Genomic DNA, 144,179 nt, shown 5'->3' with positions numbered 1-144,179 from the left:
TATTCATTCGTGCCGCTATTTTTTGACGCTTCTCCTTTTCTTGGATCGTCGTCACTACCCAGTTTTACAAATTCTAGAAAACGAGTTAGTGCAAAACATCCACGCTTGTTTGTTACTGCATCCACAGAAAAATTTGTCAGTTTCCTATATGGTCGATCACTCTCCTTGCGTAAGGACTTCTTTCGTTCATATCTCGGCAGGAAAAGATGCTCATTTTCCTTAAAAATCTTTTATTTTCTAGCAGAGCTAAGATTTTTTTTTTGGTGATGATTTTTAGAATATATGTTCGAAAATAATATTTTATGTACGCCCTTTTAATGTCACGACATTAGTTACTCAAGCAAAGTCTCCCATCTCGCCTTCTTCTTCTTGATCTCGGCTCGCAAAATTTTTGAATCCCCTTCAAAAATTTTGCCCCAGTTTTTTTAAGTCTTTCTACCAACTCGACTTTTGTTGTGTCGAAGGAATTTTTGAGACCCTCTCAAAAAGTTCGCCCAGTGTAAGTGTGTACTTGTTATTTCTTGATTTTGCTATTCGAAAGGAGTTTTTGAGATCTTTCTCAAAGATTCTGTCTCGGTTTCCTTATGGGGTTACCTTTATCTCTCATTTCATCAAATCATTTCTGAAGTTTTCCTAAGGTTTACTGGGAAATTTGTTTGGAATGACCAAGCTCGGGAGAGCGCCTACGTATCTCGTTTCGGGAATCAGGTCGAAACATAGTTTGGGTTAAACATATTGGAAAAAAATTTGTGAGACCGAACTCAAACGAGCGCTTACGTATCCCAAATGGGAGTCAGGTCATAACATAATTGAAAATACAAAATTTTGGATTTTTGGGTTAAAGCAACCGAGCTTGGAAAATCGCCTACATATCCCTTTATAAGTATAGGGAATCAGGTCCTTGCATAGTTCGAACATGATAATTTTGGGTTTGATTTTTTTTTTCTTCCAGAAGGTGCAAAATTACAAGCAAAGGAAGTGCAACTTTAAAACAAAACCTGAACTATGGAAACTCTGAATCCTCGTAGCCGTCTTTTCTTCACACATAGTATCTTTTGATGGCATCTGAATTTATCGCTTTGGCCACTCTTGACCATCTATTTCAGCAAGTACTACGGCTCCTCCTGATAGTACTTTCCGTACCATATAGAGCCCTTGCTAGTTTGGTGCGAACTTACCCTTGTATTCTTCTTGATTAGGGAATATTCTTTTAAGCACCAATTGCCCGATTTGAAACACCCTAGCTCTCACATGTTTGTTGAAAGATCGCGCCATCCTTTTTTGGTACAATTGGCCATGGCAAACAACAATCATCCGCTTTTCATCTATTAAAGCTAGCTGCTCATATCTTTTGCGGATCCATTCCACACCATCCAACTTAGTTTCTTGTATTATTTGCAGTGAAGGGATTTCTACTTCGGCTGGTATCACTGCTTTTGTGCCATATAGCAACAAGTACAGGGTGGCTCCAGTCGAAGTCCTAGCGGTAGTGCGGTATCCCAGTAGTGCATAAGACAACTGTTCATGCCAGTCTTTGTAGTTATCAATCATCTTTCGGAGGATTTTCTTGATGTTTTTATTGGCGGATTCTACAGCCCCATTCATTTGTGGTCGATATGCGGTTGAATTTCGGTGGGTGATCTGAAACTGCGCACACATGTCTCTCATCAAGTGGCTATTCAGGTTAGCCCCATTGTCTGTTATGATTGATTCTGGGATGCCAAATCGGCATATGATGTTGTTGCGCACAAAGTCCATGACCACTTTCTTTGTCACCGATCAATAAGATGCTGCTTCCACCCACTTGGTAAAGTAGTCTATGGCGACCAAGACGAAGTGATGTTTGTTCAACGCAGCTGGCTCAATTGGTCCTATGACATCCATGCCCCAAGCGGCGAATGACCAAGCCGATGTCATAGCATTTAGTTCTGTTGGAGGGACTTTTATCAAGTCTCCATGAATCTGACACTTGTGGCATTTCTGGACAAATTTGCTATAGTCATTTTCCATGGTCATCCAGTAATAACCTGTTCTCAAGATTTTCTTTGCTAGCACGAACCCATTCATGTGAGGTCCGCAAGCTCCAGCATGCACTCTTCAATCAATTTGTAGCTTCAAAAGAATCAACATATCTAAGCAATCCCAGGTCTAGAGTTCTTTTGTACAGGACATTCTTGTTGCGGAAGAAACCATTTGCTAACTTCCTGATAGTCCTTTTTTGATTTAATGTGATCCCTTCGGGATATTCTCCTTTTTCCAAGAACATTTTAATTTCAATGTACCATGGTTTTCCATCAATCTCAGCCTCTATAAAAGCACAGTGGGCTAACTGATCTTTGATTTCAATTTTGATAGGATCAATGTATCTACTGTCGAGATGCTGAATCATGGATGCTATTGTTGCCAATGCATTGGCGAATTCATTCTGAGTTCGTGAAATAAGAAAGAAATAAGAAATTGTATTTTCCTAGGTATCAAAAATCTAGTAAATAAAAGAAATCAAAAAAGAAATAGTGGGTTCCTTCGTTTCTATGGTTACTTCTTAAACGGTGAGGTCTTCTCTATACACCGGAGCCTTTACTTTATACTTTAATTTAATATTTAATCAACTAATTAATGTTATTGGGAACTTGATTTGAACTTAACTTCTCGGAAATGATCCGCCAATCTTTGCACAAGTCCAACATATGGTATGATCTTTTCGTTTTTGGTAGCCCACTCTCCTCGAACTTGATGGATTATCAAATCCGAGTCGCCAATTACCTGAAGGTCTTTCACATTCATGTCAAGAGCTAAACGTAGACCCAAGACACAAGCTTCGCAGTCAACCATGTTCTTAGTGCAATTAAAACTTAACTTGGCCGCCACTGGATAATATTGGCCTGAGTCTGATACCAAGACGGTTCCGATCCCTGATCCTTTAAAATTGACTGCTCCATCAAAGTACATTTTCCATCTTGATTCGTCTTCACCTTTCTCACCTTCAATTGTCGTTATTTCTTCATCTGGGAAGTAAGTCCATAAAGGTACAGGATTGTCATCTACCGGAATTCCTGCCAATAGGTCTGCCAATGCCTGCCCTTTGACTGCTTTCTGTGCGACGTACTGGATGTCGAACTCTCTTAAGAGCATTCGCCATTTGATCAACTTTCCTATGGGCATGGGTTGGCGAAAGATGTACCTTAGTGGATCCATTCTTGAAATCAATTGAGTCGTGTAGGCAGCCATATAATGTCTCAACTTCTGAGATACCCAGGTTAGAGCGCAACACGTCTTTTCCACCAAGGAGTATCTAGATTTGCAAGGTGTGAACTTTTTACTGATGTAATAGATGGCTCTCTCCTTCTTTCCTGTCTCGTCATTTTGTGCTACATGCATCCAAAAGCATTTTCTGATACTGATATGTATAGCAGCAAAGGACTTCATGGCCTTGGTGGGACCAAAACATGTGGATTTGATAGGTATATCTTGATTGTGTCAAAGTCTTTCTGACAGTCTTCTGTCCAATTAGTTGGAGCATCTTTCTTAAGGAGCTTGAGGATTGGTTCTATGATTACTGTGGATTGGGCGATAAAGTGTCCAAAGTAATTCAACCTTCCTAAGAAATTCATGACCTCTTTCTTTGTTCTAGGCAGTGGTAGCTCTTGGATTGCTTTGATCTTGGTGGGATCTAACTCGATATCCCGGGGACTGACTATGAACCCTAGTAATTTTCCAGCAGGCACTCCAAATGCACATTTTGAAGGATTCAACTTCAAATCATACTTGCGGAGTCTGTCAAAGAATCTTCGTAAATGTTCGAGGTGGTCCTCACCTATCTGGGATTTGATGATGGCATCATCCACATACACCTCAATTTCTTTGTGCATCATATCATGAAAGACGATGGTCATTTCCCTCATGTAAGTAGCGTCGGCATTTTTTAGTCCGAAAGGCATTGCCCGGTAATGATATACTCCTTACGGTGTGATGAATGCCGACTTTTGAGCATCTTTTTCATCCATCAATATCTAATGATATCCTGCGTAGCAATCCACAAAAGATTGCACTTCATGCTTGGCGCAGTCATCAATGAGTATGTGAATATTTGGGAGCGGGAAATTATCCTTTGGGCTAGCGCGGTTGAGATCATGGTAGTCCACACAAATCCTTATTTTCCCATCTTTCTTTGGTACCGGAACTATGTTTGCTAACCATGTCGGGTATGGTGTCACCTCAATGACCCCCGACTGAATCTATTTTTCTATTTCTTCTTTAATTTGAATGCTGATATCGGGCTTAGGCTACCTCATTTTCTATTTTACCGGGGCGAATTCTTCGAGGATTAGCAACCTATGGGCAACAATGTTCGTACTCAAACCCGGCATATCGGCGTATGACCAAGCGAAACATCCTCATACTCTTTCAGCAGGCTCCAATACCCTTCTTTCTCAGCTTCCGTTAAGTGCACACTTATTCTAGTCTCCTGTACCAAGTTCTCACTTCCTAAATTAACTGCTTCTGTTTCCTCTAGGTTTGGCATGGGTCTGTTCTCATATTCTTCTTCGACATCTATTAACCCTCCGGTTCAGTTGTCTTTTCTCCTTGATTGTCATTTTGTTCATCGTCATTTTCACTTGCTTTGTAACATGTCATGACATTATTTGTGGCCTCTGTATTATTACTGTAAAACAAAATAGCATGGTTTTTAATCATGTAAAAGAAATCTTAATTATGTATTGATATATAGTCACATTAAAATTATATATACTTACATAGGTGAAGTAAAATGATTTTGTTTTATTGCAAATTTTGAGGCGTCTTCATTGAATTTTAAAAAGATCAGTACAAACGATGGTCCTGGTTCGAAATGGGACATCGAACCATTTCCATTATTAAACAACACGTAAATGCAAAGATGATAAGCCGGGCCTCAAAGCCGACTTTCGCTATTTTTTCTTGAAAGAGCATTCTTTCTACTGCAGAATGGACAACGGGTAGAAGTCTATCCACATGTTGTCTCTCCTGGTTCAACAGGGAGAATCTCTAATGCTTCAAAGCATTCTTCAATGATAGCCGCACATTCTCCTTCCCAAAACAGTGTCCTTAAACCCTCTTCTGGATCTTTACCGCTGTGGCCCAATGGGCATGTTATGAAGGATTGGTAGAGATGAGGGAATGGCTTTCTCATTTCAATGGGACCTCTCGGCCCATACTCTGGTCCAAACCCATTCCTTATCATAGTGGTATCAACCATCTTGTGGACTGGCGGTATAGATATATCTTCATCATCTCCCCTACAGTCTATCATGGCTAGCTCAACAATGTGAAAATCAGCACCCGCTAGTGATCTCTCTATGACTGGTACAGAGCTATCTGGGTAATTGTGGACACTTCCTTTTCCATGAATCATGACTTCCTGATCATCCCATATGAATTTGAGAGATTGATGTAACGAGAATGCTACAACTCCAGTGGCGTGCAACCAAGGTCGCCCCAACAACAGGTTATAACTTGTTTTGATGCCCATGATGACAAACTCCACTACGAACACCACGGGGCCCATTTGTATGTGTAAATATATTTCTCCAATCGGGTCACTGGTTGCACCATCATAAACCTTTACGTTGGTCCGACTCTGGCAGATCTTGCCAATATCATACCCGACCTGTTTCAGAGTCGTCACAGGGCATACATTCAACCCAGCTCCTCCATCAATCAGTACTTGTGGAATAACTTTGTCACAGCATTTGACTGTTATGTACAGGGCTTTATTGTGGGACTTTCCCTCCCTTGGTAATTCATCATCAGAGAATGACAGCCTATGAGCTCGCACGACATACCCCACAATTTCAGCCAATGTTTCGCTTGTATTGCCGATAGGTACTAGGACTTCATCCAAGCCTTTCATCAAGGTCAAGCGATGTTGGGATGAACTGAGTAGTAGTGACATTACCGATATCCTAGCAAGATTCTTATGCAGGTGCTCAATAATCGAATAATCCTTGACCAGCATTTTCCTCCAGAAATTATTAGCTTCACCTTCAGTTATCGGTTTCTTCTGAGGGTTTTCGCGATGAGGCACTTCGAGCACATGTTCTTCTGGGGCATAACACCTTCATGACCTAGTCATACCATGAACCACATCAGCTATTTCTTTATCTTTGTTGATCATCATTTGGTGCGGTGGTTTGATCACAAAGGGTTTATTCTCAATTGATCCTGATGCTTTGAGTATGAATGGCTCGTTGTGAATTCGAGCGACTGTTGATGGGTATTTGAGCACGAAAGGATCTCTTTTGGCTATGGCAGATATCTCAGATCTCTTTGTCAAAGGGTCTATCTCTTCTTCTCGCTGTTGTAATGACAATAAGGCGACAGTGCTCTCTAATCCTTCAATATCTGGACGAATTATCGTCGGGTTCTCTTCCCATTCATTACCTCTCTCTATCATGTGAATTTGGTTTCCTCCATGCTTTAGGAGCGGATTTGTGTCCACATTTGGAGGTGTTGGCTCTAAGATGAGCTCACGATTGTCAATCATGTCCTGTAATTTATGTCTTAGGTTTATGCAATAGTCATTGGCATGGCCAGCTTGGTTAGAATGATAGACGCAAGTGAGATCTGGCTTATACCATTGATTAGTGGGGTTAGCAGGTTTTGGTGGGACGACGCTTATTCGCTCGGCATCCTTTAGTTTGGAAAATAGACTTGTCCTTGATTCTGGCAGAGGAGTGAATGCTCTCACAGATTTCCTTTGGAGTGCCTCATAGTTTGCCGGTGGAAGCTTAGTTATTTTCACGCCACAAAACTCACCCTAGACGTGACCGGCATCCGACGTCATGAACAACATCGGAAGAACCTAAACGACACAATAATAACACTTGAACCTGCCGGGTTCAGTATTCGCCTCCAACAGTTTATAAAATAAATGCAACAAATCATGAATATATGAATTAAATCAGCGAAAGTCTTTATAATTAAAATAATTCAACCAAAACATGATAGTGTGCATGAAAGAGTTAAACAACAACTCTTCTTCTACCCACATTCGAATGTATACTAAGGAGCTTCTAAGAATAGGGATGCAGCCCGAAAACTAATATAACTAAATAGGGTGTCCCACGAATGAATATGTGGGCTCACCAAATTAGCAGCAACCACCAATCCTTCCTAAACGCCCGGAGTACCAAGAACCTGCTCTTTACAGTTACCTAACATACCATCAAAAACAACAATGGTATTCCTGAGTACTTCATACTCAGTGAGTGCCTCGGGGACAACAAGTAATATGAAAATAAAGTAAAATAATACATAAAGAAATCCGTCCTGAAAATCATGTGAAACCAATGTAAGAACAGTTATTCAGTTGTGTATCTCAATAAGAATTATCAAAACCGATTATAAGGCCTCTTGTCAAGGCACAACTTCAAATATGCCTTTCAATTGATCATAATTAACAACAACAATTCCATGAGAAAATAAGAATATACCACATGCCAATACAGGTCCAAGAATCAAGCACATCGAAGGGGTGACCATAGAGGTTCCTTTGTCACAGCGCACCACATCGGAATATGAAATTCAACGGTGGCTATCCTTCCTCCCGAATAGCTAGGCATAATCACACCCCAGGTAGAGAACCTGGAAGTGGCCACTCTTCCTCCCGAATGGCTAGGCATTATCACACTAGGATCCATAGTGGCGACCCTTCCTCCCGAGTAGCTAGGCCAAACACAACAACAAAATTCATAGCATAGAAGCCGATTCACAATTTATCTCAAAGTAGTCACACCATCAAATAGCATTAAAGTTCATTATGCCATTATGAAAATCCATAATTTCATAGATAATCTTGAAAACATTTCCACTTCTTTAAACAAGATTTCTTTATCTTAGTTTCTTTGTAAAGTCATCAATACCAACAATTAACCACCATCACTGATCATCTCTTATAGAAGAAAACGATTATGATTTCATATACATATATAGAGGATAATAAAATCAAGATTTAATATGGGATTGTCCTGTTACACCCCTCGTGTTCGTAGTAGTAGAACCTATGGTTTTCTAGTCAGGTATGCCCTTAGAATAGAGACTCGAGCTCAAGTTTGGAGGTAGAAAATGTCTTACCCCGTGTACGAGGGTACCAGCAGATATTCCTATCAATTTACAGAGTTAGAGGTTGAACGAATCGAATCGACGCAATCTGAACTGAATCAGAAAAAATCTGCAGAACACCAGTCATCGTCGACGGGTCGTCGACATGCTTAATGGACCATCGATGTGTGGCGTCGACAGGATCTCGTAGCCTTGCATCTGCAGGCGCAGGTCAACGGGGCAAGTCGACGGGCCGTCAACACGTTAACGGGCCGTCGATCCGCTCGTCGAACCGGACGTTGCAGCCTTTTTGGCTTCCAAGTATAAATAGGTGGTCCACGACATTATTTCATATTTTCCTCCTTCCAAAATCAGAATAAACCTAAGATATTCTCTCCCAATATTTTCCATCATATTAGTGAAGGTTTGACAAGACTTGGACCCCGTAAACCCGAGAAGGTGAAGAAGAAGGTTGCTTCTAGGGTTTGTTCATATTGTGGAGTTTAAGGAGTTGAAGTTAAAGTGATTCTTGGGATTCTTGACCCCTCAAGGTATGAACATGATTTCTACCTTTGTATTTAAGTTGGTTATCAAGAGTTTTAGTGATATTAAGTGAAGAGGGGATAGTTGTGGAAATGGTAAGTGGATGAAAGACAAGATAGTGACTTAAGGTATTTTAAGAGATGACTGGGAATGGAATTGAATATATTTTGATATATATATATATATATATATATATATATATATATATATATGTGTGTGTGTGTGTTGTCATTGTTGATGTGAGTATTGTAGTTGATGTGGGATCGAATGAGGAGTTAGAGAGTTGTAAGCTCACAAAGGGAATTATTGTCTATAGTTCGTTGAGCTTTATACGTATTTGAGGATGGTTAGTAAGCAAAGTAAATAGTCTAATTAAGCCCTGTGTTATCTTAATTGTAGACTTGCAAGTATAAGAGGTAAAGGTTGGGCGATTGGAGATACTCCAAGGTATGTTAAGGTCATTCCTTTCTTCTTTTGGCATGTTCCTATGATATGATCCAACAAGCGAGTAAGCAAGTTTCCATATTACTCTACTCTTAGAAGTATTAGGAGTACTTTAGTCTTTGATGTTCATTTACCCCATTTATGAGTAATCCTTCTGTTCATGGGTACAGTCTTGTGTAGCCAGTTCTGTGCATACAGTTTATTCATTCATTTGCATTCATTATATATTATGTATATTGACCCGTGACTAGAAGGCATTATATACGCACACATCAGGCGTTATATACGCGAATATTAGATATATGTAAAGTATGAGAAGAAATATAGGCGTTATATACGCATTACTACTATGATGATAATATTGATTATGGCCACAGAGGAGCCACTATGATATGACGAGATGCCATAGAGGCTTACAGGCGTTATATACGCACATACATCAGGTGTTATATACGCACTCATATAGGTGCACGACCATCATTGATAGGTATGAGCATGTGTATTATGTACCCACAGAGGCATTGTTAGTTACGTAGATTTATGCAGATTTAGGCAGATACTAGTTCATACCAGTTCATGCAGTCAGTCATTTCAGTTATGAGATCAGATCTTACCCATGATTCTTATGTTCATATGTTGTTCTTATGCCTTACATACTCGGTACATTATCCGTACTGACTCCCCGTTGCTCGGGGGGCTGCGTTCATGCCCGCAGGTACAGGGAGACAGACAGGTGGTCCAGCTCAGTAGGACCTCTAAATCTAGCAGTGGTTAGTACGCTCCATTTGATCCGGAGCTACAGTCAGTTTTTGTATGCCCCTTTTGGATGTGTATGCATACGGGTATGACGGGGCCCTGTCCCATCTTTTCTACAGCTTTTATTCCAGTAGAGGTCTGTAGACAGTTGTATGTAGTAGTCAGATGATGTAGCCTTATCGGCTTCTATTCTTTTGTGTACAGTATATGTAGCAGCCTAGCCGGCTTGCACTTTTCTTCCGCATGTTGTGTATATATATATATATATGTAGATTGTACGGAATTCTGATGTTTCTTTTTTATGAGATTAGTTTGTGCCATTTATGGGCCTTTGATGTTCAATATGTCTTAGATAAGTATTTAGGGGTGTTTGGTCGCTAGAGGTTAGACTCCCATCGCGGCTCATCCGTTTGGGTTGTGACATGTCCCCTCACGCACACCAACCATAAGCAAAGACATGAATTAGGGTTTTGCATGAGAAGTTCACCTTTTTATTCAATAAAGAACCTTTGAGAAGAAAACATATATCCATGACAAGTTTTTTAAAAGAGAGACATACCTTAGTAAATTAAACAAAGTTTAACAATTCACTTTTCTAGTGAAGAACACCCAAACCCTAGCTTGAATCACTTTAGGAAGAATTATGTTGCAAACCCGAGGTTTTAGTCACAAGAATCATGTTAAGAATCATGGGTTTCATGTTAGGATTGATAATCAATGATTAAGATGTTCTTACCTTAGTGTTGGAGCCTTAGAGATATATTTTCGTCCTTATGGTTTTTGAGAGTGAAAAGAATGGAAGAAAACTAAAATTTTGCAAATTATTTAATTTTAGCCCGTCAGGCACAATCGACGGTACAAATGACGGAGCGTCGATCTGCTTCGTCAACTGGTTTGTGCTAGGTCAATTCTACGGTACAAACGACGGAGCGTCGAACAAATCGACGATACAAAGGACGACCATCAAACCTCATTTTCGTGAAACTGCAGTGAATTTTCATTATGACCATATCCTCTTGGGTCTTTAGCCTCAAGTCATGCACGTAACCCAACATATAAGGTTCCAAAGGACTCATACAATACTTTCACACTCTATACATATTTATAGGATGTTACATTATCCCCCCCCCCCCTCGTTAAGATTCATTTGTCCTCGAATGAGAATAATAGTCTAGAAAAGAATTCACTAAACCACAAGTTGCTTCGCACAAACACAATGATTCATCCATGAGTAATTTAAAATGCTAGCTCATACCTGCCATAGGGAACAAGTGGGGATATCTCTTATTCATGTCCTCCTCTACTTCCCAAGTAGCTTCCTCAGTATTATGGTTTCGCCACAACACTTTAATCGATGCCACATCCTTCGTCCTCAACCTTCAAACTTGACGATCTAGAATCTGAACCAGTTTTCTTCATAGGTTAACCCCTCATTAATTTCAATCTCTTCATGGTTCAACACATGGGAAGGATTAGGTTTGTACAACTTCAACATCGAAATGTGAAACACAGGGTGCACCATAGCCATATCGGATGGCAACTTCAATTCATAAGCCACCGTCCCAATTTTCCTAACAATCTTGTAAGGGCCAATGAAACAGGGACTAAGTTTCCCCTAACTGCATTACTCCCTTCATCGGTGACACTTTCAAGAACGCCTTGTCACCGACAGAAAACTCTAGCTCACAACCTCTCATATCCGTATAGGACTTCTGTTTGCTCTGAGTTGTCTTGAGTAGTTGCACAATAAGATTAACCTTCTCAATTGCTTCATGAACTGAATCTGGACCCAAAAATTCCACTTCATTTGGTTCAAACTAACCAATTGGAGATCGACAACGCCTCCCATAAAGAGCCTCATAAGGAGCCATTTGAATACTCGCTTGATAGCTATTGTTGTAAGAGAATTCCACTAGAGGTAGGAGTTCATCCCAACTTCCTCCAAAATCAATTGCATAAGCTCGTATCATATCTTCCAAAGTCTGAATAGTTCTCTCCGCCTGCCCGTCAGTTTGAGGATGAAAGGCAGTGCTCAATTTCACTCTAGTTCCCAACCCTTCCTGAAAGGATGTCCAAAAATAAGCAGTAAATTGCGTACCTCTGTCAGATATAATCAATGTCGGAACACCATGCAATCTAACTACCTATTTTAGATAAAACTTGGCATACTCCGGTGCGGTGTGACGTCTTCACATGGACAAAATGGGCAGACTTTATGAGTCTATCCATGATAACCCAAATCGAGTCAAACTTGGCCTTTGTACGGGGTAACCCCACACCGAAATCCATATTGATCTCCTCCCACTTCCACTATGGAATCTCGATATTCTGAGTCAGGCCTCCAGGCATTTGATGTTCAGCCTTCACCTGTTGACAGTTGAAACACTTAGCCACAAAGTTATAAATATCAATCTTCATGCTCTTCTACCAATAGTGTTGTTTCAAATCCTTACACATCTTTGTGGATCCCCGATGAACCGAATATTTGGAACTATGAGCTTCCATCATTAATTCTTGTCGAAGGCCATCAACATCAGGAACACACAATCGTCCTTGCAACCGCAGAACACTATCACCAGTACCAACAGTAAATGAAGTGTACTCACCCCTTTCCACTCCATCTCTCGGCTTTGCAAAAGTTCATCATCATATTGCTTGGATTTTATCCTTTCCACCATGTCATACCGTGATGGCATGATTCCCACTAATTCTCCGTCTTTAGTTTCATCAAGTTTGACCCCAAGACTAGCAAGTCTTCGAATTTCCTTCCCCATGGGAATGTCATATGCACGCAAATAAGCCAACGTGCCCATAGATTTTCTACTCAAAGCATCAGCAACCACATTAGCCTTACCAGGATGATACAAAATATTCAAGTCGTAGTCTTTTAACAAATCCAACCACCTCCGCTGTCTGAGATTCAACTCTCGCTACTTAAAGATATATTGCAAGCTCTTATGGTCAGTTAAAACATCGCAATGCTTACCATACAAATAATGACGCCAAATTTTCAAGGCAAATACCACGGCAACCAACTCTAAGTCATGAGTCGGATAATTCTTCTCATGCTTCTTCAACTGTCGTGAAGCATCAGCAATCACCTTACCGTTCTACATTAATACACAACCCAAACAAATTCTAGAAGCATCATAATACACCACATACCCACCAGACCCAAAGGTAAAGTTAAAATAGGAGCCGAAGTCAACCTTGTCTTAAGCTCTTGGAAACTCTTTACACAAGCTTTGGACCACAGAAACTTAGCAGTCTTCTGCATCAATTTAGTCAACGGAGAGGCTATTGACGAAAAGCCTTCCACAAACTTTCGGTAATAATTTGCCAAACCCAAGAAACTACAAACTTCAGTCGCACTAGTGGGTCTAGGCCAATCCTTCACAGCTGAAATTTTCTGAGGGCCCACTTTAATGCCGTCACCAATCACCACATGACCCAAGAAGGACACAGACTCAAGCCATAATTCACACTTAGAGAATTTTGCATAAAGCTCGTTCTCCTCAAGTGTTGTCAAAGTTATCCTCAAATGATTAGCATGATCCTCACGATTCTTAGAGCACACCAAGATGTCATCAATAAACACAATAATGAACTGGTCTAGATACAGCTTAAACACTCGATTCATCAAATCCATGAACGCAGCAGGCACATTAGTCAACCTAAAGGACATCACTCGAAACTCAAAGTGCCTATAACGAGTACGGAAAGTAGTTTTTTAGATATCCTTTTCCTTTATCTTCAATTGGTGATACCCCGACCTCAAGTCAATCTTTAAAAAGAACTTAGCACCCTAAAGTTGGTCAAATAGATCATCTATCCTAGGCAAAGGATATTTATTATTAATGGTCATCTTATTAAGCCGACGATATCAACACACATCCTAAGGGAACCATCTTTCTTTCTAGCAAACAAGACTGGAGCACCCTAAGGTGAGGAACTTAGTCGGATGAAACGTTTATCCAACAAGTCTTTCAACTAATCCTTTAAATCCCATAGTTCTGCTGGAGCCATACGATAAGGTGGAATAGAAATAGGTTGGGTGTCGGGAATAACATCAATCCCAAAATCAATAACCCTATCAGGAGCGATGCCAGGGAGATCTTCAGGAAACACTTTGGGATAATCACTAACTATGGGAACAAATGCAAATTCAGGTACTATGGCTTTTGTATCATTAACAGCAACCAAATGGTAAATACACCCCCTAGTAATCATCTTATGTGCCTTAAGATAAGAAATAAATCTACCCATTGGCTTAGCGATTTCATCCTCCCACACAATAACAGGCTCCTCGGGAAAGGCGAAGCGAACTAACTTATGACAACAATCCATATTAGCATAACACGCGGAAAACCAGTCCATCCCTATAATTACATCAAAATCCACTATCTCAAGTTCATACAAATCAGCCATGGTCTCACGACCGTTAATCATGACAAAACAATTTCTATACACTCTAGAGACAATAACAGGAACAACCGAAGGCGTATCAATAGCAAAGGGTTCCAACAATGGTTCGGGTTTTATACCCATATCAAGAGCAAAATAAGGAGCCACATAGTATAAATTTGAACTCGGATCAATCAATCAGTAATCATCATGAGAAAAGATGGTAAGGATACCTGTAACCACAGTGTCAGAAGTCTCAGCCATCTCCCTACGTGTTAGTCTATAAAGTCGAGTTGTCCCTCCACCAGAAGTATTAGCAACTTCCTTTCCTTTGCCGTTATTACGAGCATTATAATGATTATTGTTAGTGTAACGACCCTTTCGGCCGTTATGGAAATTTAGGACTCCATTGGGAATTCCGAGGCCGCGGGTGGATTCGTAGGGTGTCTTTTTGTATGTAAGCATGTTTCGTTTTGTGTTTTAAGGCCTTGGATGAAATGTGGGGTGATAGGGGGGAAAACTGGACAGAAAACGACCTCACTGCCCAAAATAGACCGCTACAGCGGTGGGATTATCGTTGCAGCGGTAAGCGATGCCTCAACTCCTTCCATCGACCAACCATTTCTTTGGTGGCCGCTATGGCAGAAGGAAGACCGCTATGGCGGTACCGCTATAGCGGTGAAACGACCGTCATAGCGGTCAATCAATAAAGTTGGGGACTGCTATAGCGGGACCGCTGCAGCGGTGTAGCGACCGCCGCAACAGTCGACGGGAGGCAGAATGCGAGTTTTAAATGCCTTAGTTTTATTTTCTCATTCACAACACCACAACACACTACCCAACGAACACTTAGAGAGAATTTTCAAACTAGGGCAAGACAATCTTTTGAGGTAAGTTCCATTGTTTCCATTCAATCATTCCTTTCCCTTAATCATCCTCATGGGTCTTTAATGGTAAAATTGAATTAGAAACCCTAGAGTATTAATGAAACTTCTAAACTTGTTGGGTTATGATTATTATCGCTTAGTTATCATCTAAATGCGTTGGTTAGTTGCTATTTGTCATAAATTGAACATTTAGAGACCTAAACTAAGTGATTGGAGACCTAGGGTTCTATAAAAATGGTGTCTTGCCATAGAAGACTGCTTGTAATGGGAATATTGATAGAATGTGGTTATAAACTAATGATTAATGCTTGCTAAAGGTCTAAATAGGTTTTTTATCATCTAGAAAATCATCCAATCCTTGGAATGGGGTAAGGGAAGGGTATTTTGCATTGGAACTTGTGATTGAGTATTATGACTCATTGAGCCCTCTATTTCTATACTTTGAGCGTTCTGAGGCTTTGAGGAAAGGAAAAGCTGTAGCAAAGTGACTTGCATTGTTCTAGCTCTGCTTTGAGGTTGGTTACGGTTTACTTGAGTTAGACTTTGGTTAGTTGAATGTATGTTTGTGATTTCATTAGGAGAAAGCATGTCTAGTATTCATTACATGATATTGTATGGTTGAGCTCCTATGTGTTGTGATTGAATGTTGTGTAGGCTTCATTGCATTATTTCTTTGTGATTCAATCTGCAGTGGTTGTATTTTAATGAGAAGTTAATATAGTCTTCTCTACGGTAGTGTGACATGAAATGATGATGTGAATATGGATATTGAGGAAGTAAGAAACATTGTTCTGTAAAAGGTATGTCAAGGCACATATGTGGCCTAGATTATGGGCTAGTGGTCCGAGGTTAGCTCCAAAAATGAGAGGTTTATTGTTATATCCCGCATCCGAGGTTCATCCCGAAGCAGAGGTTGTGCTCGGGTTCGAGGAGTGTTCCGGAACGAGTTGTACATGGACACCATGGGTCCCCTGCAGGTCGTGACTACTGAGTTATGACATCAGATAGCATGTGTGTACAGCGAGTAGGGGTATAGTGTGCTTTTATCTCCGTTTTAGTTAACGTGTTGCGATTCTTGGCAGTTCGGTGAATTATGGTGTTCGTCTGTGGTTGACTTGTTGTGATGTATTGATATTTGTGTATGATTGACTGGCTTGTTTATTTTAGTGATTTCATATGATATGCATGATACTAATCTTAGTCGGCCTATGATGCCTACCGGTACATAGTGTTTATACTGATACTATCTTGCTGCATGCTTTGAGTGCAGATTTTGATATAGAGACTGCTACTCATCCTCACATCTAGCGTGGAGGATATTTGCTGACAGATTTTGGGGTGAGCTTCTTCTCATGTCAGGCCACCCGAAGATCTCCTACTTATGATGTCTTTTCTCATTCTGGACATTATGGATATTTATTAGATAGATTTCAGTTCTTAGATGTGTTTTTGGCTTAGAATCGTGTACAATGACTTTCGGATTTTGGGGAATTTTTAATAGTTAGACTTCCGCAACTGTTTTAGTATTTTATGGCATGACTTACCCAGTTTAATTGATGCATGAATGAGTATAATCGTTTGACTTGCTTAATATAAAATCAGACTTGAATGGAAAGAGATATTGTGTGTTGGTTCGCCCACTAGTATTTAGTTGGGTGCCAGTCATTGAGGGTTGGGTCGTGACAAAGTTGGTATCAGACCTTTAGGTTCGTCGATCTCATCGTACCAGGACATGTCTAGTAGAGTCTTGTAAATCGGTACGGAGACGTCTGTACTTATCTTCGAGAGGCTGCAACACACTAGGAAAACTCCCTTTTCTTTCTTCTTTCATGCTACTTTATTCAAATTGGTATCTACTGATTCAAATTGGTATCTGACTATCCTTGATTCTCTCACAGATGGCAAGAACACACGCGGCAGCAGCTAGATGAAGAGGTGGAGGCAGAGGGGAGGCCCCAGCTGGGGGTGGCGTCCCAGTGGTTGACCCCGTGCCTCCAGTGGTCCCTAATGAGGCAGCGGGAGTTGCAGCTGCACCAGCCCCGCCAGCAGCTGTACCAGTCCCACTAGGAGTTGCAACTGCTCAGGGTGTACCAGACACAATGGCACAAGTGTTGAATCTGTTGCGTGGGTTAGCACAGACCGGAGCTATACTAGTGGGTCCAGCAGGTAGGGGCGCGAGGGTAGCGGCTCTAGATCCAGACAGAGCACAGGCTCCGGGAGTTCAGCACGCAGTAGCAGTAACACCACGCTTGGATGAGGTTTCGAGTTTTGAGGCCTTCCCGAGGCCTGTTGCAGGGCCAGTGATGACTGGTGAGGAACATGATCTGTTCTGGAGGTTCACAAAAATGAAGCCTCCTATGTTTTATGGTACTGAGTCGGAGGACCCATATGAGTTCATCATCGACTGTCATGAGCGGCTTCATAAGATGGGGGTTGTGGATAAGTACTGGATAGAGTTTGTGACGTTCCAGTTCTTGGGTGATACAAAGCTTTGGTGGAGGGCTTATTTGGAGTGTAGGCCAGCTGGGTCTCCTCCATTGACTTGGGTCCAGTTTTACTCTGTGTTTTTGGACAAGTACATTCCGCTTACTCTGAGGGACCGAAGGAAGAATGCGTTTGCTACTAATGATCAGGGGAACTCGTTGGTTGCTGTGTACGAGTCCCGTTTCCACACTCTATCCTGATATGCTATTCAGTTGCTACCCACTGAGGGGGAGTTGATATGACGGTTTGTGAAGAGGTTGAACACTGGGCTTCAGTTATTAGCTCTTCAGCTTGTAGCCACTGGGGCTTCATTTCAGGAGGTAGTGGAGCACGTTCGTACTGTTGAGAGTATTAGGCAAGATAGTCAGGCGAAGCATATAAAGAAGAAGACCCGTAGGGGTGGGATGTTCAGCAACTCTTTCTCGCAGGGTCAGAGTTCACAAGTTTATTCGTGGCGTCCAGTTCAATCCGTGGTGCAGGTGTCAGCTGGGGCCCTTCAGGGGCAAATTATCATGCTTTCGATCAGCAGGGGGGCTATACTGCTTCATCATCTTCTGTTCAGCGGCCTACGTTTGACCGTGCTTGCTTCGAGTGTGGTGAGATAGGGCATATTAAGATATATTGCCCCAGATTTAGATAGAGCAGGTAGGGGACTCAGTATCAGGCTCCCCGAGCTCCTTATGCACCAGATCGAGGGGGTAAGGATTGTACATCGGCAGGGCGGGGCAGCCACACCGCGGGTAGGGGTGGTGCCCATCCTAACCAAGGCGGTCCTCAGGCAGGAAGAGGCGGACAACAGCCCGGCAGGGGCGGGGCTCAGACTAGTAATGGTAACCGCGGTGGTACGCACGCGACAGAGGGGTGCGGTCATTTGTACGCCTTTACAGGTAGACCCGAGGCTGAGGCCTCCGATGTAGTTATCACATGTACTATCTCCGTTTACGACCGTATGGCTTCCGTTTTGTTTGATCCGGGTTCTACTTTTTCCTATGTATCTACCTATTTTGGTGTGGGTCTGGATATGATGTGTGATACTCTTGACACCCCTATTTTTGTGTCTACTCCTGTTGGGGATTCTGTAGTAGTGGATAGCGTCTACCCTGCATGTGCAAATTTCTTTTATGGGGTATAGTACTTGGGCGGATTTGATTATTTTAGACATGGTAGATTTTGATGTTATTTTGGGTATGTGTTGGTTGTCCCCGCATTATGATATACTTGATTGCCACTCTAAGACTGTTACACTAGCCATACCCGGGGCACCTAGACTCGAGTGGAAGGGTAACCTTAGTCCCCTCCCTAAGAAAGTAATATTCTTTGTTCGTGCAAGGAAGCTAGTAGAGAAGGATTGTTTAGCTTATCTAGCACATATCCGTGATACCAGTGCAAATACTCCATCCCTTGATTCAGTTCCACTGGTACGCGAGTTTGCGGATGTGTTCCCCGCGGACTTGCCTGGTATGCCACCAGATCATGATATTGACTTAAGGATTGACTTAGACCCAGGGACTCATCCTATCTCTATTCCACCTTATAGGATGGCACCAGCAGAACTCTGGGAATTAAAAGAGCAGTTGCAAGATCTTCTGAGTAAGGGGTGTATTCGCCCGAGTGCCTCTATGTGGGGTGCTCCTGTGTTGTTTGTTAAGAAGAATGATGGATCTATGCGTATGTATATCGATTATCGACAGCTGAATAACATAACTGTCCGAAAGGTATCCCATCCCCCGTATAGATGACTTGTTTGATCAGTTACAGGGAGCTTCGGTGTTCTCGAAAATTGACCTAAGGTCAGGGTACCATCAGTTGAAGATTCGGGTAGAGGATGTTCCAAAAACTGCTTTTCGGACCAGGTATGAGCACTACGAATTCTTGGTTATATCTTTTGGGCTTACAAATGCCCCAGTTGCGTTCATGGATTTGATGAACATTGTGTTTAAGCCCTACCTAGACTCATTCGTTATAGTGTTTATTGATGATATCCTGGTGTACTCTAGGAGTAAGGAAGAGCATGAGAAACATTTGATAATTGCTCTTGGAGTGTTGCGGAAGAAGGAATTGTATGCTAAATTCTCCAAGTGTGAATTTTGGTTGGCTTCTGAATCATTCTTGGGGCGTGTGATTTCGAAAGAGGGTATTATGGTGGATCCTCAGAAAATTCAGGCAGTCAAGGAATGGGCTAGGCCTACATCAGTGACCGAGATCCATAGTTTCGTGAGTCTGGCTAGCTACTATCGTCGGTTTGTGAAAGGGTTTGCTTCTATTGCTTCTTATATGACCCGTTTGACTCAGATGGAGGTACCATTTCAGTGGTCCGACGAATGTGAGGAGAGCTTTCAAAAGCTCAAAACATTGTTGACTACCACACCGATTTTGGCATTGCCCATTGAGGGCAAGGGTTTTGTTGTTTATTGTGATGCTTCACGTTTTGGTTTGGGTGTTATTTGATGCAGGAACAGAAAGTGATTGCCTATGATTCTCGGCAGTTGAAGGTGCATGAGAAGAACTATCCTACTCATGATCTCGATTTGGCAGCGGTGGTGTTCGCATTGAAAATCTGGAGGCACTACTTGTATGGTGTCCATTGCGAAGTGTACACAGACCATCGCAGTTTGCAGCATGTGTTCACTCAGAAAGATCTGAACTCTAGATAGCGGAGGTGGATAGAACTGCTGAAGGACTATGACATCACTATTTTGTATCACCCTGGTAAGGCGAATGTAGTAGCTGATGCATTGAGCCGGAAGTCGGCTAGTATGGGGAGTCTGGCTCGTTTAATTTCTTTTGAGCATCCATTGGCTAGAGAGGTCCAGACTCTAGCTAACAATTTTATGAGACTGGATATCTCTAACACAGGTAAGGTGTTGGCTTGTGTCGAGGCGCGGTCACCATTTTTAGAGCATATTAAGGCTACGCAGTTCGAAGATGCTAAGCTATGTAAAATACGAGATAAGGTATTGCGTGGTGAGGCCAAGGAGGTCGTGATTGATGAGGAGGGTGTGCTGCGAATCAAAGGGCGAGTGTGTGTGCCACGTGTGGGCGACTTGATTAAGACCATTTTGACAGAGGCTCATGGTTCGAGGTATTCTATCCACCCTGGTGTCACTAAGATGTATCGTGATTTGAGGCAACATTACTGGTGGACTAGGATGAAGCGGGATATTGTGGAGTTCGTTGCGCAATGCTTAAATTGCCAACAGGTGAAGTATGAGCATCAGAAACCTGGGGGTACATTGCAGAGGATGCCCATTCCAGAATGGAAGTGGGAAAGAATAGCCATGGATTTTGTAGTGGGTCTTCCGAAGACGTTAGGGAAGTTTGACTCCATCTGGGTTATTGTTGATACGTTGGCTAAGTCTGCCCACTTCGTTTTGGTGAAGATAACTTATGATACAGAGAAGTTGGCTAAGGTTTACATTCGGGAGGTACTTAGACTCCACGGGGTTCCTATCTCCATCGTGTCCGACAGGGGCACCACGTTCACATCCAGGTTTTGGGAGTGTTTGCATAAGGAGTTAGGTACGAGGATAGATCTTAGCACCGCCTTCCATCCTCAGACTGACGGGCAGTCTGAGCGGACTATTCAGGTTCTGGAGGATATGCTGCGTACGTGCGTGATAGATTTCGGTAGGCATTGCTCCATTTGAGGCATTTTATGGGAGGAGGTGTAGGCCTCCTATTGGGTGGGTCGATGCGTTTGAGGTGAGGTCGTGGGGCACTAATCTTCTTAGAGAGTCCCTAGAGAAGGTGAAGGTGATTCAAGCCAAGCTGTTGGCAGCACAGAATAGGCAAAAATAATTTGCGGACCGTAAGGTCCGAGATCTTGAGTTTGAAGAAGGGGAGCAAGTGCTACTGAAGGTCTCACCCATGAAGAGGGTGATGAGGTTTGGGAAATAATAAAAGCTTAGCCCGAGGTTCATTGGTCCGTTTGAGATTCTCAAACGTGTGGGGGAGGTGGCTTACAAGTTGGCTTTACCTCCGGGGTTATCGGGTGTTCGTTCGGTGTTCCATGAGTCGATGTTGAAGAGGTACCACGGTGATGGTTCCTATATCATTCGTTCGGTGTTGTTAGATGAAAATCTGTCATATGAGGAAGAGCCCATTGCTATCTTACACAGGGATGTCCGCAAGTTGAAGTCCAAGGAAATAGCCTCTGTAAAAGTTCAGTGGAAGAATCGACCAGTGGAAGAATCCACTTGGGAAATAGAGGCAGATATGCGTACTAAATACCCTCAGCGTTTCGCCGAATCAGGTAACTCCGCCCTAGATTCTCATTCTTGTCCGTTCGGGGACGAACGGTGTCTTAATTGGTATCTGGTGTAACGACCCTTCCGATCGTTATGGAAATTTAGGACTCCATTGGGAATTTCGAGGCCGCGGGTGGATTCTTAGGGCGTCTTTTTGTATGTATGCATGTTTCGTTTTGTGTTTTAAGACCTTGGATGAAATGTGGGGTGATAGGGGGGAAAACTGGATAGAAAACGACCTCACTGACCAAAATGGACTGCCACAGCGATGGGATTACTGCTGCGGCGGTACCGCTATAGCGGTGCCTCGACCGTTTCCAGCGGCTAACCATTTCTTTGGTGGCTGCTGTGGTGGAAGGTGGACCGCTATGGCGGTACCGCTATAGCGGTGAAACGACCCCTATAGCTGGACCACTGTAGCGGCGTAGCGACCGCCACAGCGGTCGAAGGGAGGCAGAATGTGGGTTTTAAATGCCTTAGTTTTATTTTCTCATTCATAACACCGCAACACACTACCCAACGAACACTTAGAGACAATTTTCAAGCTAGGGAAAGATAATCTTTTGAGGTAAGTTCCGTTGTTTCCATTCTATCATTCCTTTCCCTTAATCATCCTCGTGGGTCTTTAATGGTAAAATTGAATTAGAAACCCTAGAGTATTAATGAAACTTCTAAACTTGTTAGGTTAGGATTATTATCGCTTAGTTATCATCCAAATGCGTTGGTTAGTTGCTATTTGTCATAAATTGAATATTTAGAGACCTAAACTAAGTGATTGGAGACCTAGGGTTCTATAAAAATGGTGTCTTGCCATAGAAAACTGCTTGTAATGGGAATATTGATAGAATGTGGTTATAAACTGATGATTAATGCTCGCTAAGGGTCTAAATAGGTTGTTTATCACCTAGAAAATTATCCAACCCTTGGAATGGGGTAAGGGAAGGGTATTTTGCGTTGGAACTTGTGATTGAGTATTATGACTCATTGAGCCTTCTATTTCTAGACTTTTGAGCATTCTGAGGCTTTGAGGAAAGGAAAGGCTATAGCAGAGTGATTTGCATTGTTCTACCTCTGCTTTGAGGTTGGTTACGGTTTACTTGAGTTAGACTTTGGTTAGTTGAATGTATGTTTGTGATTTCATTAGGAGAAAGCATGTCTAGTATTCATTACATGATATTGTATGGTTGAGCTCCTATGTGTTGTGATTGAATGTTGTGTAGGCTTCATGCCATTATTTCTGTGTGATTCAATCTGCAGTGGTTGTATTTTAATGAGAAGTTAATATAGTCTTCTCGAGGGTAGTGTGACATGAAACAATGATGTGCATATGGATATTGAGGAAGTAAGAAACATTGTTCTGTAAAAGGTTTGACAAGGCATATATGTGGCCTAGATTATGGGCTCGTGGTCCGAGGTTAGTTCCGAAAATGAGAGGTTTATTGTTATATCCCTCATCCGAGGTTCGTCCCGAAGCGGCGGGTGTGCTCGGGTCCGAGGAGTGTTCCGGAATGAGTGGTACATGGACACCATGGCTCCCCTGCAGGTCATGACTACTGAGCTATGACATCAGATAGCATGTGTGTGCAGTGAGTGGGAGTATAGTGTGCTTTTATCTCCGTTGTAGTTAACGTGTTGTGATTCTTGGTAGTTTGGTGAATTATGGTGTTCGTCTGTGGTTGGCTTGTTGTCATGTATTGATATTCGTGTATGATTGACTAGCTTGTTTATTTTAGTTATTTCATATGATATGCATGATACTAATCTTAGTCGGCCTATGATGCCTACCGGTACGGAGTGTTTGTAATGATACTTCCTTGCTGCATTCTTTGAGTGCAGATTTTAATATAGAGACTGCTACTCGTCCTCATATGAGGATATTTGCTTACAGATTTTTGGGTGAGCTTCTTCTCATGTGAGGCCGCCCGCAGATCTCCTACTTATGATGTCTTTTCTCCTTCTGGACATTATGGATATTTATTAGATAGATTTAAGTTCTTAGACGTGTTTTTGACTTAGAATTCTGTACGATGACTTTCGGACTTTGGGGAATTTGTAATAGTTAGACCTCCGCAACTGTTTTAGTATTTTATGGCATGACTTACGCAGTTTAATTGATGCATGATTGAGTATAATCATTTGACTTGCTTAATATAAACCAGACTCGAATGCAAAGAGATATTGTGTGTTGGTTTGCCTACTAGGATTTAGTTGGGTGCCAGTCATGGCGGGTTGGGTCGTGACAGTTAGCATTACCAGTAAGCATATTTTTAGCAAATGCAGAAGCGGGCGAATCATTCTTTTGGTTATTTATAGCAGCTATCTCACGTAGCTACTTTCTGCATTCCCTTTTAATGTGGCCTCTAATCCCACAATGATGACAGACACTTTCTTCCCATACTGGCCGACGACTACTTTCCTGCGAAAACTTACTATTATTATTATTATTTTTCTGGCCTTGCCTAGTAGAAGGCACAGTAGCTTGGGAATAAGTTCCAGACTGAGCAGGTGCAGAATTGCCTTTACTCTGCCCTCCTTTATAATTATTTCCACTTAAACCACCCGCCGATCGGGCCTTCTTGTTTTGATCTCGATCCACCCTCTCTTCATTTTTGCAACTCTCTTGTTGTTTAGCAGACCCCACCAGAGATGAGAAAGTGCAAGTAGGATGCATAGCAACAGCAGCACATGCAGACTTGATACGTGGTACCAAGCCTTTCACAAAATGAGTCTACTTATGCTTTTCTGTCGGAATTATGTATAAAGCATACTTTGACACACGGGTGAACTCTAAACTATACTCACGAACCGACTTGTTACCCTATTGTAGCTTTTTAATCTTCGTAGCCATAGCAAATCTCTCCACGTCAGACCGAAACCTTTCCATGAACGCCTCTTCAAATTCAGCCCATGTCGGAGCTAAAGTAGTGTCACCCCTCTCAGATTCCCATATCTCAAACCATGCGTGAGCAACATCCTTTAACTGATAAGAACCAAGCCTCACAGCTTTGGAATCCTGGGCATCCATTGCCCTCAATGCCTTGAAGGTCTCATCTAAAAAGTGTTGGAGGTCATCAACCTCTCGTGACCCACAGAACTCTGGTGACTTCAAGTCGAGGAATTTCTTAAGACTGCCTCCACCATGAGGTCCCACACCTACACGCTGCTACTGAGCCGCAACCAATGCAGTCAACATTTGAATAGCAGTTTGCATAGTACCAATCTCAGACACACCTGCAAGAGGAATAGCAAGAGCAGGCGGTGCTGGGGGTGGTTCTTGATTTCCAGCATTATTTCCATTAACAGCATTCGCGCCCCCATGATTTTGGTTAGCACTCGCGGGTTGTGCTCGGTTACCGTTTTTGGATCGCGTTAGAGCCATTTCTGCAAGGCACGAATTAACGAGCGAATTAGAATGATCCAAAAAGGACTTGAAGCTATACAGCACAGTCTAGAATCAAGAAGAATAGGAAACACCTATAAATGTCCTGGGAGTTTCTCAGTCATGCAGGTGATCAGGCTGCACAAGGAAAACCCCACTAGACATAGCTCCGCAGACACCGGCAATAATCCTAGGACGTATTTAAACCTAGGCTCTTATACGAAGCTTGTCACGCCCCAAAACCCACCCTAGACATAACCGGCATCCGATGTCATGAACAACATCGGAAGAACCTAAATGACACAATAATAACACTTGAACCCGCCAGGTTCAATATTTGCCTCCAACAGTATAATAAATGTAACAAATCATAAATATATGAATTAAATCAGCGAAAGTCTTTATAATTTAAATAATTCAACCAAAACATGATAGTGTGCCCGAAAGAGTTAAACAACAACTCTTCTGCTACCCACATTCGAATGCATACTAAGGAGCTTCTAAGAATAAGGAATAAATGTCTAACTCATCGGGACGCAGCCCGGAAACTAATATAAATAAATAGAATTAAATAAATAGGGTGTCCCATGAATGAACGTGTGGGCTCACCAAGTCAGTAGAAACCGCAAGTCCTTCCTAAACGCCAGGAGTATCAAGAACCTGCACTTCACTGTTACCTAACATACCGTAAAAAACAACAATGGTATGCCTGAGAACTTCGTACTCAGTGAGTGCCTCGGGGATAACAAGTAATATGAAAATAAAGTACAATAATATATTAAGAAATCAGTCCTGAAAATCCTGTGAAACCAATGTAAGAACATTTATTCAGTTTTGTATCTCAATAAGAATTATCAAAACCGATTATAAGGCCTCTTGTCAAGGCACAACTTCAAATATGCCTTTCAATTGATCATAATTAACAACAACAATTCCATGAGAAAATAAGAATATCACACATGCCAATACAGGCCCAAGAATCAAGCACATCGAATGGGTGACCGTAGAGGTTCCCTTGTCACAGCGCACCACACCGGAATATGAAATTCAACAGTGGCTATCCTTCCTCCCGAATAGCTAGGCATAATCACACCCCAGGTAGCGAACCCGGAACTGGCCACTCTTCCTTCCGAATGGCAAGGAATTATTACACTAGGATGCATAGTGGCTACCCTCCCTCCCGAGTAGCTAGGCCAAACACAACAACAAAGTTCATAACATAGAAGTCGATTCACAATTTATCTCAAAGTAGTCACACCATCAAATAGCATTAAAGTTCATTATGCCATTACGAAAATCCATAATTTCATAGATAATCTTGAAAACGTTCCCACTTCTTTAAACAAGACTCCTTTATCTTAGTTTCTTTGTAAAGTCATCAATACCAACAATTAACCACATCACTGATCATTTCTTATAGAAGAAAACAATTATGCTTTCATATACGTATATAGAGGATAATACAATCATGGTTTAATGTGGGCTTGTCCTCTCACGCACACCAATCACAAGCAAAGACATGAATTAGGGTTTTGCATGAGAAGTTCACCTTTTTATTCAATAAAGAACCTTTGAGAAGAAAACATATATCCATGATAAGGTTTTTAAAAGAGAGACTGTCACGACCCAGCTAGGGGCCGCGACGGGTACCCGGGGCTAACCACCGAGCACCGCTCGCTCTATGACTTATTCTACTAATTTAATGCTCTTTTAATCAATTTATATTCAAATAATAAAGAAATCATCTTTCGCTTGAAACATAAATGCTTTCATAAACATAAGCTATCAAAATAATATGCACGTATATGTATATAACTTTGGGAGACCCCATAACCCACACTACGTATCTACGAGCCTCTACTGGAGAACTAGACATATACAAATATATACAAAAGTATAGCCCGACTGGCACCTCCGAAATAGTGGAGTGCTCCTGTAAATATGCTGATAGCTCCTATAGGTCTGCGCCGCCTCTCTGTCTACCTGTGGGCATGAACACAGCGTCCAAAGAAAACGGACGTCAGTACGAATGTTGTACTGAGTATGTAAGGCATAACAATGGAAATACATCAATGAGATAAAGGAAACATCAATAAGGATCAACTGTATGTGACTGCCTCGTATAGAAGAAATAGCACATACTGACTTACTTCATATCCATCATCATATCATATATTGCTGCGGAACGTGCAGCCCGATCCATGTATCATCACATATATATATATATATATATATATATATATATATATATATATATATATCTGTTAGTGCCGAGGAACGTACGGCCCGATCCATAAATAATATAGTATGTTAGTGCCGAGGAACGTACGGCCCGATCCATCACCCATATATCCCGCGTCCGGGCACCCCGCGTCTGGGATGAAATCATGATACGCCAGCTGTACAGGTGGCTATGCGTCTATAGCGCCTCACCTTTCCCCACTTCCCCTGAAAACATTTTCATATCATATATATCTATATACATACATAATATACGCAGCATGCATGAGAGCCCAAGGAGAGTTGTGTTCCTATTGGAGTGACGTAAGGTCGAACACCTCCGATTATATTATGGATTAATCATGATCGTCATGTCTCGCCTTGAAGGGACAATCATCATAAGGCGAGACTATCAACAAAATCTAATATAAAAAGAACAGAAAGTAGGGTCACCATCTTGTAAGAAGTCACTTCGTATACTTTTGGAAATCTTAAGGGAAGTATAGTCGTCATCCATGAATAAAATTTAGAAATCAAGAAATAGCTCGATATTCTTATATCGTTATTGAAAACATAAACTTGGAACCTTTAAACCCGGAATCATCATCATCATAATCAAATAGGAAAATATTCTCGTCTTGACATCATATTCGTCATTGCAAAAGCGTGTCCATCATTATGATCATAAAATCTTACGAAATCATAAAACTTCGTTTTGGAAAGACACAAACATTTTGGAAAACATTCACGGGTTATCAAGAGAGGAATCATAAACGTTTAGCTTTGGAAAATGAGGAAGCTATAGAAGCATTCATGAAGTCGTAACATTGGAGTCATGCCTTTGAAGGAAAGAGACAAGCCTTAAAATACCTTGTTTGCTTAGCTAAATATCGTTCACTTGCTCTTCTTCAATATCGCGTCGTTACCTTCATAAGGGAATTCGAATTATCATTAGTTGATGGACTATAAGAACGCGTCGCCATTTCTAAAGAAAATTGGGCGGCACTTCCTTTGTTTATGCTACTTTTCCCATGTTCTATATCAACATCCAACATTCACCACAATATCACAATCAACAAACATCATTTACATACCCTCATCACATTCCACCAATTTCCTCCAATTTTCCCCATTTTTATCCATATAGCTTATTATCGTGTTTCCGCACCTTTAATACTTATTTCATGATAAAAGAAGCATTTCTAGCATATTCATAACTATAACACCTCACTTCCATGATTTAACTCCATCATTATTCACTACTGGCACTATTCGCCCTTTTAAGACCCATTTTCCATGTCTTTCTACAATTCAAGTTTTCCTTAGTCTTCTAACACTTAAATAACTTGATAAAGTCATGAAACATACCTTGGATGGTGATTGAACAAACCTTGAGTTGAAATACTTCACTTTCACAAAACCCTAGTTCCACCATCTAGGGAATTTCTTGGCTTAAATGAACAATGAGGGGTTCCACACTCTTAATTCCTCTAATTTGGTTGTTATTGATCTTGATTCTTACTTGAATTCTTGGTTTAGAAGTGTGTGGAAGGTTCTAGAGAGAGATAGGATCGTGTAGGAGAAAATGGGAAATGAAAAATGAAACTTTGGATCATATTTTTATAAAACACACTTCAGTCCCGATGTCATTATACGGTTCGTTATACGGTCCGTATAACTGACCGTAAAATGGACTCAGTGATCGCCCCTCTCTGTGACCATTTGACGATCCATTTGACGGGTCGTATAATCGTTATACGGTCCATATAATTCACCGTAAAACTGACCTTTTCTCAACCTCATTCTGTGACACTTTGACGATTCATTTTACGGACCGTCAAACCGTTATACGGTCCGTATAGTACACCGTAAAACTCACCCTTCAGTCAGTCTCTTCTGTGACGCTTCTGCGGTCCGTATAATGGACCGTAAAACACTTTTACGGTCCGTATAATGGACCGTATACTCCCAGTTCACTGAATCTTATTTTCTTTACTTTGTTTCATTTCCGATCCTTATGAACCTTCTTAAAAGTTGTTCAACTCCTCGATACCAATCTACGGGACCTTATTACTTGCCTTCGAAATACCACACACACATTTTATCCTTATTAGCCTATTTTGCACATGCTAACGGAAAAATTTCCGAGGTGTAACATTCTTCCCCCCTTTTGGAACATTCGTCCTCGAATGTTAAACACTTGAGATTCTACAGAAATTTCGCTAGAGTTTCCTCTGTAATCTGGCACTACTAACCTGTCACAGCAACCCATAATATATAATGCCTCATAGGGCCATAACAATAAGGGCCACAAACGACCGCAACATCATGAAGATAAAGCATCACATACCTCAAAATGTTGATATCTCTTGTTGAATCTCTCCCGGGGATTAAAATAAAAGCAAGTACATGGATTTCATTTTCTCCTCTCCTTCCAAGTCATTTCTTCCCATTGGTTGCCTCGCCACAAGATCTTGACTGAGGCTGCTTCCTTATTGCATTCGTAGGTTGTCACATCCCAGGCTACTGTAGTAAGCATATAGCATGCACTTATGTCATATTCAGAGTAATTATCCTATTTGCCCCTAACACACTAATCCCAACTCCATATTTCAACTCAATTTACCATATATTTCCCCTCAACTGACCCGGGGGTATCATAATCACACTATTTCTATTTACTTCTTTCTAAGTACCCACTTGGGTTCATGGGCGACGTATAATTACTTGCAAGTTGCATAATTGTTCTTGCATGATTTGTGTACATACACATCTATACATGTACATGTGTCCGTATCTGCATCCATATTCATAATCGTACTCATTTACATATTGTATCCATAGTCATATTCATATTCACATCATTTACATAGCAAGCCCGACTACGAAGGTCCGGTGTTTCGCGTACCCGACTACGACGAGGCTCGGTGATTATTCGCACCCCAAAATCTTTTGTCTATCCGTAGCAACTTATCGCGTCGTGCTTTCTTCCTTCCTTTATTCATTTGATTTTATTTGATCTTTATATCTTACATCCTACTATAGAAAACCGTAAGTCCTTTTCTCAATTGTCGCTTATAAATCGCAATATCATTACAACGACTCTATCATTAGTGCATTTGTCTCCATCCTAGTATCACATCGCCATCCTTTGTAATGTCCCTTGAGTTATTTGCTCCCAATATCATATGGTTCAAGGTCTTCGCGGATGATTTCCAGTACAGCCTCAGATGCCTGCTCAATCCGTATTCCTTTATTCACCAGTCGTTAGTCTTATTTCTGTACAACTCTCACTCTTAGTTCTAAAGTATATCTCTTACATCTTAGGGTCCATCATTCCAATTTCTACACTTGTATTCTTTTTGCTCGCTCCTCCCCCCCCCCCCCCCCCCCCCTTTTAAGGATTTTGCTTGTACTATTCTTAATTCCGTTGCCTCACTTTCAAATCTTTAATTCACATATCCCTTAATATACTATATCTCATTTGTGTTGTTTCCCAGAATTTATAACTACGATAATTCATGTGGGAGGTCTTAACATACTCACCTTGCGGCTTTGTAATCGAGTGATACAATTGGCATAGCAATCCGAACAATAATGTATTTTACTTAGCTCCTTTGGTAGTTATAATTCAATATCTAAATCCGCTCCAATTAACAACTTTCGTTCCATAGGGGTGCTCACAACAGTAGTAGGTCTAGTTATCCACACTATCGATATAATATCACTTACCCCTCTTTTTTTTTGTGGTCAATGTTCGCTTGTAACGTCATCTTTGTTCTCAAGGGTCTAAGTCTCATGCGTAACTAATACCCCTTATGCCTCATGCTCTTTTACTCTTGATTATACCAATCACAAACTACTACGACTTTGTCATATCACTTTTCTCTAGTTTCTTTATCAAGTTGACTTACCTTTTTGTCATTGCTTGCCATCATTTCTTGTCATTGAAGAACCTCCATGTTCGACTTTCCTTTAACAAGGCTTTATAAGCTTCTTCATCTACTGCCCCATGGCTCGCCTGTTGGCTTCATACTTGCATTCACCCCCTGTTCATACGGGGCATGTCACATTTTTAGTCGTTTCCTTGCTATACTTTACTTACTGTGTATCCCAGTTATCGCTCTGTCCTCATTATATCCTGATCATAATCAACTCTATAGAGTGACACTTCTTGGTATCATTCGCAAATCTTGCTCATAAAATAGATTAAACTTTACGAAGTGAGCATACTTAAATTGTTTCTCTTTCTGATTATCCCTATTTCACTTACCACATAAGTCACTTCACCAATGTATTTACATTCATTATAGTCCTTCATACCCGTATCTCTGTCTACGTGATGCCGTCACTTTATTTTGCCAATAAACTTATCGTATCTTCCTCGTGCTTATCCCTTCCATCAATACTTCAGTACCACACTCTATTGGAGTTACCCTTTTCCTCCTATGACATGCTTTACTACTACCTTATAACTATTGTTACTATCCCTCCAATAGTATTTAACTCACCTCGTGTAGTTGTTAACGATACTCCTAACTTAATCACGTCCTGCCATTCACATCTCTTCTCGCTAGAACATGTCACCAGCTTATATCTTATCTCCTTTAGATGCTAGGAAAATTTCGGCAGAGTTTCTCTTGTAAACATAACAATCCCGAACCTGCACATAGCCCAGGAAACACGTCTGATGTCTCAATGGGACATATATCGGGACACACCTAATACGTAAACGAACAACACAAGATCACTTACTATTAAAGGGTATAAATAATAGTGCTTGTCTCATAAGTTGTGCCTGCACACTCAGTTTAGGATTCCAATATCCACATACATACACATATTATTTATATTTACTCGCTGTCAATCAACTTACTCGTAAATCACGATTCTGGCTATCACTGGTTCACTAACAAATATAGACATCTCACTTTGCTTGATTGGCCCAGTCTTTTACTCTAACACAGTCAATAACATCTGAAGTAATATATGACAGCATAAGGCCCAAATCAATCGATGCTTACATATCTTAAAAGGATACTGGCAATGTACCTGGGCGATATCAGGGAAAGACTCAAGATCTTGTCGCTCAGTAAATGCATGGATATGACGTCGGGATCTACTCGGACTAGGCGTCCCTCTTTGGTCTCTACCAGCACCTACTAACACATGTGGCCCTATCCTTGGGGGGCGTACCGATGACGAAGAGTCAACTACCACTCTCGTAGTTCGAACCTTAGCTTTACCACGTAGCGATGGGCAGTCACGCTTTAAATGGCCTGGCCGAGCACAGGAATAACAAACATCCGAGCCAAAACGACAGGGTCCCCTATGTAACCTGCGACACTGAGTACATCGTGGTACCGAGAATCTCGTCTGACTAGAACTACTCCGAATTCTGGAATTGGAAACCCTGAGACTTTGGGGTGACCTAGAATAGGTAGGTCCATCAAATCTGAGTCTAGGAAATTGCGGAGGAGCACCACTTGTGAAACGAACTGAGTTCCTAGAGAATTGTTGCCTCGAGTCACCCCTAAACTCATGTTCAAACCCTGAAGAATTATCTCCCTTTCTCCAACCTCTGTTACCGTGGCCCACATCCTGCAGCTGAGCCTGAGTGGCAACCAATTGAGTCAGTAAAAGAATAGCATGTCTCATCTCTTGGCCCCAGGCATCTGGGGGAGGAACGGGGAATGCTGGAGCTAAAGTTGAGGCTCCCCTTTGATCCTCTAAAGTGGGTGAAATATGGGAAAACCGAGGTGGGGCCTTATTCTGAGGTTCGCCCTCCTCCATATCTATAGACAGCTCTTGCTCGAGCCCTTCTTCAACCACCATCTTGCCCTTCTGGGCTGCGGTAGCCTTTTCCTTCATCAGCTTCGCTGAAGTTATAACGCACCGTTAGGGAGGGGATAATCTTATAATACAGCTCTATCGCACGATTTCTTATGATAAAAGATTGTCATTTTTCCTAAATACCCTGTAGCCTCCTGTTTATTAATGTGGAGCGCAACACACCACAAACAAGACTCTACTAGACACGGCTCGTAGACACTTCCTAAGACCGAACTGCTCTGATACCACTTTTGTCACGACCCAGCTAGGGGCCGCGACGGGTACCCGGGGCTAACCACCGAGCACCGCTCGCTCTATGACTTATTCTACTAATTTAATGCTCTTTTAATCAATTTATATTCAAATCATAAAGAAATCATCTTTCGCTTGAAACATAAATGCTTTCATAAACATAAGCTATCAAAATAATATGCACGTATATGTATATAACTTTGGGAGACCCCATAACCCACACTACGTATCTACGAGCCTCTACTGGAGAACTAGACATATACAAATATATACAAAAGCATAGCCCGACTTGCACCTCCGAAATAGTGGAGTGCTCCTGTAAATATGCTGATAGCTCCTATAGGTCTGCGCCGCCTCTCTGTCTACCTGTGGGCATGAACACAGCGTCCAAAGAAAACGGACGTCAGTACGAATATTGTACTGAGTATGTAAGGCATAACAATGGAAATACATCAATGAGATAAAGGAAACATCAATAAGGATCAACTGTATGTGACTGCCTCGTATAGAAGAAATAGCACATGCTGACTTACTTCATATCCATCATCATATCATATATTGCTGCGGAACGTGCAGCCCGATCCATGTATTATCATATATATATATATATATATATATATATATATATATATATATATATATATATATATATATATATATATCTGTTAGTGCCGAGGAACGTACGGCCCGATCCATAAATAATATAGTATGTTAGTGCCGAGGAACGTACGGCCCGATCCATCACCCATATACCCCGGGTCCGGGCACCCCGCGTCCGGGATGAAATCATGATACGCCAGCTGTACAGGTGGCTATGTGTCTATAGCGCCTCACCTTTCCCCAATTCCCCTGAAAACATTTTCATATCATATATATCTATATACATACATAATATACGCAGCATGCATAAGAGCCCAAGGAGAGTTGTGTTCCTATCGGAGTGACGTAAGGTCGAACACCGCCGATTATATTATGGATTAATCATGATCGTCATGTCTCGCCTTGAAGGGACAATCATCATAAGGCGAGACTATCAACAAAATCTAATATAAAAAGAACAGAAAGTAGGGTCACCATCTTGTAAGAAGTCACTTCGTATACTTTTGGAAATCTTAAGGGAAGTATAGTCGTCATCCATGAATAAAATTTAGAAATCAAGAAATAGCTCGATATTCTTATATCGTTATTGAAAACATAAACTTGGAACCTTTAAACCCGGAATCATCATCATCATAATCAAATAGGAAAATATTCTCGTCTTGACATCATATTCGTCATTGCAAAAGCGTGTCCATCATTATGATCATAAAATCTTACGAAATCATAAAACTTCGTTTTGGAAAGACACAAACATTTTGGAAAACATTCACGGGTTATCAAGAGAGGAATCATAAACGTTTAGCTTTGGAAAATGAGGAAGCTATAGAAGCATTCATGAAGTCGTAACATTGGAGTCATGCCTTTGAAGGAAAGAGACAAGCCTTAAAATACCTTGTTTGCTTAGCTAAATATCGTTCACTTGCTCTTCTTCAATATCGCGTCGTTACCTTCATAAGGGAATTCGAATTATCATTAGTTGATGGACTATAAGAACGCGTCGCCATTTCTAAAGAAAATTGGGCGGCACTTCCTTTGTTTATGCTACTTTTCCCATGTTCTATATCAACATCCAACATTCACCACAATATCACAATCAACAAACAACATTTACATACCCTCATCACATTCCACCAATTTCCTCCAATTTTCCCCATTTTTATCCATATAGCTTATTATCGTGTTTCCGCACCTTTAATACTTATTTCATGATAAAAGAAGCATTTCTAGCATATTCATAACTATAACACCTCACTTCCATGATTTAACTCCATCATTATTCACTACTGGCACTATTCGCCCTTTTAAGACCCATTTTCCATGTCTTTCTACAATTCAAGCTTTCCTTAGTCTTCTAACACTTAAATAACTTGATAAAGTCATGAAACATACCTTGGATGGTGATTGAACAAACCTTGAGTTGAAATACTTCACTTTCACAAAACCCTAGTTCCACCATCTAGGGAATTTCTTGGCTTAAATGAACAATGAGGGGTTCCACACTCTTAATTCCTCTAATTTGGTTGTTATTGATCTTGATTCTTACTTGAATTCTTGGTTTAGAAGTGTGTGGAAGGTTCTAGAGAGAGATAGGATCGTGTAGGAGAAAATGGGAAATGAAAAATGAAACTTTGGATCATATTTTTATAAAACACACTTCAGTCCCGATGTCATTATACGGTTCGTTATACGGTCCGTATAACTGACCGTAAAATGGACTCAGTGATCGCCCCTCTCTGTGACCATTTGACGATCCATTTGACGGGCCGTATAATCGTTATACGGTCCGTATAATTCACCGTAAAACCGACCTTTTCTCAACATCATTCTGTGACACTTTGACGATTCATTTTATGGACCGTCAAACCGTTATACGGTCCGTATAGTACACCGTAAAACTCAACCTTCAGTCAGTCTCTTCTGTGACGCTTCTGCGGTCCGTATAATGGACCGTAAAACACTTTTACGGTCCGTATAATGGACCGTATACTCCCAGTTCGCTGAATCTTATTTTCTTTACTTTGTTTCATTTCCGATCCTTATGAACCTTCTTAAAAGTTGTTCAACTCCTCGATACCAATCTACGGGACCTTATTACTTGCCTTCGAAATGCCACACACACATTTTATCCTTATTAGCCTATTTTGCACATGCTAACGGGAAAATTTCCGAGGTGTAACAGAGACATACCTTAGTATATTAAACAAAGTTTAACAATTCACTTTTCTAGTGAAGAACACCCAAACCCTAGCTTTAATTACTTTAGAAAGAATTATGTTGCAAACCCTAGGTTTTAGTCACAAGAATCATGTTAAGAATCATGGGTTTGATGTTAGGATTGATAATCAATGATTAAGATGCTCTTACCTTAGTGTTGGAGCCTTAGAGAGATATTTTCGTCCTTAGGGTTTTTGAGAGTGAAAAGAATGGAATAAAACTAAAATTTTGCAACTTAATTTCAGCGCGTCAAGCACAATCGACGGTACAAATGACGGAGCGTCGATATGCTCCGTCGAATGGTATTTTTGCTAGGTCAATTCTACGGTACAAATGACAGAGCGTCGATATGCTCCGTCAAAGTCATGAAATTTCCAGTGAGCAACTTTCTCTTATCACCGTCAAACCTCATTTTCGTGAAACTACAGTGAATTTTCATTATGACCATCTCCTCTTGGGTCTTTAGCCTCAAGTCATGCACGTAACCCAACATATAAGGTTCCAAAGGACTCATACAATGCTTTTACACTCTATACAGATTTACGGGATATTACAGTTATTAGGTGCTGGCATTCAATAATTTGGTCATGGGGTTTGGTTGCTTGGTGTTGGTATTTGATAGTTTGGTTATGAAGCTTGATAGCCATGTTGTGCGTAGCATATAATCATTGGGCTATATTGGGGTGAGATAGTTGTGTAGTTGGTTGGTGGAGGTGATTGGTAGTTATCTGAATTTTTATGGGTCATCTCTTTTCCTTGGCTTTTTGGACTAGTAGTTCTAGAAACATAGGCTAGGTCTTCTCTTTTCTTTTTTCCATTCGTGGTGCCAGACACACCTGATCTATTTAGTACACTAACAATCCTGCCGTTTTTAAGGCCATCTTGATATCTTCCTCCACAGCAACTATATCTGCGAAGGAACTCCCTTTCATAGTTATCATTTTGTCAAAGAAATCAGCTTCTTGGTACCGTATGAATGCGGCAACCAGCTCAGCTTCGGTCATAGGAGGTTGTACACGTGTTGCTTCCCCTCTCTAGCGAGTAGCATATTCTCAGTAGGTTTCAGTCGATTTCTGACGAATTTTCTCCAATGAGAAGCGATCAAGTACATTTTCCACATTGAAGCGGAATCTTTTCATGAATGAAATTTCCATTTCATCCCATGTTTTCCACTGGCTAATATCTTGAGAGATGAACTATTCCATAGCCGTTCTTGACAGACTTCGACTAAACAACCTCATAAGCAGGGCCCCATTTCCGCCACTTCCAACTAACTGGTCGCAGTAAGCCCTTAAATGGGCTCTGGGGTTGCCCGACCCATTGAAGTGATCAAATTTGGGAATTTTGAAGCCTTCAGGTAGATCCAAGTCTGGATGGATGCATAGGTCAGAGTACCTCAACCCTTCTTTCTTCTTAGAGCCATGCTCCAGCTCGGCAATTTTCTTCCCCATCTCCTTCTCTATTTTGTCTATTATTGCTTCGAATAACATTTCCATGTTTTCCAATTCTGGCGAAGAGTCAATATGGGTGACATGATCTTGAAAAGTGACATTTGGTTGTACGGGATGGGTCACTGGAACTCCTGTTGCCCAAGGGGCTTGATAAGCATTTGAGTTTGTTGCGCAGGCTGGTGTTTGAAAAGCTGGGGTATGGTGGGAGGAGCTCCCCACATGGGTGGTATTTTGGCGTAGTGGAGTCTGAAAGGTAGCCTCAGTCTGGGTTTGAGGGAAATGATCGGGAATTGGTAAATCCAAATTTGGGAAAGTGGGTGGCGGTCTCCTAGCCTCCGCATTAGTGGTATTTTCTTTCTCGGCTTTCTATCATCTTGCGCCTTCTTGGCCCTTCGAAGGGCAGTCTGGATGGCTACATGTGCTGGCATCAATGTCGTCCCGATCCATTGACCCCACTGATTGTCAGGCAATGATGTCCCCGTATCTACGGCTTCCTTAACAAAAGTGTCAAGCCATTCCAAGCTCTACAATGAAGCCTCTGCTTCGTTTGTCAAACTCTTAATTATCTTTTGATCGTATTCTATCTTTGCTTGATGATCCATTTCTCTTCGTTTCATTCGCCGTTTCATTCTCCTAACTTAGATTGCATTCACGGCTTCCCTATCCTTGGGAAATTTGTACAGATATGGTCCTGGAGTGGCAGTATCAGCTAACTCAGCCCTAAGCCACTCATAGTAATTTTCATCATGGCTTGGACTGTTTGAATCCTTATCCAACTTGTCTTCACTTATAACATTCTTCCAATCTTTCTGAGCATCTTTTATTCCCTCGATGCGACTTTCTTCATAATCTCATACGAACTCTCCCATATTACCCACATTCGGAATAACTTGTCTCATACCAAACTATCTAAGAACTCTTAATGGTGCGTAGGGTCTGATTCCCCTCATGCCTATAAGTGGTAAATACGGATGTCTGCGACTCTTAACATAAATAGTCTTGGAGTGAAAATCAGGTACCCTCCACCTGATGTGTTCTTCTCTCAATCTGGAAAAGATGTGAGCCCGTCCTTTTCTATCCTAAACCCCGCAAGTCATAGCAGCGACTCCCAAATCATCCTCTCTTAGGGCCGGATCTGGGTGAGTAGGTAAGCCATTCCTATCCAAATGCTTAAGTATCCACCATTGGACTAAGTGGTTGCAACCTTGGAAGTAGTAGTAATGATCGCGACATTTTCCCCAAGCTCGGTATATGTCTAATAGGACAATGGGGATGATGTCAAAATATTTGGTAAGCCCATTTATTGTGACTCCCCTAAGAACAACATAGGCAGCAAAGACAACCTGGGCGTCTAGCTAGGGAGGTATTTTGTGGAAATACCATGGTTCCCAATAGGCAAATGATAAAGGCTAGTGTTTGATTGGCTTCCCAGGATTGGGTTGATGAAAACTCAAGGATGTGGTCCTCGTACCCCTGTTTGGATGAGTACCTCCCATGCAACTCTCTGAAGGCTATAGTGGGTCCCTGCGCCCAGTCGGCTTTGTTGATAGCAAACATGTCTTTGATTTCTTTTGGGGTGGGTTTGTGAGGGATATGGATATTTTGTGCCAATTTCTTTTTGGATCTGTTAACACTTCCTACACTCTCCAAAACATCTCTAACCTCTTCCAAAGTGGGAGTCATCTCCATTTCCCCGAATCCGAACACCATTCTGTCATTGTCCCAATAACCGGTAATGATCTCTAGCAAACCAGATCCCCAGTCATATTCATTAATGAAGGCAGATGCCATACATAACTCTTAATTTCTTTTTTCTGATCATTAGTCAAATATTTTAACCACATCACTAGACCTGGTGGTGGACCCATAACCATATCAAACTGCACATCAAGAGACATCTGCAAAACATAATATTGTTAGTTCCCCTCCCCCAGGAACAATAATTTATTTCACACTTGGAAAAATAATGCTTCCAGATAGCAAATAGTGGGATGCGGTGTCTTCAGATTTCTAAACCATTTGAACACAGTAGGGTGTCTTTCCTGTCCGATTCAGGTAGGTCTGAGATACCTAAATCGGTCTATGGTCAATATGCGCTATATCAGTAAGGATTTGGCTTCACTCTACGCTAATTATTCTAGAGTGTTTTTCAAACGAATGCTCTACGCTAATTATTCTAGAGTGGTTTTCAAACGAATGACATAGGTTAACCAAGCGAACAAGGTGGGGGTGGGCTCCCTAAGGCTGTGGGATGACCACATACCCACTCGACCTTAAAGACCTCCAAAGAATATATTAAAGGTTTTTTAGTGAAGGTATGACCGCAGCTCATCCCGCGATACATCATCCTTTGAAAAAATATAAAATAAATGCCAGGAGTGGCGGAGTATGCATGCATGAATGACAATTATATTATGCGGAAATTTAAACACATAAACAATTTATATCACTTAAACAATTTATATCATACAAACACACAAACAATTGGAACCCTTATGGTTAGAACCTTAAATGTCCCCAGCAAAGTCGCCATCTGTAGCGGGCGTTGGGATTTTAAAGTTTAACCGGCTCGCACATGCCTCATGAAAGGAGGGAGGTGTCCCGGGAAAGTACGGTTGTCAATCGTACTAGTCAATCGTACAGAGAAATTAAAAAAAAAACCACCAACTACTTAATGGTGCTCTAAAGGATACAGTTTAGAGTCGCCGCCTAATTTTTAGAAAATTAGGAAAATCGATTCGAAAAGGGTTCATTTAAAACTATTATTTAAAAGAAACCTAATCTATCAAAGTCTGGGTAAGGGTTCTGGTGATCCCTGGTGAAGGTATTCAGTACCTAGGTATTAAGGAATCGCTCAATTGCGGTTTACCTACGGGTTCTAATAGCATGCTTTTAGCGTTATAAATTGTTCTGATACAATTGCTAAAGTTTCAAATTTCAGCAATGAAGAGTCAGTCCTCTCATGCAAAAATACGTTTTTCAAGAAACGGGAGAAGTATAGTTTTGCCCAAAATTGGGCGTAGGATGTCGGACTAGAACACCAAGGCTAATATCCAAAGGCTCTTAGCCTAAACTAGGACTCACGTAAGTCCACCCAAAAAGGTTTTTGAAAAGCGTTTTAAGTATAGAAAAAAAATTATACGAAAGATAATCTTTTGTATACTATATAATAATTGTGTATAAACAGTAATTATACCATGTTATTCATACTAAGTTATCCAATTTTTATTCCAACTTTTATCCCATTTTAATCCATTTTTATGCAAGTTTTTGTACAAGTCTAAGAATGTCGAAATCAGTCCAAAACTTTATCAATTTCAGTAGTTGTTGTCCTCAATCAGTCCGAAATAGTCCATTTTTAGTTTTATGCCATATTTAACGTTAATTAATTTATAAAAGGGTTATTTTAGCAACTCTAATACGTAGATTTGATCATAAAGGTTCCAATTTTGCATTTGTAACACACATAGTGAGAATTAAAACATGAATCTTAAAGATGGGGGACTTGGGCCGACCAAGCCCAAGAGAAGGAAACAAAATGCAAGTTTAAAATCCAATGTATACTCCGAATGCGTTGCCCGTCCATATTTGAGGTTGACTGGATCTAGTGGTGTTAGTGGGCCTCGTGGAAGCCCCCCAATGGATTTTGCGGTAGAAATACAAATGGGTATACATACATTAGTAGATCTTCAATGATTAATATTAAAATGCTGAAAATCAAACTCCTAATTACTAATACAAGGCCAAAAATTAAATTACATTATCACATTTGGGCCAGGCCCAATAATAAAAATAAATCAGAGATGAGAAACTGCAACCCAGTGGCAATTATTGGCCCAATTCTCAGAAAAATTGGACTAAGTGTGTGCGATTGAAGACCAGGCCCATTCCAAGGCCCAACAGCAATTTTATCAAAATAATCCTAAGTGTGCCAATGAGAATATACATGATATACAGGCCAATACACAACCCTTGTTACCCCATTTTTCTAAGTATTGAACTGCTATAGTGATACACATGATATAACACTTGGTATACTCTCATTTTTCAATTGTTTCTAAGTATAAGGACCAAATATACCAATGATATACTTGGTTATGGAGAGCAAAACCTCTTATAAGGTGCATACCCTCCTATATCCAAGTTTAATATCACATATAATGAACATAACATAGATTCAGAACTTCTGAATATAGCAACCAGTCAAGCACAAACCATAACTCAAATATCAGGAAGCTTCAACAAGAAATATAAGTTCATAGAACTTGGCAAGTCTCAAGTAGGCAATGCAACACATAATATATGGTAATCAAACACATGTAAAGAGCAAACCAAGATAGTATGATAATGTTTCCAAAGGGTTCAGTGATGAGTCTACTACAGAAAAAACTAAGGGGATTAATTGTACTAATAACAAACAAAGGCAGTGAGTAATATGCAATGTAGAGTGCCCAAAAACTGCTTTGTAAGACCAATTTTCTTAAATTTTTGTGTCAAAGGAGTTGGTTAATAGTTTTCTAATGCTTCAAAGTCTCAAGTGAGCTAGGACTAGTAATCAAATAGGCACAAAGGCAGAAGTTTTCAAAGAACTGTCTTTCAAGTCATTTTGTTACACTTAAGTTTTATACATGGTCAAAGTTTGTTAAGGAGTCTAGTTATGGTAAGCAGTCAACAAACAGTCAGCTAATCTAGAAAAGAAGTAAGAGAGGCTCCATTTTTATCAAGTTTTTCAAATTAGAATCAACTATTATGTTGAGCAGTCTGAGAATTCAAATTGAGTGAAGCAAGAATGAAAAACACTTAGCAAATATCCAGAAGTAAGTCTTCCACAAAATTAAGTCATAATAAGAGTATAATAAGGAAGTTTCAGAGACTGTGTGGTCACTTTCAACTCAATAAGTCAACTGATCAGTGAAAAGTTCAATCAAAGATCTATTTTTAGTTTAAATTCTTAACTAAGGAGTGTAACAGGTTCTTTTATTAATTCAAAGGTACAAAATTGACTAGTGTTGTGTTGCACTTATGTTATACCCCGTATATTTATACGTCAAATTATCCGCAAGCAAATCGACTCAAGTGAAAGGCGGAATTATTTTCGGACACGAGATAGAAATCCTTAATTTTCAATTTTAATTAAAAACATAAATTGTTTATAAATTTTATTTAGTGTAAAAATATTATTGTTGGAGATTAGGAATTAATTAATTGTGATTATATTATTAAGTGGGAATTAGTAATTAATTAAATTAATTAAAGTTAATTAATTATATCATCTAGTGGGCCCCACCCGATTTAAAAAAAAAACAGCAAATGGTGAGTCAATATAAGGGAGCACGTTTCCATTGTATGGGTGCCATATATATATATGTTGCATGATGAGTAATTCAACTCATTTTCACAAGGTTAAGTTGAAAGAAAAAGAAAGAAATGGAAAGAAACTCTCCCATGGCTGTCTCGGCCAGCCATGGTGATGGAGAAAAATTATTTTTTAGTCTATTTTGATCAAGTTCCAAATGATTTACAAGTTCAAGGAGGTGGTAGCAACGTTGGATATTGAATCGGGGAAGAAGAAATTGCGAAATTGAAGCAATTAAGAGTAGAAATTCCTTCGAGAAAATTTAGGTAAGATTTTCTTGTTTTGTGGTGTAATTGTGTTAATAGTGTTGTAATGGAATTATTAAAATTGGATTGAACGAAATTGAAAGTAAGAAAATGCATGAAATCGTTGTTATATGAAATTGTGGATTGAAAAGGGTTCAGAAGAATTGTTGGGCTGTTAGAATTGTTATTGTTATACCCCGCGTTTTAAGAGTATGATCGTGACACGTGCTTCCTCCAAATTGACAATCATGTTGTCTCTACATAATTCAAACTCACGCTGATGGTATTATATTTCGTATTTTTGCACGTTGGATTAGTCGTAAGCGGAGGTGGGGCCCACACATCGAGATTTTTTAGGAACACGTGACAAGTTATATTAAGCACACATGTGAAGTTGAACACAACTCAAGAATGACCCTTGAGCCGAATCAAAGTGGAAGTCCTCCAAACGAATATTTTTAAGAAAACATTTTCGGGTGACCTGACTTCGAGAGGCAAAAACGGTATTATAAGTTTGGAATTTGGAAAACTACCAAGAAATAGAAGTTGTAGATAATGAATTATCTTTCCAACCATAGGTCGTGGGTTCCCAGATGACGTCGGTACAAGGAGATATGTACGTTTTAAGGTCAAAAGGTCAGTGGGCTAAGCCCAACTCGGGCCCAACCGGGTTAGGCCCATGACCCATGTTATATAAGTGATATTTCGGGCCTTCTCTCCTCATTTTAAGATCTGGAACAACCAGAAAATTCTGGAGAGAGATAGAGAAAAAGCCTTGGAGAAGAAAAACCAATTTTGACCAAAATCCGAGCCCCGAATCTCGAAGCCCATGAAGGGAAAAGTGTTGTACGCTGCGTTGTCTTCAATTTGAGCTAAAAATCAACCAAGGAGGAGGATGATAACGTGGAGGTTGAATGATTAAGGTATGGATAAGGTTCTTTTTCATTGCTAATAAGTTTATTTAAAGTTTTAACGGATTAGAACGGGAAAAATAGCGATATAAATTCGTCTGTTGGCATTGTGAATTATGGAATGAAATTTGAAGAGAATTTTGGATGCAAATAAATGTAGTTAACTTGTAGAATGTGGAGGATGTTGTTATTGATGTTGTTCAGATGAATTCCGACTCCTTTACGGAAATAAAATTATTATATAAGTATAACACAAATTTGGTGGGTTGAGAAATCTAGAAAACAGTGTGCGGGCTATTTTATGGCATACGTTGGTGTTGGAAATGGTATTAATACTATTGGTATTGTTGTTGATGTTGTTGGCGATTGAATTGAATATAAATGAAATACCGTTGAATTGTGTGACGAAGGTTGTTAATGTTAGAACATGTTTTGGATAGATTGTTGAAGTTGATAGTATGATGGTTGATATTGTTGTTGATAATTTGGCCGAGTTGAATTCTCGGATTGTTGTTGATAAAATTGGCCGAGTTAGATTCTCGGGGATGGTGTATTTACAGGGGAAATGCTGCCGAAATTTCGGCAGATTATGCACGAATTCATTTGAAAGACTAAGACAAGTATATGATAATGAATCTAATGATTGTGTCAATCTTCTTGAATGTAGACTAGCGATAACGAGCTTGGACAATTAAGCGTAGCTAATAGGACGTGGAACAGGTATGTTAAGGCTCGTCCCCTTTTTTTTCAAAGGCATGATCCCGATGTTATGATTTCATAATTGACTCCATATCTTACTTGTTTTCAAAAAATTAGACTTTTTTGATTCTATGACATGATTCTCTCCCTAGTAACCCGTAAATGATTTCCATAATGTTTTTATCCTCAAAAGATAAAGTTTCATAATTCCAACAGTTTCTTATGACGTTGAAGATGAGTATGCTTTATAAGAAAAAGAAAGATGAGATGTTTTCTATGATGTGCATGATGACGATAAGTTTGATTCTACAAGTTCCAAAGCTTATGATTTTAATGCTATTATAAGATTAACGAGTTTATTTCACGATTTCCTTGAGTTGCTCATTGTTGTTGGTCTCATCTCATGAATTGTCCCTTCGAGGTGAGATATATCGACGGTGATTATTCCATAATATAAATCGGAGGTTACCGACCTTACGTCACTCCGATAGATACATGACTTTCTTTGGGCTCTCCTGCATGCTACTATATGATATATGTATATGTATATGTATATGTATATGGGGAAGATGGGAAAAGGGCAGAGCGTTATATACGCGTAGCCACCTGATCAGTTGGTGTTACAGGACATGATACCATCCCGGACGCGGGATGCCCGGACGCGGGATATGTGGCTAAATGGATCGGAGCCGACGCCTCGGCAATATGATATGTACTATTTTCTATATATATATGAAAAAGAAATGTTTTCAAATGGATCGGGCTGCACGTTCCGCAGCAATATATGTATATATATGGATCGGGCGTCACGTTCCGCAGCACTAAGCATGCAGGGCATCCGCCTAAGCGGCACTCACATGTACAGGTTACTCTTTTATCTTATGACATGTTCTATATTTCCATACAGTTATTATTCATATTTATATTCCTTACTGTTTTACTATACATGCCTTACATACTCAGTACATTGCTCGTACTGACCCCTCTTCTTCGGGGGCTGCGTTTCATGCCGCGCAGGTACACCCAGACGAGCAGAAGCTAGTATAGAAGAGGTTCCAGCGAAATTGGTAGAACTCACTTGTTCCTGGGAGTGCTGCCGAGTCAGAGCTTGTGTGCTAGAATTTCTGAGTCGATGTTAGAGACTTTGCAGACAGAGTCGTGGGTATAGAATGTCGGTATTGTAATCGGCTCCACCAGTCGATATGTCATTTTGTGTTATGTATCAAAGTCCATGAGATTACAGATTCTATTTGAGTTGAGTACGATGGAAAAGAAAGAAAAAAAAATTCTGAAAGCTTTATTATGTTTTTCATTTCTTATTGAGGTAAGAGTCTAAGGAGATTAAGTAGGTAATAAGAGTCAGCGGGTTCGTTCGGCTCCGAATATGGGGTCGGGTGCCGATCACACCCTAGTAAGGTCGGGGTGTGACAAAGTGGTATCAGAGCAGGTCGTCCTAGGGGTTGTCTGCAAAGTCGTGTCCAGTAGAGTCCTGTTTATTGGTGTGAAGCCGGCCACATTTATAAACATGAGGCTGCGGGGCATCTAGGGATTGTTGACCTTCTTTCTGTCTTAGATCGTGCGATAGACCCAAGTCATAGGAAATAATATTCCTTATGCTAATCGTTGATTTCTGCAGACGCCTAGTAGCAACGGAAGAAGGCGAGTGACGAAATGGCAAGTCACAGAGGTAAGTCTGGATATGTTGTTCTATTATTTGGGACTGGAAGTTGTGGATGGCTGGAATATGTCATATAACCGTATGTTCTGTGAGGTATTGTAGATATTTGTTACACACAGATCTGGAATAATAGGAATGGTAAAGGAGATTCTGCTAGAATAGATGCGCCTGACAGGAAGAAGCGGGGACAGAAAATACTGTAAATAGGCAATAAGTGAGGTGCGTCGTTTCAGAAAAGTTATGAATTTGGTACGGCAACGAAGGTGCGATCACTACCATCGAGAATCTGGAGGCCCAGGACAGGAAGTAGGCATACACACAGGTGGGAAGCGAACACTAGGAATTGAAAAGGGCAAAATAGTAATTGTAAAGAAAAGGACGTGCTACGAAAATGTTTCAAAATCTGTAAGACCTTGACTTACTCCAGAACATGTAATAAAGGTCATGCGAGGAAGTGGACGCGATTATATCAGCAATAAGGCACCAGATTCTGTCAAAGTTTCTAGGTTAAGCGTGCTCAGGTGGGAGCAATTTCATGATGGGTGACCCCCTGGGAAGTATGCAAGAAATTCTACAAATCCAGACACAAGAGACAAATGAGAAGCTAGGGTAGCCTAAGGAAAACTAGAGTATATGGGATGGTTGGAGATCATAAGAAAACGCGTAGGACGAGGCAGACTAGATCGGTGAAGAGACAGAAAGTGCATCACAGCTTTGGAATTAGGATAGGCTTGAACAGTGGTTGGAGGTATTTTGTGGTCTAGTTGATAGTAAATATATATATATATATATATATATATATATATAGGCGTAGGATATCCCACATATGATTGTATCGGTGGACATGTAAGTTCCAGCAACTGGCGCTACGGTGAGGAAGGCATTGATCACACAAGGGTACCGAAGTTCGAGGGATGGCAAAAATAAATGGTACGAGTGTCACCAGGTAAACTGCTATTATTTTACTATAGGTTAAGCTTGGAAATTCTGGTATAAGACATTTGGAAAAGAAAGGGGAGTGAGTAGATGGAAATGAAGAGATCAAAGTGTCGGAAAGAGGTGAAGGTAAGAAACCTCAGTAAGTGGAGCTCCCGAGAGAAATTATCAACAAAGCGCGAGACTATTTGAGTAAGAACTCAAAGTAGGCGTGTGAAAAGGGATAGAGTGTGGTAAAAGGTAACTGGAGAGGAGTGTATGAGGTTCGAGGACCGATTTCGATAAGTAGGGCTAAAGGAATAGTGACTACGACGAGGGAATGTAAGGTAAGAGAAGGAATGTTTAGGCTCTGTGACAGTATTAAGAGACTTAGGTCCTTGGAAGGAATATAAAGGAATAGATATGTGGCTATACTAATATAGTTAAAGGTTCGATGAGCAAGGATAGGGAGAGTAAAAATTGTAAGGATTCTGTGCTGAGAACAAAAGTAGCAGAACGTTTGAGAGATATGGACACACAGCTACAGCACAAGCGCGCAGTTAAGGAAGAATTACGAATAAGCGAACTAAGCAAGTGAAAGGATGAATAGTGGATGGAAGGGTGTGGAAATGTGGACAAAATGAGGACATCGACGGAAGGTAAAAGAAAAACCTAGGATAAGAAGTTTTCGACATGTTAGGCACGGAGTTGGGAGGAAGACAAGGAATAAGGTATAGACGAAGACTTCATAAAAGGGCTGTTAGTATATGAGGAACCCCCTTAAAGGAGGGGAGAACATATTATAGGCTTCAAGTCCAAAGGAAGGAAACTGATTAGCTCGGGGCCAGAGTTCAAAACATATCAGCACATCGGGAGGATACCTGAAAGGAGTAAACGAATTAACAATGAGTGAACCATGAGGCAGACATAAGGGGGAAAGTATGGAAGACACTTTAAGAGAATGTCCCATGCCGACAGGAGCTACGATATTTCTAGACGATGGGTTGAATCCCCTGTATCGAACAAAATTGCGCAGTACCTAAGTATGCAGCGACGTGTTCTAGAGGGTAATAAAGAGAGCAAGAAAAGGGCTACAAGCTAAGTTCACAAAGGAATAAGAATAGACTACATAATTTAGGTAAGAATATCGACATCTCCTTCGAAGCCAACTCGACCTCAACATTCGAGGACGAATGTTTTTAAAGGGGGGGAGGATGTTATACCCCGCGTTTTAAGAGTATGATCGTGACACGTGCTTTCTCAAAATTGACAATCATGTTGTCTCTACATAATTCAAACTCACGTTGATGGTATTATATTTCGTATTTTTGCACGTCGGATTAGTCGTAGGCGGAGGTGGGGCCCACACATCGAGATTTTTTAGGAACACGTGACAAGTTATATTAAGCACACATGTGAAGTTGAACACAACTCAAGAAGGACCCTTGAGCCGAATCAAAGTGGAAGTCCTCCAAACGAATATTTTTAAGAAAACGTTTTCGGGTGACCTGACTTCGAGAGGCAAAAACGGTATTATAAGTTTGGAATTTGGAAAACTACCAAGAAATAGAAGTTGTAGATAAGTGAATTATCTTTCCAACCATAGGTCGTTGGTTCCCAGATGACGTCGGTACAAGGAGTTATGTATGTTTTAAGGTCAAAAGGTCAGTGGGCTAGGCCCAACTCGGGCCCAACCGGGTTAGGCCCATGACCCATGTTATATAAGTGATATTTCAGGCCTTCCCTCCTCATTTTAAGATCTGGAACAACCAGAAAATTCTGGAGAGAGATAGAGAAAAAGCCTTGGAGAAGAAAAACCAATTTTGACCAAAATCCGAGCCCCGAATCCCGAAGCCCATGAAAGGAAAAGTGTTGTACGCTGCGTTGTCTTCAATTTGAGCTAAAATTCAACCAAGGAGGAGGATGATAACATGGTGGCTGAATGATTAAGGTATGGATAAGGTTCGTTTTCATTGCTAATAAGTTTAATTAAAGTTTTAACGGATTATAACGGGAAAAATAGCGATATAAATTCGTCCGTTGGCATTGTGAATGATGGAATGAAATTTGAAGAGAATTTTGGATGAAAGTAAATGTAGTTAACTTGTAGAATGTGGAGGATGTTGTTATTGATGTTGTTCAGATGAATTCCGACTCCTTTACGGAAATAAAATTATTATATAAGTATAACGCAAATTTGGTGGGTTGAGAAATCTAGAAAACAGTGTGCGGGCTATTTTATGGCATACGTTGGTGTTGGAAATGGTATTAATACTGTTGGTATTGTTGTTGATGTTGTTGGCGATTGAATTGAATATAAATGAAATACCGTTGAATTGTGTGACGAAGGTTGTTAATGTTAGAACATGTTTTGGATAGATTGTTGAAGTTGATAGTATGATGGTTGATATTGTTGTTGATAATTTGGCCGAGTTGAATTCTCGGATTGTTGTTGATAAAATTGGCCGAGTTAGATTCTCGGGGATGGTGTATTTACAGGGGAAATGCTGCCGAAATTTCGGCAGATTATGCACGAATTCATTTGAAAGACTAAGACAAGTATATGATAATGAATCTAATGATTGTGTCAATCTTCTTGAATGTAGACTAGCGATAACGAGCTTGGACAATTAAGCGTAGCTAATAGGACGTGGAACAGGTATGTTAAGGCTCGTCCCCTTTTTTTTCAAAGGCATGATCCCGATGTTATGATTTCATAATTGACTCCATATCTTACTTGTTTTCAAAAAATTAGACTTTTATGATTCTATGACATGATTCTTTCCCTAGTAACCCGTAAATGATTTCCATAATGTTTTTATCCTCAAAAGATAAAGTTTCATAATTCCAACAGTTTCTTATGACGTTGAAGATGAGTATGCTTTATAAGAAAAAGAAAGATGAGATGTTTTCTATGATGTGCATGATGACGATAAGTTTGATTCTAGAAGTTCCAAAGCTTATGATTTTAATGCTATTATAAGATTAACGAGTTTATTTCACGATTTCCTTGAGTTGCTCATTGTTGTTGGTCTCATCTCATGAATTGTCCCTTCGAGGTGAGATATATCGACGGTGATTATTCCATAATATAAATCAGAGGTTACCGACCTTACGTCACTCCGATAGATACATGACTTTCTTTGGGCTCTCCTGCATGCTACTATATGATATATGTATATGTATATGTATATGTATATGGGGAAGATGGGAAAAGGGCAGAGCGTTATATACGCGTAGCCACCTGATCAGTTGGTGTTATAGGACATGATACCATCCCGGACGCGGGATATGTGGCTAAATGGATCGGAGCCGACGCCTCGGCAATATGATATGTACTATTTTCTATATATATATGAAAAAGAAATGTTTTCAAATGGATCGGGCTGCACGTTCCGCAGCAATATATGTATATATATGGATCGGGCGTCACGTTCCGCAGCACTAAGCATGCAGGACATTCGCCTAAGCGGCACTCACATGTACAGGTTACTCTTTTATCTTATGACATGTTCTATATTTCCATACAGTTATTATTCATATTTATATTCCTTACTGTGTTACTATACATGCCTTACATACTCAGTACATTGCTCGTACTGACCCCTCTTCTTCGGGGGCTGCGTTTCATGCCGCGCAGGTACACCCAGACGAGCAGAAGCTAGTATAGAAGAGGTTCCAGCGAAGTTGGTAGATCTCACTTATTCCTGGGAGTGCTGCCGAGTCAGAGCTTGTGTGCTAGAATTTCTGAGTCGATGTTAGAGACTTTGCAGACAGAGTCGTGGGTATAGAATGTCGGTATTGTAATCGGCTCCACCAGTCAATATGTCATTTTGTGTTATGTATCAAAGTCCATGAGATTACAGATTCTATTTGAGTTGAGTACGATGGAAAAGAAAGAAAAAAAAATCTGAGAGCTTTATTATGTTTTTCATTTCTTATTGAGGTAAGAGTCTAAGGAGATTAAGTAGGTAATAAGAGTCAGCGGGTTCGCTCGGCTCCGAATATGGGGTCGGGTGCCGATCACACCCTAGTAAGGTCGGGGTGTGACAGTTATGGGCTGAATTGTAAGAATTTTATATGTATATCATTGTTGTTGGTATTTCTGTGTTGACAGGAGGAAAATTGGAAATTCGGGTTAGGTGAATATATAGAGGAATTGCTGCCCGATTTTCGTTAAGTCCCTAACTAACAAAAACCCTAAATGAGAATATATAAGCTAAAATATAGGTTCTATAAGAAAGGCGCTATAGATTTGCGGACTAGAAAATATTGTTACTAACGATAACGTTACTCTTATATTAAATAGGCTAAAAGAGCGACGAGACGAACGGGTTACGAATAGCCGCTAACAGGTATGTGAAGCTGTCCCTTCTTTCTTTTGGCATGTCTTAGATTTAAGTGATGAATGATATGAACTTTGGGGTAATTCCATTCATAAGCTTTGAGTGATATTTATGATTCTTATTCACTTCTTGATGTTAAAATTCTCAAGTGATTGAGCCTCCTTCTTCAGTTTTCTGTACGTTGGTTAATAGTCGATATACATTCGTTCCTATTCTTAGGAACTCTATGATAACTAGTGACTGGACTTCTATAAGGTGTTTCATACGATAGCGACATATGACTAGGATCCTTAAGGCTTTGTGATATTCTTATGATGACATTCAAAGGATGTTTGATATGTTCCGAGTGACATTCGAAAGGTATTTGATACGACTATTGCCCCGATTTTCAAATGGTAATTCGTGTTGATTATTCTACTGAGTCTTTGAAAATGTTTTAAATTGCATATAGTTTATCACTACTCTGCTCGTGCATGCCTCAATATGTCTTTCACCGAGTCCCGGGCCGGGTATGTTATCGTGCACAGTTTCTCTGCATTGTTCACCGAGTCCCTCACTAGAGGGTTTGGTACGGTATATATATATTATGGTGTTATGCTGTGTTATGGAGTTATGCTGTGTTACGGAGTTATGCTGTGTTATGGATTTATGCTGTGTTCTGGAGTATGCTGTGTTGTGGCGCCAAAGACGGGGTGGCGACCATGTTCACCGAGTCCCATAATGGGCCGGATATGATATGATATTGACATGCATGATTTATGTTTCAAAGGCAAGCATTTTGGTATTCTGGTTATTGTACTCGTTTTCTGTACTCCTTATTTCAGTTATGACCCTGTTTACTGTATTTCATGTTTTACATGCTCAGTACATATTCCGTACTGACCCCCTTTCTTCGGGGGGCTGCGTTTCATGCCCGCAGGTGCAGATACTCGCTTTGGTGATCCGCCAGCTTAGGATTCTCTTTCTGCTATCTTGAAGAGCTCCATTGTTCCGGAGCCTAGATTTTGGTACAGATCTTATGATATATATATATATATATATATATATATATATATATATATATATATATATATATATAAATATATATATATGTATGTATGTATATGTTATCCAGGGGTACGACGGGGCCCTGTCCCGTCATATTTCGCTATTCGTACTCTTAGAGGTCTGTAGACATATGTGTGGGTTGTGTATAAGTTTTGTTCAGCTGTGTCTATACGATGTGCTATGAAATGACGTCCGTCTATAGTGGCAGCCTTGCCGGCTTGCATATGACATGATATTGATGTGTAATGGCAGTCTTGTCGGCTTGCATATGACATGATATTGATGTGTAGTGGCAGCCTTGTCGGCTTGCATATTGTTTTATGACTTGATCAGTTGTGACTCGTCAGGAGACAGTTTATCTGAATATGTACATATGATGATGTGGTGAACCGTTGGAGTTCTTTCATAAGTTTCCATATTAGTCGTAGTTTCAGTTTGACTATATCTAGCAGGTACGTATACGGGTGTCCAGGTCGGGCACCAGTCACAGCCTACGCGGTTGGGTCGTGACAACTTAGTTCATTCTGGAAACTTAATCATAATGCTAATGAAATGGCACAAATAGTCAACTTAACAATGCACAGGGGCACATAGGAGTAGGCTCTAATGCAAACTCTCAGAGACACAATTGTGTTTTAGCTAATTATCTAGGGAGGTCAATATTTAACAAGACAAGTTAAACAAGTATAAGCTAAGATCCCACCATGTTAAGCAGACAGAAACATGATATAACCAGGCAAAAATATAAACACTTAGTACTCAAGAGACAAACAACACAAAACTCTCAAATATAGCAGTGACATTATCATTTCACAAGAAACAGCAATTAGGGATGTGTCAATTACCAAATCACATATCAACCTTCTTGTTTTACTCATCTTTAAACCAAAATCCTCTATAGTTGACTGGACAACAACACATAAGCAGATTTTCATCATTTTACTCTTAAACTTTCTTATTCCTTCATTAAGCATACTTAATAAGTAGACTAGGTGTTTTATTCCATTTTTAGCCAGTTTTAGCCTCATTTGGACCATAGAACTCAGAAAATAAGCAAGCCGTAACCAAAGCACACCTTACCTTTCCATTTCTTTATCATTCAAGCCATTATCTTCAGAAAACACCCATTAACTAGAAAGTTTCTTAAAGGAGAGATTCATACAGAATCAAAACTTTGTAGGACAACAATCTTAGAGAAAAAGATGTGCACTTAACTGCTTTCAAAACCATTTAACCTTAATGTCATCAAAACAATCTTGTAATATAATATAACTAGAGTTTTGACAGGTTGAGAGTCAATCAGAACATCAAGAGATCTCAATTAACTCAATGAATCAACAATTACAACTAGACCTTAATCTTCATTTTAAAGCTTTTTCAACATCATTCCTAACTCAAATTACAAATAACCACAGTGGCTAGAGTATAACACAGCAAACATGGAATTTTAGAGTTAAAACCAAACAAAACTTTAAGAGATCAGTCAACAGTAACTAGGGGGTATAAACTAAACCTTGTTCTTTATTTTAAACTTCTTTTAAACATCACACTTGACTCAAGTTCTACATAACTACAATGGCACTGTCATAAAACCACAAATATAGAGTTTAGGACTTTAGAAAACCATACAGAAACTTATAGAAATCAGTTAACACTAGTGAGACAATGAACTATAACTATGAGCCAAGCATATTCCCTAATTTTAAACCTTTTTAAAAAGCATATTTAGCTCACACTAATCACAATATTAACATCATATCATACAAACATACCCTCATAAGCAATAAACAATCATAGAAATAAACATTTAAGGCAGTTCTAACACAATAGGTGCAAAAATAGCATTTTTACTAATTAAATGAAGTAAATAGAGTTAGGATAGGTTGTTACCTTTCTTGGGGGCAACCTAAAGATCAAAGGAGAGATTGAAATCCAAAGCTTCAACACCAAACAAGACCTTAACACCTTTCTTCCTTTTTTTTTTTTTAGAAAAATAGCTTTGTATTCTTTAAGAGGTATGTGTTTATAGAGCAGTGTATCTTAGTATTCTCTATAGTATATGTATTTGTATGTTGTATATTGTAGTATATATGTGATATATTGTAGGAATATAGTGGTATATAAGATAGTAAACTTAGTATCCTCTTAGGGTATCAAAATCTGGACCTCTAAAAATGAATAGAAACTTTCTATTTATAGGCAATCCCACAAGCTTAGGGGTGAAAATGGTAAGGATTATTCCCAAAATAGATTTTCCCCCAAAACCTCAAACATTTCAAATTTTAGGCACAATAGGATAAGAATCTTGCAAAATTGTAAATTAATACTATCCTCAATTCAGATTTTGTACACATCACACAAGCAAACAAAAATCCAACCCATTTGTACCAAGTTCTCATTTAAAATCCCTAAAATTTAGGAATAAATAACTGAATAGTACACCTAGTCACATATAGGACAAATAAACAACAAATATAATGGCATAATAGTACTAAATGGATAGAAAACCCCCCAAAACGTATTGAATCGGGTGAAACCCATGGGAAATTTTCCCTAGGCCCTCCATTTATTGTGTGTGGTGCACAAGATAGCCAAGAGCTTCATGGCTACCACACATATGGAGAGACTGAACAACATCCCATTTCAATGGGTTAATTTGAAGATAAAAACATGAATTGTACTAAAATAAACCTAGCAATCATATGAACAAATCACGGGGAGCAAAACCCCCATGAAATCACGCGCAAACGACCGTGAAATGGCCATTGATTGGCCTCTTATAGCCAAAACCCTAGTTCTCCATTGACATCGCTTAAGAGAAGAAGAAATACGATCGGGTTTGGAAAAATGAATTTGGGGGGGGGGGGGTTATTTTATTAGACTTACTCCCCTTTTTATTTTATATATCCCCCCCCCCCCCCCCCCCCCCACCCCATGTTTAAAAATATGAACTTCAAAACCTTGTACACCCTTTTTAAAATACAAACACATAATTTAAAAAGAGCGTATTCGTCTAGAAACCCCTCGTAACTTTATTTCTTATAAAAACAAAATTCATGTTACACTGTTTAAAATTACAGGCTTTACTATGAGCCTAATTTTCACGACCCAACGGAAGGTCCATGACTGGTACCCGGTGCTAACCCACCCGAACACCTCTTAACGTGCATATACATTTGCATCTAGGTGAACCACATGGCTTACTCATACTTTCTATCCATCATTCATACTAAACTCATTAGGCAACAATACATTTATATCATCATCAACCCCTATGCCCACATCAATGTACATAAGCCGACGAGGCTATCAAAATAATATACAAAAATATAAGCCGACAAGGCTAAATACATCTAACCGTATAGACATGTCTACGAGCCTCTAAGGAGAGTATGTCATATCATATAGGCGGGACAGGACCCCGCCGTGCCCATGAGTATGTACACAAAAGAATAGGTACCAAAAGTTGTAGCTCCGAATGAAATGGAGCTCCGCTACGTAGTCCCTGAGTAATAAAGCTATGGATCAAGTCTGTCTCCCTGGCCACCTGCGGGCATGACGCAGCGTCCACAAACAAAAAGACGTCAGTACGAAGAATGTACTGAGCATGTAAAGTATAATCAACATCATTATAGGAGCATAAGTGACAACATGAGAAATAGCATAAGGTGGGAGGTAGTAGAACCATTGTCATAAACACTTACTTGCTTTTCATAGGGACCTTCCATTTCTAATGAATGATTGTGTACATACATCCATATCTGTATCCGTATTTATTTACATATTCATACACATATTCATATTCATATACATATTCATATTCATAGCATACCCGATCATGAAGGAACGGTGTTTCACATACCTGCCCATGGCAAGGCTCGTCGGTGATCATACATACCTGGTCCTACCAAGGCTCAGGGCTATCCATACCCAACTGTAGTGGTGCGTGCGCAATACATATCATACCCATCCATATAAGCTTGGTGTTACATAATAGTCATACATAACATATATATATACATAAGAGCTCATAAGCATCTTTGACATCATTACTATCATCGTTTTATTACATCTATCTTTAGAGGGTCACTCATCGTTTAAGGAATTTCATAGAATCGTAACATAGCGAGAATCATTAGCTTTAGTAGTTTTTAAAGATAGGATCATTTGGAGGACATCATAGGCTCATGAAGGAATAGATATATGGTCAAGGAACCATTCTTTATTGAAAGAAGGGTTAGCCTTACATACCTCTTCGTCTCCTCAGTTACCCAACGTTCACCGTTGAAGCTTGAATAATCTATATTTAGAAGGATTCGTACCATGATTAAGCCTTAATGATTCTCTTAAATTCAAACTAGAATAATTCATAGTCTAATGAAAATTGAGCAGCATCTCCCTTATTTCGTCAACTTCCATCATATCATATCTCAACTCCTAAACATCATAACAATAGTCTTTATTCACCTACATTATCCATATTTCTCAATTCACTTCAAATCATCCATATCCATGGTCGTAGCACACTATTACGTTCACTCATATACAATGTCTATCCCATGTTACAAATTTCATTTATAACATAATCATAATCACAACATATCAAGACTCATGACTCAATCTAAGCTACTACTCACAAATATCACTATTCTCACATTCATGACCCATTTTCTATCTCCTTCTACAATCCAAGTCTTTCAACCTCTCAATACCTCAAACAACATGGAAAGACCATAAAACTTACCTTAGATGGTGTGGGAATGGATCTTGAGTGGAAACACTTCACTTGAGCAAAACCCTAGTTCCACCTCCACTTGGATTCCTTGTCTTGGATGAGCTTTAATGAGTTTCACACTTGATTCTCTTGGTTTGATGAAGTTGATCATTAATATCTCTTAAATTCTTGTGGAAGAAGTGTGTGGAACTCTCTAGAAACCTTGAGAGAGATGGAGAAGTGTGGAAATGAAATGAGTGAAGTGGGATCACATTTAAGTACATGAACTTAACTCAGCCCGTCGGGACTTCCACGGACATTTATACGGTCCGTATAACATTGTACGGCCCGTATAAGTGGTCGTGGTTCACCATCAGGCAAACACCATCTCTGCTGGGTGTTATACGGACCATTATACGGACCGTATAAGTCGGTCGTATAACCCCATTTTTCCTGAAATGATCTCCGTCGTTCGTTTGATCTTCAATCCTCATAGAACCTTCTTAACACTTATTTAACACCTCATTAACTATCTAAGGGACGTTATAACTCGTCTCCAAAACATCATTAAGTCATCATTAACTTGTTACTCGTAAATCCTTTCCGATACATAACGTATGCCTTGCCTTCTCTTGGCAAACTTTCTTCTCTTATCTCGAATGTCTTTGAAATCTCAATTAGGGTCATCAAAATGCTATTTCTTACTTATTGAAATATCGTGTACCTCGTGTCTTTCGGTAGTCCATTCACTGTGCATCAACGGAGAATTTTCTGAGGTGTAACACTAATATTGACATACTTTCGGATAATATTTAAAGATATGAAAAAATGTGGTCAAAATGAGTCGTAACTCGTATGACGTTTAAGTTTTCAAATTTCCCGAGCTAGATGGAGCAGGATATGCATTTTTCTCTTAAATTATTAAATGACTCATGTTTTTCCCAAAATTCATCAGTTTCCACAATTTTTGTCAATATCACAATTTTAACTAATTATACGTCAACTTCCACAATCTTTTTGGGATTTTTAATTTTGAAAAATTCAAAAGCGTATCTTTACTCCGTCTTGGCCCGAGAACCTTAAAGATTTAAATTCGTAAATTACCGGATTAAAATTAGGTGTCAACACTTTTTATTCAGACCAGCTTTACAGGATCTTTCCTACTTGTTTCCATCTTTTAAGCCTAGGCAAATTAAAGATCATGAGTCATTATCACTATATCCTTCAATTATACACACAGAAAAACAAAACTGAATTCATGTCTCAAAACAAAAGCCTCAGTCTCCAAGTTGTTCAAGACTGGACAAATCAAAACCAAATTGCTTCATTTCACTCTTCTTTTAATGTTTCAAACTAGTTAAATTTTGACACTTAAGATCCTTTTACCAAATTAAAACCTATACATGAATGAGATGCAACACAGATGCAAGAAATATGGCAAATCAGTCCACTCCCATGGAAAATTTACTTCATCATTTGGATAAAACAACTAATGGGGATAGGACCAATAACAGGAAATGACAAATAGAAGAACAAACATCTCTCCTAGACACAATTCTTCAAATGGGAACTTAGTCCTACATTTCCTAAAGTTAATTATTTCCTTTCATTTTCACTTTTCCCCTTTTTACCAAACTCTGCACATTTAGGAATAGATTATTTTCTGGTGAGGGACTTATGACATGGATTACACAGAACAAGTTATGGACTCTGTATTTTTAAGCAAACAAGTCCAGATAAGAAACTAAGCCTTGATCAATCCAAAGAAAAGAACAAATTTCACACTAAAGTCCTAGTCACATTAGTTCTAGGATTTGCTACAAATCATAGACAATTAGTACACATTTGCTACAAATCATAGGTAATTACACACAGTCTAGCCAACATTAGATGATAACATAATCACAGGTACTGCCATGAACAGTCTACCAATCTACAAACTTAAAACTGAACCTGATTCCCTTTTAATCTTAGTATTAATTGACAAAACAAACAAACCAATGATTTATCTTGTCTTAACTCTATTCTATGGGAGAAAGATCATTTAAGAGGTAAAAGGAAAGGAAAAATAAAATAACCTACTGTTATATCTTCAAATGTTCAGCAAACAGGTTTAAATCACACCTAAGTGTTTATTTATTTTTTTAAAAGAAAAAGAACACACCAGGAGTTGTGTCAAAACCAATTTGTTAAGTTCAAACATTCATAGTTAAGACTTTGATAAAAGTCTTTACTTAACAAGAGGGGCAGTTTATAACTGATTAGCAAAGTATAGGACTTCTAACTGTAATCACAAGCACATATTACAAGTAAACTATCCACATTCATCTAAATCAACACATAGACTGTCTCATCACTTTTAAAATAAGTTGAACTTCCCTATGCTGATTCTACTTAGGATTATAATTAATGAACTAACAAGACATTCAAGAAGGAAGGAAAAGGAAAAGGGATTTTTCCAAGTACTTCAAACATGCTCCTTCACAGTAAACATAGAACCTTAGGATCACATGAACAAGCAAAGCCAATAGGAGGTTCAAACAGCCTAATTTCCAAGTAAGTTCCAGCACAAGCATTCACATTAATTCTACTCCATCTACCTCAAACAAATCCAGAAGTTAAGCACACAACTAGGTAAGGCAATCCTTAGCAGTAGGAACCACCATTAACAAGTATCAATCACAAGCCAACTTAAATAATATATATACACTTAGACTAGGCAAAATTATAAACAACAAAATAAAATGAATAAGGAATTACGTTTGTGTGCGCAGCCTAGAAAAGAATGAATTTGGGAGCCTTTATGCTTCCAAACCTCGGCAACCCAGCCACACACGAAAATACATGAAGTAAAAAAAAATATTTTAACTAAGAAAAACCCCAACTATTTCAGTCTAGGTTTTAAAATTCTTTTACTGAGAAGTTTTCGAAAAATCTAAATTTTTCCAACTTCTTCCACTTTCAAATTTTCCCTATTTTTTATCTCACTATTTTTCCTCTTGTTGCGACCTTGGGTTGTATTTATAGAACCCCAAAAGTTCAACCAAACTAACAATCACCAATGTGGGATAAGCCCTTTTCAACAACCAAAACTAGTAAACAACAATCCAACGACCCAGATCTAAGGCGTAGCCAAACATGCGGTCAGATCTGACCCTTCTTGGGTTGATTTGACCCAACAACCATGAACCAATAGAAAAAATGTGATAAAACAACTTAAACCAAAAAGGAAATCACGATTTTAACTACAAATCTGAAAATAAAGAGTAAAATAAAGACTCATTACCATTTTTGTGTAAAAGGAATACGAAATCGAGTAAAACTTTTGATGCTTTCACTATAAAAAGCATGTAATAGTTGTGCTTGTCAGTCCAGCTTTGTAAATATGCCATTTTTGGTAGAGAGAGGCAAGGGATATCAAAGGCGGCTGCTAGGGTTTCATGAAAGTAGAAGAGAGAGAAAGCGAGGAACGGGAAGGTTATAATTGAAAAAGGGAAGAATAAAAATAAAGGGGGGGGGGGGGGGTATACCCCCTCTTATCCTTTAAACCGAACTGGACGGGGTCTCAGCCTGATTTTGGGCTGGACCTCGTCCAAAAAATCTGAATATATTACACCAGGTGTGTGTGTGTGTATGTGTATGTGTGTGTATATATATATATAATTTTAAAAAGTCGGCTAAATTGTTAACGGACCTAAAATGGCCTTAATTAATTAACCTAGCATGATTATTTCAAATATGGCCTTTTTGGCCTAATTAGCAAATTTTGAAATTAAAATTAAACTGGTCATTTCAAATAAAAACATTAACAGGCTAATTTTTGCAAAAATAACTTTAATTTCTTTAAATCATGAACTGATTAATTTAATTATGGCCAAGGCAAAATATTTATACAAAAGGGTTCAATTTTGCAATAATTATCACTTAATTAATCAATTAGCCTAATTAAAATATTCAAAGGAAATTATGCCTATTTTTGACAAATCATGCAAATTTTATAAAAATCAGAAGTTTAAAAGGTTAAATAGTTAATTACTTAAATTATTTAAATTACTCAAACTTTCAAAGATTAAAAAGAGAATGAATTATTTGCAAAATTTTGACTTCTTGACAATTTTAAATAATCAAATAAATAAAACCCTTCCCTCTATTTCCTTTTTTTTCAAATTAATTAATTAAATTCAACAAAATCTCATAAAATATCATGAAAATACTCATTAATTTCTAAATAAATTTATGATGCATGGAAATCCCTTTTATTAATTTAAGGGAATGAAATATTGACCTGGAAAATTTATAAAAATCATTTAAAGCTTTCAAAATCCCTAGCTCATTTTATTTATTGTCCGAGGACTTTGAGTGACTGAAATAAATTTCGGGAGGTAAAAAATTAGGTGTCAACAACACTCAGAGTCTGGTCCAATCATACAAGAGCCTCTAACTAGGTACTACAAGTATGAAGGTAATAAAAATACATCAATACTATCGAAAGTATGTCTTAGAACGGAAATAAAGACATAATAAATAGAAGAATCTTCGGGCAGCGAACGTCCACCTGCTCACCCTGAAGACTCGAATCAGCAGATCCTTGAACAGCTATCAGCCACGAAGTATAAAGGTCGAAGTCACCTGGAACTCTGCATTCATAAAAGAATGCAGCAAGTGCAGGTCAGTACAAACAATAAGTACTGGTAGGTATCATAGGCCGACTAAGATTAGCTAATATCTATCAAGGCAATAAAGTAAGATAAACACATAAATCGATAAGGTATAAGTCAAATATGAGCCGGTAACCAAGTACACGTCATCACCTATGGTATACCATCTAAACCCCAAATGTGCCAAGTCTCAATATACCAATCCATATCCGTATATCACAAGTACATCACAAGAATATCACAATAAAAGCCATAGTACAATGCAATACGGTAATGTATGAAATATGAGTGCAATGTATATGCATCGTACACATTTACTCCGATGATGGAACATCACATCTCGGCAGAAAAACCCATGGGGGACCAGCGAAGTCCATGTACCTCATGATTCTGGCAACAACCTCAGCAATCGATACCTTACGATTCTGACAACAACCTCGGCAATCGCTACCACTTATCCTCGATTCCAGGATAAACATTAGACATCTGTCCTCACGTCACTCTCATCCAATTGAGCCTAGCTCATAATAGTGTTTCCTTAAGTATCATCAATGTATCAACAGTATACCATGAAGGATGAGAATGCGTGCAATGTATGAGTTCTACGTCAATAATCAAATCAATATCAAAAGTACTAAGCATGGGCACACCAACAATATCATGAAGAGGCTACACAATAAGCCATAATAGAATCACTATCCTTGTCTCAAACGACAACATGTAAGATACTACAATATCATAATCAGGATATATCAATAGTCTCCAATATCTACTATCTTCACGTGGCATCAAGCCAACAATAATCGAACAAGATAAGTCACAACACAACGGGGTGGCTAACCCCAATCACACAACAGGACCCAACCTAAGACAATATCCAACCGAACTTCATACCCGAAGGTTTACATGCATTCTCCGAAAATATTGTCTAAATATATGCTTCGCTAAATGAAGTCTCACCATAAGGTAAACTGTAACCTACCTGGAAGGTCGAACAACAAGGTCTCCACAATCACATCTTATCCTTTCCTTTCCTCGGAGCCTCGAGATAAATAAATTCTAAGCACATTAAAATCAAGGAATTAGAATCAAGAAGAATATCAATCAAACCTCAATTCTATTCAAGACCCAAATCCCCAACCTATGAAAAGGGGCTTTATGAACTAGAAGGGTGAAATTAGGAATCTAAAGGTCTCAAATGAAATTAAAGCTCTAGGTGATCAATTCCCATCAATATCAAGACAGAATAACCAACAATTTACTTAAGTTCATATTCTAGGAAAAACCCCCAAAATTGGGTATAAAGCCTAACTTTCGATCCTGTAAATTAGCCACTAATTTGGAAGAATCATGCAACAATAGATTCTAGTCATCAATTCCATGCCTAATAAAGCTAACCCAATCAATAAATCAAGATTACAAGCCTAGAAAGAATAAATCATAAAAACTCTCTTTTAATCCTCACGTTCTTAAAGAAACTAGCATATTTTATAGATTTCCTATGATGATTAATGGAATATGGAATGGTAATGAAGATGGAAGAACTTACCACAATGATTCTTCCCCAAGAAATGCCTTGAAATGCTCCCAAAAGCTCTATTTTCGGAGTGGGTAATGAATGAAAGACTTAGGGCCTTTAAATAAGAAATCTGATCTATCGGCCGCTTCCGCGGATAGGCCAGCGCTTTCGCACTACCGCTTCAGTGGTTTGGCCAGTGCTTTAGCGGTTCGACCAGTGCTTTTGTGCTACCACTTCAGCGGTTCGGCCGTGCTTTCATACGCGCTACCGCTTCCGCGCCAAAGCGGTCACCAAACACCAGAATTTTCTAGTGTCTTCCCAAACTTGAAATCAACCCCCTGAACCATCCCGGAACCACCCGTCTACAAACAAAATATGCAGATATACTTAAAAACGCGCTACGACGCACTCGTGGCCTCAAAATTCCCATCGGAGGTTTTGTTGACCGAGTTAACCCTCGATACCTCAAATCCAACTTTCCAACCCAAGTCCCGAAATGCACCCGAGTGCATTGGGAACCGAATCAAATATACACATAAGTTCTAAACGACCATCCGGATCTCTCGAAATCGACGAATTTTTGATAAAGTCTACTTTAAGTCAACCCCTTTTAGTTTTAAGCCCGAATTTCTAAAAGGTCACCTAAACCATATCCAAACACCTCGGGAAGCGTGTTGTAGCGACCCGTTCTGTCGTTACCGCGATGCTTCTATTTTTGCCCTCATTGACTCGTTCCCAAGTCTTAATAGAATATTTTGACTCGAGAAGATAGTAGTCATGGTTTCCTAGGTGTCGTTGGGAGTTTTGGAGCATCTTTTAGAAAATGTGGCTTTAAGCGATAACCGTTTGACCGGTGGTTGACTTTCGGGTAAACGGACCTTTTTTAAAAATATGTCAATTTCAAGAGGTCTAGATGATCATTTATAATTGATTGGTGGGTTTGGTTTGGTTCCTAATGCACCGGTTGCATTTTGAAACTTGGGTTGGAAAGTTGATAATTAGGCCATCGGGGCTGACTTAGTCAATGAAGCCTCCGATAGAAATTCCGAGGCCACGAATGCGTTCGTAGCACGTTTTTATGTATATCTACACACTTTTTTTGTGTGTTTTGGGTCTCCGAGGATAATTAAATTTTGGAGTTGAATTCGTGAAAGTTGAACTAATTTCTAGTTAATGGTTTCCGCCGCAGCAGCACCAGGTCCGCTTTAGCGGCTCCGCTGGGGAGGTTAGGTGATCGATGCAGCGGCGTAGTGAGATCTTGTGCAGGACCGCCATAGCGGTCTGCATAACGCTGGGGCGGTATCGTTGCCGCTGGAGCGGCAGAACTGTACTAGTGTGCCTTACGTTTGTAAAAACCCTAGACATGTAGTCATTATTCTTATTTCATTCGAAGGGCGAGAGAGAGGCGAACTGAAGGTTTTCTACCTATTTCTCCACTAAAGTAAGGTTCTTGGCACCATAATCATTTAGCTTCATCTCCTAATCTTTATTCTAACCGCAGAATCCTTAGAATCACCTAGAATCTAATGGGTCTTTAAATGGGTTTCCTGAGGTGGGTCCTAAAATCAATTTGGCTTCCTAGAGTCTTCATAAATAGTAAGATTAGTGTTGAATATGCTTGAAAACGCTGTGAATGGATTAGTTGTACTTGTGATATTGAGCTTGATCGTTGATGTTGATACACGCATTGCATGCATTCTCATCCAGTCAAGATGCATGGCAATACCCGATGATGACCCAGTATCATTGATTGAGTGAAACTGATATTTTGATAAAACTCTTTCCTTGAGTGATTGTGAAATGGCCAATGTCCGATGATCAGTTCCAGAATCGTTGATTGTGTCAAATTGATTGATACATTGTTGACGTACCCCGTTGTTGGTAAGTTTGATATTGAGCTTGATCGTTGATGTTGATACACGCATTGCACGCATTCTTATCCATTCATGATGCCCGACCGATACCCGGTGATGATCTAGTATCGTTGATTGAGTGGAACTGATATTTTGATAAAACACTTTTACTTGAGTGATTGTCAGATGGCCGATGTCTGATGATTAATTCCAGCATCGTTGTTACATGGCCAATTCTGATTATATTTCTGGAAACATTGTTAGTGCATGTACTCTGCGGGTCCCTCCGGGTGGTGCACGTGAGAACCCCCCATGTGCAAATGTTACACCTCGAAAACTTTTCGTGAGCCAACAATGAATAGACCAACGAAGGGCATGAGTGTGTTATGTTTTGCTAAGTAGGGAATGACTATTTATGAACTTTGGAAATAAGAAAGTTCCAGAATTTCATTTCAGCCCAGTGGTCGTAAAATGGAATACGACCCGTAAAGTGATTTACGGACCGTAAAGTGCCATCGTCTTTCAACATTCCAAAATTTCAACTTTCTGTCAAATGCTTCAAATGGTTAAAACCGACTTGGAATACGGACCGTAAATTGAAATACAACTGAGTCGTAAACTGCCATGATCTTCAGCCAACCTTTCAGTTTCTGATATGCTTAAATACGGTAGCGAAAGATGGACCGTAAACCAGTATATGGCCTGTAAAGTGGGGTTTACGACCACTGTACACCCCGACTGTTATTCATTAAAAATCATATTTTGAGTTATTAAAAAGGGACCCTAAGCTCATTTTATTTCATTTCTCACCTACACGGTTCAAGAACTCTCTAGACTGATCCAAAACACTTCTTCCACAAGAATTTAAGAGAATCAAAGGAAGATCAAGATCAACCACATTAAATCCATGAAACAAAGTGTGTGAAACTCAAGTGAAGTTCATCCAAACCAAGAAGTTCCAAAAGAGGTAAAGTAGGGTTTAGTGCTGAAGGAAGAACTCCACTCTAGGCTTATTCCACCACCATCTAAGGTAAGTTTCATGACTTTATCATGTTGTTTAAGGTATTGGAAAGCTAAGAAGCTTGAATTGTAGAAATACATGGAAAAATGGGTCTTAAATGGGAGAATAGTGTCATAATCGAATGGTAGTTGAATGGAATCATAAATGTTGATGTGCCATGATTATGACTATGTTGTAAACGATGTTTAGACTAGGAAATAAGCATTATCTATGAGAAAACACGATAACGAAATATAACCATAAATGTGGAGAAAATGGAGAAAAATGGTGGATTTTGCTCAACGTATATGAATGACGATTGTTGAAACGATATTGTGAAGTGTTGTTATAAATGTTTAGGAGTTGAAATAGAACGTGGGAAAAGTAGTAGAAACAAAGGAAATGATGCCCAATCTTTCCTAGAAATAACGATACATTCTCATAACCGATTAACTAACGTTAATGTGAATTCTCTCGTGAAGGTAGCGACGTGATATTGGAGGAGAACACGTGAACGATAGCTCAGTTAAACGCCAAAGGTATGTGAGGCTAGACCTTTTCTTTCTATGGCATGAATCCCATGATATGATTTTTCTTCCTTTCCATGATCCTCCTATATTCGGGAAAGCCAAGAGCCTAAGATCATGAATAGCTACATGAGTCAAGAGATATGATATGACGTTCTTATAAAGTTAATGGTGTCGTTCCTTGTATACACTCACCTTATGTACAAATCCCTTCAAGGTGAGGCGGAATGTTCGTAAAATGTTCATAATGGAATCGAGGGTTCTAGACCTTACGTCACCTCGATAAAATATAGTTACTCTAGAGGCCTTATGCATGTACGATGATAAGCATATTTTGATAAGCATATTATTATAAGTATTTTATAATGAGCATGTTATAATCAAATTACACCGGGCCTAGTTGGCCGGGCAGTCACCGCGAAAGCGGGCAGCTTATACGATATACCATAGCCAGTTGACATGGGCAGACACTACTAGTGTGCGGCATGAGATGGTACCCCGGACGCTGGAGGCCTGGACGCGGGCTAATGTTACTGATTATCACACCGCACCTATATGGTCGGGCAGTTTATGTATGTATGTATATATATATATATATATATATATAATATGCATACATGAGATGATGATAAGCTTAAAAGTAAGTCAGCATGCATTACTTTTCATGTAATTCCCAGTCAAGTACAGTTGCTCCATACTTGATGCCTCCCTTATTTCCTTGATGTATTATTATTGTTCATGCCTCTCATATTCAGTACAATATTCATACTGACGGTCGTTTTCTTTGGACGCTGTGTTCATGCCCACAAGTAGACAGGGAGGTGAGCTCGATCCAGATTCTTAGTAGCTGCCAGCTGATTGCGAGCACTCCATTGTCCGGAGGTGCTCATGATTATTTTCTTGGTATATGTTTATTTTGGGCATGGTGGAGTCTTGTTCCACCTATATGCATAGTATGTCAGTAGAGGATCGTAGATGCGCAGTGTGGGTAGATGGTCTCACGAGAGGCTTTTATGTATATGTATATATTAATTTGATGGCCTAGAGGCTTATGTATATAAAAGTATTTTTATGTTGTCAAATGAAAAGATGATTTTCTTATGTCCTAAGCATGAATTGATAAAAGAGCATTAAATGGCTAAGGTGAGTAGTAGAACGAGTGGTGCTCGGTGGCTAGCCCCGGGTACCCGTCACGGCCCCTAGCTGGGTCGTGACAAAAGTGGTATCAGAGCAGTTCGTCCTAGGAACCGTCTACGAGCCGTGTCTAGTAGAGTCTTGTTTATGGTGTGTAGCGCACCACATTAATAAACAGAAGGCTACAGGGCATTTAGGAAAATGACCGTCTTTCTTCTTATGAGATCGTGCGATAGAGCCATGTATAAGATTTTATCCTCCCTAAAAGTGTGTTGTGATTTCAGAATGGCGCCAAAGGGAAAAGTTACAGCCGCCCAGAAGGGCAAAGCCACGATGAAAAGACGGGCAGAAAGAGAGCCTCTAATGAATGTAGAAGAGGGTGAATCACAAAATGAGGCCTCGCACAACATAGAAGAGCAAGGAGGAGCCTCCGCTCCAATTCCTCCACCAGTCTCTTCGGGTCAGCAGGTGACTGAAGCTATTCATCTATTGATGCAATTGGTAGCCGCACAGGCACAACTACAGAATGCGGGCCCGAGTGATCGTTCAGCTAGTACAAGAGCCCGTGATTTTATGACGCTAAATCCCCCGGAATTTTTCGGGTTGAAGCCGGATGAAGACCCGCAAAACTTCATCGATGAAATGTTGAGGACCTTAAAGATTATTCATGCCTCTGAAACCGAGTCTGTGGAGTTGGTCTCTTATAGACTCCGTGACGTAGCGGTATTATGGTACAACAATTAGATAGCATCGAGGACAGAAAATGCACCTCCTCCCGTTTGGCAAGAATTTGTTGACGCTTTTATTCGCCATTATTTGCCACCCGAGGTCCGCCGAGCTAGAGCGGACAGGTTCCTGAATCTAAAGCAAGGAAGCATGAGTGCTCGGGAATATAGCTTGCAATTTAATTCTCTGGCCAGGTATGCCCCCACTATGGTGGCCGACATGAGGGATCGAGTGCACAGGTTTGTGAGTAGTTTGGGACCACATCTGTTCAAAGATTGTTTGACAGCTTCATTGCAAGATGGGATGGACATTTCCTGCATACAGGCCCATGCTCAAAATCTTGAGGAACGACAACAGCCGTCCAGGAGTGATCGTGATATTAACCGAAGGCAAGGTAAGAGGACTAGGTCTATGGGAGCAAACAGCGAGTATGGAGGGGGGTCGAGACAGATGTATTCTAAGCACTCGGGACAGTCAGTGACTAGTGCGCCTCCCAAATTTTCAGACAGAGGGTTTGATCATTCTTCCCGGACAGGACAGGGCCAGAGTTCGAGGGCTTCGGATTCTCAGTTTAGGGGAGATTTTAGTCAGAGGAGACCTCCGGTACCGCGATGCAGCCAATGCGGTAGATTACATTCCGGACGATGTTATCGGGGTACGGATGCTTGCTATGCCTGTGGTAAAACTAGGCACCTGATGAGGGACTGCCCGTCGGTGAGAGATAGGGTTGGGGCTCAACCCACAGGTTCAGCAGCGGGATCTTCTTCAGTACGCCCTACAGCACAGACTCCTCAGACGCCGGCAGGTAGAGGCAGAGGCAGAGGGGGAGCATCTACTTCAGGTGTTGTTCAGCCCCGCGTATATGCTTTGGCTGGGCGATAGGATCTTGAGTCCTCCCCAGATATTGTCATAGGTACATTGACTATATTTTCCCGTGATTTGTATGCTTTGATCAATCCGGATTCTACTTTATCGTATGTTACTCCATATGTTGCTGATTGTATTGGGGTGAAACTCGAGCCAATTAAACCTTTCGAGGTATTCACTCCGATTGGTGATTCCATGATAGCGAGGAAAGTGTATAAGAGTCGTGTCGTTGTGATATGTGATCGCCAGACCAAAGCTGATTTGATTGAGCTTGAAATGGTAGATTTCGATGTAATCATGGGCATAGATTGGCTGGCTTCATGCTATGCAAATGTTGATTGCCGATTGAAGGTGGTTCGATTCCAATTTTCGGGAGAGCCCATACTTGAATGGAAGGGGAATACGGCATCCCCAAAGGGTAGGTTTATTTCCTACCTCAAGGCAAGGAAGATGATATCCAAGGGCTATATTTATCATTTAGTTCTAGTTCAGGATACAGAAGCAGAACCGCCAGCTTTCCAATCTATTCCGGTAGTGAATGAATTTCCGGATGTATTTCCAGACGAACTCCCAGGTCTTCCACCAGAAAGAGAGATTGATTTCTCTATCGATGTATTACCGGACACCGAGCCAATTTCTATTCCTCCGTACCAAATGGCTCCGGCAGAATTGAAAGAGCTAAAGGCATAGTTGAAAGATTTGCTTGAAATGGGGTTTTTAAGGCCCAGTTCATCACCGTGGGGAGCACCAGTTTTGTTCGTAAGAAAGAAAGATGGTTCCCTACGAATGTGCATTGACTACAGACAATTGAACAAAGTGACGATAAAGAACAAATATCCTCTTCCAAGGATTGATGATTTATTCGATCAGCTGCAAGGTGATAAGTGGTTTTCCAAAATAGATTTAAGGTCAGGTTATCATCAAGTGAGAGTTAGAGAAGCAGATATTCCCAAAACAGCTTTCCGAACGAGATATGGCCACTATGAATTTCCAGTAATGTCATTCGGGTTGACTAATGCTCCGGCTGTAATGAACAACATATTCAGGCCTCTCTTGGATCTATTTGTGATAGTATTTATCGATGATATTCTGGTGTATTCTCGCACAGAATCAGAACATGCAAACCATCTGAGAATTGTACTTGGCATTCTTCGAGCCCGAGAATTGTATGCACAATTTTCAACGTGTGAGTTCTGGCTGAATTCTGTAACATTCTTGGGCCATATTATTTCAGATGATGGTATCCGAGTCGACGCTCAGAAAATTGAAGCGATGAAGACTTGGCCAAGGCCTACGACGCCCACAGAAGTCTGTAGTTTGCTGGGTTTGGCAGGTTATTTTCGAAGGTTCGTAGAGGGCTTTTCATCTATTTCGGCCCCATTGACGAAGCTAACCCAGAAATCGGCAAAGTTTCAATGAGATGATGTCTGTGAGCGCAGTTTCCAAGAGTTGAAAGACAGGTTGACCTCAGCTCCGATCTTAACACTCCCAGAAGGGCAGATGGCTACGTGGTATACTTTGATGCTTCCGGTGTTGGACTAGGATGCGTATTGATGCAGCACGGGAAAGTTATTGCATATACTTCGAGGCAATTGCGGAAACATGAGAAGAATTATCCAACTCATGATCTCGGACTAGCTGCGGTTATTCATGCCTTAAAAATATGGAGGCATTATTTATACGGGGTGCACGTTGATATCTATACAGATCACAAAAGCCTCTAGTACATTTTTAAACAGAAGGAGCTGAATTTACGGCAGAGGTGGTGGTTAGAATTATTAAAAGATTATGACGTGAATATTTTGTACCACCCCGGTAAAGCAAATGTAGTAGCTGATGCACTTAGCCACCGATCAATGGGTAGCTTATGTGGAATCCCTCCAGAAAGAAAAGAGATGGTTCAAGAACTTCACCGACTAGCAAATTTGGGAGTGCGTATAATTGATTCGGGCAATGCCGGGATTAGTATAAATGATTCCATAATTTCGTCCTTGGATATGGAAGTGAAAGAACGGCAGTGCGAAGATCCGCAGATATGTCGTTATAGAGACACATCTCCTGGGAAAGAAAAGTCTCCGTTTGAAGTTTCTATGGATGGAATTCTTAGGTACCGAGGCAGGTTATGTGTGCCGAATGTGGCGGATTTGCACCGACGAATTCTAAAAGAAGCTCATTGCTCTCGATATTTTATTCACCCAGGTGCAACCAAAATGTATCATGATATCAAGATAATATATTGGTGGGACGGCATGAAAAGGGACATAGCAGAATTCGTAACACAATGTCCGAATTGCCAACAGGTAAAAGCTGAACACCAGAAGCCGGGAGGCTTGTTGTAAGTGATGGAAATCCCTACCTGGAAATGGGAAGTGATCAACATGGATTTCGTCGTGGGATTACCCCGTTCCCGTGGCAGGTATGACTCTATATGGGTGATCGTGGATAGGCTGACGAAAGCAGCCCATTTTCTTCCAATCAAGACTACGTATTCAGCGGAAGACTATGCAAGGTTGTATCTCCAAGAAATTGTGCGACTCCATGGAATCCCATTATCCATTATCACAGATAGAGGAGCACAGTTTGCAGCTAAGTTCTGGAAGTATTTTCAAGAAGGTTTGGGCACGTAAGTGAAGCTTAGTACGGCATTTCATCCGCAAACTGATGGGCAGGCCGAGCGTACCATTCAAAACTTGGAAGATATGTTACGAGCATGTGTGCTGGATTTTGGTGGAAGTTGGGACGATCATTTACCCCTTATTGAATTTGCATATAACAACAGCTATCATTCCAGTATTCAAATGGCTCCATATGAAGCTTTATATGGGAGGAAATGTAGATCTCCAATTGGATGGTTCGAAATAGGAGAAGCACAATTAGTAGGCCTTGAATTGGTCCAACAAGCAATAGAAAAAGTCAAGGTGATCGAAGATCGGTTGTTGACAGCCCAAAGTCGCCAAAAGTCCTATGCGTACAACCGCCGACGAGACTTGGAATTTCAAGCCGATGATTGGGTGTTCTTGAAAGTGTCGCCAATGAAAGGGGTGACGAGATTTGGTAAGAAAGGGAAGCTACGTCCCAGATACATTGGACCCTACAAAATCATCCGCAAGGTGGGTCAGGTAGCCTATGAATTGGATTTGCCTTCGGAGCTTAAATCAGTCCACCCAGTTTTCCACGTTTCGATGCTCCACAAGTGTATTGGAGAGCCCACCAGGATTGTCCCGATAGATGATGTGCAAGTGACAGAACGGCTTACCTATGAAGAGGTGCCTATTGCTATTTTAGATAGGCAGGTGCAGAGACTTCGAAATAAAGAGTCTAGCCTCAGTTAAAGTGTTATGGCGGAGTAGCAATCGGGAAGAAATGACTTGGGAAGCAGAAGAGAGCATGAAGTCCAAGTACCCACACTTATTCCAACCCCCGGGAGAGATCCAAGACGAAACGCCAACGATATGAGGTATGTACGCTTCATGTTTATGCTTTTGGTCGTGTGTAGCCATGGATATGTTGATATTGTGATGTAGCCCTGTGAGGCGATGATATTATGGGTTGTTATGACAGGCTAGTAGTGTCAAGTTACAGGGGAAACTCTGGAGAAATTTTCGTAGAATTCCGAGTGTTTAACATTTGAGGACGAATGTTCCAAAAAGGGAGGAAGAGTGTTACACCTCGAAAATTTTTCGTGAGCCAACAATGAATAGACCAACGAAGGGCATAAGTGTGTGATGTTTTGCTAAGTAGGGAATGACTATTTATGAACTTTGGAAATAAGAAAGTTGCAGAATTTCATTTCAGCCCAGTGGTCGTAAAATGGAATACGGCCCGTAAAGTGCTTTACGGACCGTAAAGTGCCATCGTCCTTCAACATTCCAAAATTTCAACTTTCTATCAAATGCTTCAAATGATTAAAACCGACTTGGAATACGGACCGTAAACTGAGTCGTAAACTGCCATGATCTTCAGCCAACCTTTCTGTTTCTGATATGCTTAAATACGGTCGCGAAGGACGGACCGTAAAACAGTATACGACCCGTAAAGTGGGGTTTACGACCACTGTACACCCCGACTGTTGTTCATTAAAAATCAGATTTTGAGTTATTAAAAAGGGACCCTAAGCTCATTTTATTTCATTTCTCACCTACACGGTTCAAGAACTCTCTAGAGTGATCCAAAACACTTCATCCACAAGAATTTAAGAGAATCAAAGGGAGATCAAGATCAACCACATTAAATCCATGAAACAAAGTGTGTGAAACTCAAGTGAAGTTCATCCAAACCAAGAAGTTCCAAAAGAGGTGAAGTAGGGTTTAGTGCTAAAGGAAGAACTCCACTCTAGGCTTGTTCCACCACCATATAAGGTACGTTTCATGACTTTATCATGTTTTTTAAGGTATTGGAAAGCTAAGATGCTTGAATTGTAGAAAGACATGGAAAAATGGGTCTTAAATGGGAGAATAGTGTCATAATCGAATGGTAGTTGAATGGAATCATAAATGTTGATGTGCCATGATTATGACTATGTTGTAAACGATGTTTACACCAGGAAATAAGCATTATCTATGAGAAAACACGATAACGAACTATAACCATAAATGTGGAGAAAATGAAGAAAATGGTGGATTTTGCTCAACGTATATGAATGCCAATTGTTGATACGATATTGTGAAGTGTTGTTGTAAATGTTTAGGAGTTGAAATAGAACGTGGGAAAAGTAGTAGAAACAAAGGAAATGCTGCCCAATTTTTCCTAGAAATAACGATACATTCTCATAACCGATTAACTAACGTTAATGCGAATTCTCTCGTGAAGGTAGCGACGTGATATTGGAGGAGAACACGTGAAAGATAGCTCAGTTAAACACCAAAGGTATGTGAGGCTAGACCTTTTCTTTCTATGGCATGAATCCCATGATATGATTTTTCTTCCTTTCCATGATCCTCCTATATTCCGGAAAGCTAAGAGCCTAAGATCATGAATAGCTACATGAGTCAAGAGATATGATATGACATTCTTATAAATTAAATGATGTCGTTCCTTGTATACACTCAACTTATGTACAAATCCCTTCAAGGTGAGGCGGAATGTTCGTAAAATGTTCATAATGGAATCAAGGGTTCACGACTTTACGTCACCTCGATAAAATATAATTACTCTAGAGGCCTTATGCATGTACGATGATAAGCATATTTTGATAAGCATATTATTATAAGTATTTTATGATGAGCATGTTATAATCTTATTACACCGGGCCTAGTTGGCCGGGCAGTCACCGCGAAAGCGGGCAGCTTATACGATACACCATAGCCAGTTGGCATAGGCAGACACCACTAGTGGGTGGCATGAGATGGTACCCCGGACGCGGGAGGCCTGGACACGGGCTAATGTAACTGATTATCACACCGCACCTATATGGTCGGGCAGTTTATGTATATATATATATATATATATATATATATATATATATATATATATATATATATATATATATATATATATATATATATATATGATATGCATACATTAGATGATGATAGGCTTAAAAGTAAGTCAGCATGCATTAATTTTCATGTAATTCCCAGTCAGGTACAATTGCTCCATACTTGATGCCTCCCTTATTTCCTTGATGCATTATTATTGTTCATTCCTCTCATATTCAGTACAATATTCGTACTGACGTTCGTTTTCTTTGGACATTGTGTTCATGCCCACAGGTAGACAGGGAGGTGAGCTCGATCCAGATTCTTAGTAGCTACCAGCTGATTGCGAGCACTCCATTGTCCGGAGGTGCTCATGATTATTCTCTTGGTATATGTATATTTTGGGCATGGTGGATTCTTGTTCCACCTATATGTAAAGTATGTCAGTAGAGGCTCGTAGATGCGCAGTGTGGGTAGATGGTCTCACGAGAGGCTTTTATGTATATGTATATATTAATTTGATGGCCGAGAGGCTTATGTATATAAAATTATTTTTATGTTCTAAAATGAAAAGATGATTTTCTTACGTCCCAAGCATGAATTGATAAAAGAGCATTAAATGGATAAGGTGAGTAGTAGAACGAGTGGTGCTCGGTGGCTAGCCCCGGGTACCCGTCACGGCCCCTAGCTGGATCGTGACAGCAAAGATCCGAGGTCCCGTCTTTCTATTAGGCAAAGATCCGAGACGAGTGGCACTTATACTTGGCGAGTCACACTGGGTTATGCTACCGAGACATCGATATTTCCGTCCAGAGTACATGTGTACACCTCATTTGCATGGCATTGCATTGCATTCATACACTATTACATTGCATTGCATTAATACGCTATTGCATCGCATTGCATTATGATTGATTTTGAGATGTTGGTGTTGTAGTTGTGGTGTTGGATTCGGACTTGATATATTCAGACTTGGCACATTTGGGATTAGATGTTTTTCTCAGGAAATGACGTGTACTTGGATCTGGATTTATTGATTGAACTTGTTGAAGTATCCGATAGACCGTCTGTAAGATTAGTTATATGCTTGGTGTCTATGTGATGTAGGGTAACGGGTGTCTCGATGATGAGTTGACTATTAGACTGAAACGAATGATTTAATCATATGCGAGTTTTGAGATCGTTGTGAGATTGACTGGTGATTATTAGAGTGAAATTAATGCTTAAAGGTATTGATGCATAGTGTGTGGTAGATAGACGTATGACTTGATTGGGTTGTTATCATGTTATCTGTGAATTCTTTTACTGATATGTATTACTAACCATTGTCGGCCTATGATACTTACTCAGTACGGGTGGATTGTACTGATATTGCACTTGCTACACCCTTTTTGGGGTGTAGATTGTTTCAGGTGGTTGATTGTGATATGAAGCGGGAATTTTCGGTGCCTATCTGGAAGGCCTCCTCCCATTTTATTCCGCTTAAGTCTTAGAATATAGTGGAAATCGGAATTCATTTAGTCGCTCTTGTACTAGTCTAGACCAGGTCATGGGAAAATGGATTGAGTCTGTAATCGTGTATTTGTTGTAATCATAAGAATGCTTAAGTTTATTAAATATATATTATGATGTTCCACTGTTAATTCTAAATATCTATCGGTTTAAATGAATCACCTTTATTTAATTGATGTGTATTCAATGAGAGGGTTTGCCTACCGAGGTGAAAAAGGTAGGTGCCTGCGCGATCTTGAAATGTGTCGTGACAAGTTGGTATCAGAGCTTAGGTTACCGGTTTACTTGGTACCAGAGCGAATGTGTAGTAGAGTCTCCTGGAATGGTAAGGATACGTATGTACCCATCCGCGAGAGGCTATGAGGTATCTTAGGAAAAACTCCCTTCGTTCTTTCTATTCGTGCTACTTCGGTCAAATTGGTATCTCAGCGGGTCCAATTGGTATCTAGGAGATTCCATCTGGTATATGTGTATCCTTGTTTATTCTCCCTCAAATGGCGAACACTCATGCGGTTGATCTCGTACATTATGTGGTGGTATGGTATGAGAGGTATCATCTCGGTCCAGATGCGTGGCCTAGTCAGTTCTAGCTTAGGAAGAAAGTTTCGACTTCGATAAGGTCTGTGATAGTATACGTGGCATGGGTGAACTTAGGGTAGACCAGTGTATTCGCAATGGTTAAGTTTTTAGTATTGATGTGCGAGGACGAGCGGGAGTTCGCTAGGGATTACCATATTTGACGAGTATAGTAATTGCGCGTGGTAGATAAGAGAAGTTGAGAGTAAGTACTAAAATGACGATATTGTGAAAGAGCATAGAGAATCTGAATTCTTAAGCGGATTGGTATTGGTACTTGTTGTGTACATCGAATTGAGTCATGATAAAGAGGGGTTAGATAGAAAATTCTTGAGCACTAAGAAGGAAATAATTGGTATCTGGCATGCTTATGAGAATGTGTTTGTGACTGTTACGGAGTTAGATTCTAGTAACCAAGCAATTGTTAAGAGTTATGTCTAGTATCGGATTGAGGCTAAGAGCCTTTGTACTTGTTGTGTAGCTTCGGTGAGTTTTGTTATTTATCGGTGTTGTTATCCGGTTGAGTTGATGGTGTAGTCGCTTGAATGGTTAGGTGTGTTTAGGTTCGACAATAGAAATGTTCTAATTTAGTGAATCAGACATGAGGCTTAAACCTATTTGAGTTATATGGATCATTTTGGAATTCAAAAAAGGAATGGAATAATGGAACCTTGGTAGAGAAAAGTGGGTCATTGTAGACCAAGTATGTGCTTCGTGGGATTTAGAGTTTAGTCGGTTTAGACTCCGATGCGTTGAAAGGTAACTCTAATGTGGAAAGTGTGTGGTGTGATTCTATCTCCAAGGTTGGTTCGGTAGTGTGCAAGACTTATGATTTGCGGTAATTGATTTAGTGGCTTCGAGAATTGGTTAGTGTTAGTCACGAGTGGCAAGAATTAGGTGCGCCCTTGGGAGTACTCGAGTCTAATTGAATAGTGGTACTGTTGTCTGGTATGGAATAGACGAGCTTGTGGTTGTTGTGTGATTTTAAGAAAGTATGTTTACGAAATGGGTAAGTGATAACAAGTTGTGACCAGTGCTGAGTGAGAAGTGAGATTTCAGATAACTGACAAGTTGGGTTTATAGGAAGGGGCTTGTATGGTACCCTTTTGGATAGTTTCACAGCACTTTGCAGTGAATGAGTTACTGTGTGTTTAAGAGAAAGGATTGTAGAAATTATTAGTTTGTTATGGCTATCAGTTTTTCCGAGGTGGGATCGTGTTGTGCTAAGTGTTTTATGTTATGAACAACATTGATGGAATGACTTTGGATATTATGGGTCCGAAGTGATTATGCTTGTTAGCGCCAGGGATTGTGAGATTTTGATGCTTTCGGAAGTATTATGGGTTATTGAGGTATTACAATGGAAAGTTTGATAGCTAAGAGATTGATTTATGAATACATATATCCTTAGTGTCGGAAAATTCGGGTTGTACCAGGTATACGTATTGGGTAATGTTAAGGAATTTGAGGTTGCATTCACAAGATTTAGTTATCCAGTACCTTGAGAACAATTTGGATAAGTTTCAGGTTTTAGAGCCGAGAGCAGTAACTTATCGTTTGCTATGCGTAGTAAGAGTGTGATGGGTTTCAGATCTTGGAATCAGTTAATGTGATTACTAATATATTCTGAGATGGTGCGTTCATTGTGGGTAATTATGGTTTGAATGGAAATGGTTAGATCGAGTTTGTAACTCCAAGGGAACTTATGGGTTCCAAGTAAATCAGTTTAATGAATGTGATAAGGAATGCCTGATTTTGAGGTTTGTTATTAGTAATCCTTGTGGTGTCTCACCAGAGTCAGCCTTTTAGTTAGTAAAATGTGTTGTAATTATAGTGGTTGTGCTTCAAAGAGATTCTAGGATTGTGATAAGGCTCCGTTCTGATCATTGGATGTTGGCAAATCTTGCTCTATGAGGTACTCGATGGTATGTTGCTAGGTAAGTGAGTTAAAGAGTTAAGAAGACTTAAGACTGACCAAGTTAGTTACGAGAAAGAGAAGTTTTGAGGAAATAGCTTAGAATCTTCTGGAAGATTTAGGATTCTCTTTTGGGAAGAGTAAGTCATGGTTTCGGGTTGTATTGTGTACCACTAATAAATTGTGATTCAAGGAACGACTTGGAAAGAAAGTGAAACAAAAGGATTAACTAGCTCAGAATATCTTACCAGTTCGGAATGTTTATGATTTAATTATGTCTAAAGGTTCGTGCTATTTGATTTATGTAGCTGAGATCCGTTGTTTGTTTTAAAGGTATGGTAATTGGGTCCTTTTGGCTGAGTGCGAACGAGTTACGATTTGGGTTTGCTTCTTGTTGTAAAGAGCTTCGTGTTGTTTGTGATATGATTTCTTTGGTTACCGTAAGCTTGTCCTACTCTCGTTCTTCGCTCGAGGACGAGCGATTGTTTAATTGGTATCTGATGTAAAGATCTATTTTTCGTTACCACAATTCTTCTGTTTTTGCCCTAGTTGACTCGTTCCCAAGTCTTGTTAGAACTATTTTGACCCGAGAAGATAGTAGTCATGGTTTCCTAGGCGTCATTGGGAGTTTTGGAGCATCTTTTAGAAAATGTGGCTTTAAGCGATAACCGTTTGACCGGTGGTTGACTTTTGGGTAAACGAACCTTTTTAGAAATCTGTCGATTTCGAGAGGTCCGGATGATCATTTGTGATTGATTGGTAGGTTTGGTTCGGTTCCCAATGCACCGGTTACGTTTTGGGACTTGGGTTGGAAAGTTGATAAATAGGCCATCAGTGCTGACTTAGTCAATGAAACCTCCAATAGAAATTCCGATGCCACGAGTGCGTTCATAGCACGTTTTTATGTATATCTTCATACTTTGTTTGTGTGTTTTGGGTCTCGGAGGATAATCGAATTTCAGAGTTGAATTCGTGAAAGTTGAACTATTTTCTGGTTATTGGTGTTCACCACAGCAGCACCAGAACCGCTGTAGTGGCACCGCTGGGGCGATGAGGTGACCGCTGCAGCAGCGTAGTAAGATCTTGTGCAGGACCGTCTTAACGGTCTGCATACCGCTGGGGCGGTATCGTTGCCGCTAGAGTGGCAGAACTGTACCAGTGTGCCTTATATTTGTAAAAACCCTAAACACTTAGTCATTAGTCTTATTTTGTTCTAAGGGCTAGAGAGAGGCGAACTGAAAGGTTTTCTACCTATTTCTCCACTAAGGCAAGGTTCTTGGCTCCATAATCATTTAGCTTCATCTCCTAATCCTTATTCTAACCATAAAATCCTTAGAATCGCCTAGAATGTAATGGGTCTTTAAATGGGTTTCTTGAGTTGGGTCCTAAAATCAATTTGGCTTCCTAGAGTCTTCATAAATAGTAAGATTAATGTTGAATATGCTTGGAAACGCTGTGAATGGATTAGTTAGACTCATAATTTTCCATAAAAGCTTGAGATTAAAAGAAGGGTTTTATGGGTTTTCTTCCTATGGGTTCTTGGTTTTGAAATCTTGTATTATTGGTTGGGTTAGCTTCATTAAGCAAGAATTTGATGAGTATAAACTATACGAACATGTTTCTTCCATTTTTAGAGGTAAAATTGTGGGATTAAAGTTAGGGTTCTTAGACCCAAAATTGGGGGTTTTCACACTAATGATGATTTTAATAATTAATAAAGTATTCCTATGATTAAAGTAATGTATTTTGACCCTTTGGTATTGAATTTGGTATTTTGGTCATAAAATTCCCATTTTGCCCTTGAGTCCCGTTTTCCCAAATTAAAGAGTGGGTTTTTGACCCGAATAGAATATAGTCAATATGGGTATCATTATTCATGCTTTCATACATAGAATTCATATGTGATAGAGTTTGATTGTTTGGACACGCTTTGAAAGACGAAACGAGATGTGGGTTCGTGGCACCCGTTCGGCTACCAGGTCGGTTATGGCTTTCCTTTTCGGTAGACTCCGGTTAGTTTCTCATATTCGTGTATTAGAAGGAACAGAGAATGCATGTATAGTAATTAGAGATTTGGAATGGAATCCTAGGATTGTATTGATGTGTGATTGTGTGTTCGGGCTTGTGCCCTGTAGATTATTTAGGATGTATGATGTGGCCTTCTTGAATATTGGTGGATTTTACGTGACTTGGGTGTAGTGGATGGTACATAATTTATCTGTGTTTCACAATGAGAAATTCCGTAATATGTGGTTAATTGTGTTATACCATTAATAGTGAATCTAGTTGATAAATGGAAGATAAAATGCACCAACGATTGTGACTGAGTTCTAGATTGGGTTGTGACGAATGATTGCGAGTGTAGGGTGAGATTATTTGTTCAAAGCTAATAGGTTGACGTAAGGAAGTGGTAATAATGTATATCAGTTGTTTAAACCTGTTGTATGTCGGGGCTAGCCACCCCGTTATGTGTGATTTCATTGTTCTATTGTGCCGGCTTGATGCCATGAGTTATTGATAAATATTGGATTATGTTATCATCATGATTACGATATTGTTGGCATACCCACTGTTGGTATTTGTGATTCGGATATATTGTTGGCATACCCATTGTTGGTATTTGTGATTCGGATATATTATTGGCATACCCATTGTTGATATTTGTGATTCGGGCATATTGTTGGCATACCCATTGTTGGTATTTGTGATTCGGATATATTGTTGGCATACCCACTATTGGTATTTGTGATTCGGATATATTGTTGGCATACCCATTGTTGGTATTTATGATTCGGACATATTGCTGGCATACCCACTGTTGGTATTTGTGATTCGGATATATTGTTGGCATAACTGATAGTTGGTACTTGTGATATTGAGCTTGATCGTTGATGTTGATACACGCATTCTCATCCATTCATGATGCAGGGCCAATACCTAGTAATGATCCGGTATCGTTGATTAATTGAAATTGATATTTACATAAAACTCTATACTTGAGTGATTGTGAGATGGCCGATGTCCAATGATCAATTCCGGAATCGTTGATTGTGTGAAACTGATTGATACATTGTTGGCGTACCCCATTGTTGGAAATTTGATATTGAGCTTGATCGTTGATGTTGATACACACATTGCACGCATTCTTATCCATTCATGATGCATGGCCGATACCCGGTGATGATCCGGTATCGTTGATTGAGTGGAACGGATATTTTGATAAAACCCTTTTACTTGAGTGATTGTTAGATGGTCGATGTCCGATGATCAATTCCGACATCTTTGTTGCATGGTCCATTCCGATAATATTTTCGGAATCGTTGTTAGTGCATGGACTTCATGGGTCCCCCAGGGTGGTGCCGTTGAGAATCGCCCGTGGGCAAAGATCCAGGGTCTCGTTTGTCTGTTGGGCAAAGATTCGGGATGGGTGGCACTAAGACTTCGCGAGTCACACTGGGTTGTGCTACCAATACGTTGATATTTCCGTCCGGAGTACATGTGTACACCTCATTTGCATGACATTGCATTGCATTGCATTAATACACTATTGCATCGCATTGCATTATGATTGATTTTGAGATGTTGGTGTTGTACTTGTGGTGTTGGATTCGGACTTGATATATTCAGACTTGGCATATTTGGGATTAGATGCTTTACTTAGGCAATGACGTGTACTTGGATCTGGATTTATTGATTGAACTTGTTGAAGTATCTCATAGACCGTCCGTAAGATTAGTTCTATGTTTGGTCTCTATATGATGTAGGGTAACTGGTGTCTCGATGATGAGTTGACTATTAGACTGAAACGAACGATTTAATGATATATGAGTTTCGAGCTCGTTGTGAGATTGACTGGTGATTATTAGAGTGATATTAATGCTTAAAGGTATTGATGTACAGTGTGTGGTAGATAGACGTATGACTTGATTGGATTGTTATCATGTTATCTGTGAATTCTTTTACTGATATGTATTACTAACCATTGTCGGCCTATGATACTTACTCAGTACGTGTGGATTGTACTGATATTGCACTTGATACACCTTTTTTGGGGTGTAGATTGTTTCAGGTGGTTGATTATGATACGAAGCGGGAATGTGCGGTGCCTATTTGGAAGGCCTCCTCCCATTTTATTCCGGGACGGAGGTTAAGTCTTAGAATATAGTGGAAATTGGAATTCATTTAGTCGCTCTTGTACTAGTCTAGACCAGGTCATGAGAAGATGGATTGAGTCTGTAATCATTTATTTGTTGTAATCATAAGAATACTTGAGTTTATTAAATATATATTATGATGTTCCGCTCTTATTTCTAAATATCTGTTGGTTTAAATGAATTACATTTATTTAATTGATGTGTATTCAATGGCAGGGTTCTCCTACCGAGGTGGAAAAGGTAGGTGCCCGCGCGATCCTGAAATGGATCGTGACACGTGTCAACGGTCCTCTCGGGTCAAATATGAGCTAAACAAGCTCGGGGAAGGGTCAAAAGCATCAAAAAAGCAGTAACAACCAAACAGGTCATTACAATATACATATATATATATATATATATGTATATATATATATATATGTGCATATATATACATATATAGGTCATTACAACACACACACACACACACACTCACACACATATATATATTTGCGGTATAAAATAACTTAAATCTTTTAGCCGTGTATTTGAACCTTTTGCATACGCTCCCACAAAGCTAACAAGAAGAAGAAAGAAAAATAAAAAGAAGAAATAACAAAAAAAGATGGCTCGTACGAAGCAAACCGCTCGTAAGTCCACTGGAGGAATGGCCCCTAGGAAGCAACTCGCTACCAAGGCTGCTCGTAAGTCTGCTCCTACTACAGGTGGAGTCAAGAAGCCTCACAGATACCGTCCCGGTACTGTTGCTCTTCGTGAAATTCGTAAATACCAGAAGAGTACTGAGCTCTTGATCAGGAAGCTTCCCTTCCAGAGGCTTGTTCATGAGATTGCCCGAGACTTCAAGACTGATCTACGTTTCCAAAGTCATGTTGTGTTAGCTCTGAAAGAGGCAGCTGGGGCCTATCTGGTTGGTCTGTTTGAGGACACCAATCTTTGTGCCATTCACGGCAAGCGCGTGACCATTATGCCCAAGGACATTCAGCTGGCTAGGCGTATCAGGGGAGAGCGTGCTTAAGTTGATTAGCGGTTGCCTTTTTAGATCTTATTTTGTGAAACTTTAAGTTGCTAATGAAATCTAATAGTAGGGATGTTCTATGTTGATGCTTAATTTTGTAAGGTGGAATGGAGGTATACTGTAATTGTTGTTATGTTTTGGGGTGGAAATCATAGTACTTGTTTGAATCTCTTTATGATTTTGTTGTCACACCACTGGTGTCGAACAATGTTTCAGAATTTTCATCTAATGGTTAGGTCAAAAAAAAAAACTTTCAAGAAACCTTAATAAATGTAGATGAATATATGTCGGATAATGAAAGTATATATTCCATAGTAAGTGTGGACACCAAAGAAAAGGTCAAAACAGACTCATCAGACTCAGAAGAAGAAGAATTAATAAATGAAATAGGATTAGAGAAATTGGATTTAGAAGCAATTCAAGCAAGCCCTTTAGTAAATATCTCTGAAGACTTTAATCATGAATTTGAAAGAAATAAAGGATTAGATAGTAATGCATGTTCCTTTTGTAAATGGTACCCTAGAAAAGAAAAAAGAGATAAATGTAAGAAATGTTATGGGGAAGGATGTATCATGTGTACAGAAAAAGAACTTGATACAAAAATAAACAAAGAAGAAAAACATAAAAAAAATAGAGGATTCTACTATCAACTTAAGAATAATGAAATTAGAGGCAAGAGTAAATGAATTAGAAACAAGAATACATAAATTAGAGAAAGGAAAACAAAGAGAAGAAGGTAGCGAAACTGAAGAAATAACTTTGTCCAACACAAGATCAGTAATTAGACCCCTTAAACCCATACCAAAAGACAATCAAGAAGAATTAATGAGCGTAGAAGACTATGAAGCACTAATGTGTAATGAGGATAAAAAATTAGGAACAATAAAGATACTTGCAAGGATAAAGATAGATGACTACGAAATAGAAACATTAGTAGATTCGGGATGCACAAATTGTATAATAAATAAAAAAAGTAGTTCCACCAAACTTAATAAAAATCCTAGAAAAAACAGTTGCAGCCATGCAAATGGATGGAACACATAATATATATATAGACATTATGTTTAAAAAGCATACATTAGCTTTGTAAATACATGCTCAGAATTTTACAAGCCTATCTACAAAATGGATAAAATATGGCTAAGAGAATTAAATATAAATGTAGATTTTGTCATAGGATTAGATTTAATGTCACATAATAATGGTAGCTGTATGATTACAAGAGATGGAGTGATATTATTAAAAAATATCACTCATACACCAATACAAACTATTAAAGCTGAAACTAAAATAAGACATAAGAAAATCCAGACTACAGACCAGATAAACCTGCAAAAGAAAGAAGATAGTTGTTGTAAAGAGTGTGAAGAAAATAACACATGCTGTAAAACGAAAACTTAATCAAAGAATTTAATTCTAGAAGAAAATGAAGAAAAAGATATAGTAGAAAATGAAGATCTATTAGGAAAAGACTATACTTTGATAGAAATAGACACAAAATTATTTAATTTCAAAACAGGAATAGAAAGGATAGGAGTAATAAAAAACCAAAGAGATCTAGAGAATATAGTAAAAATATTAGATGAAATAGAAATAATAGGAGAAAAACCTTTAAAACATTGGGAAAATAATAAAGTTGTATGTAGATTAGACATAATAAATCCAGAATATGTAATTAAAACAACCTCAACCGAAGCTCCAAATAAGAACTTAGAAGATTTAAAAATACCAATTAAAGAATTAATGAATCTAGGAGTAATAAGAAGATCTACTTCTAAACATAGATCTGCATCATTTATGGTAAGAAATCATAGTGAGATAGTAAGAGGGAAAGCTAGAATGGTAATAAATTATAAAAGACTTAATGATAATACTAGAACTGATGGATATAAATTACCAGACAAAACAGAAATAATAAATAGGATAATAGGAAAGAAAATATTTAGTAAATTTGATTGTAAATCAGGATACTGGCAGGTAAGAATGCATTAAGGTAGTATAGGATAGACCGCATTCACCTGTCCTGAAGGACATTTCGAATGATTAGTAATGTCATTTGGATTAAAGACGGCTCCACCAATTTTCCAAAGAAAAATGGATAGTATATTTGGAGAATACAAAAGGTTTGTATTAGTATATGTAGATGACATATTAGTATTTAGTAAGGACATTAAAGAACATCTAGGACATTTACAAACGTTTTTTAGACTATTTGTAGAAAATGAAATAATAATTAGTAAGAAAAAAATAGAATTATGTAAAAATTATATAAATCTCTTAGGAGTAGTACTAGGAGATGGTAAAATAAAACTACAACCCCATATAGCTAAAAAGGCTCTAGAAATGCCAGACAAACTAGATAATACTAAAGAATTACAAAAATTCTTAGGAATAGTAAATTATGCTAGAAATTTTATAAACGACTTAGGAAAAATAGCAGGACCTTTATATTCTAAGACAGGATCCAATGGTCAGAAACATTTCAATGCAGAAGATATTAAATTAGTACAAACAATTAAAGAAAAAATAAAAAATATCCCTGACCTAAATATGTCATTAGAAATAGACTATTTAATTATAGAAACATATGGTAGCTTTGAAGTATGGGGAGCAGTGTTAAAAGCAAGACCAAATAAATATAGTAATAAAAGCGAAGAAACAATATGTGCTTATCAAAGCGGTAAGTACAAAGAAAAAAGCAACATTAGTGATGCCGAAATCTTAGCGATAATATACGGACTAAACAGTTTCAGGTTATATATTTTATATAAACCAGAAATATTAATTAGAACAGATTGTGAAGCCATTGTTAACAGATTGTGAAGCCATAGTTAAGTTTCACCAAAAGATAAATGATAAAAATAGTAGTCGGAGAAGATGGTTAAATTTTATAGATACCATCTCAATATACAATTTGTCAACTAATAAATTTATTTCATTATTGACAGCATGAGACCAACAATCCCAAAGATTGCAGACAAGGGAAAGGGCATTCAAGCCTCATCCCAAGACATTTACAGACAGACAGTATTAGATAATCTACATTTCAGACCACAAGCTTCATTAGGAAGTAATGTTTTAGAAAAAATACAATTCGATCCAAAATATAATTTAATATTTTTTCCACCATCAAACATGACATTTAGAAAATTACCAGAATGTCTAATAGATAGACCACAAACATGTCTAGAAGATAATCTATGGATATCCTACAATAAAAAAGGCTCAAAACATTTTATAAAAACTTTAAATGCTCTTTGCCAATATTTTACAAACAAAAATCAAGACAAAAAGTTTAAATTTTATGTTGTAATACGCGGAAAAACGAACAACATTTTTCAAACATGGCCAGAAGTTATAGATTCAATTAAAGACATCGAGAAACTTTTGTTTAAAGGATTTAATGATTTTAATGAAGCTTTAGACTATGCAAGAGGGATACTGGGTCCAAATTATTATATTTCTCCAGCATTTAGACAAAATTCTTCAATACAATATTCAGAAAGATACAGACAAAGTGATTTTTGTGACCATTGTTATTAATGTTGTATTACTCCTTCTCTCTTATTACATCTGTCTTCTATTTCTCTGCCTAAAGCTCTTGGTAACTTATTAAATGATTTTTTGCCTAATTCTTGGTCAAAAGCATTTCCACTAATAGTACAATAATAAAAAAAATCATTTAAGAATTTCTTAATATGAAACCAACTGCTTATACTAAGTTGTTCTAGCTTTATTACTGCATTTCTCGATAACGTTATTAATCCACCTATATGAATCTTCCCCAGTAATTAGAGTATCTATCTTATTTGTAAAATTATAGGGATTTTCCCCCATGGATTCTAAGACTTGAAATTTATATGGAAATTTTGTCTTATATGCTTCCCATAATTCTTTTGTTGATTCTCCTAAGAATGTCTCTAGATATTTATACATTGTTTCAGCATCTGAATCATTATAATTTTTCATATAATCTGCTACTACTAGACCTTTCCAAAGATCTATTACTGAATTCCACATTTGTGGATCATGAGCTATATTTAATATTTTACCCTTACTACCTCCTTCTTGTAGTCTGATAGGTTCTTCTATAGGCATTCTTTTTCCTGATGGTTTTATATTTTCTATGGGTACTTCTCCTACTCTAAAAACTCTTCTCCTTGGTACATTTCCTGTACTAGTATCTACTGTGAATGGTTGTTCTGTTGTTTTTTTGGAATGGGCTAGAGCTTGTTGATTCTATTAATTCTTTTTGGCTTATTATTGATTCTAATTCTATTTCTTCATCACTTTCTTGTACTTCAGCTAAGATTTTATCAAAATTAGCTGATTTCTTTTGTGAAATACTTTCTACCCTGTATCCCTAATTATCTGTTCTGTATTCGCATGTTTTAAAATGCTTTATAGTTTCTTCTAATGTTAAATTTCCCAATTTACACCCTTTACATTTGAAATTCTTATTTTTATCTTTTTTATAAATTTATTTTGCTCTTTCTAAGGCTATGTCTACTTCGAAGTCCTCTAGTATTATTTCGACATTCATGCATTCAGATTCACTTTCTTCTATGGTGTTTTCTTCCTCTAAATCTCGATAAGTAGTATAGTTATAGTCTGTGAATCTTATAGAAGTCTCTCCTCTAGAATTGGTATACATTAAATAAGATTCTGATTTTAATATTTTTTTCTTATTAAAATACTCAAAATTTTATTCGAATCCTGCATATTCTTCAGGATTTATCTTTGGGCTTTATTAATTTTATTCCTCTATTTCCCGTAACTTCTAATACATCGTCTACTTTAATTTTGAATTTTGTATTACTATTATTTGCCATCTTTCCTAAAAATCCTACACACATTAATAAATTATTTCATTACTCGTTTCTTCATATCCTTTAGTCTGTATTCCTATCTTAATATGTTTTTCAAATTCTACTAAGTTTATCATAAAGTCTGGGCTAATATAAAAAAATTCCTCCATTATTTGTCATATCTACTTCTGTTAATCCTATTATTGACTTCTTTAGATCTGACCACCTATCATCATAAATTACCACTAATACTTTGGTTCCTAGATTCTTTCTAGTTAATCCTTTGAGTCCTATTACAATTAATCTCATATGCATTAAACTTCGTCTAGTATTTTTTATTTGTCTTACAGATTCTAAATTAATTCAGTTTATAGTTGTGATGTTGTTTCCTATGGCTGGTAACCGTTCCTCTCTATAGTGTCTATATAATTGTGTTGTGTACGAGAAACGTCCTATATTATATAAAATCTTTGGATTAAGTAGTATTAATTTATTTTGGTGATAAATTTGTATATCTCTATCTATATGTATTACATCATCTAATTGTTGGTTTTCTTCTGGTCTTCTTCTACTTAAAATTCATGACAAAAAGTTATTACCTATTCTATTGTCTGAGAAACTTACTCTTGGTCTTTCCGATCCTTTTCCTTCACTTCTTGATCTAACTGAAAGAAGGTCCATTTTTGTGATTTTCTAACTATTTTATCTTTTTCTTTTTGGGGTGTTATTTCTACCTTTTTCAATTGTTCTATTAATTCGTCTACTTCTTTATTTCTTGGAGTCTCTATGTTAGCTCTTATATCTTTATCTTTAATTATTTTATCTAGTTTTGTGTTAACTTCTAATAGTAATCTGATTATAGTAATATTCTGTCTCAAAATTATTTGATCCGATTTAGCGCTAGGGATATAGTCTTTATAGTCTTGTGGCAAAGGAAGAGATTTTTCTGTTAATTGTAAGGCCTCTATATGTACTAAACTTGATTCACTCATGAAAGAGAAATTTCTTTTAATTCTTCTATCGTCTTTTTTGATTCGCTAATATCACTGGTTAAGACTTCTACTTGTTGGGTTATCTGAGCTATTAATTGGGTTGTTTTTATTTCTAATTCTTTCGGTTTTCCTGCAATCGTTCTAACTAGTTTCTCTATTTCGTTTTTGGTAGGTATTTTTTCTAAGTTATACTTATTACTCAAAAACTGAATTTTTCTATCTATCTCTAATTCTTGTGATTTTAAGAAATCAAAGTTCTATTCTAATTTTTCTAGTATTTTCCTCTGTTTAGTTTGTGAAGATTCTATTACGTCTAATATTCTGATGGTATTTTTATTATGTTCTTGAGATTTCTCACTAAAATTTATGACTAGATCTATTAACGTATTGAATTGTTTGTCTTCACTATTTAATGTATGTTCTCTGTTACTGAAATTACACTTTATAATAGTATGATCTTTCAGTACTCTATATTTCTTTTCTGGATTTATTCTAAAGTCTAAATATTCCAAATTTTTTAATGTATCTATTATGACTGATTTATCTACTATCCTAGTGGAATCCACACTTTACGTTCTTTTTGAAGTTTAATTCTTGTTGTAAATCTTTCTATATCGTCTCTTATACCCTGTAGTTCCCAAATTATAGCGGATATGATCTCTTCGTGTATAATACCTTGTAAGAGTCTATTTTTTATTAATGATGATAATGCTTCTGTATTTATTACTTCTAAAAATGCCTTCAGAGCTTTTTCTATTTTTCTTAGCTCTTGTCTTCATTCTATATCTCTATATAAATTCCAGTAATTAATAGTTGTTTGTCTTGCGAAAAACTGTGTTTTCATATAAAGATAATTAATATGGCTTAAAGCGTCTTAATGCTTGTTTCTGAGAGGATTTTCTAGATCTTATATATCCTAATAGTCTATAGTCTAAGTTTGATCTTAATCTAATATATTCTGGGTATAATCTATTTAGTTCTTGTTTAACTTTTAGATAGTGATCTTGCATGTATTATCCTAACAGAATGAAACGTACTTTCCTTTCTATATATCTAATATATTCTTCTCCTCTATATATTTTGTCGTTTGTAAACTGTATTTCCCAAAAAAGATTATTTCTAAAGCTTAAAACGTCTGTATTAGTTTCTAAAGCTTCGCGATGAACTGTTTCCAGATAATTAACGTATTCAGTACGAAATTTTCTAGTTTTTCTAACGTTTACAAGTTTTTGATGAGTTAGGTATATTATACTATAATGGAAACTTATATATTTAGTAAAACTATGTTGTCTCATAGAAACTTGTGTTCTAGAAAATGATCGTCTTTGTCTAACAGAAAATGGTCTTCGCATAAAGTATAGTCTTAGGGTCCAAAAATCTTTTAGCTCTGACACCAAAGGAAAATAAGGGGTATAAAATAATTTGAAATAACCAAAGGAAAAAGGGGAGTAAATTTTTTTTTTTTAAATAACTTAAAATTTTAACTATAATTTTAGAATTTGTATCAAATTTTTAAACAATCCTACTTGGTATTTCCTCACTCTTAAATGTCTTTTTATCGTGTAGTTATATCTCTAAGTTTCTGTTTATCTCCCTTTTTTTTTAGTTAATCTGGACTCTATCCAGTCAGGAATCTTGTTACACTGTTCATCTCTTTCTCTTAACTTCTGTTCTTAATAATCCTCTTCTTTAACCACACCTCGGCTATGGCCAACAATTCGTCTGTTTATCATTTTTGGACATTTTAATGGCTCCTCAACACCAAGGAATTTACAGGTTAATCCATCGAGTTTATTAAGACATTAAGAGAATAACCATATACTAAGCATAACAGATTTATAATAACAAGAAATTATTCAAACATAGATTTACAATAAACATTGTAATAATATACATAACTAGGAGAGTAATATAGAAACATAGTCATAAAAACATACATGACTTAAAGACAGAGAGAGGTTTCCCTTTCGGGGAACCCCAAAAACTACTTCTCACACTTGGAGGATTATTGAAAAGCTAGTACTATTTTACAGTAGAGGTTTATATTACAAAAGTTTGGACTGAGAAAAGGATTAGAGGCATTTGATGAAAGGGAAGGGGAATATGGATTTTTAGGTGCTTGTATGTGTTGATGATGATCTTTGTCTTCACAAATGGTCTATATTTATAGGAGCTTCCGAACTTCAACTTCGAATTTCAAATTATTGAAGAATTTTTCTGAATTCAGTCGAGTGCTCATTGGGCCCCATCGTCACGTGAAAATTTCAGAAAAATCTTGATATTATTGTCCTTGTTGGTCCTGTAGCAGCTTTATTAAAGCTACTTTATAAAAGTTGTCTTCATCTATCTTTGTTGCTTTCTCCAATGGAATCTGTTTTTTTTTTTTTTTTTTGTAGTGATTATATGTGTCTAGATTGTGATTAATGTGTCTAGATTGTGTAGTGCAACAGAATCAAAACTCATCCCCGAGTCGACGTCGTTTGGATCTTGTGAATCTTGAAATGCACTATTATGAAAATCTACCATATCTCTTTCAAGGTCTGAACTATGTACTGGAGACATTTCTGAACTTGAAGATAATTCAGGACTAGGATTTTTAATTATGAGCTTGTCTTGGTCTTCTTTTTCTTGAAAAAACTTTTCTAATGTCTGTTTTACTATATCCCCTATTTTCTCACTTTTTTTATTTTTTGACAATATTTTTTTCTTTTTTGAATTGTCTCCTAGTGTTAAAGTTTTTGGGAGTCTTCGCCTTGTCTGGAGTGATAAACAACCTTCATCTTCACCTTTTGGCAAAGTGACCGCCATTAACGAATTTGATAAGTCTTTACCAGCCACTGTTTGAACCAGACTAGCTGTATCTTTATCCGATACAGTGGATTTTACTGCATTCATTGGGGAATGCACACCCGTTTCATCCATTTTATCTTGAGATGGAAAACTCTATGATTGAACTAATTCAAATTTGATCGCTTGAAGTCTGTGTTCTAGCATTCTCGCTTGCTCCATGAGTTTTTCTTTTTCTTGGATCAATGTCTCATTTTTCTGGTTTAGTCTTTTGAATGCCTGAATCATGGAAGAACAATGGTCACAAAAAATCACTTTGTCTATATCTTTCTGAATATTGTATTGAGGAATTTTGTCTGGATTTTGTCTAAGTGCTGGAGAAATATAATAATTTGGAGCCAATATCCCTCTTGCATAGTCTAAAGCTTCAATAAAATCATTAAATCCTTCAAAAAAAGGTCTCTTGTTGTCTTTAATTGAATCTATAACTTCTGGACAAGTTTGAAAAATGTCGTTCGTTTTGCCATGTATTACAACATAAAATTTAAACTTTTTGTCTTGATTTTTGTCTGTAAAATATTGGCAAAGAGCATTTAAAGTTGCTATAAAATGTTTTGTGTCTTTTTATTGTAGGATATCCATAGATTATCTACTAGACATGTATGTGGTCTATCTATTATAGATTTTGGTAATTTTCTAAATGTCATGTTTGATGGTGGACAAATTATTAAATTATGTTTTGGACCGAACTGTATTCTTTCTAAAACATTACTTCCTAATGAAGCTTGTGGTCTGAAATGAAGATTACCTAATACTGTCTATCTGTAAATGTATTGGGGTGAGGCTTGAATGCCCTTTCCCTTGTCTGCAGTCTTTGGGATTGTTGATCTCTTGCTGTTAATAATGAAATAAAGTTATTAGTTGACAGTAATTTTTAATCTACTTAATTGGTCTGCTAAGTTATTATTTTTTCCCTTAATATGTTCGAAAATTAAATTGTATATTGAGATGGTACCTATAAAATTTAACCATTTTCTCCGACTACTATTTTTATTATTTATCTATTGGTGAAATTTAACTATGGCTTCACAATCTATTCTAATTAATATTTCTGGTTTATTTAAAATATATAACCTGAAACTATTTAGTCTGTATATTATCGCTAAGATTTCGGTATCAATACTACTCATGTTGCCTTTTTCTTTGTACTTACCGCTTTGATAAACACATATTTTTTATTCGCTTTTATTAGTATATTTATTTGGTCTAGCTTTTAACACTGCTCCCCATTCTTCAAAGCTACTATCTGTTTCTATAATTAAATTGTCAGTTTCTAATGGCATATTTAGGTCAGGGATATTTTTTATCTTTTCTTTAATTTTTTTGTACTAATTTAATATCTTATGTATTAAAATGTTTCTGACCATTGATCCTGTCTTAGAATATAAAGGTCCTGCTATTTTTCCTAAGTCTTTTATAAAATTTCTAGGATAATTTACTATTCCTAAGAATTTTTGTAATTCTTTAGTATTATCTAATTTGTCTGGCATTTCTAGAGCTTTTTTTAGCTATATGGGGTTGTAATTTTATTTTACCATCTACTAGTACTACTACTAAGAAATTTATATAATTTTTACATAATTCCATTTTTTTCTACTAATTATTATTCCATTTTCTACAAATAGTCTAAATAATGTTTGTAAATGTCCTAGAGTTCTTTAATATGTTTACTAAATACTAATATGTCATCTACATATACTAATACAAACATTTTCTATTCTCCAAATATACTATCCATTTTTCTTTGAAAAATTGGTGGAGCTGTCTTTAATCCAAATGACATTACTAACCATTCGAAATGTCCTCCAGGATTGGCGAATGCGGTCTATTCTATACTATCTTCATGCATTCTTACCTGCCAGTATCCATGAAGAAAAAGATATAGTAGAAAATGAAGATCTATTAGGAAAAGACTATACTTTGATAGAAATAGACACAGAATTATATAATTTCAAAACAGGAATAGAAAGGATAGGAGTAATAAAAAACCAAAGAGATCTAGAGAATATAGTAAAAATATTAGATGAAATAGAAATAATAGGAGAAAAACCTTTAAAACATTGGGAAAATAATAAAGTTGTATGTAGATTAGACATAATAAATCTAGAATATGTAATTAAAACAGCCTCAACCGAAGCTCCAAATAAGGACTTAGAAGATTTTAAAATACAAATTAAAGAATTAATGAATCTAGGAGTAATAAGAAGATCTACTTCTAAACATAGATCTGCATCATTTATGGTAAGAAATCATAGTGAGATAGTAAGAGGGAAAGCTAAAATGGTAATAAATTATAAAAGACTTAATGATAATACTAGAACTGATGGATATAAATTACCAGACAAAACAGAATTAATAAATAGGATACGAGGAAAGAAAATATTTAGTACATACATACATACATATATATATATATATATATATATATATATATATATATATATATATATATATATATATATATATATATGAAATAAGACATGATAATAAGAAGAGTCTTTGGGCAGCGATCGTCATCATGCTCACCCTAAATAGACTCTGCAGCAACCTCGATAATAAACCACGAGGGTAGAAGTAGATCCAACCTGGTACTCTGCATTCAAAAAAAGAATGCAGCAAGTGTAGGTCAATACAAACAAGTACTGGTAGGTATCATAAGCCGATTCAGACTAGCTAACGTATATAAAGACAATAAAGTAAGATAAACACATAAACAATAAAGTACAAGTCATCACAAAACAATATCCACAGTACAAATGACCACCTATGTTAGAGCATCTAAGCCCAAATGTTCCAAGTTTAAGAACAATCACCCAAGACCAAGCTATGACTACAGTATCCCGGACCCATTTAGTCACATACAAGGATCCCAACACAATCCATATCAAATCCAACAACAATCCAAATCACGTTTAGCATATTAGAGAGACAACAAGATGCAATTGAAATATATGCCAAGTCTCAGTATATCAACTCCAAATCCATCAATCACAACCATATCATACAAAAACCAAGAGATAGAATATGATGCAATAATGTATAAAGAATGAATACAATGAATATGCTCGTACACATGTACTCCGATGATGGAACATCACATCATCGGCAGCACAACCTATGAGGGACCTACAAAGTCCATGCACTAGTCTCTCCGCACATAGCCCAGAGATGACTTAATATCCAATATGTCTCGAAAGAGTGCCGGTCACTCTGCACACAACCCAGAGATGACTCGTATCAATATGCCTCAATACATCTATATTTCCTTCTCATTTCCCATCATCAGTACCATATCAAGGCAATATCAATATATCATGGAAATGAGTATGAATACAATGCAGTGTAATGTCAACAAACAAATCAATCCCAAACAGTACCACATATGGGCACACAAGTAATATCATCAATAAGGCTAAAATATAAGCCACAATAGATTCACAGTCCTCATCTCAATGTCAACAAAGTAAGGTACCACAATATCGTAATCATGATATATAACTAATCACCAATATCTTAACGTGGCGACGAGCCAACAAGTACATAGAGCAAATAAGTCAACAACGCAATGGGGTGACTAGCCCCAAATCATACAACAAGGCCAACCTAAGGCAATATCCATCCCAAACTTCATACCCGAAGGTTTACATGCACTCTCCGACAATATCATCTAAACATATGCTTCGCTAATCGAAGTTTCACCATAAGGTAAACCGTAACCTACATGGAAGGCCGAACAACAAACTCGAATGTCAATCGTGAACCTTTCCCTTTTGTTGCGCCTCAAATTAATGAAAGTCTAGTCATATCCAAATATGGAATTAGAATAGAGAAGAAAGTATCCGAAGAAACCAAACTCCTATTTGACCCCTAAATCTCAGCCCATAGAATATGATTTATGAACGAACAAGATGAAATTAGGAATCTATAGACTTCAACATGAAATTAGTACTCTAGGTGATCAATTCCCATCAACAATTAGCCAATTAAACTCATAGAATAGGGAAACTAGGATTCTAGAAGAAATCCCCAAATTTGGGTACAAACCCTAACTCCCAATTCATAAATTAGCACTAATAATGAAGGAAACATGTTACAACAGCTTCTAATCATCATTTCCATGCTAAATGAATCCAACCCAGTCCATAATTTAAGGTGGTATAGTCTAGAAATCATTTAGGAAAGAACCCATTAAACTCTCTTTTAATCGTCAAGTTCCTAGGGGTTCTAGCATGAATTAGGGGATTTCTATAATGAAATAGTAATGAAGATGGAATGATTTACCACAATGATGTTCCTCCAAGAAATACCTTGAAATGATCCCAAGTGGCTCTAGTTTCGGAATAGGAAATGAATGAAGGACATAGGGTTTTAACACTCATTTAATCCAGCTATTGCCCGTCACCTGCTTCCGCGCTCACTCGAACGCTTCAACGGTCCCGCTTCCGTGGTCCATGCCCAAATGCACAAGGCTGCTATAGCGGCAGGGTCACCGTTATAGTGGTACCGCTGCCACGGTCCTGGTGCTGCTATATCGGGACATCAGACACCAGAAAATTCTCAAGTTTCATCAACTCAACCCGAAATTCTGAATATCACCCGAGACCATCTGCTCACAAACCATATATGCAAACATACATAAAAATACGCTACGAACGCACTTGTGGCCTTGAAATTACCATTAAGGTCTCGTTGACCAAGTCAACCCTCGATACCTAAAACTTAACTTTCCAACCTAAGTCCCAAATGCCCCCGAGTGCATTGGGACCCAAACCGAATATACACACAAGTTTTGAATGACCATCTGGATCTCTCGGAAGAGAAGTATTTTCGATAAAGGTCCGTTTACGTAAAAGTTAACTTCGAGTCAAACATTTTTCACTTTAAGTCTAATTTCACAAAAACCAACCTATTTCACATTATATTACCTCGGAAATCGTACCACCCATCCCCGTGGGTCAAATATACGCTGATAAAGCTCCGAAAAAGGTCAACGGGGTGAAACTAGCCGTAACAACCAAACGGGTCGTTATACACCCGGTCCAAAATAGATTTAATATATGTATATAAAATACGTTTCAGCGCGTAATCCGATTCAATATAAGTATAATATATATGTTACAACCAACCCGATTCAAATGTATGAACATGGATGCATAAATGATATTAATGCCAACAGAATCTATAAATATTAACGGTGCCACACATGGACACATATAACAAGAATCTATCAATATCAACGGTGCCACACATGGACACATATCATAAGAGTCTATCAATATCAATGGTGCCACACATGGACACATATCACGCTAATCTATCAATATAAAGTTTAGTATCACAAACATTGCAACAAGACAATAGATCACAATAAGACAACAAGCCACAATCAAACAATAGTACCAACCTAAGTAATCCATCCCAACTTTATACATGAAGGCGTAACATGGTTTCTCCAACAATACTAACTCTACATATGCTTTGCTAACCAAAGTATAACCATAAGGTAAGGCGTAACCTACCTGGTAGCCGAGCAGGAGACACGAACAATCATACCTTTTCTTTGCCCTTTTGTAGCGCCTCCAAATACTCAAAATTCATTCATAATCGAGTTCTAGATTAGAAATAAGAAAGAACAACACCCATATTGCTATACTTATCTTTCAAATCAAATTCAACTACAGAGAAAGGGGAAACGGGCCCACAAGGGTAAAACGGGTATTTCAAAAGTGAAATATGCAATTCAACATTCTAGGAGTTCAATCCTACTAATTAATTACTAAAATAATTCACGAAGGGGTCAATTTTGCTATCCAAGTGAAAACCCCCAATGTGGGTATAAACCCTAACTTCCCAACATTCAATTTCATCAACATAAATGGAAGATTCTAGCCTATTAGCTAAGAAATTATCAAATTCCATGATTAGTTAGTCAAATCCACCAAAAAATTCCATTTAGAAAGACTAGAACTCATTTTATGAAATAATCAACAAAACATATCTTTCCTCGTAGATTCTAATGGATTTCTAGCACGGATTCAAGCTTAGAGAAGATAAGGTAATGAATTCTAGGTTAGGAGACTTACCACAAGAGTGAATCAGCCAAGAACTCTTCAATTCGCCCAAAAGGCCTTAGAACTAATAAATGAAGTGATAGAGAGTGAAAGGTTTTATCTTAGCATTTAATAGATTCTGGAACCCGTCACCTCGCTACAGTGGCCACGAGTCTGCTACTCGCACCAGTGAGAGCGCGCATCCGCCACAGCGGATTCCTGTCAGTTGTGGCGCCTTCTTGAAAGTCATCATCCCGCTATAGCAGTCCAAGACCACGCTATAGCGGGTATGCTATGGCAGATCTGTTGCTGCTACAGCGGACACCAAACACAAGAATTTTCTAGCTCTTCACAAACATCGTCCCGAAATCCAACTATAACCCGAGACTTTCCAGATACAAACCAGACAAGTATTCATACATAAAAACACTCTACGGACTCACTCGCTGTCTCGAAATTCCTAACTGAGGTCTGTTTGACCGGGTCAACACCCAATAGCCAAATACTAACTTTCCAACCAATAACCTGAAACGCTTCCAAGTGCCTTGGAAACCGACCCGAACATTTCACCAGGTCACAAACGACCATCCGAACCTCTTTAGATCGACGGACTTCTGAAAAAGGTCTGTTACCTAAAAGTCAACTATTGATCAAACATTTTTCACTTTAAGGCTCAATTTCACAAAAGTCATTAAATAACTCGCGCGATCAGCTCGGGAAATATAACCACCCATCCTCGTGGGTTAAAATTGTACTAATAGGGCTTGGGTAAAGGTCAACGGGGTTAAATGGGTCAAAAGTGCTATAACGCCCAAACGCGTCGTTACATCAGATAGACGACGCCATCTCGCAGCATCTTCTTCGTGTCGTTATAGAAGTGCAGCCTTTTCTTAGGTGGAATTTCTCTCCTAAGGTTTTCATCACTATTTTGGAAGCAAGACATGCATCCCCGTCTGCTCAATTTGGGCTTTGTCCATTTTTCTTTTTTTGTCAAGCGTCTTATTTTCGATGTACGTTACACTACCATGAGATAAACATCAAAAATTAATTGCATTTCATAAGTATACGTGTCTGTTTTTACTCTAGGTATTACAAATTGAGGAGAAAATTAACCCTATTACAATTTTTCAATTGAAGCTCGTATATCTAGAAATATAGCAATGAGTCTATTGAAGCTATTACTATCAGGTAAGAAAAATGTGAAGAGATACAATGTAACGAGGATAACTATTGGTAATAGCTTAATAACACATCTAATGATGGACAATGCAAAATGGTGATGTTTGAATGTTGGCAAATTTTATAAAGTGAGAAAGAATAATGACTTAGAATTCATATTATATCAAGAGTCAACTATTGGTTGTTTGAATATTAAAGTTAATACGAAGTGTTGTTTACTACAGCTTACCATCGTATTTGGATGCCCCAATACGTCTTGCAAGGATTATGGGATATTTTTGGAATTACAGGAGGAGTTTCCTACCTTCATCTTCTATAAATGCTTATTCTCATATTGTGAGCATGAAAGTCAGCTTACTGCTTACGACAAAATGGATAGCATTTATAGTGTAGCGTAAAACACAAAGGATAGAGGGAAGTATGGAAAACCTAAAGTTAGATGAAAACACTTACAGGGTATCAATAACAATGAGTTCTTGCAGTCTTTTCTCCAAGGAAAATGGCTTTCTGCTAGAGAGTCACAACATCTTATGGCAATTTCTGCCAAAAAGTATATATCCTCTCCTTTAAGAGCACTAATCTATTAAGACAAAAGAAATCCATAAATGTTGATGTAATTTTTTTTCAAGGGCATGGCAGTGTGTAAACGAACATACACAATGACCACGAATAGAAAATCTAAACACAAAGAGGGGTTTAAAATATTTATTAGACAACATAAGTTCATCAAGCCCCATCTTTGTATTTGAGATTTATGGATATGCATGAAGCTGAATCCATGTGATGTCAAGTGTTTCATAAAGTTCTTTTGTTAAAGTTGGATTTTTTGTAATTTTAATGGTTAATTTGATCTTAAAGCACACGGGTCAATTTAGCATAATATGGAATTAAAAGCGCAATATTGGGCGTTATAACAAAACATATAGGACATAAGACGTTGAGAACTTACCTCTATCAGTCAGATTACTTTCATGTTTATCTGCTTTCTTCGAGCAAATTTGACCATCAAAATCCTGCGAAATCCGAAATGACCAACCATTATATGCCAGTCGAATTGAGTAGAATGATCAGTAGTGCTTGAAATGAAATTCAAAGAAAAAGAAGTAGCTTGCAATAACTCCGCTACCAAAATCCATAAATTTCAGTGTTGACGTGGAATGCAGCTATAGCAAACACAAACTCAATTAAAGAATTATTGAAATACTTTATTATTAATGTGTCTAACATACATGATTATTGCAATTGTAATATCCCACAATGATAAAAACCTGACAGAAATGGGTTTAATAAAACATCAGAACTAAGAACATACTTTTCACCCAAAATTAGTAGCAATATTACCAAATTCCAAATGCGGTCGATTAAGGCCCGCCACTTATTTCAAGCCATAGCCAACACATGAAAGACATAGAGAAACTCAACAAAAAATAGGACAAATCAAATCCGAAAAAGTACACTTCCAAACACAAGTATGGTGAAAACTTATTGATAAAACACCCAAAAAATATGTAAAAGTGCTAATTTATTTTGAGTGATTACAAAATATATTTTAATAGTCATGTTTTACATAGCTCACAATATTATCGTCTTGTCTTGTAGTTTTATAAATTTGTTGTGAAACTACTTTTGTATGTTCAGTTCCTAATGTCTTCACAGATCCATGCTCTGTGGTACATAATCAAATATGTTTAATAAGATTTGAAAATTATGAGTTCGAGTTCTGCATTCTATAATAACGATTTACTAATTTGAAATTATTTATATTTATTTAATAAATTTTCTAACATATGTATAAAGTTTGGTTAAAATATTATTAGGTTCAGATGAAATAATAAATTATTAATTAAATCTATCCTCCTTGAAATTTAAAGGAAAGAAAAATTATTTTTGTGCTTAATATCAAAATAGAAATAAATTTAATTTTGGAAAAATTACAGGGCATAACTGCCTCTAATAGGTAATTATTGATAATAACTACTGTCTAATTTATTTATATTTTGTAGCTACAGTACAACAACAACATACCCAGTATAATCCCACCAGGTGGGTTTGGGGAGGGTAGAGTGTATGCAGACCTTACCCCTACCTTTTGACGGGTAGGGAGGTTGTTTCTGATGGAACCCCGACTCAAGGAGAGATGAAAAAGCATCAGCCTTAATAAACAATAATCATAAGTAGTAATAGCAACAAGATAATAGGACGACACAGTAGAAGAAACAATCAAATAGTGCTAGAGATAAGAACAAGCAATCCAAAGAAGTATAGAATAAGATATATGCAAATACTAGAATAAAAATACAGGAAAATGACAGAAATAATACTGGACCAGCAAAAAACAAAGGTAGTATTAATCCTACTACTAGTCTTCTACTCTAATCCTTGAGCTCCACACCTTGCTATCTAGGGCCATGTCCTCGGTAAGCTGTAGAACAGTCATATCCTGCCTGAGCATCTCCCTCCAATACTTCTTCGGCCTTCTTCTACCTCTCTTCCAGCCCTCCCTCGCCAGCCTCTCCCATCTCCTCACCGGAGCAAATGTGTCTCTCCTCTGGATATGTCTGGACCATCTCAATCTCGCCTCCCGCATCTTGTCTGCCACGAAGATCACCCCTACCTTGTCTCGAATCTCGTCATTTCTGACCATATCTCTCCTAGTCAGCCCACACATCCACCTCAACATCCTCATTTTTGCAACTTTCATCTTCTGAACATGTGAGTTCTTTGACTGGCCAACAGTCCGCCCCATACAGCATCGCCGGTCTCACCACTACTCTGTAGAACATACTTTTAAGTCTTTATGGCACCTTCTTATCACACAAAACACAAATGTGAGCCTCCATCTCAACCACCCTGCTCCAATACGATGTGTGACATCCTCGTCAATCTCCCAATTGTCTTGGATAATAGCCCCCAGATACTTGAAACTCTCTCTCTTTGGGATGACTTGTGAATCGTGCCTTATATCTACATCAGTGTCACTCGTCACTGCACTAAACTTATAATCCATGTACTCTGTATTGGTCTTACTCAACCTGAAACCTTTCGATTCTAGGGACTGTCTCTAAACCTCCAACCTGGCGTACACCCCGCACCGCGTCTCGTCGATCAGTACAATATCATCTACAAATAACATGCACCATGGAACCTCCCCTTGAAAGTGACTCGGTAAGACATCCAACGCTAAGACAAATAAAAAAGGGCTAAGAGTTGATCCCTAGTGCAATCCCATCATTACTGGAAAGTATCCCGAGTCTCCTACCACTGTTCATACTCGGGTCTTTGCTCCATCATACATATCTTGATCGCCCTAATGTAAGCTACCGACACTTCACTAGCCTCCAAACATCTCCATAGGACATCTCTTGGAACTTTGTTTCACCCAGGTCAATGAGCACCATATGCACATCCTTCTTCATTTCCCTATACTGCACTACCAATCTACTCACAAGATGAATAGCCTCTGTAATCTATCATCCCGGCATGAATCTGGACTGGTTCTCAAAAAAAGACACCCTTTTCGTCACTGTCAATTCCACCACCCTCTCCCAAACTTTATAGAGTGGCTCAGCAACTTGATACCCCTATAGTTGTTGCAGTTTTTAATATCACCCTTGTTCTAGTACAATGGAACCATTGTATTCCAGCTTTACTCTTCGGGCATCTTTGTCGTTCTAAAGATGACATTAAACAACCCAGTTAACCACTCCACACCCACTCTGCCCACATTCTTCCAAAATTCTACCGGAATCTCGTCTGGCCCGGTGTCACGACCCAAACCGATGGGCCATGACTAGTGTCCGAATTGGACACTCGTACAGGAACCTGTTAAATACAATCAGACTGATACTAAGGACAATGTGGAAATATGTAAAACATGTTGTGGACTCATAATGCCATATATCAGAATGAAACTGTCTCCTGAAGAGTCACAGTTAACCAAACATAACAAAATACACAAGCCGACAAGGCTGCCATTATACACGGGAATATCCAAAACAAATTACATCTGTATAGCCGACCAAACCATATACATAACCCACACATGTCTACAGACCTCTAGGAGTATGACAAAATCTATATAAGAAGATCTGTACCAAAACAGCTCAAGCTCCGGGACAATGGAGCTCTCCAAACAGCTAGGCAGAAGTCCTAAGCCAGAGGGTAACTAAGCTGAGGGTCTATACCTGCGGGCATGAAATGCAGCCCCCGAAGAAAGGGAGTCAGTACGAATAGTGTACTGAGCATGTAAGGCATGAAATCAATATATACATAAAATCATGGAAAAAATTTGAGGCGTGTCAATGAATGAGCAAAATAAATGCATCAGTATAGCCATATCAAAGAAACACATATATCCATAGAAATATCACAACAAAGGCCACAACGTCACCCGCTGTCAACTGTGCCATATATATACACATCACAACAAAGGCCACAGCACACCCCCTGTCAACTGTGCCATATATATACACATCACAACAAAGGCCACAGCACACCCCCTGTCAACTGTGCCATATATATACACATCACAATAAAGGCCACAGCACACCCCCTGTCAACTGTGCCATATATATACACATCACAACAAAGGCCACAGCACACCCCCTGTCAACTATGCCATATATATACACATCATAACAAAGGCCACTGCACACCCACTGTCAACTGTGCCATACATATACACATCACAACAAAGGCCACAACACACCCCCTGTCAACTGTGCCATATATATATATACAACAAAGGCCACAACACACCCCCTGTCAACTGTGCCTTACATATACATGAAGAATGAAAATGAGTGCAATGCATAATCAAAATGAAATAATAGAGCTCTCTGTAATGTCACAAAAAAGCCATATGCATATATTATACTCATGGCATGCATAGAAGTTCAAATGAAAACTATCGTTCTATCCCACCTTGGAGGAACAATTTATAAGGTGAGATCAACAATAATGAAATAAATCGAGAAAATCATGAAATAGCTTAACATTTTCATATCATCGTTGAAATCATATTTGAGACCTTTAAGCATAAAATCATCCTCAACGTAATCCTCATAAAAACATTCTCGTTCTTAACATCATAAGAAGATTTAAGAGTCATAAAGTTCTAGCTTTGAAATCAAGGAGGTTATGAAAACACTTATGGAATCATACCATAGGAATCATGCCTTTGAAAGAAAAATACGAGCCTTAACATACCTGTTCAACCTCATAGTAGCTACGCTTATGTGTCCGAGCTCGCAAGTCTACATTTAAGAGTATTTATACTAACGTTAGCCTCTTCATCGCACACTTGTACCAAGTTTCAAATTATACTATTCTATATTCTGCTGAAAATCGGGCAGCACCTCCCATATTTATATGCCTAGCCCGAATTCTCAATTCAACAACCAACAACAACAACAATACCAACATCAATAACATCATTTCCAACACCAATATGTACCATAAAATAGCCCACACGCTGTTTTCCAACTTCCATAACTAACAAACTTACTACACGATTGTTTAGCGACTTTATCTCCGTAAATAAGCCTTAAATAATATCAAAAGAGAAAGATTCATACCTTTTTTCTTGTTAAGATAGCAATATCCTCAATATCCATGCTAAAAGTTTCCGCAAAACGATACTAGAATCACAACCATGCGTTACCCAGACCTAAACCACTACTCCGCGACTTAAAAATTGCTCACTTTTTGTTTCCCTCTCTCTCTCTCATCAATTTCTGGAATTTTCCAGCAAAATCTGGTGAAAAAAAGGGTTCTTACCCTTTTTATAAGGGTCAAATTCGGGTCGGGTTCACTATAGCAATTACTGTAGCAGTACTGTAGCAAGTCGGTACTGTAGCAGTACTGTAGCATGCGTTTCTGCTCTGTCAGCTGAACTTGTAACGTCCATAATTCTCTACTCCAATGTCCTATCGACGAGCGGTTTGTTGCGTTGGAAACTAGACTCGACGAACTTCATTTTAGGCTTTTTTTTCACCTTAAAACACTTCATATGATAAGAGATAATCGTTCACCAAGTTGGACCAAAAATTTCATACAAAACATTGCCCATCCTTTTTCCAAAGTCGTACTACTCGATTCCTTCCACTCATTTCCTTATAAAACCTTCTGGTATACCTTATATACATCCTTCCTCATTAAATATACTTAATAATGCTTGCTCCTTATATTCCAAAGTGGTTTTACTTAACCATAACTCAACGTACTTATGTTTCAAATTTGATAAGTGCTTCTTCGAAGGTACGGGGTGTAACACCCGGTAGCTTTACCCCTACTAATCATGTGCATAGCCTCTACAACCTCCTCAACCTTAATGCACCTACAATACCCAAAATCTCAATGACTCTCGGCGTGCTCCAAATCACCCAACATGATACTCATGTCCCCCTCTTCGTTCAAAAGTTTGTGAAAGTAATCCTGCCACCTTCGTCTAATATGTTCCTCCACCACTAATACATTTCCCTCCTCATCTTTGATACACTTCACTTGGTCCAATTCGCGGGCCTTCCTCTCTTTCACCCTGGCTAGCCTGTAAAGCTTCTTGTCCCTGCCTTTGTCCCCTAACTCCTGATACAAGCATTCAAATGTTGTCGTCTTCACCACCATAACCACTAACTTCACCTGTTTCCTCACCGCCTTGTATCACTCCCTATTCACCCTCCTCTCTTTGTCGTTTCTACTTTCCACTATCTTTAAGTACGCCGCCTTTTTTTCTTCCATTTTCCCTTGCACCTCCTCATTCCACCACTAGTCCCTTTTGCATGTACCAGAGAAACCCTTTGTCACACCTAACACCTCTTTAGTTGTTTCCATAATGAAACTCGCTGTCCAAGTCCATCTACTACTCGTGTCCCAACCACTCCTCCAAGCCCCCAAATCTATAAACTTCTTCCATAGCTCCAGATCTTTGTCCTTAGTCAAAGCACCCCGCTTGATCTTTGGTTGCCCATACACAACCATCGTCTTCCTCTTAATCTTGATCTCCAGGTCCATCACCAAGCCTATGATAGGTTGTGAGATTCTCACTCGGTATGACCTTGCATTACGTGCATAAACCTCTATCACACAACCAACAGGGTAACTAGTCGATTTGAGTCTTAGCCAACACACTCGAAAAAGTGACCAAATGCGCTTCTCTCTTCTGAAAACTCGTATTAGCTATCACTAGCTCTAAAGTTCTGGCAAAATCTAGCGATGAGGTTCCTCCTTCATTTCTTACTCCAAAACCAAAACCCTCATGCACCTCGTCATATCCCCTAGACGCCTTCCCGATATGACCATTGAAATCATCGTCCAGGAATAACTTCTCTGTTAGCGAAATTGTAACACTTTGTAAATTTGGATTAGGTGTGGATATGTTAAATGAGTATTAATGTGACATTTTAGCCACGTGAAGTCCTATCGGGATAAGTATGGTGGAAATAGTTGTTTTGGAGTCAAGACGGATAGTGAGGTGCATAAGATTCGATAGAATCGACTTAAGTTTTTGACAGGTTTGTCTTCTAGCCTGATTTCATGAAAATTTGTTGGAAATACGAGAATACTTGAAACATTGTAAATATTTAAAATACCTTTCCAACGATATATGGTGGAGGCCGAACGGAGCTCTATACAAGAAGTTATGCGGGTTACAAAAACACTACGCAAAAGCCAACACGGGCCACCTGCGATGGTCAGGTGTGTCGCGTGGGTGCGTGTGCAATGGCCATGTTTCGTGGGCCCATTGTACAAAAAGTTTATCTCTGAACCTTGACCTGCAGAGGGTCTTGCGATGGCCATGCATTGCGGGCCCATTATGGGAAAGTTCGAGTTTCGGGTAAAAAAGTCATATTTTCATATTTTAATTCCTATTTAAGCTTGGGGTTATTTCCCTAACACCCCTAATAACGAAAAATCATTCTAAGATTAGGGAGAATAAGTCCCAAGCCTCAAGACCCTCCAAGGTAAAATTTATGATGATTATAGGTTGAACTCAAGTCTCTAATTCCCTTCTAACGTGATTAAAACATTCTAATCCATAGAACCTCAATTGAGACGTTATCGTTGGACGGGTAAGCCCAAGAATTTGAATTCAAAAGAGTTGATTATCAAAAAGGCAATCCTTTTCCTCTTCTAATCATTTGTAGTTGTGAATTGATGAATTCTTAAGAGATAAGTTAATAGGTTTGATAAAAAGAACCATATGAACTATGGTAGGGTTTTGGGATTGTTGACTTAGAATTGTTATAATCATATGGGTGATGAAGAATGGTATTAAGTCTATCTAATTGGGGTTTTAGAATCACCTAGAAGTAATAAAATGAGCATTGGGTAAAGAAATCACCATTAATGGAGGTTGTGGTGCTTTACGCCTATGTCACGCCTCGAACCTGGGCCTGGACGTAACACGGTACCAGGTAGCTGACTACATGTGATGGAGCAAACTAACTGGCTGACTGAATCAACATGTGGTATCATAACATACTGAATGCAAAAAATAAACTAACACATGCTGATATACTGAAAGTCAGAATGATACATAATCAAAGTGCAGAAATACTAATATAATTGTAGCCAACATAGCTTAACATGAAAAGCCTACGACTCTGTCTAACTGTTACTCTAGTCTATAAAGCCTCTAATGAAGTACTGAAAATACTGACTATCTGTAACAACTGAAAGACTGTAAAGTAATATAAGGGGCCGAAAGAACTAGGGCTCACCAATCAGCTGATAATGGAGAACCTAGTGAGCAGATGCGTCGTCCTATAAACTGTTACCTGCATCACGAGATGCAGGCCCAAGGAAAAAGCGACGTCAGTTCATTTTAATTGCATTGGAATGTAATGCAACTGGAAAAAAAAACTGTAAGTGGGGTGCTCGGGGAAAGGGCAGCCCAAATCAATAAACATGTAATAAGTACTGAAACTGAAACTGTAACTGAAACTGAACATAAGTAATCCTTGTTCTGAATTAGAAACCACCTGTTTATCTGAGTAAATAATTTACGGCCTCAGGCCCAATATATATGTGCACAAGCCACGGCCTCTGGCCCAAGTATACGTATACATAACTGCGGCTTCAGGCCCAAAGATGCATAAAACATAAATTGCGGCCTCAAGCCCAAATACAAGTACTCAACATTTAGAAATTTAAAATCAAGAACTAAAAATCATACTATAATACATGATGATGAACTACTGTCAGTACTGAACTGAGACATGTATTTCTGAACTGATTATGGATTGTAAACATACTAAATTTTCATGGCAGAGAATCATGTCAAGAAGCTGAAAGTCATACTATAATGCATAATACTGAACAATGTTGGACTATATAATATTGGAATACTAAATAGAACTAGACTGAGACTTGTATTCATGAACTGATTATGGAGTTTAAAGCATTAAATATTCGTAAGCAATCTCAGCATTACTATCCTGAGACATGAAATCATACTAAAATGACTTTGAGAGTCATACTGAAATGAGATAATGAACATGAATTCATACTGAGACATGAAAGCATACCGAGGTGCAGATATGTAGTACTGACTATTACTATACTAGTTGAGACATGAATTTATGAACTGATTATGAGAACTGAAACTTTAACAAGTATATAAACATGCTGAGTTTCTAGAATGAGACTCATGGGTATAAAACATGAGTTTAATTATATTACGCTTTGGGTTCACAACGTTCGAAATGAAAGTCATGAACGAACTACAAAACCAGGGAATATAAGTTCTGCAACTATTAAAAAAGAATAAGCTGAACTATATTTCTCAGGAAATTTGTAACGTTGTAAGAGAAATGTAGCACTGGAAGAATCATTAATATTCCCAATGTAGAGAGTTAGCCTCACTAAACTGCTTGTCTGACGAAAATAACCAAATTTTAGTTTTGAATCGCTTGAGAAGGATTTACCTTGGAAATCCTGTGTTTTGGGTGAAGAATCATGTTACTAATCATGAATTAATGTTAGAATTACCTAAGAATCGTTAGAGCGATCTTACCTTGACGTGGGAAGATGAGGAGAGGAGGAAAATAGCTGCTTAGGTCTTTAGAACGAAATTGGAATGTCTGATAAATGAAATTTCAAGTTAAGTGTTGAATTTATAGCAAGGGAATTTAGGAACCCCAGGCTCGCCTAGAGCGGTCTAAGGCGAGCCCTTTCCTCGCTTTGGGGCGAGCTCTCCTGGCCATTTTACTCTTAGTCAAAATTTCACATTTTTTGCTCACCGACAGCGTTCAGTAAAATGGGCATAACTCCTAGAACAGAGCTTTGTTAGGGCTCCACAATATACCATTTGGAAAACTATTTCAAAGGACTACAACTTTCATGTTTTAAGTTTTCTCAAATTCTCAACATATTTGCATGAAATAAGTTTGGAAGGCAGACCTTCCGTAAACTTAGCTGATTCCATCGAATCTTAAGAACCTCATTATTCGTCTTCATTCCAAAACAACAATTTCTGCCCAAACTAATCCCGATAGTACTTCACATGTCTGAAATTTCACATTAATACATATCTAACACATTCACACCTATTCTGAATTTATGGAGTGTACATTGACGCGCGGCCAACGCACATGGCCTGCTGCTCTGAGCGTTTTTGTGACGCTCATAACTTCTTACTCCGATTTCCGTTTGGCCTAATCTTTATATAGATGGAAATTATTTTCACGTACTATTTATTAAGGATCCTTTCCCAAATTCCTAACAAATCAAGGGGTTACGGCTGCCCGAAGTAGGTCTGTTAACCATTTTCGCATTACATACAAACTTTCAAATTTTTAGCTAAAACTATAACGATACGAGTCTAACCTTAGTTCTAAGATACGGGTTGTAACAACCCACCAAGTATTTGATAAAATGCTTAGACGGCCAAAGCATGAGTATTATTGCTAATATTGAATCTATTTGACTTGTATTGTTATAGATTAAGGTTGAAAGGATTGACAAGCGTTGTATTACGCTCAAAGGCTGGAATTAAGGTATGTAAGGCTAACTCTCTACATTTTGGAATATTTATGATTCTCCCTACGACACGTTCTTTTGCAACGTTAAGAATTGCCTTAGAAATAGATTTAAGCTTAGTTCCCTGAATAGTTGCATAACTTCTATTCTCTAGTTTCGTAATTTGTTCTTGACTTTCATTCTGAACATTGTGAGCTCATTACGTAAAAAATATAGAATTGTATTTGATTCCCATGAGTCCAAGTCTAGAATACTCAGCATGTTTATAAACAGTAAAGGCTTCAAGTCTCAAAATTAGTTCATGAATACATTTCTCAATGAATCATTGCTCAGTATGTCAGTGTTGTACCTTTCAGCATGATTCTCAGTTCTTTTATGTAAATTGTTTAATGTTGAACACCTGTGTTTTTTGGGCCTAAGGCCACAGTTATGTATATGTATACTTGGGCCCCAGGCCACAGACTTGTGACATATATTGGGCCTCAGGCCACAGATTATGTTTTCAGTTAAACAAGTGATTCTCCATTCAGAACAGGAAGTATTCAAATATTTACTTCTTTTGTTCATTTCAGTTATCAGTTATCAGTTCAATTTCAGTTTCAGTACTTACAGTTCTTTCTCATGGTTGCTTTACATACCAGTGCAATTCAAATATATTGACGTCCCTTTTGCCCGAGGCCTGCATGTTGCGATGCAGGAAACGACTTACAAGACGATGAATCTGCTCGCTAGGATTTCCAGTATCAACTGATTGGTGAGCCCTAGTCTTTCGGGCATTATCATTATTTTACAGTATTTTAGTATTTACAAATAGTCTGGTATGCCGAGAGCCTAGTCCCAGCAACATTCAATGCTTTCAGTACTTTATTAGAGGCTTCATATACTTAAGTTACAGTTGGACAGAGTTGCAGACTTTTCATGTTAAGCTATATTGGCTACAGTTTATGCTTTAGACTTATATTAGTGTTTTTGCATTTTGATTTATATCATTTAGACTTTCAGTATATCAGCAGGTGTTAGTGTATTTTCCGGATTCAGTATGTTATAATATCACATGTTGATTCACCCAGGCAGTTGGTTCGCTCGGTCACATGTAGTCAGGCACCGGATGTCGTGTTACATCCATACCCAGGTTCGGGGAGTAATAATGCTTAGCATCAGAGCACTAGGTTCAAAAGTCCTAGGGAGTCTAAGAAGCCATATCCATCGGGGTCACTTTTATGTGCGTGTGTGTGTGACACATGTAAACAATTGACCACCAAGACATTTAGGATTGTTTCACTTCTTTCCCCGAAAATGTATCATGATCTTAAATAGATTTATTGGTGGAACGATATGAAAAAGAATGTAGAAAATTTTGTGGCTAACTATCCAAATTGTCAGCAAGTGAAAGCCAAACACCAGAGGCCTGGTGACTTGGCTCAGAATATTGATATTCCAGTCTAGAAATGTGTAACGACCCGTTTGGTCGTTATAGTTCTTTTGGCACTTTCGCCCGTTCCTGAGCATTGATTGGCTCACTTTTGACCCAAGGAACCGTTAACACACTTCTCGTGGTGTCTAGACTGGATTCGGGCAACTTTGGGAAAAATATAGACTTGAAGTGAAAAAGGGTTGACCCGAGATTGACTTTTGGGTAAACGGACCTTCTTCGCAATTCTATCGATTCCGAGAGGTCCGGAGGGTCGCTCAGAACCTATATGTATATTTGGTTTGGTTCCCAATGCATGCGGACGCATTCCGGGACTTGGATAGGAATCGAGAATTAAGGCATCGGTGGTTGACTCGGTCAACGAGACTTCCGTTGGAAATTCCTAGGCCACAAGTGCATTTGTAGCCCGTTTTTATGTGGGACTAAGTATCTGGCATGAGAGCAGATGGTCTCGGGAGTTAGTCGAAAAATCGGATTGAAGGAAAATATTGGGCGAAAGTTTCTGGTGTCTGTTGCCCGCTTTGGTGGCACCAGCACCGCTGGGGCGGTGGACCTGCCGCTGAAGCGGTACTAGCCATTTAGGCTTGACCGCTAAAGCGGTCAGGTGGTCGCTGTAGCGGGTGATGGGCGGTAAAATCCATTAAATGAGTCTTAGACCCTCATTATTTCATATCTTGATATTAGAGCTTGGGAAAGCTACTCTTGGAAACAAATTGAAGGAATTCTTGGAGGTAAAACTTTGCCTAATCCTTTACTCCTCTTTAATCACAATCATCTTAGATTTTCCCCTTCCCTTTTCAATCCCTTAGAAATGAAATTTAAAGGAGGGTTTTGGGAGATTTTTATCTAAGATTATACTTGATAAATTGATGATGTTAATGTTAAAATGTGATGAATCCAAGCTTAGTAAGCCTATATCTTCCACTTTTAATGTTGAATTTCAGATTTGGAGAATTAGGGTTCATACACAATTTGGAGGTTTTTACTTGAAATAAGATTTGGGACAATTCTTGAGTTAAATCAACAATTAATGATTGGGTTATGATTACCTAGGATTCAATTTGGTATTTTACCCGCGAATTTTCCGTTTCTCCCTTGTGGGCCCGTTTTCCCAATTTCTATGATTAAAATGGACCTAATTGGTATCCTAGCAATATTAGTATCATTCTCCATGATTTCTAATTTAGAATTCAATTATGCTTAGACTACTTTGGTTATGAGCTTCAGAGGAAGGGCAAGGTAATAGAGTGACTTATTGGTGTTGCGGTTCGACAGTCCAGGTAGGTTATGACTTACCTCTAGTGAGACTATGCATAGCGAATCACATATTTAGAATATAATGTCGGAGACAGCATGCGAACCTTAGGGTATGAAGTTGAGTTGGATATTGCCTTAGGTTGGGCCTTGATATGTGTTGGGACTAGCCATCCCGTTATGTGTGTTTATTGTTCCATTTTGATGGTTGATGCTACGAGTAGTGGTAAATATCAAAATTTGTGTTACAATCTTGACTGAGATATGGTTGACATACCATTGTTGGTATTTGCATTGTGATACATTGTTGACGTACCCATTGTTGGTACTAATAATATTGATATATTGTTGGCATACCCTTGATGGTATTGTGATACTATACATTAATGGCATACCCCTTCGTGGTACTTGTGATATTGAACTTGATTGTTGAATACTTGATGTACGCATTGCACTCACTCTCACACATTCATAATGCATGGCCGATACCCAGTGATGATCCAGTATCGTTGATTGAGTAAATTGATATTTGATAAACTCCTTATTTGAGTGATTGTAAAGGCCGATGTCCGAATATCCATTCCAGAATTGTTGATTGTATGAAACTGATGTTTGATAAACTCTTTTACTTGAGTGATTGTGAGAAGGCCGATGTCCGAGGTTCAATTCCGGAATCGTTGATAAGTCCATTGCATACATTCCCTCATATTCATGATGCATGGTCGATAGCCAGTAAGTATCCGGTATCGTTGATTGATCGACTCTTTTACTTGAGTGATTGTGAGAGGCCGATGACCGATGATCTATTCCGGCATCATTGTTGCACGGCCGATTCCGATGTTATTTCGGAATCGTTGTTAGTGGATGGGCTCCACGGGTCCCCCAGGGTGATGCCGGTGAGACTCCACCTGTAAGCAATTAGCCAGGGTCCCATCTGTCTATCAGGCAAAGATCCGGGACGGGTGGCACTTAGACTTCGCGAGTCACACTGGTTGTGCTACCGAGACGTCGATATTTCCATCCGGAGTACATGTGTACACCTCTTTTGCATGGCATTACATCTTATCCATTCCATTATTGCATTGCATTGCATTGGCTTGATTTCGATTCGTGGTGATTGATTGTGATGATTGGATTGGATATATATATTTCAGACTTGGTGTACTTGGGTTTAGGGGCTTTACGCAGGCGATGACGAACACTTGGTTGTGATCTTATTATCTTATACTTGTTGAATTCCTTGCTATCTACTTATTTTCTGAATTGTGTTATCTATGCTTGGTCGGCAGATGATGCCTACCAGTACTGTTGTTTGTACTGACCTGCACTTGCTGCACTCTTTTATGAATGCAGAGTATCATGTCGAATCTACTTCTCTGACTCATGGCTGATCGACTCTTCAGCTTCCACTTGAGTTTTTCAGGGTGAGTATGGCGTACGCTGACCTCGAAGACTCTTCTGTTACGTATGTCTTGCTTTCCATTCAGAGATATGATTTGAGACTACTTATGTATTAGTATTCAGACCTTTAGTATTCGGATTTAGATGCTCTTGTATGACCAGACCAGATACTGGGGTGGATTTCATTTACTTCCGCACTTGTTAACATTATATTATATTGTGAGACTTACGTTATTTTACTTTCTTCCACTATTTTCTATTATTGTGAATGTTGAGCTAAGAGTTCGCCTACCGAGGTGGGAAAGGTAGGTGCTCGCATGACCTAGGCTGAAATGGGTCGTGACAACATAGGAAATTATAAATATTGACTTTATAACCGGTCTACCTCGTTCATCCCGCAGACATGATTCAAATTGGGTGATTATGGACCGACTTACTAAGTCGGCGCATTTTTTGCAAGTCAAAACCACCGATTCAGCGGAAAATTATGCCAATTTGTACATTCATGAGATTGTCAGATTGCATGGGAGCCAGTCTCAATTATTTCAGATCGTGGTGCTTAGTTCACAGCGAACTTTTGGAAATCCTTTCAGAAGGGATTGGGTACTAAGGTGAACCTCAGCACAGCTTTTCATCCTCAGACAAACGGTCAGGCAAAGCACACTATTCAGACTCTTGAAGATATGTTGAGAGCACGCGTCCTAGATTTTAAAGGTAATTGGGAGGACCATTTGCCTCTCATTGAGTTTGCTTATAATAATAGTTATCATGTTAATATCAAGATGGCACCGTTTGAAGCTTGGTATGGGCGAAGGTGTAGATCACCTATTGGATGGTTTGAAGTTGGTGAAGCAGAGATTCTAGGACCGGATTTGTTCTACCAGGCCATGGAGAAAGTCAAGTTAATTTAGGAGCGTTTAAAAACGGCTCAGAGTCGCCAGAAGTCCTATACGAATGTGAGGCGAAGAGACTTAGAGTTTCAAGTTGATGATTGGGTGTTCTTTAAAGTTTCACTTATGAAGGGGGTCATGAGATTTGGCAAGAAGTGCAAACTCAGTCCCAGATATATTGGACCTTACAGAATCCTGCGAAGGGTTGGTCAAATAGCTTATGAGCTTGAATTTCCACAAGAGTTGTCTATTGTTTATCTAGTATTCCGTGTGTCTATGCTGAGGAAGTGTGTTGGAGACACGTCGTTGGTGGTTCCTGCTTATTCTATAATGATTAAGGATGGTTTGACTTATGAAGAGATCCCTGTAGAAATTCTTGATCGTCAGGTTTGCAAGTTGAGAACTAAAGAGGTTGCCTCAGTAAAGGTTTTATGGAGGAGTTAGAAAGTCGAAGAGGATACATGGGAAGCCAAATAGGACATGAAATCCAGCTATCCCCATTTGTTTGAAGAGCAAGCAGAGAACGCTCAAGGTAACCTTCGATAGCCATGTCAAGTCTCATGTTTCACGCTCATGTCATGTACCCAGTGCTCATGTTCTATATCTCAGTATTCATGTTTCCATGTAACCATGCCATATTAATTCAGTCTCCATGTTTCATGTCACGTTTCCTCACATTCATGTTGTTGACACCTAATTTTTAACCTCCCTTAATTTATTTTAATTACTCAGAGTTCTTGGATAATAAATAAAATAAGTTGTGCACCTTAAAGAGTCTAAATATTTTTTATAAAATTAGTCGGGACAATATTTTACCTCTTTAAATGGGTAAAGAGATTTTCAGGGCATTATAAATTATTAAGAAATTAATTGATATTTTATGACATTTATGGAATATTTTATTTGAATTAATCAAAAGCAAAGCAGTTTTGAATAATTATTTACTTAATTGTTAAGTCAGGGAAAAGTCTAATTAGAAAATAATTTAGCCTATTTTATCCAAGGTATTTGAATAATTGAAGAAATTGACCATTTTACCCCTCAATCTTTAATTTTGTGTGTTTGCATTATTGATAGTTTAGTTAATTAGCTACTTGGAGAGTCATTATTGCAAATTGTTTTTTAAGTATTTAATTATTTACATGTTTGACCACATTCGAATTAACTAATTCATGGTTTAAGGAGATTGGGGTCATTTTTGCAAATTTAGCCTCTAGTGGCTTTAATTGAGATGACCAAATTCATTGGCAAATCAATTGAGGTCATTAGCGCAATTGGCTAATTAGTACAAAATGAGGCTATATTTGAAATAATTAATCGGGGTTAAGATTAGTCAAGGATATTTTGCAATTAGCTAAAGAAAAGGTTATAATTGCAGCAAACATTTAGTTTTAAAGCCAATTAAGGCCATGTTTGCAAAAAATGAATTTAATAGTCATGTTTTAAATTGATTACGTCCTAATTTGACCACGATTTGATTAACTACGGTCAATAATTAGTCTTTTTGAGTATTTGTCTATTTTGATAAAATGCCTGTCTTACCCCTACATATGTGTATACACTTGATATACACACGTATACGTATATTGTACACATAAAGGACCCCTCCTTTCAGCCAAAATATAATACTCCCTCCTGAGTTAAAACAGACCCCAAAGGGGTCATTACCCTTTCAGCGGCTAGGGTTTCTCATAACCCCAGCGCCGCCCCACTCCCTCTCCCTCTCTCCTTCTGTCCCATCGCCGATTATAGGTTAGTGTAGGTGTGTAAGATGTGGTATTGGCTGGGAGAGGATGAAGCATTTATTGCTTCGTCCTTTTTCACGTTTTCCTCCGTTAAATCTCTCCAAACACATCCTTAAAGGTCCAATCCATGCCATTTTCTTTACTTTCTTTAACTTACAAGTGATTTGAGGTGTATTAGGCTCAAAATGAGCCGTTAATTATCACCTCCTCTCGATCTATCCGTTTAAAGTTGAATTCAAGTTGAACTTGTGAGAAAACTCACAAGTCCCACATCGGTGAAAGAGTGTTTTTAGCATTTTTGGGCTTCTATAAGTAGAACCCCATATTTCAAGAAAAGGAAAACAAAAAAAAAGGAAAAGGAATAAGAAAAAACTATATTAAGAATCTTTAAACTTTGAGTTTACTAAAAACCTAGGCTTCAACTAGTATAATTTTAGTTTTAAAGGGTTTAAAACTTTTTCCAATTTCAAAGTCTTATTTTCCCTTTTGTGTTTTTATATCTTGTGGCTCGAGCTTGATATTTGGAAGAAAAGAAGGCTCCAAGTTCGATTCTTGACAGGGTTGCACAAAAAAAAGGTAAATTACTTTCTTGTTATTAAATTTTAGTAGCTTTAGTAATATGCTGAGTGTTTGGTGTTTTGTGCTTGTTTATGTGATCAGTTTTGGTTAATGTTAGGCTAGTTTAGGTTCACCATGTTTTTTTCATAGTATTGTTTAATTTGGATTAATCTTGCCTTCAGCTTGGCTTTTGTGTTTCCTTGCTATGTGAAATTAATACAGATCCATATTTGATCACCGGTGTTTCATTTGATTAGTTATATGCTAGTCTCTGAACTGTATTTTGCTAATCTTGTTCATAATTGATTCTGGCTATGATCATTAAAGGGGGGGGGGGGGGGTTCATGTTGTCTTTGTATGATCAATCATGTGTTATGCTACCTGTAATTACCTAAGTATGGTCTACATGTTGATAATGATCAGTCATATGATAGTTTAGGTCTGCAGCTACTTAATTGTGCTATACATGCTCAGTCTTAGCTAACTTATGGGCCAATTACCTTGTATTTTGCTTGATCACACCTCTGAACATTAGGCATGTCTCAGTCTAGAATCATTGGTTTTATGGGACACTTTGGTTCAGACCTTGTCATCATATAGGCTCAGCTTAGTTTATGTATGTTTGTCTAAATACTCTCCAATCAAGACTTTTGTTTGGTATATTTGTTGGTGCAATCATGGATGTTGTTTTAGTTTTAAGCCTCTTTCCTGTGGCCCAATATGAGCATGTTTGCACTCATGTGTGGTTTTGGTCGGAAATTTGTTGATTAGGGTCAGTTTGATATGAATTCTATCACTTACCTAGACATGATAACTTGCCATAAGTAATGACAAATGAGTATGCTAGTTGAGAACTGAGTTTTCCATGATAGAATTGGACACATGAGCTAGATTTTGTTTTCATCTACTTGAAGTTTGAACTGTTAGCCTTGCTTGCCTTGTCTGAGTCCATTAAGCATGATCTTACACTCAAATGTGACTTGTTAATCAAAGTAGCATGACTAATAACTCTAAATGACCATATTTGTCCATTCTAGCCTAGTTGGATCTTACTAAGGTCTCCTGTTTTGACTAATGAGTTGATTTTAATAAATGTTGGCACCTGCCTGAACTAGTTGGTTTGAGTTTGACTGATTGCACATCTTAAATATTGCCTACTACCTTTTGCTTTTAAAATCGGATGCTTGACTTCTATGTAGCATATCTGTATGATTGATTGCTATGTGATGCTTGTCTCTTTGTCAGTTTATGATAAAAGTATTGTATGAATAGGGATCTGGAAATGACATTATGGGTCAGCTATATGTATGCTTTGAAGTTCTGTGATTGATTATCAAAGTTTTAAGTATCCAGTATGTGAAAAAGTCTCTTTTCTTCTCTGTGTTTGGGCTTGACTCTTGTTTCTGAGCAATGGCATATATTTCAAATACACACTATGGACTTGTAGCATGGCACTGCATTTTGAAGCTTAGTTTGAACTAGGAAACTACTGGTGCTTGCTAGTCCTCTGTGTGAAAACATGCCTATCCTGCTTGTTTATGATCATGTGAAATAGTCATTAATAGTGAATCACTCTTGTGCATGCCTGCTTAATAAAAGTTTAAGAAATTTAGCTTCCCACCTTTGTCTGTTGATTCGCCTGTCTGCCATGACTATCTAAGTAACTTGAACTGTGGTCTGGATTCTGATAACTTGTTCATATGATCTAATGTCATTGTTTAAGCTGTCTGACCTATTGCACCATTAAAGATGTCATGTTTGTCTGCTTGACTGTCATGCTTAGAAATTCCATCCGTGTACACTGTTATGGCATGACAAGCATGAAGCCTATAAACTTGTCAAACCTGTAGCAACCCTAGATATATTTGTGAGATTGAAATGGCCCAAAGGCCTTAAATTAACAAAAAACTAGTTCGAAATTTCACTTACTCCCATCTTGTTTAAAGTATTTAACTGGGAATGACCAATGATATGATTTTATGCAAATATGGGAACTTGTGAAGCATATTGAGAACCACACAAGTACACAGAGAAATCATTTTAAAAGGCACCTTGGGAGAAGGTCAAGGAGGACCAAGCACTGCTTGATACCCGACAATTGTCCTCAACATAAAAGGTGTCATGGCACTTCCGTGGGCTTATTGAGGTGTAGGTTTGCTACATAACACCATAACCTTGTAAACTTCCATCATTGGATCAAAGGGAAGGGAAATTAAGTGAAATATTTGAAATTGGCATTTTGATGTCCTTCTTAAAGTCATTGAATTATGAATAGAATCTGTTTGCATTTCCATTTTCTTCCTATACTTCCCTCGCATGCTCAGGTCTGTTGGCATTCTATTTTTGCACATTAAAAAAGGGTATAATGGTTGGGACTTAATTATTTGTTTTATGTGTGTCACCTGCTCTATATGTGATTGCCAAACTGGAAGGATTTGATCCTAACTGTGTAGTCTTGCTTAGGCTGTATTCACAAAAATCATAAAAGATATTTCGCTACATACCATTTGTGATTTGCATATTTTCTATCCAACTATTGAGGAATGCCATGATCAGCTTGTGTGAGTTGGCCCTGGCTAAGCATAAGTCATATGCACCCTTATCTATATCATGATCATATGCTCTGATTCTTGCTTATGTTCACCTCTATTCTATGTGTTGCAACCTACTCTATTTCATATCATGATCATGTGTTGGGTTCTTCCTCTCCTTACCCATGTATGCATACTGCAATTTGTGCTCTGATCATTCCCATGGTCATGTGTTTTATTTCATTTTTGTGCACAACATTGCCTATTTGTTCAACGGACTCCTAGTTGTGTTATGTTTGAATATATCAAATTACTCCTATCTAATACTATGCTTATGAATGAGTATGAGACCTTTTGTATCATCTTCTCTCTTATGGCTATACTGGTGGGAGGATAAATTAATTTTGGGGCCTGGTCTTAGGCTTTCCCTGTGTCCTGCCATGCCTAGGGTTCATGAAACCCCTTGGATCTTGTGTGGCATCGGGACTACAGATGGTGATGACTTTTCTTCTTTTTTACTGTCTGTATCCCTACCATTAGACCCTAACAGTACACATATGTGAATCCTTTAAAAGCATGACTTGTGAATGAGTTATATGTATATACATGTGTACAATTATATGTGTGATAAGTTCAGTAAATATAAACTAACCGGGTCTCTTTTTCTTTTCTCCCTCCTCACTGCATGACCATTCGGGTCAAGATACAGTCTACCTATTAGGCCAAAGGCCCAATAGAAAAATTCCTTTTTTTTTCGAAGACATTGAGTCCGTGATGATAGGAAGCAATACACATACGCATGGAATACCTAGAAAGGGATGAAAATGGATAACTAGGGGCTTGGTACGCCCCTAGCCTTCTCACTTTATTTTACATCCTGTCATCTTCTTTTATGTGTATAATTCGTTGTATTTGTACTTGTAATTCCTTGTAAAAACTCGTATACATATAATGCAATCCTTATTGTATGAATTAGCCGTCTTAGGACAACGGTACCTATGTCGTTTAGATCGACCTTAAGTCCCCAAACAAACTTCGAAAAATCGGATTAAGAGTAAGGTTTTTTAAAAGTATAAATACAAGATGATTTTGATATAAGTGGAATAGGAAAAATTAAAAGGATTTTCAAGATTACAAGTATCATGATGTTTTCTCTCAACAAAAACATATCAGCGTTTTTAAAAAAAAAAACAAAGGGATACATTTTCTTGCAAATAATGAATTGGGATTTGGACTACATTGAATAAAAGGTTATATAATTTGGGCCAAGTCTAATGAGACCAAAAGAGATTTCTTTGGCTGAAGCCCGTTTTGGAACAAAACAATGAATTTTAAGATTATGCTCTGAATAAAATTTTAGAAAAATACTTACATGAGTATTCCTTGGGCCAAGCCCAGAAAACAAGGACGGGCCTTTCTTCTTTTAAATGGCAAGTTACAATTTTTGGGCTATAAGTCCAAGTCCGAGACCAATTTTATATATTTGTAGTAACAAAGGACGTACATTTTTAAGATAAGTATGTTTCAAACAAAATGTTCTTAGACAAAAGTTTAAAGATGAGGTGTTCTGACATGATATACGGCTTGACCCGAAACTAAGTATGAGGACTATGCATGAACAAAAGAAAATGGACACATACTTATTAAGATTAAGGTATTTTATAAACCAAAGTACATTATCCTTAAAAGGAGATTATTCTTATCCGTACATTACAAATCCGGAACTTAAATACCCTATATATAAAGGGATATATTAAAAAAAAATCCAAAAACAAAAAAAAATGATATGCAAATGACAAGATTTTTGCGGGAATAAACACTGAATAAAGAGTTCATGCTGATACTCATACATTAGAATTCGAAGGTCAACCGTATAGTATGGATCCTTAATACTGGGGTGCCTAACACCTTCTCCAGGGGATCATCAGAACCCTTACCTAGAACTCTGGATTACGAAGGATTTTTCACGGTATTTGAATAAACCCTTCTCCATTGGTTTTCTTAATTTCCTAAAAATTAGGTGGCGACTCTTTTGAGTCCAAAAGAGCACCAACAAGTTCTTAGTAGCTTTCTCGCCTGCAAAACGCAAACCGTTACACATGTATTCAAGCCATGTCCAGTCATATTCCTAACCATGACCCATCATTTGAGGATGAATGATCCCGACGGGGAGATATTGTAACACCTCGTACCTTTAAACTAGGCTATGATTCATGATTTGAGACTTAGAATATCAGACAGGAAGTGTTGGAATTTAATTTGCTGCAGTTCAGCAAAATCCCATTTTCACGACCAGATATACGGACCGTTTCTGTCAAGTTTTTGAAACGCTTCAATACGGACCATATAATGTTATACAGACAGTATTTTTAGTCCGTGAAACTCATTTGGGAAATCCTAGTTTCTGGAATTTTATTCATTGTTAAATACGGTCAGTTTATACGGACCGTATTACTTTATACAAACTATATAATTTCCCGACTCAGTTAAGTATAAATACGTCATGTTCAGTTCTTTTTCCACTTTTCACATTCTCCAAGCCCTAGAACGAAGGTTTTCTTCTCCCATCAATTCAAAACACCATGGAAAGCCTATTCCAATCATTCCAAGTCAATTCTAACATGTATTCATGTGATCTAATGAGAGTTCATCATTCCTAACCTAGGGTTTTCAAGAAAACCCATTTAAAGGATTCAAGACTAAAGCTTTAGGATTACTTCTTGAAGTTCAGATTATTGATACAAGTTTTGGAGCAGTACCAGGTATGTAGGGTTCCTATCTACGTGTGGGAAATCTTTGTTCCCCACGCCTCTTTCTTCCATGATTATGCAAGAGTTCACTAAACTAGGGTTTTAGCCAAGTTCATGATAACCCTAAGTCCATGCACCATGATTTACCATATTTGAAATATATATTCGTTGTTTTATTCTTGATCTTCCATTTTAGCTATTTGGGAATCCGTCTGTAATCCATGAAAACCCATATATTGCATTCCATGGGTTCCTACATGTCTACACGTTTTCATGTAAATAAATTATACAATCTTTATCCATGATTATGAAACAAGATATCCATGTTATACTACAAGTCGTGTTTTTACGGAATTCATGGGATTTTTAGCTAACTATATCATGTTCATGTTTTTGGAAGTTGCACATATTTCCGAGAATGTTTTATACTTGAAATTATGTATGCCAATGTAGGGAGAGGATCGGTCCGCCCAGTAGGACGATTCCTTCATATATTCCCCATTGAGGGATATGGATCCATTCATGTCATGTCCATCTTGTATCCCGGCAAGGTACAAGATGGCTTAGCTGATCCAGCAGAGATCAGACGCCACGTACTAACATGGTGGTAACATGTTGGTTAGACTCATGCTCTCCCACAGATATTTTTACTTACGTTATCTATATATATGTATTCATGCTCATGTTCATGACCAAGTTTAAGTTTCAGCTCTTATCATGTTATTTCATGTACCCTGCTTATTTCATTCAATGCTTTACATACCAGTACATTCAATGTGATGATGTCCCTTTTCTATTACCCGGGGGCCTGAATTTCATGATGCAGGTACGGATTTACAGGAGGTCGCTTCTGCTCAGTAGGATTTGCTTGTATTAGCTTGTTAGTGAGCCCCATCTTATTCGGGGTGTTATCCTTATTTATTTTCATGTCATGTTTAGCAAGTTAAGGTATGCTGGGAGTCTTGTCCCGACAAGTATGTTTTACCGTTCAGATCCATGATAGAGGTTTCATAGACTAGTCTGACAGTTATGCCAATACTCAAAGTTGTGTAGCCATCTTTGGCTTAGTTCATGATATTTCCGCATTCACTTTTTATACAAGTATTTTATCAAATAGATTATAACTTCTCATGTTTTGTTAAGGCTCATCATGTTTCATGTTATATTCCGCTCATGTTTATGCCCCATGTTGATTCAGCAAGCCATGTGGTTCGCTCGATCACATGCAGTCAGGCACCAAGTGTCGTGTTACACCCAGGCTATAGTTCGGGGTGTGACACCTCATAGAACAGTTTCATTTTGAATTTTTGGAAATGGAGCCACTGGGTGGATGATGATAGCTCAGATGTCAGACCCCACGGTGTAACAGGTTAAGAGTTTTGGACAGAAACGAGTCTAAGGGCAAAATACCTAAGAGACAGAAACGTTTGATATTACCAAAGATGTGTTTTTCGTACAACTCATGCACATGACTGAGAAGATATGATGTACTAAATGAGAACCAAGAGCAGACGATATTGAATTTCAGGGAATGATTTTAATTCTTTTAGATTTATTCCGATACAACTAGAAAGTACTACATCAGCAAGTTACTATAAAAAGTAGATATTACAATGAGATAGGTGTTTGCATCTGATATGACTTTGAGGTGTATAGAAATTTTGGGGTTAGTTGTTTCAATTTTTCGTTTAAGACAGATGAAATTTCCCTTAGTGTGATCCATGTCTATAGTTCAAAAAAGGTAGTATGCAACTGTGAATAGCGTCGGATGATGAGGGAAGTTAGAAATAACCCTATGCTTCACTTAAGTTATTCAGAGCAGAGTGAGGGAACATGATGCTAGTAGGTGGTTAGTAGAAGAATAGTGAGTAAGTTTTGAGTAGATATAGGGAATTAGTAATTACAGCAGGACTAGTAGAGGTACGCTTTGATTTCCTTAGTCAGGTTAACACTAGTGAGTGGGTAACAGTTTGAATATACCAAATGTGTATTAGAACCCAAGGGTTTAAGTTAAATGCGAAGTATAATGTTAGAACCCAAGGGTTTAAGTTAAGTTGAAGAAGAAATAAACTGAGTAGTAAGAGAGAAACTACAGAAGAATAATCTTTACGAGTTATCAAAAAGGGTATCCCTAAGATTTATAATGTGAGCACAGTTAAGTCGTCAAGAAAAAATATGCTATTGATTAATACGTTAGCACCTCGTTCATGCAAGTAATTCAGTTTTTCCTAGTAAGGAAGATTGCTCTTAATTAAGTCGAAAGATGAGTCATCAGTGATGTAAAGTGCAAAGAATTGCAGAAGATAAAGAAAGTTTTTCGATCCCAACAAAAGAAAAGGATCCGCAAGTATAAGACCATAACCTTTGGTCTAAGGGGGAGATGTGAAAATCGTTAATAAGTCCTATTGGACATTTGAAACCCTAATAGTTAGCATGGGATATGAAGAAACTCAGTTCAGTAATGAGGGAAAAATGATATAACAGCCACAGGGAATGTGCCTACCCTGTGTACGAAACACGAAGTAAGGAAAATTATCGATGAGCTTAGCTATTGTTGAGATAAAGCGATCACATAAAAGCTATGAGATCATGCCCAGTTATGTGTCACAAGTGTAGTGTTATAGCACAAGACACTAATCTTCAAGGTGCTGGTCAAAGATTTAGCGCACAGCAGTACTATGAGTATTTCAGGAAGTATCTCAGGAAGATATCAAGTGTGGGTAGTTTAGCTCACATCGAGTAAGATAAGAGCACTATGGTGAAAGAAGTCCACCGCTTAGCAAATCTTGGACTTCGATTTTTCTACTCTGAAGATGTTGTTGTTCAAAACAGGGTCGAATATTCTTAGTATCCGAAGTGAAAGAGAAACGGTTTAATGATCCCTACTTGTTGCAGCTGAAAGAGTAAATTTACAAACATGAGACTACGACTTTCAAACGAGAGGGAAATGATGGTACTCTAAGGTACCAAGAAAAAATAATGCATCCCTGATGTTGATAGACGTAAAGAGAGAATTATGGCAGAGGCGCACAGATTCAAATATTCTAATGTCACACCCCAAATCTGGAGAGGCGTGGTCGGTACACAGTGCCGTACTCGACCCTAGCGAACCACTCCGTAACTTTGACTCTAGAGGGGTAACCCTTAACTTAGGCTGACGAGGCTTACCTACAAACAGATAATACCAACCAAGGTCGATAAAGCCGTATCCTGAATCATCTGTAAGTAACAACTATCATACCTGAAGGGCACATACACCCAAAACATATATACATAACAGAGCAGGCCGATGATGCCATCATAAAAATCTACAACCAACAGTACCAAAAAGAACATATACAAGGGTTGGCAAGGCCGCTATACCAACATAAATATCATACAAGAATATGTCTACAAGCCTCTAAAGAGTAATGACTCGACTATGGCCGGGACAGGGCCCCGACCTACCCATCTTCTGTATATACACAAAACCCTGGACTGGGTAACTCCGAATGATGTGGAGCTTACCACACTAGCGGGTACTCGGAAATCTACTGAGGCGGTCTCTGCAGCTGCCTATCTAAACCTGCGGGCATGAACATAGCATCCCCAGGTAAAGGAACGTCCGTACGAAATAATGTACCAAATATGTAAGGTGACTGAAACTAATACTAAAATGAAATATAAAATAACTGAACATAAACTGAAGAGTCAATAAAGAATCCAGTTGTACTTACTTGCCTCTAAAGCCTAATAACTAATAATGAGACATCAAACTACTTAACCTCGTATAAGGCATCCAGACAAGCATGATTAGCCCCGAAGGCATTCAATGTAGCCCTGAAGGCAATCTGTACGTATAATCATAGCCCCGAAGGCACTCTATATATCCCTGAAGGCAATCTTTATATGTATAGCCTCGAAGGCAAGTATATACTTCTATAAACTCTATAATCTCACTTCTATCTACTAGCTACATGAGAAACAATACTAACTGAAGGTGAACTCCTAATGAGAGAAATACTATGCGAATATCGTAAAACGGCCTAGAAATGGGATCTCTGTTAGTGGCACCTCTGTGTGCAATTGGTCGAGACTTGTTTGATAAGGAATAATGCCAAACAAAGAAAGAAGGGTAGCCTTTACATACCTTGAGGCTGATTCTCCGACGACGATAATGAAGTTCGCCTTGTCACAATCTGTCTACAACATCAAACCATACCAATATTTATAAGAAGTTTCATACAAAAATAGATACAATCAATATTAATAAGAAGGTTCATACAAAAATAGCTACAAGCAACTTGCTTGTTCTACGGCAATTCAGACAGCGTCTCCCCCATTTTTCTTACCTTTTGCAAATAAAAAATAATATCAAAAACCACCACAGCATCATAAATAACTTATCCCTCATAATCACTAGACATTACAAGTCACAACTACACCCTTAAAACAGTCCCAACAATCTTCATCCAACTATAATGATATCTTGAAGTTTTTCATCTTAATAATTCAACCAACACCAAAATAAACTTAGACACAAGAAATAAAGCAATTTACTTACCTTATACCGCAACTATAACTAGAAATCCAAGCTTGGTTTGGCTCACAAAAATCCTCAAAGTCATCACAACACCTTAAGGGTGTTATTCTTCACTAAAGGCAACTTTTGACGTCAAAATTGGGTGTAAACACTTGGGTTTCACTCCAAACCCTTGTGGAACTGTTGAGGAACCATAGTAGGAGTATAAGGATGGGGTTTGGTCGAAACATGACCAGAAATGAACCCCAACTCATAATTAAAACGAGTTAAAGTCGACCACCACCTTAGTGGGTCCCAAAGGGAGCTGCTTTGCACCATTTTCTTAAAACGTTTATAACATTTTGTGCAAAGCTCCGATTAACAAATGGTTTGATGCGTTGGAAAGTAGTCTCGCTAAACTACAATTTAGATAGGCTATGCATCCCACAATTACTTATACACGAGAAGATATACCTTTATAAACTTGGGCTAAAATCTTATCCAGAATTCTGCCTACCTTTCCCCAAGTTTCGACGAACTTGTTTCCTTCGCTTTATTTGACCCCCAAAATTTAAGATACATACTTAGCATTGGTTTGTAACCTCTCCTAACATTGTGGGGCTCTCGTGGCTTCTCCGGGCTTACATTACTTTGCTTACAACGGAATCAACGCGAATGTACAAGGTTTAATATACTTAGCGCACTCTTAAACGCTTGTAACTTCAAATGTAACTCCATTGTCGAACATACGTCGACTAACTCATGATAAACATAATTCCAAAAGGTATGAGTTGTAACATCTAACCACCCAGGTTCCACAAAAATGTATCATGATCTCAAGGAGATTTATTGGTGGAACGGCATGAAAAAGAACGTCGCAGACCTTGTGGCCAAGTGTCCGAATTGTCAGCAAGTAAAAGCCGAGCACCAAAGGCCTAGTGGGTTGGCTCAGAACATGGATACTCTTGTTTATAAATGAGAGATGGTTAATATGGATTTCATAACATGCTTTCCTCTCCCTTTTCAAAAGTATGATTCGATTTGGGTGATTGTAGACCAACTCACCAAGTCAGTGCATTTCTGGCCAGTGGAAACCACAGAATCAGCATAAGATTATGCTAAGTTGTATATCCAGGAAATCGTCAAATTGCTTGGGAACCCAGTGTCTATCATTTCAAATCACGGTGCTTAGTTTATAGCGAACTTTTGGAAATCCTTTCAGAAAGGATTAGGCACAAGAGTAAACCTCAGCACAGCTTTTCATCTTCAGATAGATGGTCAGGCAGAGCGCACTATTTAGACACTTGAGGATATGTTGAGGGCATATGTCTTTGATTTTTAAAGGTAATTGGGATGATCAGTTACCTCTCCTTGAGTTTGTCTATAATAACAGTTATCACTCTAGTATCAAGATGGCACTGTTCGAAGCTCTGTATGGGTGCAGGTGTATATCGCCAACTGGTTGGTTTGAAGTTAGTGAAGCAGAATTGTTAGGACCAGATTTGGTGCACCGGGCTATGGAGAAAGTCAAGTTAATTCAGGAGCATTTGAAAACGGCTCAGAGTCACCAAAAGTCCTATTCAGATATTCGTCATAGAGAATTGGAATTTCAGGTTGATGATTGGGTGTTCTTCGAAGTTTCACCTATGAAAGGTATTATAAGATTTGGTAAAAAAGGAAAGCTCAATCCCAGATACATCGGGCCATATAGGATCCTACGAAAGATGGGGCAAGTAGCTTATGAGATAGAGTTGCTGCCAAAATTAGCAGTTGTACACCCAGTATTTCACATGTCTATGTTGAGGTAGTCCATAGGGGACCCGTCTCTGGTTGTTTATATATATATATATATATATATATATATATATATATATATATATATATATATATATATCACGGGAGTTAAAGATAGTTGTCTTACGAGGAGATTCTAGTGGCTATCCTTGATTGTCATGCTCACAAGTTGAGAACTACGAAGATCGCATCAGTAAAAGTACTACGGAGAAATTAGAAAGTGAAAAAGCTACATGGGAAGCTGAAGAGGACATGAAGTCCAGGTATCCCCATATCTTTGAAGAGAAAGCATAACATGTTGAAGGTAACTAACCTTTTCATTCAGACCTTACGTTATAATCTTCATGTCTTTCAGTATTCAGTAGTCATATAGTTCAGTACCTATTCAATTCAGTATCTCAGCAGTTCAGTAATCATTTATTCATTCAGTACAGTATGTGTGTGTTCCTATCAGTTCAGTGAACACATGTCTCAACTAGTCAGTTTCAGGTAGCTTAGTTACAGATTAAACCCTGCCGAAGTTTCCATAGAGTCTCAGAGTTAGTCATGATTATAGCCAAGACAATCATTCGAGGACGAATGATCCAAGGAGGAGATAATGTAACACTCTGTCAATTTGGATATTAGGTGTGGATATGTTAAATGAGTATTAATGTGACATTTTAGACATGTGAAGTCCTATTGGGATAAGCATGGGTGGAAAAAGTTGTTTTGGAATCAAGACGGATAGTGAGGAGAATAAGATTCGATAAAATCGACTAAGTTTTCGATAGGTTTGTCTTTAGGAATGTGAGAATACTTAAAATACAAAATTGTAGATCTTTGAAATACCTTTCCAATAATATATAGTAGAGGCCAAATGGAGCTTTGTACAAGAAGTTATGCGCATTACAAAAACACTGTGCAGAAGCCGACACCGGCCACCTGGAATGGCAATGCGTCGCGCGTGGAGGCTCATGCGATGGCCATGCATCACCGGCCCAGCCCATAAAAAGTGCCTCTCTGAAACTTGACCTGCAGAGGGCCCACGATGTCCATGCGTCACGGTCCCACGCAGGAAAGTTCGAGTTTCGGGTCAAAAAGTCGGATTTTCGTGTTTAAACACCTATTTAAGCTTGGGGGTTATTTTCCTAACACCCCTAATCACGAAAAATCATTCTAAGGGCAGAGAGAACAAGTCCAAAGCCTCAAAACCCTCGAAGGTAAGTTTTATGATGATTATAGGTTGAATTCAAGTCTCTAATACCCTTCTAACGTGATTAAACCCTTCTAATCTATCGAACCTTGATTGAGACATTATCGTTGGACGTGGAAACCCTAGAATTTGAATTCAAAGGAGTTGAACATAAAAAAGGTAATCCTTTTCCTCTTCTAATCATTTGTAGTTGTGAATTGATGAATTCTCTAAAGATAAGTTAATGGGTTTGATAAAGAGACTCATATGAACTATGGTAGGGTTTTGGGATTGTTGACTTAGGATTGTTATAATCATATGGGTGATGAAGAATGGTATTAATTTTATCTAATTGGATTTTAGAATCACTTAGAAGTAATAGAATGGAAATTGGGTGAAGAAATCAGCACTAATGGAGGTTGTGGAGCTTTACGGCCACCAAGTGTTTGATAAAATGCTTAGACGACCAAAGCATGAGTATTATTGCTAATATTGAATCCCTTTGACTTGTATTGTTATAGATTAAGGTTGAAAGGGTTGACGAACATTGTATTACGCTCAAAGGCCGGAATTAAGGTATGTGAGGCTAATTCTACGTTTGGGAATATTAATGATTCTCCCACGTTTTTTTACAAAGTTACGAATTGCCTCAGAAATAGAGTCAAGCTTAGTTCCTTGAATAGTTGCAGAACTTTTATTCTCTAGTTTCATAATTCGTTCATAACTTTCATTCCGAACGTTGTGAGATCAGTACGTAATTAATATAGACTTGTGTTTGATTCTCATGAGTCTCAGTCTAGAATAATCAGCATGTTTATAAATGGTTAAGGCTTCAAGACTCATAAGCAGTTCATGAATACATGTCTCAGTGAATCATTGCTCAGTATGTCAGTGTTGTACCTTTTAACATGATTTTCAGTTCTTTTATGTAAATTATTTAATGCGGAACACATGTATATTTGGGCCCAAGGTCACAGTTATGTGTACGTATACTTGGGCCCGAGGCCACAGATTTGTGCACATATGTTGGGCCTGAGGCCACAGATTATTGGGCCTCAGGCCAGAAAATATGTTTTCAGTTAAACAGATGATTCTCCATTCAGAATAGGAAGTATTCAAATCTTTACTTCTTTTGTTCATTTCAGTTATCAGCTATTAGTTTTGTTTCAGTTTCAGTACTTACAGTTCTTTCTCTCTGTTGCTTTACATACCAATGTAATTCAAATGCACTGACGTCCCTTTTGCCAGAGGCCTGCATCTCGGGATGCAGGTAATGACTTACAGGACAATGAATCTGCTTGCTAGGATTATCAGTATCAGTTGATTGGTGAGCCCAGTCTTTCCGGCAAATTAATGTTTTTACGATGTTTCAGTATTTACAAACAGTCAGGTATGCAGAGAGCCTTGTCCCGGCAACAATCAGTGCTTTCAGTACTTCATTAGAGCCTTCATAGACTTGAGTTACAATTAGACAGAGTCGCAGGTTTTCAAGTTAAGCCATGTTGGCTACATTTTATGCTTCAGACTTACATTAGTGTTTTCGTGTTTTGATTTATATCATTCAGACTTTTAGTATATCAGCATGTGTCAGTGTATTTTTCGCATTCAGCATGTTATGATATCACATGTTGATTTAGCCAGCTAGGTTGTTTACTCGGTCAAATGCAGTCAGGCACCGGGTGTCATGTAATGTCCAGGCCCAGGTTTAAGGCATGACAGGAATACTTCAAACACCCTCGTCCAAGTCGTCCTAGAACTGCCTCTTGAACTCCTCCGCCAAGACCGCTTAAGGTGCGTAAGCACTAACTACGTTCAACGTATGCCCACCAACAACCATCTTAATAGACATCATCCTGTTATTCACCCTCCTAACCTCTACCACCAGATCCCTAAGCTCACTATCAACCAAAATTCCTACTCCATTCTTACCCCTCCGGCCTCCTGAAAACCAAAGTTTATTCCTATCTACATCCCAAGCCTTAGAATTTACCCACCTAGTTTCTTAGACACAAGCTATACTGATTTTCTTCTTCTGCATAATCTTTACCAACTCTATAGACTTCCCGTCAATGTCCCAATATTCCAAGACCCAACCCTAAGCCTAGAAGCTCCCAATTTTCATAGCTACAGTGATTTTTTAAATTATACTTCGTAGCTATACCGAATACATAGAGTTATTCCAGTGTATCAAGCTTCTCCTTCAACTCTGTCTCTCTTTTCCCTCTCTCTGGTGCCATCTGGTGGAGGATATAATAATGATCATCAGTTCAAAAGTCAAGCTTCCTTTTGGAGCGTCTACTTTTACAAGGATTAAATTAAACCTTTATTCCTCAAGTAAAAACGCTATAATATGCTTTGACTTGCCACCATTCCCATGTTACTCTTTCTAGTTCTTCACCATCACCGTCGACCCACAGTCAACTCCTTCGCACCATCGAGCACTCCATCCCTCCTTATGGTTCTTCGCCGCCATCGACCAGATCTAAACTCCTTCACCGCCATCGAATAGATCTAAATGAATCAAACCTTGTAGATCTCTCTTTCATGCATTTTTTTTGGAGATCTGTATGAAATACAATGTATCCTTTGAGTGTATTCTTCATTTTCTTAATGTAAATATAGTGTGAATACATCATTCAATAAGGTCTTATTTGTGTGCTCTCCGGTGGAGTTGTTGCAGATCTGTATGAATATAGTGTATCTTAATTTATTTATTTTTGAGTAAATACAGTGTATTTAAAAGGATTTGAATGTATTCTTCATTTTTTTTAGTGTAAATACATGTAACATATCATAAACCTAAGTTAGGTGTGTATGTGTAAAAACTGGTATTAAGATGATACTATGGCCATATTAATCCATTCGGGATGAATTTGGGTAATAAGCAGTTGTTTTGAAGTCAAAGCAAATAGTGAAGTTCGTAAGAGTTCTCAAATTCGTCTAAATTGCAGTAGGTATGACTTCTAAGCCAGCTTCCGGAAAATATGTTAGGAATTTAGGAAAACTTCCTCCATGAAAGTTGTAGGTCTTTGAAATAAATTTCCAACGGTAGGTCACCCAGCTCCAACGGAGCTCTGTGATAGGAGTTATTCTCATTTTACTGAACATCATCAGTGCAGTATAAAAATTAGGTGTGCGCGGCGCCCTGGGTAGCTCCCCAAGCCAAATTTTCAGGAAACTCAAAATTTTGACGCCGTCAAAATAGCTTCACTATGAGCGCCGCCCTGGGCATCGCACCAGGCCATTTTATGCCTGAAGCGATTTTTCCCGAATTTTATAAAAGCCTAACTTCGTTACATTCATTCCCACTTCATTTTGGCTGACTTTTTGAGAGGAAACAACCCTAGGCTTTCCCCAAAACATATAAGGTAAGTTCTTGATCAATTCCCATCATTATTTCATCAATCTAATATCCAATTAACCTTAGTTCATCTCTCCAAACCCTAGATTCTTGAAAACTCTAGAGTGGAGAAGAAGGGGCATGTGAAACTTCGTCTAAAAGGTATGAACTTTGGTTTCCCTGATTTAATTAATTACTTTTAAGCTAGTATAGACTATACTACGCGATTGGAATCCACTAATGATTCACATGAGGTTCAAGAACACATTTATAGGCTTAGAAAAGTCCTAGTTTTTCGAAACATAAAGAGAGTTCGTAGAAACGAATAAAGATTTAATCTTTCTCATCTAAATCCATTGTAGATTGATTGTTGAATCTTGGGAGGTACGTTTTAGCGGGATTTGAGGTATGTCTAGATTTCCAAAAAATCTTTCTTGAAGTATGTCTACTTTTCAAAACCCTTCTTTTGAAGTATACTATCTTGTTTGAAATGTGTGGATAATTGTTTGTGACTTGAAATCTTCCTCTGGAATATGAACATGATGATAACTCTTATTTGATGGAAGTTCTTTTGGAATGATTTCTTTCAGACAAGGTCATGAGTGTGTAGGGTCAAGCCCGCATCGAACCTTATACGAACTATACTATCTCGCGAAACTCATTTTTCCCATTATTGGATGATTAAACTCATATTTTTAAAGGTTGGACCTTAAACTTGTTTTGTTGTTGAATGGGTTTCTTAAAGTTGAAATTGAATAAGATATTTAAATAAGATTTTTAAATCGGTTATGACTTGAAATGCCTCAATCTTGAGATGATGACTTAAGAAGTGAAATTCGGCTCTAAGCCACGATTGTTGATTAGGGTAATATGCCAAGACCTGTATTTTGTTTGTGTTTGGGCCTGTGTCGGTAAGCTGTGCTAGTCCAGAGGACGATTAGCTGTTATGAATCCTAACGTATCGATACGAGTATTGTTGTGTCAGTCCAGAGGATGATTGACCTCCGTTGCTTCCCAGCCCAGAGTATCTATTGTTGTGGCAGTACAGAGGACGATTGACCTCCGAGACATGTCACCCGATTCATTTGTTGCTGTGCTAGTCCAGAGGATGATTAGCCTCAATGTCTTCTTAGCTGGAGTATTGCGTGATTGATATTTTGTTTCCTGTGAGTGGCTTGTGGTGATATTGAATTGGTAAGTAAAATACTTGGCATGGTAAATGGTAAGGAGTTAAGTTAATGTGTTCTTCATTGTTGGATTCTCTGATGACTCTTTAATGTTGCTGACTTACTTTATTACTGGGCTTCAACTATTATTTTCATTGATATCAGTTTATTGATTTTATTCATCATATCTTGTTTTATTAACCATTTCCCCTTAGACACTCACTGAGTACCCAGTACTTAGGCATACCATTGTTGTTTTTCATGGTATGTTATGTATCATTGAGGAGCAGGTTCGTGATACGCCTATGACTTAAGAGAACTTGTTGCTTTCGAGACTATTCGGTGAGCCTACATGATTGCTCGTGGGGCACCATTTTATCTTTACTTTTTGTATTTTAGTTCCGGGCTGCGTCCTGATTTTTTAGACACTCTTTATTATCTTAGAAGCTCCATACACAGTTGTCAGATTGTGGGTAGTGTGTTGGAGTCTTGTGTGACTCGTTGGCCATTTTTCCACGTTTATTTACTAAGTTTCTGATTTGACTTCCGCTGGATTATCTCAAAGTATGATCGTTCTTTTACCCTGTATACAGGCAAAACCGAGGGCAAGGGTATCGTCGATTTCCCGACAAGGAAATTAAGATCATGATGATCATTGCTGGGTCGAATGAGTCCCAATCGGGGTCAAAGTCAAGCGTTGGATCGTCACAAGACCGAGCACACCTGGTCCCGAGTCGCTAAGTTCGGTTCGATTTAGCTACCGAGATAGGACGAGAGGCGGTTAACCATGATAAGTAGGAGTTCAAAATACCCGCCACCAGTCGGATATGATGGCGCCGATCTCGCTCGCTAGATACTGAAGATTTTGTACCTTATTTAGAATTGTACTAGGGTTAGGACTCCTCTACTATATAAAGAGGAGCCCCCCCCCCCCCCCCCCCTTTACTTTTGGCCAGTTCTTTAGACGTACAAACATACTAAGCAATACAATTTGATACTAAGTGTTTATCCATGTCTCTAAGTGTTCTATCATGGATCATTATTTAACCACTGTAACACGAGCTCGGTTCTTAGGACCTGATCTAACAGATCAGTTGCTTCCCAGGACCAATCGTTGCTTTACCGTGGTTTGATTGTTTTTACTCGCATTTACTTTATTATTTATCACTTTATAGTCATTCGTATTAAATCGCATATCCTTTGCACCGCATACAAATTTAATTGTTATCCATTTTAAGGGTAAACAGTTTAGCGCAAACTGTGGGGCCTAGGATAATTGTGGTGGTTTATACCAATTTCGATAACGCACATTATTTTACGCTTGCTCTTTGAAGTTTGATTCCAGGACTATTCAACATGTCAGACTCTCACTCTGTTAACTTTCATGCTGAATCAAGCCACCACGAGGAAAATGACAACGGGGCACCTAACAACGACGTACCCCTAGTTGATCCAAATGAAGCTTATCCTCACTCTCAAAACGCTATGAATATCGCCCGGTCATTGGTTCGTGACGCGCATGTAGATTGAGGCAATGGAGCCATATTGCAACAGCTCAGGAATCAATTAGAAATGGCTATGGAACAATTGCAGGACCAACAAGCGGTCATAGCTCAATTACAAAGCCAGAACCGAACACCCAACGTTGTTCGGTCCGAACATACCGAGGAGATCGCCCCGAGGGAGGAGAGGCCCATTGTTGAGAACAACGGGAACGACCCCGGGTAAACTGCCGAAATGATGAAAAAGCTCGAAGAGCTGACAAAGCGGGTAGAGGCAAACGATAAGAAAGTAGAAACTTATAATTCGAGGGTCGATCAAATCCCAGGAGCACCTCCGGTATTGAAGGGACCGAACTCCAAAAAGTTTTTTCAGATGCCTTTCCCTCTAAGTGCTGCCCCGAAGCCGATCCCGAAGAGATTCCAAATGCCTAATATTCCCAAATACAATGGGACCACCGAACCGAACGAGCATGTGACCGCATATACATATAAGGTCAAGGGCACCGACCTCGAAAAGGACGAAATAGAGTCGGTGTGGCTCAAGAAATTAGGGGAGACCTTGTCGAAATGAGCAATGGTATGGTATCACAATTTACCCGAACATTCTATTGATTCTTTTGCTATACTTGCAAAAGCCTTTATCAAAGCTCATGCTGGAGCCATAAAAGTGGAAACGAGGAAATCAGACCTGTTCAATGTCAAGCAGCGGGAGAACGAGACACTCAGAGAGTTTGTGGCCCAGCTTCAAATGGAGCGTATGGACCTACCTCTGGTACAAGATGATTGGGCCGTTTAAGCGTTTTCTCAGGGACTCAACCCAAGAAGTTCGATCACATCTCTAGAATTAAAGCAAAATTTGGTGGAGTACCCAACAATCACATGGTCCGATGTACACAACAGATATCAGTCAAAAATCAAGGTCAAGGACGATCAATTTCTGAGAATGCATCGAGATCGTTACGACCATACAGAGAAAATGACCAATTGAGAAGAGCTAAAGATCAAGAATCAAGACAATATCGTGACAGGTATCAGCCTTATCCACCCGATCGAAGAGGTAACAGTCGGGATAATGACTTCACCAGGAACGATAGAAGGAACGACCGAGGTCGGAGCAATCGGGGACTGATGAATAAGAATGGTTCTGATCGGGAAATAAAGAGGCCCCGAGAATATCATAATACAGTTTCAATATAGATATAGCAGGTATAACAGCGGCTCTAGGTCGCATTGGAGAGACAAGGTGGCCGAGGCCTCTCCATACCGACTCGTATCGAAGAGATAAAAGCTTGATTTGTAAGTTCCATGGTACTCACGTGCACAAAACCGAGGATTATCGGTAACTAAGGGAGGAAGTCGCCCGGTTATTTAATTTGGGGCATCTTCAGGAATTCCTAAGTGAATGAGCTAAGACTCACTTTAAAAACAGGGATGCCAACAAGCAAGCTGAACAGAAAGAACCTCAACATGTGATCAACATGATCATTGGGGGAGTGGACATTCCCTAGGGACCGATATTAAAACGCACCAAAGTCTCCATCACAAGAGAGAAGCGAACTGGGAATTATGACCCCGAGGGTTTCATCTCGTTCTGCGACGAGGACATAGAAAGCATCGTTTAACCTCACAATGATGCACTGGTAATATCTGTACTTGTCAATAAATTTCGAATTAAACGTGTGTTAGTTGATCCAGGTAGCTCGGCTAATATCATTCGATGGAGAGTCGTCGAACAGCTGGGATTATCAGACCAGATCATGCCAGTAGTCTGAGTACTTAACGGGTTCAATATGGCATGCGAGACGACGAAGGGTGAAATCACCCTGCCGGTTAACACGTCGGGAACCACACAACAAACTAAGTTTTAAGTGATCGAAGGCGACATGGGATACAACGCCTTGTTTGGAAGACTGTGGATACATAACATGAGGGCAGTGCCCTCAACTATGCACCAAGTGTTGAAATTCCCGACCACAGAGGGAATTAAGACAGTCTGTGGTGAGCAATAGGCTGCGAAAGAGATGTTCACGGTCGAAGAAATGGCCCATGTGTCTAAAGATCTGATACTAAAAGATGGGAAGTCGAACAAAGGGGAAGATACCAAATAGCAATCAGAGGTTCCGGTCCCGGTGTCCTTGGAAGATCAGGAAAGGAACGCACCAGATGAAGAAATCGACTATGGAGTCCCGAGATCGTTTGTTGTACCCGATAATTCAGACCTACTAAGTCAACGATCGAGGAACTTGAGCAAGTTATACTGTTCATTTATCTACCAGAAAGGAAGATATACCTGGGCACGATGTTAACCTTCGAGCTCAGAATTGTTTTTACTGAATTTCTTAAAAATAATGCAGATTTCTTTGCCTGGTCCCATTTAGATATGACAAGTGTCCCACCAGAGGTGACAACTCACAAGCTGAGTCTAGACCTAAATTTTCCTCCAGTTAAATAAAAAAGAAGGCCACAGCCCGAGGTCAAGCATGCATTCATCAAAGACGAGATATCTAAACTCCTTAAAATAGGATCCATTTGGGAAGTTAAGTACCCGGATTGGTTATCAAATGTAGTAGTCCTACCTAAAAAAGGAAACACGTTTAGAATGTGCATATATTATAAAGATTTAAATAAGGCATGCCCGAAGGATTCATTTCCTTTTGCCAGAATCGATCAAATGATCGACGCTACGGCAGGGCACGAGATACTGAGTTTCCTCGATGTCTACTCCAGGTATAACCAGATTCGGATGGACTCGGAGGACCAAGAAAAAAATTATTTTGTGACTAGGTTTGGCACATATTGTTATAATGTAATGCCTTTTGGCTTAAAAAATGTCGGTGCCACTTATCAACGCCTAGTCAACCGCATGTTTGAACACCAAATAGGAAAATCAATGGAAGTTTATATAGATGACATGGTTGTTAAGTCCCTGCGAGCAGAGGACCATTTAAAGTATTTGTAGGAAACTTTTGACATACAAAGGAAATACAACATGAAGCTGAACCCGAAAAAATGTGTCTTCGGTGTCGGTTCGGGTAAGTTTCTCAGATTCATGGTATCGAATCAAGGGATCGAGATCAACCCGGACAAGATAAAAGCAATAGAAGATATCACCGTTATAGACGACATCAAAGGGGTGTAAAGATTGATCAGGCGGATAGCTACATTAAGCCGCTTCATCTCCAGGTCCTCGGATAAAAGTCATCGATTTTTCTCATTGCTGAAGAAAAAGACCGACTTCGCCTGGACCCCGAACGTCAGAAGGCTTTAGGAGAACACAAAATGCATTTATCGAGCCAACCTTTGCTACACACACCAAAGGCAAACGAGCAGTTGTACCTATACTTGGCGAAGTCCGAGATAGCGGTAAGGGGCATCCTGGTTCGAGAAGAGGAAGGTACGCAATACCCAGTTTATTATGTGAGCAAGACCTTAGATGACACTGAAACCAGGTACCCACACTTAGAAAAATTAGCACTTGCTTTATTCGGTGCATCTAGGAAATTAAAATCTTACTTCAAGTGTCATCCCATATGTGTCATAACATCATACCCCTTAAGGAATGTTATGCATAAACCCGAAGGCCAGTTAGCAAAATTGGTTGTCGAGATTAGTGTTTATGATATTGAATATAAACCCCGAACTGTTCTCAAATCCCAAATACTAGCGGACTTCGTGGCCGACTTTGCACCGGCCATGATCCCCAAGGTCGATAAAGAATTATTCCTTATCTCGGGAACTAGTTCGGGGGTTTGGACCTTATTCACAAATGAAGCTTCCAAAGTGAAAGGGTCCGAATTGGGGATCGTCCTTAAACCGCCCACTAGTGATGTAATAAGGCAATCTATTAGATCTGTTAATTTGACAAACAATGAAGCCGAGTACGAGGCTATGATTGCAGGTCTGGAACTAGCTAAAAGCTTGGGGCTGAAATCATTGAGGCTAAGTGCGATTCCCTCCCAGTGGTCAATCAAGTAAAAGGTACGTTAGAAGTCAAGGACGACCGGATGTGGAGATACTTATAAAAATTACAGATGGTACTACATCGATTCAAAGAGTGGACGCTGGAGCACATACCTCGGGAATAAAATAATGAGGCCGATGCCTTGGCTAACTTAGGCCCATCGGTAAAATCTGAAGGATTTAATTCTGGAGCGGTGGTGCAAATGATGAGTTCGATAATAGAAACCGGTCATGCTGAAATAAACTCGATAGGCTTAACTTGGGATTGGAGAAACAAGTATATAGATTATCTTGAAACGGGGAAGCTGTCGTCCGATCCCAAAGAATCGCGGGCCCTTCGAGCCAAGGCAGCTAGATTTTGCTTGGTCAATGGCTAGTTATACCGAAGGTCATTTCACGGTCCCATGGCAAGGTGTTTAGGGCCAGGAGAAATTGACTACACCATGAGAGAGGTTCACGAGGGGACTTATGGAAGCCACTCGGAAGCCGATTCGCTGGTACGCAAGCTGATCAGAGCCGGTTACTATTAGAACGAGATAGAGAAAGACGTAAAAGCCTTCGTCCAAAAATACAACGAGTGCCAAAGACATGTTTTCTCAATACATCAACCGAGAGAGGAACTTCATCTGGTCCTCTCTCCATAGCCATTCATGAAATAGGGAATGGACATAGTAGGGCCTTTGCCCTGGGCTCCGGGTAAGGCGCACTATATTTTACTTATGACTGACTATTTCTCTAAGTGGGTTGAAGCACAGGCATTCAAGAAGGTTAGAGAAAAGGAAGTCATTGACTTCATATATGACCACATAACTTGTCAATTCGGGATACTAGCAGAAATTGCATGCAATAATGGGAAGCAGTTCATAGCCAGTAAAGTCAGCAAGTTCTTTGAAGAATACAAGATCTAAAAGTTCTTGTCGACCCCGTATCATCTAAGTGTGAATGGTCAGCCTGAATCAACAAAAAAAATTATATTGCAGAACCTGAAGAAAAGATTGACCGGGTCTAAGCACAGGTGGAAGGAGATTTTACCCGAGGTCTTATGGGCGTATAGTACAACGGTGAGATCCAGCACTGGGGAACCCCGATCTCCCTAGTGTATGGAGTCGAGGCACTAATACCCATCGAGGTCGGTGAACCAAGCTTAAGATTTCAGCATGCTATAGAGGCATCAAACCACGAAGTGATGGCCACTAGTTTAAATCTAGTAGATGAAAAAAGAGAAGCCGCCTATGTCCGGTTAGCAACTCAAAAGCAAAGGATGCAAAGATACTATAACCGGAGGGCCAATCTTATGCATTTTCAGATTGGGGACTTGGTCTTGCGAAAAGTCACACTCCACACTAAGAACCCCAATGACGGGAAATTGGGCCTGAATTAGGAAAGACCGTATAGAGTCACCGGCATAACCGGGAAAGGCTCATATTAACTCGAATATGAAAATGGAAAACAACTTCCAAACAACTGGAATGTGGCGCTCCTAAAACGATACTATTGCTAAGGTATGAACAATTTTTGCCTTTTCATTCTTTAAATTCTAACCATGAAGGCATACTCGAAGTGGACATCGGAAGCAGCACAATGGAAGTCGAGAAATCATAGACTAAGGACTGAAATCACGTGCTGCACTCTTTTTCCCTTCGATCGGTTTTATCCCGAGATGGGTTTTCTGGAAAGGTTTTTAGTGAGGCAGTGCCGTACAGCGTGCTACCAAAACTAAGAAAATCAGTCAAAATCGGGGACTGCCCATGTCGAATCAATAGTACTCGAGCCCTCACACTTCGGACTCCACTACTAAGGGACTATCATACCCTGGGAAACTCGACACCTATTCAAAGCCAAGGCTTGAGTGATAGTGTTACACCTCTCGTGTTCTTAGGAGTAGAACCTATGGTTTCCTAGTCAGGTATGCCCTTGGAATAGAGACCCGACCCCGAGTTTGGAGTAGAAAATGTCTTACCCCGTGTACGAGGGTATCAGCAGATATTCTTGGCAATTTATAGAGTTAAAAGTTGAATGAATTTTCTACCCCGAGTTTGGAGTAGAAAATGTCTTAGCCTAGATTTTATAATGAACTTAGCAGAATTTGGAAAGCACATAAAAATAAAAATACAGATCAAGGGATATGAAGAGATGTGTGACGATAATAATTTATTAATATGCGTAGGATTTCTACGAAAAATGACTAATAATAGTAATACAAAATTTAAAATTAAGGTAGAAGATGTAGTAGAAGTAATGGGAAATAGAGGAATAAGACTAATAAAACCCATTAAAATAAATCCTGAAGAATATGCAGGGATGGAATGGAATCTGGAAGATTTTAATAGAAAAAAGGTTCTACAGCCAGAATCTCATCTCATGTACACTAATTCTAAGGGAGAGACATCTGTACGTTTTACTAATTATAATTATACGCCACAAAAAGACATAAAAGAAGAAAGCACTTTAGACGAAAATGAAATTACAGGAACTTATAAAATCTGGGCTAATATAAAAGATTCCTCCATTATTTTTCATGTCTACTTCCGTTAGTCCTATTATTGATTTTTTCATGTCTGACCATCTATCGTCATAAATTACTATTAAAACTTTAGTTCCTAAGTTCTTTCTAGTTAGTCCTTTTAATCCTACTACTATTAATCCCATATGCATTAAACTTCTTCCAGTATTTTTTATTTGTCTTACAGCTACTGGGTCTATTAAACTTATGGTAGTAACTTTAGTTCCTATGGCTGATAATTGTTCTTCT

General features: G+C 38.6%; 1 protein-coding gene across 1 annotated transcript; it reads left to right on the top strand.

Moving 5' to 3' along the window:
* Positions 1–84,146: 84,146 nt before the first annotated feature.
* LOC132606038 (histone H3.3-like) lies at positions 84,147–84,583 on the top strand. Its single transcript, XM_060319345.1, has one exon. The coding sequence runs from the start codon at positions 84,163–84,165 to the stop codon at positions 84,571–84,573; it is 411 nt and encodes a 136-aa protein (XP_060175328.1). The 5' UTR covers positions 84,147–84,162; the 3' UTR covers positions 84,574–84,583.
* The last annotated feature ends 59,596 nt before the right edge of the window (positions 84,584–144,179 follow it).

Source organism: Lycium barbarum, chromosome 8 (genome assembly GCF_019175385.1).
Source record: "Lycium barbarum isolate Lr01 chromosome 8, ASM1917538v2, whole genome shotgun sequence".
Classification (NCBI taxonomy): Eukaryota; Viridiplantae; Streptophyta; class Magnoliopsida; order Solanales; family Solanaceae; genus Lycium; species Lycium barbarum.
This window is presented reverse-complemented; position numbering and strand designations above follow the sequence as displayed.

Excerpts from the sequence above, each read along its gene's own strand:
- LOC132606038 (XM_060319345.1), top strand. The coding sequence starts at position 84,163 with ATGGCTCGTACGAAGCAAACCGCTCGTAAGTCCACTGGAGGAATGGCC.